The following is a 121,896-nucleotide window of genomic DNA, read 5'->3' on the forward strand; positions in this document are numbered from 1 at the left end:
ATAAGAAGAAAAAAAATAAGCTGGACCTGATCTCTGGTATGTTATATCCATTTATATAAAGTTTAAAAGGGCCACCTTAATAAGTTGACAGAAATACATAATTGGAAGTTGTGATCTATATTCCATGATATCTAAATAGAAGCCAAACTTTAGACTGTCTTTAAAGTTTATATATATATATATATATATATACACATATATATATATATTTGAAGGAATTCTAATGAGATATTTAAAGTTTGACTTGAATTGGAAACAATACAGGCATACATTTAAAGCCCATATTCTTTATAAATACTTTACTTTCACCCAGATCAGTGGAATTTATCTCATGACTTCGGGTCATGGCCAACAGTGATTTTCTGTAAAAGTAGCATGGATTGTAAGATGGACTTTGCCACGTCTTGGTGGCCTCTTTGTCATCTTTGGCATATGGCTAGTTTCCTGAGTTTCCATTTTTGTTCTGTTTTAATAGTGTATTTGTCCTTCCAGATTACGAAAAATCTTTCAATCAAATGACCCCAAAACCTCCACCAAGAGTGCTGTGTTGGCAGATTTCAAGGTAGGCCTACCCTCTGCAGATGAGGCCAGGTAACCAGCAATGTTAGGGGCATTCCTGAGCTGGAACATGGCTTCTGAGAGTGATTTTTCTCTTTTGGGTGGGAGTTCAAAAGAAGCAGAAATAGATATTTCTTACTCAGAGGTTAGATCTGGTATTATTGGTATCTTGGAACAGAAAGCCACCTACAATCACATCACTGCAACCTTTGGATGACAGGCTGCTGTTATGTGTTATGAATTAGGACTCACTGTCAGGAAAACGCAGTGGCCAAAGCCACATTGCTACATTTTACAAGCCTTTTCTGAGGGGCTCTATTTGATTTGTAAATGTTGTTTGTAAGTAAGGTACTCCAGAGAATATTTTGCCAAGGATTATTTCTGTTAACTTGTTTGTAAGTCTGCATACATGTTGCTTTGCCAGTATATCTTTGCTATTATCTGTTGATTTATTTATCTATATATTTTGTGGCTCCTGAGAACTCTGAAGGGCAAAATTATACAACCATGGGTGGATAATAATGTGACAGGGATTTCTGATGTTGTTCTTTGTTTTGTTTTGTTTTTCTTTGAGATGGAGTCTCTCTTTGTCACCAGGCTGGAATGCAGTGGTGCAATCTCGGCTCACTGCAACTTCCACCTCCCAGGTTCAAGAGATGCTCCTGCCTCAGCCTCCCAAGTTGCTGGGACTACAGTCATGTGCCACCACACCCAGCTAATTTTTGTGTTTCTAGTAGAGACAGGGTTTCACCATGTTAGCCAGGATGGTCTTGATCTCCTGACCTCGTTAGCCACCCCCCTTGGCCTCCCAAAGTGCTGGGATTACAGGCATTAGCCACCGCATCTGGCTGTGTGACAGTCTTTATAGTCTATCATATTTTATGTTAAGGCATTAGCAAAAAAAAAAAAAGAAAAAAATAGGGCATCAAAAACATGTCAAAGCAAATAAAACTAGTTTGAAAATAAAATCGACTCTGAAACTGTAGACACTGCCCATATCTCCCAAAACATTTTTAAAACAGTAGATATTTAAATATGCTGTATCTCCCCTGCAACTAGCATTGTGTCTGAAACCCACTGGGTATACAATAAATGCTGAATGACTAAATGAAAGAGTCACAACTCTATGACATAGAGATGCTAGATATCCACATTTTACAAATGAGAAAATTGAGACACAATGCAGTGAAGTAGCTTGTCCTTGTTCAATAGCTAATAAATGGGACTGGGTTTAAAGTTGGGTAACCTGACTATAAGCTCACTTAATTAACCTCGCATCATACTACACATACTACAACATTATACTAGTGACAATTTTTGGAGATTATTTATATTTAGGTAGTGTATCATTTTCCCATCAAATATATTGGTTGAATATTTAATAATTGTTTTTTAGTATGGAAAGAAATCAGATACACAAATATTAGTGTAACTTCCTTGCTGTCAAGAATCACTTACTGGGATAATTTCACAAGTGACCGTCAAGCTCTCAGAGGACACTTTGCACATGTGGAAGACAAGCACAGGAGTCCTCATGTTCCAAGGACCTCAGTAGCCCCTCTTCTACACTCCCACCCTGCGTGCCACTACTTAATGCTGCTGTCATTATGAAAGTAAAATACCTTTCCGGATCAAATCCAAAATTGTCTTTTACAATTACCCTTTGTTTCACTTTGGTTTGCTTTCAGTCATGATGATTAACATATTATAAAGTTTCAAATACTCAAAAGGAAGTAGATTTTTATATTTACCACAGGAGGGCATCTGGTTTAAAAGGTTAAGAAATGTTGGGAGGCCGAGACGGGCGGATCACGAGGTCAGGAGATCGAGACCATCCTGGCTAACACGGTGAAACCCCGTCTCTACTAAAAATACAAAAAACTAGCCGCGCGAGGTGGCGGGCGCCTGTAGTCCCAGCTACTCGGGAGGCTGAGGCAGGAGAATGGCGTAAACCCGGGAGGCGGAGCTTGCAGTGAGCTGAGATCTGGCCACTGCACTCCAGCCCGGGGGACAGAGCGAGACTCCGCCTAAAAAAAAAAAAAAAAAAAAAAAAGGTTAAGAAATGACAGTTTTGTCACGTTTTCTCCAGGTTGTGATACTCTCCGTGAGTGACAGTCATCACAACCTTCCCGTGCCTGTTTTGTGTTCTGGAGTGCACAAGCATGAGAGCTCAGAGGCATGCTGTTTCTGAGGCCTACTGCACCCAGGGAAGGCTGAACTAACATTGGGCACATGGGGGCTGTGACAAGTCTGGGTATCATCCCATGCTGTTTCTGTTTGTGCTGTACTGTACTGTTTCCACTTTACCGCCAGTGGAATCTTTCTGATGCTATGGCCACTAGAGTGGCCAGATTCTCGCTCCCTAGTGTGGATGAAGAAACCGTGGTTCTGGGGTATTCAAGAAGCCGTGTCAGGCTGGGCGTGGTGGCTCATGCCTGTAATCCCAGCACTTTGGGAGCCTGAGGCGGGAGGATCACCTGAGGTCAGGAGTTCGAGACCAGGCTCGCCAACACTGTGAAACCCATCTCTACTAAAAATACAAAAATTAGCCGAGCGTAGTGGCATGTGCCTATCGTTCCAGCTACTCTGGAGACTGAGGCAGGAGAATCGCTTGAACAGGGAGGCAGAGGTTGCAGTGAGCCAAGATTGAGCCATTGCGCTCCAGCTGGACAACAGAGCAAGACTCTGTCTCAAACAAAACAAAAGAAAACAAACAAAAAGATATGCCATCTGATTCCACATGGAATCTGTGCCACTTCACAATCTTTTGTGCTACATTTTGGCCAGTGAACTTTCCTTTATTCTCCTCTAAAGAATGTTAAGTTCTCACCATACACACATACAGATGGTAGTTATGTGTGGGGCTGGAGATATTGATTCATTTGATTGTGATAATCATTTCACAATGTATATGTATATCAAATCATCACATTGTATACCTTGAATATGTAAAATTTTATTTGTCATTTACACCTCAATAAAGCTGGGGAAAAAGACGTTGAAAATACCCTTTCTCTGGTTTCCCATATTTGCACTTCCTCCCTGGAGAGTAAGGCCTTTGAGGGGAGGGACCAAGTATGTTTTTCTCATCATTGCATCTCCAGCGACTCCAGCAGTATCTGCTACATGGCAGATGCTTGCTAAAGATGTGCTGATTGAATGAATGTCTGAACTACCAAATAAATGGCTATCCCTTTGGGCCCAGATATCACAATATGAAAACTTTGTTTTTCATCTGGTATCCGTATATGACTTTACTTTTTAAAAGTTCACACACATATGGAAAGACTTCACCTCTGCAGTAACTAATCCATAAGCAACTATAGAATTCTAAAGAACCAAGCTCTGTTCAGAAATGGCAAATTGAAATGCCATCTAAGGGGAAATCAGATACTTGCTGACCATGGGATTTGAGAGAAACTGCCCCCAGTTTCCCAAAGCACAACTTCGATTGTATCACTATTTTAAAACCCAGTGGTTTTCAGATGCTCTTGCCCAGCTCCTACTGATGAGAGGGTGAACGCTGCGTATGCTGACCATGCAGCAAATGAGAAGCATAAAGATGAGAGGTGCCAAGGCAGGGGGCTTCATGGCAGCCCCGATCTTTTGGTCTGTTCCCACCCAATTCTACCATATTCTAGTTCGTAACATGGAGCAAGATTGGGGCACATCTGTACTAAATGTCAGGCTTCATGGAGCTTCCCAGAAGGAATTACACAAAGAAATTACATCTCTTGAAGTGTCTAATCCACCTGTGCTCATTTCCCATGACTGTTGTAACAAATTAACATAATCTTAGTGGTTTAAAACAACATGAATTTATTATTTTATAGTTCTGGAGGTCGGAAGTCCTATAGTCAAGGTGTTAGCAGGGTTTTGTTTCTGCTGGAGTCTTTAGGGGAGGATCCATTTCCTTGCCTTTTCCAGCTTCTAGAGGCCACCCACATTCCTTGGCCCATGGCCCTCTCCTTCCATCTTCACATCACTCTCTCACCACTGCTTCCATCATCACATCTCATCTCTGACTCTGACACTCCTGTCTCCCTATTATAAGGACCCTTGTGATTATATTGGGCCCATTCACATAATTCTGAGTCACCTCCCCAGCTCAAAATCCTTAATCACACCTGCAAAGTCTCTTTTGTCAACTAAAGTAACATATTCACATATCCCAGGGATTAGAATGTGAACATTGCAGAGGGTAAGAGTGTCATTCTGTCTACCACCCCACCTGTCTGCTTTCTTCCTATCAGCCTCAAAAAGTGCCCTGCAGATTCTCCACTCTCCAAGGCACCTGGTGACAGAGTACACTCACTGGTTGCTGGAGGCATCATCCTTCTGAGCTTTCCTGGTGTTCCCAGCTGGATGCAACTACTTGTTTGTCCACACTCCTTTGTGCAACCTGGATTGTTCAGGGCATCCCCTTCTGCTGTTGGACACTATATTTGTATGTGCATATGTTACTTTCCTGATAAGCTGAGCCAAGAACCAACTTTGTGCCCTCCTAGGGCCTAGAATGATGTGAGGCAGATTGCTGTGCTCAATTATTGCTGTTAGTGCTTAGCAGGACACACAAGACATGTCTCCCTGAGCCTGGTGCCATACAGACGTTCCTCTTAGAGTCCAAAGACAGCACTCCTCACTGCCACCTCAGAGCACTTCTGCTAGTGAGTGGCATCTTCCATTCCTGTGAGCTGGGAGGACTCCACAACTGCTGCCCATTTAGAATACTTCATCCCCAGGGACTGCTGGTACCCTGGGAAAGGAGCCGGCATTTATGTCTGCAGCTTCCCACCTTCTGCAAGCAAGCTTGTTATTGTTTTGCTGTTTGCTGTGGCAGTGGCTGCTGTTCTGCAGTGCCAGCTGAGAAGCTTATCTCCAAGCAGCCTTGGCTATTTACACTATAATTCTTTTCCCCTCAGGATGCCATCCTCTACATGTGTCAGTATGACTCACTTGGTACTTGTACTTGGTAAAAGCCAGAGTTTAATGAAAAGACACCGGTTGAGAACTTTGCAATCTCATTTGCAGCCACATCCTGGGTAGGACTTGCCTTAACTCAGGTGGAATCTTTCCTCCCCAGCAGTTGAGAAATGCAGAAGTACAACTATCTAACTGCCAAGTACTAGGCAAGACTTGGGGCTGGGGTTGAAGTGCATTAAAGGGCAGGCATGTGAAAGAATAAAAATGAGAAATCAAAGTTTCTGCTCTTACAGATTTCAAAATCATTTGGGAAGAAATATAAGTTACTAAGTAATTGCAAAATTTTGTAAAATCTTCTAGAAGCAAAATGTAGAGCTGGGGAAAAAATGTGGATCCTTTTCTTATAGTCTACATCTGGATAAATCCAAAATATTGTAAGTAAAGTCTTAAAATTATCAGAAAAAAACCCTGAGAGAATTTTTCTTATATCATTTCAGAATGGTAACGGTCTTTCTAATTATAATATAGGATGCAGAAACCATATGAATGAAAGAAGAGGTAAATTTAATGACAAAAAACGTTCCCATGGTAAAATGTACAATATGAAAAGTCAAAAACCAAATGCCTATCTGAGAAAAATATTTGTAAATCATATTACAGAAAAAAGTTAATTTCCCAAATGTATAAAGAATATGATATGGTTTGGATTTGTGTCCCACCAGCAATCTCATGTCAAATTGTAATCCCCAATGTTGGAGGAGGGGTCTGGCGGGAGGTGACTGAATCATGGGGGAAGATTTCCTCCTTGCTATTCTCACGATAGTGAGATCTCATGAGATCTTGTTGCTTAAAAGCATGTAGCACCTCTTCCTTATCTCTCTTCCTCCTCCGCCCATGTGTAGATGTGCCTGCTTCCCCTTCACCTTCTTCCATGATTGTAAGTTTCCTGAGGCCTCCCAAGCCATGCTTCCTGTACAGCTTGAAACTGTGAGCCAATAAAACCTCTTTTCTCTATAAATGACAGTCTCAGGCATTTCTTTGTAGCAGTGTGATAAAGGAGTAATACAGAATACATACAAATCAATAAGAAAAACACTAACCATCTACTAGAAAAAATGGGCAAAGCATATAAGCTGACAGTGCACAGAAAAGGAAATGCAGATGGCCCTTAAACATACGCCAAGATGTTCAGCCTTACATATAATAAGAGAAATGGAACTAAAACCACACAGAGACGTAATTTTTAAATTACATTAAATAGGTTAAAATTTAAAAGTTTGAAAATACTTACGTTTTGAGGAATCAGCAGCCCACCCATCTAGTACTGGCAGAAGCACATACTGGTACAACACCTGTGGGAGGTTTAAGTTTTTAAGATCTTCCAAAATTACAAACATGCATGTCCTGGACTCAGCAATTTGCTAGAAATTTATCCTATGGATGGTCTCTAACCTGTGGGAAATGACATATACAGAACTCTATTTACTACAGCACTGTTTATATTATCAAAAGACTGGAAGTCATCATTGACAGAGGAGTGATAAAAATAGAAGAGTGATAAATTATGATATTCACACAAAATGGAATTCTATGCATTGCTCAAAAAGCAATAGGGATACTCCTTATAATGATTATGGAAATATTTCAAAGATATGCTAAGTGATAAAAGCAAGATGACAGTTTGTTCAGTGTGCTGCCATTAGTATACAAAAGAAAGGAGGAGTAAACCGCTAGCTATTTTCAAGAACAAGCTCAATATATTTCTACCGGTTCTTTTTGCTCATGCTGTTCTCTTCATGTAGATTGTGCTTTCTCCATCTCTGCCTGTTGAAAATATAGTTCTTCCAGGACAATTTCAAATATTTCTTCCTTTATGAACCTTTATTGATCTCCTGAGTTAAGCACTCTCTCAATTGAACAAATCTAAAATTATTAGGAGAATAGTTTTAAGGTTCAGGATGAGAGATCCTTTCTGAGACAGACAACCCCCATTAACTCATAAAGAAAGAAGCTTGGTCTAACCTTACAAGAAATTTAATCCGTTGTATGGTCACAGACATAATAAAGAGACATAAATACAAAATCTAACACACTGAGAGGTAATATCTGTAACATATATTGATGACAAAAGCTTATTATCCAGATTATATAAAGAGCTTCTAAAAGCCAGTAAAGATAAAAACAATAGTCCAATAGGAAAAAAGACACATCTTAAAGAGTTAAACCAATAAAGAAAGAAAAGCAGTTTAAAAGGTGCTTAGTTTTAAACAGTAAATATTTATCTCCCTTTGATGAGTAAAACATAAGAAGGCTTACCTTATGATGTGAGGAAAGAGGCAATGATGCGGCAGGAGTATAAATTGTTAAATTCTTTTCAGAGGGTAATTTGGCAGGAGTCATCAAATGTTAAAATTAGGTATCACCTTCAACCCATCTGTTTGGCTTCTAGATCTAGGCATCTGTGCTCAGAAAAACATATAAGAAAAAGTACAGAAGCACTTACAAGCATGGTCATTGCACACTATTTATAATAGAAAAAAACCAAACACCTCCTAAAGGACCACCAAGAGGGGAAAGAGTAAATGAACTATGTATGGTAGATTCAGTCTATGAGCTACTGTGTAGCAGTTTTTTAAAATACATTTTTAAATATTTGAAAAGAGCTCCAAAGGGAAAATGCCATTTGCACAACACAGTATATAAAATATTATTCTATTTATGTGGAGAAGATACATGTATACAGTCAGCCCTCCATATCCACCAGTTCTGTATCTGTGGATTCAACAAACCATGGATTGTAATTATTCAGAAAAATATATATATTTAAAAAGAATGGTTGAATCTGTTCTGACCACGTGCAGACTTTTTCCTTGTCATTATTTCCTAAACAATACAGTATAACAACTATTTACATAGCATTATACTGTTTTAGGTATTATAAGTAATCGAGATTATTTAAAGTATATAGGAGGATGTGCATAGGTTATAAGCATCATTTTATATAAGGAACTTAAGCGTCCCTGAATTTTGGTATTCACAGGGGAGTCCTAGAACCATTCCCCTACATATATGTGTACATTCTACACACACACACACACACATGCAAAACAGTTTAGCCTCTAGGAAGGGGAATAGAACTAGGGGTAGCAAAGAAGGAACTTTTATTTTCTGCTTTATACATTTATAGGATGTGTTTTGTTTTTCTTGTTGTTGAAGGATAGTGATGGGAAGGACCCAGTTCACACAGTTAGGAAAAGGGACTTGATCTCAGTCAATTGGCCTTCCAGTGTGATATTTTTTCCCACTGTTCCACCAAAAGAAAATAAGAGGCACTTTCGGAGTCAAGGATGATTGAATAGAAAGAAGTATAAGATATTTTCCTCTGGCTATGAAGCTCACTATGGAATTTTCAGAAACATCCCTCTTCTAACTAACCTAATAGCCACTGTTAAGAGTTAGGCCCATTTATTTTATGGGCATAGAAAATGGCTGCAGCCATCAATGATATAGTGTATAGATTATCCTTTTTATATGTTCTCTAATACTTCATACCTTTTAAGTCTTTTCCCTAATTTTCCTTTTGTTTATTTCCCCAGGCTCTCTGTAATTCTTCTATAGCTAGCTTAGCGTTTGGAAAGAAAGGACTGATGAATGCTGAGTAAACAGACTATTTCTTGACCCTTAAATGACATACCATCTTCAGTTACACTCTAGAGAATCACTTTAACTCTAACTAACAACACAACAACACTGGAGGCTCATTCATTTACTCTGACTCTTTTATTCTTCCCACCAAACAACACTCGGGCTGTGCTTTGTTTCCTTTATTTGCTTTAATCCCTATAGCATCAGGGAAGATACCATAAAGGGGAGGTCACAGACTTTGAAATATGACATAGCAGAGTTCTTTTCACAAGTTTTCAACTTACTATCTTTGTGATTTGGAGGAATTGTCTAACTTTTCTCCATGTCAGTTTTTCACCTGTGAAACAGCAATAATAATAATAATGACAAAAAAGAAATCACAATGACATTAGAAAATATTATGAAATGAATGATAATAAAGATACAACACATCAAAATGTGTACAGGGCAGCTAAAGCAGGAGTTAGAAATATTTAGCCTTAAATGTATTTGTCAGAAAGAAGGAAAATTGACAATCAATTACTTAAGCTTCTCAAGCAGCTAAAATAGGAATTAAGATAAAACCCAAAGAAATTAGGACTAAAAAAAAACCAGCATAGATAAAAACAGCTTCAATGAAAACATATATACATGTACATAAAATAGAAAACTATCAGTAATGTCAAATGTAGGTTTTTGTAAAGATTAACAAAATTGATAAACCCCTAGCTAGACTGATCAAGAAAAACACAAAGACAATACAAATTATTGAGATCAGAAACTAGAAAGAGACATCAATACAGACTTTAAGCCATCAAAAATATAAATAATACCAATTTCTTGGAAAGTTTGTGGGAATTCACTGAAGTACTTTAAGCACCTAGCACACTACCATGGCTCATAGAAGCCATTCATTTAGTCATTGAATATGCTTTGACTGAGCATATGCCCTATGCTGAGCCTCAGGAATACTAAGGTATGTGGGTGGCTGGGTAGGTGTGAAGAGGGTGTGTGGGGGGTGGGGATAGACATGTTCTTTGCTCCTGTAGAGCATAGAGTTCCACGGTGAAGGCTGAGACAAATGTTTTAAATTGCAGCTATAAATGCAAAATTACAAAGTTGAAAAACGTCAGTGGGGCATGGAACTAAAAGTGCATTTAAAAAGGTTAATTTAGTGAGGAAGGTCAGAGTGGGCTTCCCTAAGAAAGTGATAGCTGAGATGCTATCTATGAAATGAGAAGATACTAATGAGGTGAAGTTAACTAGTCAGTGTTTGCTATGGTTTAAATGTGTCCTCCAAGGTTCACGCGTTGGAAACTTAATTCCCATTGCCACGGTCCTGGGAGGTGGGGCCTGATAAGAGGTGACTGGGTCATGAGAGATCTGCCTCATGAATGGATTAATGTTGTTATCTCTGGAGTGGGTTAGCTATCCAGAGAGTGGCTTTGTTATAAAAGTGAGTTCAGCCTTCTCTGCTCTCTGCTCTCTCACTCCCGCCCTCTCTTGCCCTTCTGCCTTCTGCCATGGGAGGATACAGCAAGAAGTCCCTCACCAGATTCAGTCCCTCCACCTTGGACTTCCCAGCCTCCAGAATAAATGTGTTTTCTTTATAAATTACCCAGTCTGCGGTACTCTGTTACAGCAACAGAAAATGGACAAAAGTAGGGCTCACGTCAGGGGGAAAAGCAAGGGAAAGGCCATGTTGGAGGGAAGGATGGTCTGGCACAAAGTCATTGTGGCTGGTGCTGGAAAGTAAGGGCAAGTGGAGGGGCCAGATGAAGCTGTAGAGATAAATGGGGACCAGACTTGTAGGTGACACTGAGAAGTTTGGTTTTTATCCTAAAATGAGAAGCCATTTGTGTTTTAAGTGGAGATGGGGCAACATAACCAGATCAGAAAAGATCATTTTCCATATGGTGTGAAGCATGGATTGGGTGAGTCATTGTGGATATACAGATGCCAGGAAGGTGACTATTGAGGTTGCACAGGGATAAAACAATAGCTAGACCTACTGTTTACAATATAAATTAAACTTGAAATAGCTCAAATGTTCACCAACAATGGACTGGTTGAGTAAATTATACTAAACAAACATAATGGGTTACTATGCAGCTATAAATAAAAATGAGGAATATTAACATATATTATTGTAGAGTTATAGTCAGGAACAGTGTTTGATGAAAAAAGCGAAGTGGAGAAAATTGTATGTATATGCTGCTACTTCACTTTTAAAGTGAAAGGCTAAATCAAGGTTAAAAAGTGTTACTCACAGGAAGAGACAGGGAGAAAGGTGGAGGGGACAGGAATAGAGGCTAAAGTTCTCCAAATACAAATTGTTTTGTAGATTTTACCTTGGAACCATGTAAATATTTTACATTATTATTATTATTATTATTATTTTTGAGATGGAGTCTTGCTCTGTCGCCCGGACTGGAGTGCAGTGGCCGGATCTCAGCTCACTGCAAGCTCCGCCTCCCGGGTTTACGCCATTCTCCTGCCTCAGCCTCCCGAGTAGCTGGGACTACAGACGCCCGCCACCTCGCCCGGCTAGCTTTTTGTATTTTTTAGGAGACGGGGTTTCACCGTGTTAGCCAGGATGGTCTCGATCTCCTGACCTCGTGATCCGCCCGTCTCGGCCTCCCAAAGTGCTGGGATTACAGGCTTGAGCCACCGCGCCCGGCCAATATTTTACATTATTATAAAGCAATGTTAAATTATAAAAATAAATTCATAAAAACTGAAAACAAAATGAAACAAATGAACATAACTATGCATTGAGTTACTGGCATAATCACATATAACAGAATTAATTACACTTTAAAACTGTATACCTTAGGCTGGGCACAGTGGCACATACCTGTAATCCCAGCACTTTGGGAGGCTGAGGCAGGTGGGTCACCTGAGGTCAGGAGTTTGAGACCAGCCTGGCCAACATGGCGAAACCCCGTCTCTACTCAAAGTACAAAAAATAGCTGGGCATGGTGGCGGGTGCCTGTAATCCCAGCTACTGAGGAGGCTGAGGCAGGAGAATCGCTTGAACCTGGGAGGCGGAGGTTGCAGTGAGCCGAGATCGCACCAATGCACTCCAGCCTGGGCGACAAGAATGAGAATCTGTCTCAAAAAGAAAAAAAAAAACAACCAACCAACCAACCAACCAACCAAACTATATACTTTAAAATGATTTTAGTAATCACATTGTTGGCAAAAGTGTTGCATTTGTATCTAAAACTACCGTGAGGGTAATTTGTATATATTGTTTCACAAGAAAAATGAGAAGCTATCTGCTGTTCTAATTCTGTCGCCCTTGGAGTCTTTGAAAACTGGAATTCTAGGCATAGGACAAAGGAAATAAAGATGCAAGATAAAACATTTAACAAAATCCCCGTAGTCCTGATACTGAGTTAGAGGTATAAGTATGAATTCATATTTGTAAAACAATTTATTTCATACTTCTGTCCACTGAAAATGTCTAGACACAATGATCAAAATAGTAGTAACACCTGGTATACAGGGGTCTCCAAATACCGTTACCCACTTAAGGAACTTGGATTCCATAGAGAAACTGCTAATTCCAGGTTCTGAGGCCAGATATGTGCAAGGTAAGGTGGGGATACCTTACCATACTACTGGCCAAAGATGAAAAAATGAAAGCATCAATATGAATAATGTAAGTTATATTTGTAATGATACAAAAAATTAGTCACCCTTTAGAGAATGATTCGGAATAAATTATTTTGAAAATTAGTAAATAGAAAAAATCATGTGTTTATCCTTCTTTTCCTGTACATACTGTACCTCAGGGTAATCAAATGACAGGATAACACTTCTCCTAACAGAACTCTTCTAGCTGTCAAATAAATAATAACAGAATTAAATAATTTAAAAAATTATCATTTTTTTCAGTCCATAGTGAAATAATGGATCTAGGTAATGATCATTAATAGCTGCTAAAATCACAGAATGAGGGTTAACCAGTCTTTAGCTGCCTTCTGATGGAAGACCACAATATTACCTATGAAGTATACTTGTAAAAAATATCAAATCTGCATCTGATCAAGGCTTTAGGTCTATCAGAAAATTCAGAAGCTAGAAGAACATGTTAAATAACACAACAGGGGATGCAATCAGCAAAATTTATGCTTTGTGAAACTCTGCTGAACAATGTTGCCACTATTCAACAGAAAATTACAAGGAAAAAAATAGTAGGATCACACAGATCAAAGGAGTTTAAGACTGATCAATCAGTTGAAATATATAGACATTATTTCAATCTTGATTTCAAGAAGCAGACTATAAAAATCTATGGATTGGGGATAATGTGTATGTATGTGTTACTTATTTATTCTCTCTAATCTCTCTGTTTGAAATTTTCCATAGTAAAATGTTAAACAATAACACCCAAAAACAACTAACCCCTATTTAGTGCTCATTTTATACAAGGCACTGTTTTAAGTAATTTACATATTTAAACTGTCCTCCTGTCCATAAGGTTGGTACTCTATTATACAAATGAGAAAACCAAGTATAGAGTGGTTAAGCACCTTGCTTAAGGCCACACAGCTAATAAACTATGGTATTAGGATTCAAAACCAGGCAGTCTGACTCTGGAACCCATTTTCTAACTGGTACACTAGTACCTATCACAATGATGCTAGCTTGGACTAGGTTGGTGATAATGGAGAAAAGTGGATGGATTGAAGAGATACTGAAGGTGAAATTGACCAGACTCCATGCTGGATTGCACATGAAGCTAAGGGTCAGGGGACAGTCCAAAAAATTATTTGTGAGGTTTTGGCTTGCATCATGGGATACATGGTGTTACGGTTCATTGAAATAACAAGAGTGAGACTGTACCAGGTTTGGAGGGAAAAGATGATTTGGGTTTGGAGCATGTCAAGATTCACATGTATTTGGTATATCCAGGTGATGCCAGTTGAGCAGCTGGCAATACTGGGGCTCTTGCATGTTAGCTTTCCCCCCTTCTCCTCCTTAGAACTGTATACATTTTCTTGGGATGAAGAGGGGAAGGGGCTACTTTTCTAGTATTGAAGTACAATAATGTACTATTCTGTTCTTGTTTCAGAGGTGTTGTAGCAATATCACTTGCACATTTTGTAAGACTGCTTTTACTCCATTGTCTTAGTAACTGGGAGAAAACAGGTCAATTAATCAACCATCCCTTGACTGCTTACTATGCCCAGCCACTGTATTAGGTGCTTACACATTCTATCATTTCCTTCTTTCTTACAGTTACTTAAACAATTATAAAGATGTTATTCTTCTCACTAAATAAGGAGATGGAAGATAAAAAAGAAAGTCACTTGCCAAAGTTACCAAGCTGTAAAGGAGCAGTCTGCATCCCTAGTCTGTGTTCTCCCATTATGCCTCTATTTTTCAAAGTGTGGGTGATGACTTAGGTGGTCATGGTCACGGTGTTTAATTGCACAGACACAGACAGTAAGAAAGGGCTCTGTTATAATTTTCATCCAACCTTCTGTTATAACGTGGAGAACAACTCAGTCAGGTGTTAGTATCTCTTTAACACCTCTCTAACACTTGGCCAATCTCTGTTTTCAACCAAGAAAGGAGAGCCTTGGACTCAGAGTCTTGAGCAAATCATAACAGTATGTAGCAGGAATCTGATCACATCTTATCTTCATTGTGTATATTTTTAGGGATACTTTCTATTAATAAGTGATATTAGGGTTTCCATTTATACAGCAACATAGAATTGCATTTAAAAATAAATTTAAGTAAAATAAATAAACTGAGTAAAAGAAAACTATTACATACATAAAAGTAACAGTGGTTCAAAGAAAGGAAAAACAAACAAACTAGATGAGGCTGGAATCCAATGGATGACCTTTGGAAAACAGGGCTCTTCACCATATTTCCTGCCCCTCACCCCAATTATGGGCTTTGGTGCCGGCCTTACTTCTTGGACAGCAATTGAATATCTTAACCAAAATATGATCTGGAAACACTTCATCTAGTTACTGGTGAATGCAGCTAGTTGGGAGGTGAATGTAACTCTCTATGAGCCTGTCACAGACCCCAAATACTGCGGGCCAGACGGTATTTTTATTCTGCATTGATCAGATTGACATGTTGGATGGGACCCCCTAGCCCTTGGTTGCCCAGTATGTTTCCCATGCCAGGGTGTCAGGAAAGATGTAAGAGCAAAGAGTACATAACCAATAAGTCATGGCAGCTAACACCTAAGACACCAGGTTATTTTAGAAATCTTAAGAATAGGTGACTATCTATCTACCTATCTATATTTTAGTAACAGGCATTCTAGGATTAAAGCTATGTTGACTAATTTTTATCTATTCCTCTTCCTTAAAGCTCGAATTCCCCAGACTTCTATGATGATACCATATCATTTGCACATTTTGCTCTTTCCTCACCATCCTCCCCTTTTCTGGGACAGAAGCTATATTCAATATGTTTGTGAGAAATGGTTGTAAATAGGCTGCCTTAAAACACACACACACACACACCACACACACATTTTTATGAGTTCTTATAAACATAAACAAAGGCAATAAAAATTCCCAATGCTACATATATTTTAAAAGACATCATTGTCACTTGAGATAATTTTGCTTGTGTGTTCCCCAAGGAACTGAAAAGTACATTATAGTCACGGTAACCCTGCTGGGTAGAGACAATATCTTCTTTTTATTCTTTGTTATTACTGATACTATCTGTTCAGCATATTAAGGAAAGAAATCGGTATCTAATATAATACATCCACATTTCTCTCATTTCCCATGAGCACCATGAGCCAGTACTTTTTCACCCTTGGCCCTGCCAGAGTAGAATCCAAGGCTTGAACAATAGTAGGCTTAAGTTTCGCATTTTTGATGTATTCTTTAAGTGAAGGTAGTAAATATTGACATTGGTAAATATCAGTAAATTGTCTTCTGAAAGCCACAAGGTCAAAGAAAAGACAGGTTCCATCTTTCTAGGCGGGGTACCCACAGCCCCGCGTCTGCCCACTGTGGCTATCCCAGTTCCTGAGAACCTGGCTACATCATAGACGGCACACAAGCCAGAGGCCTGACTAGTGTAACTCGGATAACAGAAAGACCCTACTATGAAAATGGAAACTCATTCCATTCCCATGCACAGACAGGGTGAGTGTGAGGAGTGGGCAGTGGGTGTGTACGTGGTGGGTGGTGTAGGTTGAGAGCGTCTTCCCCCTTCTAGGCTGCAGCAGGAGCTCAGCGGGTTCCCAAGCCCCTTGGCTCGCGGCCGTGCCCCGACCATTGTCCGCACACCTCTTCCCTCCAGCTTCCGGGCCGCGGGCGAGATGATTTGCTGCAGATGACATCAGCCTCGGGCCAACGGCTGGAAGAGCGGAGGCAGCCACCGCGTGAGGATGTGCCGGGTGGTCCTTTCCTCCTCCTCTTCCTCCTCCTCCCCGGCTCCCTGCCTAGTCTCCATATAAAAGCAGCGCCGCCTCCCCGCCCTCTCTCACTCCCCGCTCCTCTCCGCCGCGCACTCTCCGCGGCGCTAGGAGAGGGCGGAGGGGGGGGCGGCGCGCGGCGCTAGAGGAGGGGGGACGCAGGGGGCGGAGCGGAGACAGCACCTTCGGAGATAATCCTTTCTCCTGCCGCAGAGGAGAGGAGCGGCCGGAGCGAGACACTTCGCCCAGGCACAGCAGCCGGCAGGATGGCGACCGTGGTGGTGGAAGCCACCGAGCCGGAGCCGTCCGGCAGCATCGCCAACCCGGCGGTGTCCACCTCACCCAGCCTGTCGCACCGCTTCCTTGACAGCAAGTTCTACTTGCTGGTGGTCGTCGGCGAGATCGTGACCGAGGAGCACCTGCGGCGCGCCATCGGCAACATAGAGCTCGGTAAGTGGCCCTGCGCCCCTAGGACGCGCGCTGGGAGACGACCCCACCCAGGGCGCGACGGCCACCGCGCACCTTCCGTGCGCCCCGCACCCATGCCTCTCTCCGCCACCTCTCATACTTGGTCCAGACTCTTTTCTGGGCTAATTAAGAATAATCTCGTATCATTAGATATGAGACCCAGAGGGAGAGTCTCCAGTAACCTTGAGGGATCTGTCACCACGCTGGGTCCGCAGCCTCTGCTGAGTTGGCCACTGCCTCTCCCGCTAAGTGAGATGCAGGTGTCAGGGGAGCAGAGGCCACAATAAAGCCGCAACCGCAGGAGGCAGAAGGGTGGGGGAGACCTGACGCAACCACTCCTTTCAGTCCCCTTCTGGTCTCAGGAAAAGGCTGGGACCCCCCCAACTGCAGACCTGGGGCCGAAGCCCCATGTGCCAGGGCCCGCGTGAGATTCATCCTCACCACAGCTCAGCCCCTGAGAGACGCCTTTCCTGATTTCAAACATCCCGATCCTTTCTTTCCTGAGAATGACTAGGCTAGTCCTAGGGCCACGCCCGCTCCCCCCCCCGCCCCCCCGCCCAGATGCTGGGATGCAGAACCGCCTGCGCTTCGCCACCAGACAGAGCCCGCCTCGCTACCGCCCCTGGGGCCTTGGCTGCAGCTCTCAGAAAGGACAATGGGACCCCAAGTTGTGGGGTGGGGCTGCTGCTTTTAGAAGTCCCAGCCCCGGGAGTGGTAGCTTGAAGGGGGTCGGTGGGGGAGACATCAGTGGGTAGGGTCAGCTCCTTGCCCGGTGCGCGCAGCAGTGGCGCGCTCTGCGGAGGCCGAATAGCGGTACGCCGGTTACCCTGGGCGGGGCCGTGAGGGTCCAGCGGGCACAGCCTCGGGCGCACAGAGAGACCCGCCCCCAGCCCCACCCGAGCTGCCGCAGTGCCCCCGGACCGCCCGCCTCACCCGCCCCCCCACACTGCGGCGCCCCCGTCGGGCACGGCTGGCTGGGCGTGCGCTCCGCCCGGGCCTCGGGCTGGCGGGCGCCGCGCGCCCCCACCTCTCACTTTGCCTGGCTTTGTTGCGCCGGGAGTCCCTGGGTGGGCAGCTCTGGTCTCTGCCTTTCCCTTTATCCCCGGCGTCCCGGCCCTCCCCTCGCCCCTGACAGAGGTCGCCGGGTCTCTCCGCAGCCCCAGCCCGCGCTCTATTCTCCTGGGGTGGTGCTGAAGCGTTTCTCCGGGAGACACCGGTTGGTGGGCGTGGTGCAGTCCGCACTGCGGTCTCTACGGCAGCCTGAGGCGGACAAAGGGCGTTCACACAGCCCTCGTTCCCCGCTCCCCCTCCCCAATAAAAGACGAAAGAAAAACCTTGTTTTAGATGAAAAAATAAATGCTTGTCATCTGCCTCTGCAGTTGGAAACGGCCACTTGTCCCCAGAACAAAAGGCTGCAGGGTGGGGACTGGAATTGCGGACCTGGTTCTTTTGTTTAACTTTAAAGCACTTGATTTTTCCCTTTCAGCTTAAAAAAAGAAAGAAAGAAAAAAGAAAAAGAAAAAAAATGTGAGCAGAAAGTCATGGTATTTTATTCCAAAAAATTAAAGAACAAGAGCTATTTCAATAGTGAAATGTCTTATTTGAGCATCTCAATAACCCTTTATTTTCAGACTGTGGGCCTTTGGTCTAATCTGTTCTAATTTAGTTTATTTGCACAATTTTCTCCTTGAAAAATTTTACACTTACTGATTTTGGGTGTGGCTATTGTAGGAATCAATGACTGGATTTTTTTCTTTAAAAAATTATTTGTAAGTGGCATTTCTGGGAAATAGGAATATATTGGGAGGTGCTTTTCTATCTACAAAATCTTCATAACCATTCGATGTAGTGGTGCTAGGAGAAGGATCATCAACCCCGTTTTAGAGCTGGGGGCCCATAGAGGCGAGAAAGGTAGGAGAACCGGCTCAAGGTCACAGCACTCATAAGTGACAGAAGTACCAGTGCTGCAGCGTCACTGTTTTCTGACCCTGTCATGATGTTAGTGCAGGGTCGGCTAACATCGTATGATGGGAGGAAGGTTTCAGCACAACAGTTTTCAGGGCTTGCCTTTGTATGGCCATCCACTTGTGGGCAGCGCCCCATGCTGGGAGACGGTTCCGCAATCACCTTCGGGCTGTAATTATCTTCCTGCTTTGTTACTCAGCTGATCATCCTTTCAGTGCCCTATTCCTCAGAGGGTTTATTCAAGCTGCATCTGTTTACGGAGAAAACAGACGCATCCACCTACTGCCGTGAAGTAGGACTCCCTGCCTTTACCCGTTTTTACGCTACTAGCACTTAGTAACGAAATTCAGATTTGTCTTTTTGACATTAATTTTTTAAAAAACTCGATTGAAGCATTATATAGAGAGGAAAGGGCGCAAATCAAAGATGAGCAGCTCAACGAATTTTCACAAAACCGATACGCCTGGGTTACCCAGATCAAGAAACAGACATTACTGGAACCCCAGAAGCCCCCTTGTGTTCCCTTTGCAATCATCATCATGGCTTCCTGATTTTTAATTCCCTAATTTGGTCAGGTTTTTGCATGGAACTCCGAAATGACTGTATTGATCCCATTAAGAATCAACCAAGTGAGTGAGCAGAGCCATTTCTAGCAGTGTAAAGAGATGGCTCCCCTGCGTCCTGGAGTCTTGGCTGCAGCTCAAGATGCAGGCCCTTGCAGTGCTAAATGAAAATCCTGCTCCCATAGCTTTTCAGACGTCTGAGATGACTTAGCAACAGAGCAGGCTGGTCCTGTTTTCCTGTACACGACAAGCTGCTGCTTCAGCCGCCAGGTCTCAGCTGGGCCTCCTCCAGAGGCCACTGCTGTTTTTGCTTGGTGCCTTTGGGCCGTGTTGTGTGAAGCAAGATGGAGCTACTCCAGGGGAGCCAGCTCTGATGATTGTGTGTTGCAGGCTGGGAAAGCACTTCTTCATCTGTTACTCTTTCTTCCTATTTCCTCTCCTGCCTTAACTAATACTCTGGGTTTGGAGACCCTGTGACTTGGATTCTTGCCATCTGATTACTGAGGGCTCTCTGGGAAGCCTAGAAAATAATCTCTAAATCTGTAAAGACATGGTGGTAATGCAATAAATCAACAGGCCTGGAACGTCCCAGTGTGGATGCTTCGTAAATGCTTCTTGAATCCAGGGAAGAGAGATGGTCCCTCTTGTTTTCTCAACTATATTCGGAAAGCATAATGAAGGCTTTGGACTTGTCTCCTCCAGAGTTTGGAACAATAGTGTTTCCTGCGACTAGGCTAGCTTCATTTATTTAGTTATGCAGGACTTTATTCCAAATCGTTTTTGCTACCACCAACTACTACTCTTTGGCACCTCCTTTTTCTCCTCCCTAATTAGCCCCCAGCATGGATTTAGCTAGTGGTTCTCATTTTCAGCAAAGTCCTGCTTCTTGGTTTTATTTTAATACATAGAGTACATACATCCATGCCTTGCAAACTGAATTGTAGAACCTTGTGAAAGTTTTCATTGTTTCATTTTATTTAATTTTTTTAAGAAACTAAAACATATAAGGAATACTACGTGTCTGTTTAATGTTTTCAATTACCGTTAGATTGTAACTTTTCCTTTAGTTAACATTGGGAATCAGCAAGATTTGTTCCAGAAAAGATAGATGAATGTAACATCTACTGCTCTGCATTTTTAGATAAAAGTTTAGCTGATTACATTGTAACATTCTGATGTCACTTAATTGAATGTATTCAGTCTAAGATGGTAAGAGAATTTAAAACCCAGGAAAGATTTGGGTTTTAGTTTTCCTTTTCTTTTAGCAGGGGAAATAAGAAACCAATACCATATGTGGTGAGAATTAAATGTTAGAGAGTCTTAAATTTACTATATTTGCCTTTATACTTTTCAAATTCAAAGACAGATGGATTTCTGCTTGTACTGCTTAATTGGTATTATCTATGACGGGCTCTGTGATCCATGCTGAAAAACAAGCTAGTCCCCAAATTTAAGGTCATTAAATTATTCACCTTTTCTAAAGGCTTACTTTAAAAAACAAGTTCTAACTTTTTAGACAAGCAAATAATTATAAGTCCCTTCTCATTTGCTTCTATTGTAAGATGTTATCTTGGACCTAAATTATTTATTATCAATGCTTTGAAACTATGAGCTCTGTATGTAAGATATATCTTCATTACATACATATGTTATGAACATCAAGTTGCTGGCTTTAAAAAAAGAAAAAAGAGCAAATTAAAGACGAGTTCAAAGGAAAAAAATAAGAATTTTTTTCCTCTAAGAAATAAAGCATTCCTAAATGTAGCATTTCCTTTAGTTTATTTATGTAGTTTATGATTTCAATCTGATTTCAGACCACTTTTAGCATAGTTTTACAAATGTCATCTTATGATTATAGGTTAATCATTTAGGTACTTGGAAAAAATATCCAAAAGCCTGTTTTTCAGAGGGAGCAACTAAAGCCCATGAAGGAAAATCAACTTGCCAAGGGCCCAAATAACTGTCAGATAGAACCCACATGCCATCAACACGCAATGCATAGTCATTTCATTTTGCTTTCCTCAATCCACTGTCACCTTTAGAAATATGAATTTTAGCCTTTAAATGGGAAGTGCTTTTTAAAATTGTTGGTTTCATTAAACAATCCTGCAAAATGCTTACATGATTGGTAAACTTGGAGCAATCTAGCCTAGATACACCAAGAGTACCTGACTGTTACTCATTTTTTACCCTGACTTGTTCTGTGATGACTCCTCCCTGCCTCCCTGCCCCATAACCTATTCTTTTCTCCTTTTCTCATCTGTGTATATCATGTGCATGTTAGCCTCCCTTGTGTGCACTGCTACCACCTGGGGTCAGAGAACTGAGAAGGAAAGATCTTTTGTTGGTCCCTGGTCCCAAGGAGCTCACTTTCAGGGCTAGGCAATAGCCACAGAGCAGGCCCAGATTGTTCTCAGAGATGACGGATGCCTTTTGGCTCCAGACATTGAAAGAATGGAGTTCACTGCCTCCACCTGCCTGGAGTTATTCTGTCCCCACCTGGGTAAGCCCAGAAGGGGTACAGTCTTAGAATGCTGGAGAAACAAAGCCTCTGGGAAGAGCTTGACTTGGGGCATATTGGGGTGAAATCAGAAAGAGGGCTTCCCTCCTCTCCAACAGAGGCCAGGATGACCTGCTTCTGAAAGCCTCTTCAGAACCTCTTCACCAATGCCCTAGGATGCCCTCCAGCCAGATTCAGAGAGGGGAGAAAATGGGAAGGGCCAAAGAGATATTTTTCTGTCCTATGAACTTTAGAGGGCTTGCTGCTGGCTCCTTGTTAGGCACAAAGGGGAGCTACATAAATCTACTAAATGCAATATGAACCTTCGCTGACAACTACTGTTTGCCTTTACCAATATTATCCAGCAGGAGATACAAAGTGATTACAAATTATTTCTAAAATTGGTATGGAAAGTGGCCTGATTCCAAAATTTTCCTTTCCAACTAAAATAGCTGGCAAATCCATCGTAACCTTTATTTTATAAGTGGTAGTAGTGGTTGTGCATTGCTAAGGAACAATTTGGGTGGAAATTGCTCTCTTGAAAAAAGAACCCTACATTTTTAGTTTCATTGGGAGTGTAAAAATGAGAAATATTTTTATCAGCCGTTTACTAGTATAATTTAAAAATTACTAAGTGGATTTATCATTTAGTACTTTTTCTATTGCTAAATTACAAATATATCAAAAATAAAATATGTATGAAAATATAAAGCAAACATTTAATTGTGTGTGTCATGACAAGTTAACCCAAGCCAAAGGAAAATGGCAAGTAACAATGTAAGAGCAAGTCTGCAGATAACCTTGGATGAAGTCCTTCAAATAATGTACCAATTTAGATATTACTTAGAACAAAGACAAAAAAATTGTATGAATTTAATTTAAATGCATATGTCTCATTATTAACTTATTGACCCAGCTTGACAGGGTAGAATACAAAGTGGAGCTCAGACCTGGAACACAGAGAATTCAGTCAACAATACCAATTAAGCAGCTCAGACAGGAACTCGATTTTTTTTTGCACTAGACTAGTATATAGTGTATATGTTGAAGTAAAATATTCTAATGAATTCAGCCCTCTCAACCTGTCAGGCTCTCTGTGAAACAAAAAGAACCCATTTATCATTTCTGCACTAAAAAGATCTGTGAAATCTCAACATGCCTTTCTTGTTAAAATTTAAATACTCCATTAGCCCAAATGCAAACTGAGGCTATTAATGTTTCCAGGGAGAGCCATAAAATTCTCCCTTATAATTTAACCTCTCCTTAAGCATGTTAACTCTTCCACACCTGAATTCTTCCCATTGATCATATGAGAAATTTCTGCCTTTATTTAGTGGACACACATCTATTTGAAAATATTCCTCATGGTTGAAAGGGCCTGTGGTGTGTCATCTAAAGATATTTTAGATGTGCAGTGAACTGAGTTTCCAGAATCTTTTTTTTTTTTGTAATGTATATATATAATCCACCTTGATTCTTTACAGGATAGGAAGACTGAATACAACATAACCTAGGGTAAATACAAATATGCCTTAAGGATCCAGTATGTATTTAAGTAACACACTGCTATTTATTCCCCCAAGTCTGTATACATGACTAATGTCCAACAAAAATGATTAAATGACTGGGTGTTAATTTAGAGATAGTTCACCTGTTGTGTTATACCTAGAGGTTCAAGCCCTTACCTTTAGGAGGTATGCAATAAATGTTTGTTGTTCTAGAGATTTGTTCCTGACAATTGAGAATGCTCTGTACAAAGGTACAATGATGGATACCACACACTGGCTCCACCATGAGTAATCTGTTAGGAGAAATCTAATATATAATATGTAAACATGTAACACACACACACACACACACACACACACAAACCAGAGTTCTGGGGTTACCCAACTTTCCCTGGCTTACTCTCCAGACCTCCCTTCTATGATGCTCTCTGGGTTTCCCTCTGGGCCATCCCCTTTGGGATGGCAGGAGAGAGGAGGACAGCAAGAGGAGGAAGGAAGAGGCTAGAGAGTAGGGCATGAGCACAGGAAGCTGCCCTCATCCCACCTCTTGCCCTCCTGTTCCTCTCACCCCGGATATTCCTTTCATCCTAGGGAAAGGAAGTCTGAACTTCTGTAGAAACAGCTGATTCATGCCCCCAACTTCATAAATGTTTTATAAAGTATAAAAAGTTGCCATTTTTCTTTGCCTCTGGATAAGAAAATTGAATACAAAGAACAATTGTGAATAAAAGAGCTGCCTGCCAAGCTACTCAGGTAACAGAAAAATGCCTGGAAGGACAGACAGGCCAAGTCTTGAAGATTGAGTGGATCCACCCTGTTTATCAAAGATCACACAAATCTTGGATTAATATCCAAGGCTTGATAAACCAAAATCAAAAACGGGATGGGTAAAGGAAAGAAATTATATGTGTATACTACCATTACATCATTTTAGAAGCAAAGGCCTGTGCTTGAATGGCAGCCCCCATATATTTTCTTTGCCTTCATTCTACATTTTCTTGCCACCTACAAGTGGAAATAGTCTGTCTACAAGCTAGAGTTAGTCTGTTGGCCTCTTAGCCTCTTAAGAACTAACCTTCTTCCTGCCCTTTCTAGCCCCTCCCTGGAGTACAGCCTGTCATTTTCCTAATAACTGTTTTCTTTGACTCTTCCAGAAGAGGTGCATTTACATTTTATGAGGGGCAGAAGTTCAGTCCACACTGCTAATTATCCCTCCCTTGTGGCCTGGTGGAGAGACCTCCCTGTCCCTCCCATTTTGTGGGCATCCACTGCTAAGCCACCGAGCTCTTCAGAAAAGGAGTTCCCATATCCTCCCTGAAAGCCTGAGAAATGTTACAGTGATGTTGTCCAAACCACTCTGAAATGACTAACTGGAAGTCTCTCAACTCTCTTTCCCTCCCTAGGAATCCGATCATGGGACACAAACCTGATTGAATGCAACTTGGACCAAGAACTCAAACTTTTTGTATCTCGACACTCTGCAAGATTCTCTCCTGAAGTCCCAGGTGAGGCTTCCGCTCGGTGTTGGTCAGCCTAGAATTCCAAAGGACAAGGAGCAAGCTGGAAAGCTTTGTCTGGGGCAGCAAAAAGACTCTCTTATTGCTAAAAGGATACTTTGTATTTGTTATTATCAACTGGGTTAGCCAGCAGCCACAGTTAAGGAAGTCTCTCTAGATTATCGCTGTGTGGCTATTTTGTGGATTCTTAATGAATTTTTAAGTTCTAGGGTTGTGTGTGTGTGTATGTATGTATAAAATACATATACATACACACATACAATATATATTTTATATATATATTCAAATTTTGAATTGATATCCAGGGCTTGAGAAAGAGAGAGAAGAGACAGTGAGAGATAGTAGTGTGTGTGTGTGTATATGTGTGTATCTCAACTGTACTCTGAGCTCAAGGGACTACAAACTATTTAATGTTAAATGTTACTCTTACTCAAATGAAATTATGAATACAAATTGAATGCTCCTAGGATCTCAGAACCGTCTTCCTGCAAAAGAAAAAGGAAACGTATACTGCATTTCAAAATGAAATATACATCATCATTTCATAATTGCATTATCACCTGCCATTGCATTACCACTTATCTTTCTTAGTGTGGGTAAAAGAATCTCATATTACAAACTGCTGTTAAAATAGCCTTTTTTTCAGAGATGAAAAAGAATACCAAAGAATAATTAAAGGTAAGGATGCAATAATTTGTCATATGTGAAGATGTTCCCACTAAGCAGCCACCTCCCTGGGGCTATGCTCTGACCCATGCCTCTGGCGCTGGCGATGTATTCATGCTGACCCATCTCGTCTTCTTCTTGTGAGCAATAACCTATATTCCTCCCATTTGGTCACATTTGGGAATTATGAGACAGAGTTTCTGGCCCATAAAGACTTCAAACCTGGAATATATTTCTCCAGACCTTTGCCATTGACCCATCAGAAATACTGTATTGCATCTTACTTCTTGATCATCACTTGAATTTTACCTAAGAGAAAGCTATTTTCTGTCCATATGCTTTTGTTATATGACTCCTAATTTTATTGGCATTGATATAACATCAGGAATGAGGTTCAACCTATTTTGACTGGTTAGATAATATTCCATTAGTCTTGTATACATTGATATTTGAAACCACTTTTATAGAGTATCAGTGCCTTCATGAATCACGTTTGGCTGCAGTAATATGCCCACAGGACTGTCTCAGTTCTTCCTTTTGAGTGTAATATTAGAATAATATCCCATACATTTCAGTTATTGAAATGCATTGTAGCTTTCAAGTATGGAATTGAGTAAATGTGCTAAGAAAAGCTTACCAAGAAATGGTTTATTAAAAGTTAAACTTGCTGCAAAGCCACATGAAAAATCAGTTTTTAAGTAACTTTGCTTTGAGAAAAAAGGAGTCCAGAAACTGTCAGACAGCATATGATTTGCTGAAGGAAAGGTACCGTATAAGGTTGTTTCTCTTGTTGTTATTTTATTGTATTTTCATCTTGAAATATCTCCATATCTTTTAAAACCATCTCACAAAAAAATAGGGGAAGTGCTGTTTTCCAACAAGTATGATTATTTCAAAATGTAAAAACTACAAGCTTTTATTTCTTCTCTGTAGATTGTTCTGGCTTTCTTACAAGGATTGTTTGTAAGACTACTTTTTTTTTTTTTGGTGTACAAGTCATGTGGTTCTCATTGTGTTCATTCATGTTTGGATTGACTTTATAGAGTGACAACTGCGTATTGCAAAATGAAAGGCTGCAAGCATTGCTGAAGAATTAACCATTTCTAGACCCAAGACCTAGCATTGCTCTTGTTGAGCAGGAAGAACAAGTTCCCCCAAACTGTTCTCCTCTCCTTTCTCTTGCTATCACCTTCAGTAAGGATTGGCTACCTACCGAGTTTTATAGTGTTGTGCTAGATGCTGTGTTTGGAGATTGACCTTTGGAAACACAGCATCTTTACCATTCTTGCCAACGCTGGAAAGGACTAATATTATGACTTTCCCTCTCAAGCCTATGAGTACACTGCACAGGCCAAAGCTCCCCTCTGGGAATTAAGCATCTAGAATAGAGCCATTTTAGTAATGCTGCTGTGTGGGGAGCATAAAGATTTCCAACCAAGACTGTAAGGTGATAAAAACACATGTCAGATTCACTTTCAGATAAGTGTGTTTTAAAGAGAAGAGATGTTAGAGGATAAGAAGACATGGAGATCACAGGATAATCACTGGATTGGGCCCAGCGAAGCCTTTAGCTTTTCCTGAACAAACTGGAAAGGTTTTATGGGAAAATTTGAAGTCTGTTTTTAAGTAGGTCCAAGTCTAGAGTTCTCTTCCTCTCTCACTTGAAGTAATGTGAAAGCTAACTCATGTACTTCAGTTCCCCTGAAATGGAATTAGCGGAACCTTTTCCTTTAGAGTTTCAATAATCTGTCATTGTTTTTTGAGACAGGGTCTCACTATGTTGCCCAGGCTGCTCTCAAACTCCTGGGCTCAAATGACCCTCCCACCTCAGCCTCCCAAGTAGCTGGGATTATAGGTGCATGCCACCACACCTGCCTAATTTCAAGAATCTTAAATTAACTTAAAGAGCAAGATGAAGGATGAATCCCCTAAAAAAAATAGAGCCAGTTTTCTGCCAGATAAAACATTGTTAAATAGCGCCTATAATATACCAGGCATTATAGGGTGCTGGTGAGCAAGGACACTGTGAAGAACAAAACAAATACAGTCATTACCTTTATTACACTTATAGTCTTGTGAGAGGAGAAGGCATTTAACAATCGTATACAGACCAACATAAAATCTAGTCCCCTGCATCAAATCCAGGCTTCTAACAGATTTTGAGGGGATTTGGGTTTAAAGACACACAGAGACGGGATCTCACTATGTTGCCCAGGCTGGTCTTAAACTCCTCAGCTCTAGCAGTCCACCTGCCTTAGCCTCCCAAAGTGCTAGGATTATAGGCATGAGTCACAATGCCGAGCCACGGTTTTGTTTTGTTTTAAGGCCAGCAGAGTTATAGTAAAATATTTATTGCCTTCTATGACATAAGTAAATTAAGGCTCAGGTCACCCATATATCTGTCTTACGTTCCTGTTGGTTATGATAGCTTTTGTTGTTTTTTAATAGTTAGAGATCACTTGTAAAGACTGAAGATAGCCTCAAATTGCAGCTAACAGATTGTGCAAATGGCACAAGATTGATTCCTTTGTACTAGTTTACCCCTTATACTAGTTTTTAAATATGGTTTTGAGATTTGATTTGACTATTTCTTCAGGATTGTAAGTCTCACTCAAGACCACTCTGAAAGACTTAGTCATCTTGAATAATATCCTTTGAGCAGGAATCTGGAATATGAGTGCTTTCTCTACACAAGGTGGGTGGTGGGTGCTTTAGTTCCCAAGAATGTTAGTCCTGTGATCTTTAAGCCCTGTCCAACTCTGGCATACTGTAATTCTTGGAGTGGTCAGTCATCTGGGTTCATCTTACTATTACTTTGCCTTACTATTGTAGCATTGCCTTGCCTAAAGATCACTCAACAAACATTTGCTGTGTGCTCAGGGCAGGTCTCTGCTGATTTGCCTTGATGTAAAGCCATTCCTGGCCACATCTAAGCTGGCTCAAGTGAGAACAGTCATCTTGAAAGAAAAGGTTAGGTGTTCTTTTATGAACACTCTAATCTTACACTCAAAGGAAAGTTCAGTAGTTGAGTCTTTTCAAAATAGGGCAACAGTCTTTTGTTGTTGTTTTGAAACAGTCTTAGCTATGTCATCGCCCAGGCTGGAGTGCGGTGGCGCAGTCTCGATTCACTGCAACCTCAATCTGCTGTGCTCAAGTGATCCCCGCACCTCAGCCTCCCGAGTAGCTGGGACCATAGGTGTGCACCATCACAGCCAGTTAATTTTTTGTATGTTTTGTAGAGATTGGAAACTGCTGGGATTATAGGTGTGAGCCACTGTGCCAGGCCAGAACAACGGTCTTATATTTCTTTATATTTATGATTTTAAATACTATCATAACATTTTGATTTACCTATTATATCATGTTTTTTGTACCCTAATCATGTTGGATGAGAATCATCTTGGACCACAGAAGGAAAGCTAGACTTACCATGCTGTACAGGGTTTATTTCCTTTTCCATTGCCATTTGCTTCTTTCCCAAATTTGACTTTAGGACTGTCTATGTATAGTAGTAAAGAAGGATATCTCCCAGGGGTTGTAAGAAGTGCCCCATAGTTACCTGTGGTAGACAGACACCATTTCAAAACAAGCAAACAGATAAAACCTATTCTCAGGACAAGTGACATCAGACTGAAAATCAGTTTCAATTTTTATTTTTTCCCATCATTTTGCCACTTTTATCTACCTATTGAAATAATTAAAACATTTTGATCATCTGACTCCTCACCAGCAGCAGCCTAGCATAATGATGAAGAGTGCAGATTCTGGAGTCAAACTACCTTATTTGATCATAACCCCGTGGTTTATTTGCTGTGTCATCTTGGACAAGTTACCTAAAACAAGGATGAAAACTTCCGCCTCAGAGTTGTTTTTTTTTTTCTTTCTTTTCTTTTCTTTTTTTTTTTTTTTTTGAGATGGAGTCTCGCTGTGTCACCCAGGCTGGAGTGCAGTGGCACAATCTGGGCTCACTGCAAGCTTCATCTCCCGGGTTCACGCCATTTTCCTCCCTCAGCCTCCCTAGTAGCTGGGACTACAGGTGCCTGCCACCACGCCTGGCTAATTTTTTTTTGTATTTTTAATAGAGACAGGGTTTCACTGTGTTAGCCAGGATGTTCTCGATCTCCTGACCTCGTGATCTGCCCGCCTCAGCCTCCCAAAGTGTTGGGTTTACAGGCGTGAGCCACTGTGCCCGGCCCCACCTCATAGTTTTGATGCAGATCAAATGAATTAAAGTGTGTAAAGCTCTTAAGACAGGGCTTGTCACATGGAAACAAATGTGAACAAGTGCTGTCTCCCTTGTGGAGAATCTATTTGACTTGTATATTTGGTGATTGTTATTATCTGTGGGAAATGCTGGGTATTGATATTTGGCTGGTTTCCTTTTTGTAGGAATTTTAAATTGGTATTCAAGATGTTTCTCAGAGAAATGATTGCTTTCAGCATTCTCAGGAGGCACAGAGCTGCTGCTGATGTGTAAAGGGTGGCAACATTCAATGACTGAGCTTCTAAGGTCCTTTGGGCTTGAGAGCAAAAAGCCAGCAATGCTTTAAAGTGCTGGCTAGTAAAGCAGAGCCTGAGAGGGGGGTTGGAGAGCATTTGCAAAACAGTCCTGTGGGTACCCACGCAAGGGCTGTCAGGGAACATGTGCACAGTCTGAGGGCTGGCCTGCTTTCTTGCTATGGTAACCCATCCATGGTCACTCCCTCCACGCCGTTCTATGCTCGCTTTTCTCTTCTGCTCCCACCAATCAACAGGTGACTACAGACGTTGTCAGGTTTAAGAAACAGATTTCTTGTGGTTTATTTTCTTAGCTGAATACACAGTAAGACCTTGATATATTTACATTTTGTCACTAGTTTTATAACATCTAGATCACATTCACAAAAATCATCATCAAATGTGATGGATGGTGTATATGGGCAGTTTTGTTTTAAGAACCGAGGCCTTTTTCCTAGAAGATAAACAAACCACAGTTGAGCATCTTTAGATTTGTGCTGAGTGATTGCTAAAAATACCTTGCCTGGAGATTGGTTTTTGATGGAGAATTAGAATCAGCCCTTTGAATTGCAGTCATGCGAATCTTCTCCCTTTGACATTAATGAGGCACGGGTTACAACTAATATTTACCAGTTGAGTGATAAGAAAATGAGAAAATACTCTTATAAAAGGTCTAAGAATATTTTAAGTCATCTTTCTCTGTCTAGACTTGTGTGTTTAGTCTGTCGTGTGTAGAATTATAGCTTAATTGTATGTGCCTAGAATACATCCCTGTATGACAGGGAGTAATGAATGTGTTTTCAGCCCTGCTCCAACCTTTAAACAATAAGGCACACAAATATATGTTCCAGTGGCATCCAAGGGGCTGACTCACCCTCAGGGAACCTGCAATTTCAGAGGGAAAGCCGATTCTTTATCCTCATGTTTTCTGTGTTGTTTGCGCACACCCACAGGTCTAGGTACATGTCCCCATGCCCATGAGGCTCTGCTCATCTTTCCTCATTGCACATCATACTAGGTTATAGGAGGAATCATGGTGTGTTAGAAGAAAATGACAAATAGCATTATTTTCGTTAAGGTAACCAGATCTCTGTTTAATATTCCTTGAGGTGACTGCTGCCTGCCTGGGAAGGAGACTCCCATTTTAATGCAAATCCCTAGCGTTTCTCCCACTTGCCCCGTGCCCTGAGCCCTCCTGGCCCAGTTACAGGGGACAGAGTGATCGGCAGCTCCTCATGCTATCTGCTCTCACCCCAGTGTTCCCATTGAGACTTTGCCACCTGAGCAGCAGACTGTCCAGTCACCCCCACCTGCATCCTTTCGTAGCAGTGAAAGACCTTCCAAGGAGATTAGAATTTTATAGTGTACGCAGCATAAGGCATAATTCCTGTGAGCTTTACATCTTGGTCAACTTTCAAATTTCAGGATTCTTTATATCCAGATCCTCACATACACAGTGACTTTTTTCCCTTGGTGCAGGTGTGGCCAGCAGAAAGGAATAAAATGGCGTTTCACTGCCGTGTTCAGACTTCCTCATTCCTCAGGGTAGTTAATAATGGTTCATTCAGACCACCGTAGAAATACCTGTTGAGCTCACTTTTTTTTTTAAGAGTGGAAAGGATGTTTTACTCTGCTGACTGTAATGGCTCTCACGCAGTTCCTAATGGGTACTGTGAAACCACTCAGCATAGACAGGCATAGGCAGGAAGGTAGCAGAAAATTGGCTGCCTGGGCCCAGGAGCCATTTTAGGAGATGTCAATAACCCCTCCATTAAACTCAACTAAGTGCGTTCCACGACAGCTGCTAACCAAGGACAGCACCTCATGCTGAGTGTCACTGCTTTTGTCTTCATCTCTAGAGACCAAAGAGAGCTCATGATTTTTGTTAGTAGAGTTTTTTAAAAAAGGTTTTTTTTTTAAGTATGCAACAACAGCAAACCATCAAGCAAGCACAGTCCCTTTGCTTTTTCTGCCTGCTTTTTGGTCTTCTGGGGCAGTTTGTTTAGCACCTATGGTAGCATACTAGAAATAATGGTAGAAGATGAAGAATAAAGCATAAACTAATAGATCACTTTAAAAGTGCCAAGTAATGTTTTTGAGTGCTTATTAACAAGAAAGCAACTGTAAGGGAATATTTGGAAGAATGAAGTATTTCCCACTGTTTATAATATTTTGTTGGGAAAATAAGTCATTCACAGCTTTAAAATTCACTATGTTGTTCAACAAAGAAAGAGAGTTTATTTTTATTTTTTTTAATCTCTTTTTGTTTTTGACACAGGGTCTCCCTCTGTCATCCAGGCTGGAGTGCAGGGGTGCAATTATAGCTCACTGCAGCCTCTGCCTCCTGGGACGAAGCTACCCTCTTGTCTCAGCCTCTGAAATAGCTGAGACTACAAGCCTTCCACTATGCCCAGCTAATTTTTTGATTATTTTGTACAGAAGGAGTCTCGCTCTGTTGCCCAGTCTGGTCTTGAACTCCTGGTCTCAAGTAATCCTCCTGCCCCCGCTTCCCAAAGTGTTGAGATTACAGGTGTGAGTCACCCTGCCCAGCATGAGAGTTCTCTTAATTTGCAAACTGTGTATATATGTCAGAGAAAGAGAGAGAGAGTGTGTGTGTGTCTAATTCCTAAGAAGAAAGGGGTGAGAATGGAGAGTATAATAAGCATCGCATTTTGATTGTTCAACCATGGGTTTAGTCACAATGACAAAGGTTTCCCAGGTACCAGCACCCCACTCCCGGCTGCAGCCCAGGACTAATTAAATGCTACCTAGGCAACGATCAAATATCCCCAAACATCATACTCCAGGGCTTACCCCTTTTGTTTTCTCGGCTGTGATCTAAGGGTAATTTCTATTGCATGTGAAGTCAGATTTCCTTGGTTTGAGAGAAATGTGAGAAAGTAAGAGGTACTCTGGGGAAGTGCACTTAGTGCGCTGCAGGGACTGGAGAAATTAACATAAATACAAGACAATAATAATGTTATTTTAGTAAACTCTTCTAGGTTAAAGGATTGCCTATAGTCAGGACTGGTGAAATGGATGCTTATAGAAACTGCAACAAGAGTGTCTACCAATGATTTAAAAATAAAAGTATGTAATTAGGAATGAACATTGAAAAGCTAGGGTAGTGTTTATTGAATGTGGCTCCCCTCTGCAGTTGTACCGCACCTCATTTGAAACACTCAAGCTGAGGCTGCCTCTCAAAATTACTGCCTTGCATTCCTGAGGAGTTAAGACGAAATATGAACATCCTGAGGACTGCCTTTGTTGTCATAGAGGAAAGTCCTCTACACATGCACTTTACCATTAATCTGGCCGTTTGTTTCTCAGTAAAACAGGTTTTCAGTAGGAACTGTGAGTATACAAGCCACTGTTGAGCATTGTGGCTCAAATTCAGATTTCTTGTTAGCATCTCACTCGGATAGTGAGAGGAAAGAACAGCTATTCCCCTGAGGGAGCAACACGTTTTTAGTGCACCCGGCCCCAGGAACACTGCTCTACATAGATGTGGCTTTTTGGATCCTGAAGTATCCATCAATGGGAATGTCACATTTGGAAAAGTTATACTTATTGCAATAAAATTAAAGATCAAATAAGTTCTGGAACCCAGGTGAACAATGCTTTCTTAGTGCAGAGCCATTTTGAGCAGTTGTCTCTTGTGCCTTTTAAAAACCTCTCAGGCCGGGCGCGGTGGCTCAAGCCTGTAATCCCAGCACTTTGGGAGGCCGAGACGGGCGGATCACGCGGTCAGGAGTTCGAGACCATCCTGGCTAACACGGTGAAACCCCGTCTCTACTAAAAAAATACAAAAAGCTAGCCGGGCGAGGTGGCTGGCGCCTGTAGTCCCAGCTACTCGGGAGGCTGAGGCAGGAGAATGGCGTAAACCCGGGAGGCGGAGCTTGCAGTGAGCTGAGATCCGGCCACTGCACTCCAGCCTGGGCGACAGAGCGAGACTCCGTCTCAAAAAAAAAAAAAAAAAAAAAACCTCTCACTTGGAAGTTTTGATATGTGAAAGATGTGAAAACTACCTAAGAGAATTCTTCCTTTTTTTAATGGAGCTCGATGCCTGTTTAGGGATGGTGTAGCAATTGCTCTTTTATCTAGAATTCCAGATAGTTTCTCAGCTCAAATACTAGGAGTTTTTGGCGGTGCAATTCAATCGAAAGTGGTATTTGGTGTGAAGTTCCAACAGCCCCACAAGAGTCTCAAGTGCCTTGTGGTTAGTTTAGTATAATGTGCGTATGTGTTTGTGTGTGTGTGCTTGCATACATGAGAGAAGGAGAGAGAGAGAGTACCTTATCATGTTCACATCTATTGTAAAGGAGACAATCCCTTCATTCTATATGGTATCTCCTTTTAGAAAGTGTCCGATTATCAGCCAGTCTGTCATTAAATATTTATGTTCCTGCAGCAAGACACAGTTCAGTTCCTAGCTCTGTAGGCCATAAGAAGACTTGTAAGTAAATTCTGTCTTCAGTTGTTTACAATTGAGTATGGAAATAAGATAACTAATGAAACAAGCCAGTCTATCATAAGTGCCAAATGAGAATTTTTCAAGGAGGTCCTTCTGTAAATTCTGTTTGTTCAGGCTATTTTAAAAAATCTGTGTGCATAAAAAAGCATTAAAATAATATTATCCATGCAAATTGGGGCATAAATGCAACAGATCCTAATGCACTGAATTCTCTTTGTGACCAGGGAATTTTGAATCCAGCCTGAATTGAAATATTTCCTAGTGTGGAGCTACAGTTTAGATTAAGCCCATTAATTCAATGATGAAGAGTTAGAATTGATAATGTCAGAATTCACCCTTCTGAAATCATGTGAGAACAAAACTCCTGACCTGGATGTATAAGCTTAATTTCAAGGCTGTCTTCATCTTTGAGTGCTGGGAAATTATCCATTGGCAGACTCTAAAGTCACTAGGGAAGAGATTGTGAAAGTGAAATATTTTAAGGAAATAAATGTGAAATAATTGTTTCACTGCCCTGAGGCTAGAATGGGCACTTTGGACAATGTCTGATTCAGCTGTCCCTGTGTCAGGGGAAGCAGGGCGGGGACACCAATTGCAAACTGCTTTCCAGGACCCTTCCCGCTCCAGAGAGACCAGGAAGCCTGACCTAGTGCCGCAGCTCTGGGCCACACCTGAGACCACTGTTGCCCGTGGTGCTCCCTGAAAGTCGCTGTCAGTCTTTTCCTTTTCTGTAAAGGGATTAGGCTAGATCAGGTCATCTTAACTTTGTTCTGCCAGCCAGTAGTTCTGCAAAACATTAATAGTCAGTGGAAAATAATTTCATAGTGGCATAAATTTGAAAACTGTGACATATTCAGTCTAATTTTTTGAGGAGGCATAAATTATATGTGCATACACTTGTTCAATTTTGTCTAACCATACATTTCCTTAGCCTATTTGACTAGTCACTTCTATCACCACTCTCTCCCATGGATCTAGATTCCTATAGAACACAATTTGGGAAAGGATGGATTAAATGATTGCTGAGTCCCTTCCAGTTTTTTTTTTTTCATTATTCTGTGAATTTTTTGCTAAATTGCCTCATCACTCATATGTAGATGGGAGCTTGTCCTACTTCATTCAGCTTACAATGGCTTTTAATCCAGGCTTTAAACTATCAATGAAAGAATTTCATTTAGAAAAAGCTGCCTGTCCCATCCATGAGGATTCTTAATTTTAGGAAAGATGCACAGCTCTATGACACGCAGGCTGATTTCTCAGTTTTGGGGGATCTTGGCCCTTGGCTTTTCCCATCTGTTTTTACCTTACAGACAAACCAAACAAGACAAAACTTAATCATGTTTGCATAATGTCAAACACTTGCATAGAGACTATCCCCAAAGTCAACTCATGGGTGTTTTATCTTCGCAATGCCAAATAGGAAATAGCTACATATGTTTCCCATTAAAAGGAGAATTTCCATGTTGGTGTCTGGTGTTGCACTGAGCCTCAGGTTAGCTGCTTATTCACAGATCTTTGGAAGGAGGCTGAAGATGGAACCTCAAGAGTTCTAGGGATTGTCTGCCGGTCGAGGGTGTTAAAAGTCCCAGGCACATTGTTTGTTATCGCTAACTGTTAAAAGTCCCAGGCACATCCTTTGTTATCGCTAACTGTTGAAAGTCCCGGGCACATCGTTTGTTATCGCTAACTGTGGATGGCCTGCATTTTAATAAGCATGGTCAACTGTGCATATCTTGTCATGTGAACTATCAATTAGCACACCATAATTTAACAAGTTAGTACATGCAGATATGAACACCCTTGGGAAGTAAGCAATTTTCAAATCAAATTATTACTGACAGTGTACAATTTACATGCAGGTAATCATTATCAGAAAGTCATGATTATCCAGAAGGAAAAGTGATTTTTGTAGTACTATATCTTATGAATGGCTATTGATTTTTAATACCTTTAAGGTAAAAACTTCAATTTGTTCCATCCCGAATTTGATCATATTTGCAAAAAAGTGTTAATTCGCTCATTAAAACCTAGGCGTCTGACGGGTACAACAAACCACCATAGCACATGTATACCTGTGTAACAAACCTGTACGTTCTGCACATGTATCCCAGAACTTAAAGTATGATTAAAAAAAAAAAAGTTAAAAAACCTAGGTGTGATATTATGCGTTTACAGCAAACCTTACCAAGTATTCTAAAATAACAGAAAGAAATAATTTATGTACAATAACAACATTAATGATAATATCTCTATAGGTAATATGTATTGGTTAATCAAATATTCTAGCTAATTGAGAGTTGCCAGTAATCCCTTATGGGATTATTATTTTTCAAAGTTGTAGAATCCAATAATACAGTCATTTCTTTTATACAAACACCTCAAATTTGTCTAGAATTAACTTAGAATTTCCTAAACCAAATTTATACGTTAGCCCAAGATATACTTAAATTATTTATAGAAGACATGAACTTACAAATCTGTTATTTCTTCTCCCACCCAAATAGAATAATATTTTCAAAGAGAGGCTTTAAAAAAAAAAAGAGAGATTGTTCCCCTTAGGCAGATACTGGCATTTTATTGAAAGATAGGCCAAGAGACATACATTCAGGCAAGATGAGTGCACACCTTGCTACCTACTTGGAATCCAAACTCAGAACAATGGAATTGAATCTTCCTTGGAAGACTCAGGAGGAAGATCATCTCCCTGTGCCTCAGGGTCCTCATGATGAACCCTGTTGGTAATTATATTGTAAACATGAGGGTGTGCGGATTAGTAGCGATTTCTTATTACTGAAACATTAGTGAGCAAACTATTTGTTTTGAGGTGGTGTCCTCAATACTAATATGATTGTGCTTCAGTATAGAACAAGGAATATCCCTGGATGTTATAGTGCTTCTGAATAAGAGTCATTGATTGCAGATCTTGTTTAAAAAAAAAAAAAAAACACTCAAAACTGCTACAGAGAAAAAAGAAAGTGTGAAAAAAGAGACCATGGCAATCTTCTAGATTATTTGAAGAAAATATCTCAGTTTGCAAATATGCAATAGCCCACTGCATTTGCACTGTTCTTACATACATACAGTGGGGTGCACCCACCTCTAAGTCCCAACCATTTTTTTCTTTCTACTTCCTGTATCCCCTTGCCTATGAAAACATAATTTTTATTTTATTTTATTTTTTGAGACAGGGTCTCACTCTGCGCCCAGGCTGGAGTGCAGTGGCACCGTCATGGTTCACTGCAGCCTTGAACTCCTGGGCTCCAGTAATCTTCCCGCCTCAGCTTCTCAAGTAGCTAGGGCTGTAGGCACATGCCAAGGCAAACAGCTAATTTTGTATTTTCATCTTTTAATTTTTGTAGAGACAGGGCCCTGCTGTGTTGCCCAGGCTGGTCTCAATCTCCTGGCCTCAAGCAGTCCTCCTGCCTTGGCCTCCCAAAGTGCTGGGATTACAGTGTGAGCTACTGCATTTGGCTGAAAACATGATTTTTAAAATAGACAATTGCCTTCTGCATTGCACCATCTCCCTCCAAATAAGCTAATAAACACAAAATCCAACCAAAAGGTAAAAGAGATGAGAAGTGGGATTATTTTTAAAGGCTTAATCAGTTGTGCTTTAAGATTTATCTGGAATATCTTTAGATCCTGGGAAGAGACAAGGTTGTCTATCTAATTGTGTAGCCATTTACATGTACATATGTAATTGCATGTGTGTATGTGTATGGCTTTGTTTTTATATTATATCAAAATATATTTCCCTTTTCAAGAAGCATTAGAAGATCTAAGTAAATAGGGCCGGGTGTGGTGGCTCATGCCTGTAATCCCACATTTTGGGAAGCCAAGGTGGGCAGATCACTTGAGATCAGGAGTTCAAGACCAGCCTGGCCAACATGGTGAAACCCTGTCTGTACTAAAAATACAAAAAATTAGCCGGCCGTGGTGGCAGGCACCTGTAGTCCCAGCTATTCGGGAGGCTGAGGGAGGAAAATTGCTTGAACCTAGGAGGCAGAGGTTGCAGTGAGCCGAGATTGTGCCACTGCACTCCAGCCTGGGTGACAGAGCAAGACTCCATCTCAAAAAAAAAAAAAAAAAGGTCCAAGTAAATATCTGTTGATGAAAAAACTGACACTTCCTTTGGGTTTACGTCCTTTCCTTCCGTTGTCTTCTCTTTGGTATCCCTCACGTGTTTTCCCCTCTCTACTGCAGTCACCTATTTCCCACTTGTTTTTCTTCTTTCCTTCTTCTTTTTCCTATTGTGTCCTCCCTGCCACCAATCACTGGCTTGTGGTCTACAAATAATGCTGGTTTGGGGTTATTTTAAAACATCTAACATGAGATCAGTGCCTGCTTCTTAAAGAAGCATTACATTATGTATTAGTTATACAAATTATTAGACAATGTCTTATCTTTATTTTATTGTTTTAAACATAGAACAGAGACTATTTGGAGCCTTTGGAATAACATTCCAGTGTATAAATATAAATGAAATAGTTTGGCAAATTAACTGTCTCCAGGGGTCATTTAGAAATATGATTCTGTCATCAGATAGAAATTCTATTGCTAGAGTCCTTTAGCCAGCAAACGGATTTTCTATGCTTGGTAAGCAAATTCATCACAAATTTGAAGCTAGTTACAAAAAAAATAAAAATAAATAAAAAATAAAAAAAAATCCCAACTTACAATTTAAAAAGAGGAAAAGTGAAAAAAAAAAAAGAACAAAAAGATGAAAGAGCTTAAATTAAATAATCACAGGGATACATTGTTTAATCTTTCAGAATTCTAACTTTTCAGAAATGGCTTTTTCCCAATGGCAACTGAATCATAAGAAAAAAGGAATGCAATTATCTTTTAACCATTGAAATAAGGAGGTCTTAGGCTAATGGCCCTTGATAAAGAGCCTTAGAATAGTGCCAGGCATGTCGGCTTAGTATGTGTATGACAATGAGTGATGAGGTGTCATGGGCTTAAGAAACTAAAGTTAGCTCTTAGGTTTGAAAAATAAACTGCATAAGAAATCTCACAATTTTTATAATTATCTGTATTGCAAATGATTTCTTTGTTGCAGATTTCCTTTAAACATTAAGATGAGATGTGGTAAAGTGTTTATTTACAAAATCTATGAAGTACTTTTCAGAGACTTGGCAGTCTCAAAGCTCTGGTAAAGAGCCAGTGTCTTGAAACTGCATGGACAGAACCCTTAAGGAATGGAACTGGGGGCAGAAAATTTGAGCTTTAATCCCAGTTCTACTGCAAAGTAGATTTGTGCCGTTGTGGACAAATTGCCTAGCATTTATGAACTTCAGTTTTATTATCTCTAAGGTCCTATTTATATTAATATTCTCTGATGCAAGTGAAAAAAGTCATTCAAATCATGTTTTATTTTAAAAATAGTTTACATGTAAAGTTGGCAAACATAACTGATGTATAAACCAAGATGTGTGGTTTTCCAGAAAGTTTTTTGAGATTCTTAAGACACAATTACTTGCTTGGCTGAATATATTCATTCCACAAATATATTGTTTGTCTGATGGGATCTGGTACTGTGTCAATACTAAGGTTAATAAAAATAAACAAAATAAGTAAATGAAGACACAGTCCCTATATGGTCTCTCATGGAGCTCTTGGTCAAGGTGAGAAGACAGACGTTGATGAAATAGTAACACAAATATGTATTACAAGCTGTGCTAAGTAGGAGGGAAAATAATATGGTGCTATCTAAATATGTAAAAGGAGAAACTGATGTAGTAAGGGATAAGTAAACTTTAGAGCTGAGATTTATGAAGAGTGCTTTTTATTTTACGTTTAAGACATTGGACACTATATTTTTCCCTTTTTTAAAATTTATTTTATTTTTCCCTTATGTTTCCCTTTTAATAAAACATTAACAGTTCAGCCAAGTTTTATAGGTATAGAGTATGCAGATTTATCCTGGACTTCATATGGATCAATGTGAGGTTATAATAGCATATTTCTGAGGAAATAGGAATAATTAAATAGAAGTTATTTTAAAATATTTTCATAAGATATTCTTGTAAGGATTACACTACTCTGCTCTAAGTTAAGAATCAAGTAAAAGAAAACTATCTGAATATTCATTGGCCTCTTAAAAACGTGGGATTGATTACAAGTTTGCTGGGCTGCAAAAATTCTAATAATAAATAGAGAAAGGAAAGCAACCAAAATTTCTGAGATCAGAATGGAAAGGTTTGTGTTGTAACATAATCTGGGCTCCAGAGTCCCAATAGAATCGTAGCTCATGTCCATGGTACTTAGCGGTTAATTTAGTACCTTCCTCCCAGTGTCTTCTCTGTACTTGTTTATGGGTTCCTCACCTGCTCATTGTTAGGCCAGTCATCTCTCAGAGTGTTTGCTTTCTTCAGGCCAACGGTACGCAGCCTTCTCACATCACATCTGATCATCTTTCATATGCCATTTACTTTTTGGTTGAAATGTCCACTTCTTCTCTACCATGTTGATTGATATCTCTTGGTCCTATGTGATGAAGTATCTAAAATTTCAACTTTTGCATATAAAGATACTTCTATTACTTGGAGGATATTACTAAAGCAAATAACCTGTATGTTATTTAGAACCATTGGCCCTTATTGGAAAAAATAAAGCCTGCCTTCACCATTAAATCTAATGAAGAACAGATTTTCTTGTTCTATGTAGTATTTTACTTGAAGGTGTTCATAATTCAGTTGCAAAGTAATTTTCTCAGTTTCGCTTGCACAAATCTCAGCTGATGTGAATCTATCTGAAATTAAAATATGGTGTCAGGAAATGTTGAGACACAAGAATTTTTCGTTAATTTTTAATTTTTTTTCTGAAATGCTCTGAACCCTTTCAGCCTGAAGACTTTCTCAAGTAGCAGAGTTCTTTCCCATATACTCTTATCATTGTTTCTCTTCCTGTTCTGATTTCAGCCTTAAGAATATGTATAATTCTTAAAATGGAACTTCTTCTTAGATCTCATCCTCCAGCTCATTATTTCCTCTTGGATCTTCTTCTGTGTGTTTTAGGAGAACATTTCACATTCGTCCTGTACATCACTGAGTCAGTATTCTGCAGGATTTGTTCGGCTCTTGAGTGTCTTAAATGCAGATTTAAATTCTGCTATTGCATTTTGTATTTCCTTGAATTCTTTTGTTCGTTCCACTGGGGACTTCTTTCTAAATCTCTGCCTGTCATTCAGCCCACCCTGTTTTTATTGTTCTCTCTTGTTTCATAAAGACGATATCTGCCATCTTTTATAGGAGCCAAGTGTCATTATCTCAAATTTTATTTTGTTCCTATGGAAAGTCATTTTTAGAGATAGATTTTTTTCCACCAAATCTCGAGACAGCGCTCATTTTTCCTTGTGCTGCAGACTCTTTTCTAAGGTCCCACTTAGAGTTCTATTTGTTTCCTCCTTCCTGTATAAGAAGGAGGTTCAGGGGAGTCCCTGAAACTCCCTGTCCAGGTTCAACATTTGCCAGCAGAGGGTTGTGGGGGCTCCTCAGCAAGTCTTGCTGCCCACTTGGGAGCTGGCAATTTCAGTCTCTCATCTGGAACCTGGAAGTCAGATTCAGGTGTATACCCTCCACCCTGGGTCCATGGTCCCTGAGCAGGCATGCATCTGGCGTGGGATGCTAGCCTGAGAAGAAATAGTCTGTCTTTACTGTCCAAGCTTCTGCCTCTAATCCTGGAGAATTAGATAGAACTTGCATTTCTTCTTTGTACAACTATTACAGACCATGACCAGCATGTACTCCTCTCCAGGATCCTCCTGCCTCTGCTTGTACTTACAGGTGTTTTTCCTGAGACAACCATCCAGCTCAGGCTGTAATGCAGAACAGCTCTCTCCTCTACCCCCAGCTCTGTTGGGCTCTGAGGTGAGGTGCTGGAGGAGGCGTGGAGAGTGGTGGGAAAGGAGGTATCAGATACTCTGCAGTAAGCTTCTTTTTCCTGTCTTGCATCCTAGGATTAGGGGCAGGTATTTGAAGAGTGTGTCAAACTTTCCAGCCTTCTTTGAGTCCAGCAGAATGGTTAAGCATGGGGGCCCAGGAGCTACAGTGGCCAAGTTCAAACATGCTCTTCACCTCATATCTAAGTTCTCTGTGCCTCAGTTTCCTCATCTATGAATCTACTTTACAGAGGATTTATGAAAATGCAGTAGTAGCTATAAGGTATGTAAAGTGTAGAAATAGTGGCTGGAACATATTAAGTGCTCCATAAATGTCACCTATTGTTAATACAGCTACTGTTTTCTTGGAGGCAGAACATGTATTTGAAAACGTGTAATTCCATTCCCTTTGGTGCAGTTTTTCTTCACCCCTGAACCTTCCCCACAACCTTTCAGCATTTAGTCAACTGTTTACTTTAAATCACCATGGTGAGTTTTTTTGTTATTTGTATTTTCCCGAATTTTTCAAAAGGCCATAAATTTGGATAAGACTATGTTAGGCTCTTCTGCTCTGCCACCTTGTTAACCCACCAGCCTTCCTAATTCTGACCCAAAGCAATCATTAAATGATATAATCTTCATCTGTAAAAATCTGTAATACTTAGGGAATGTGGTACACTTTTTGATTTTGATACACTTCAAAGTCATATTTTTAAGAGATTTACACATCATTTGTTTTTAAAAATTCTCTGATACGATTGATTGGATTCATGATAAACAGCACATTATTCTTACTCTAAGTAATATGTAGCTATTTTGTACTATAAACCAACAGTTTACCAAATACATTTTTAAGAGATGCTTAAATAACAACACTGTTGGCATAAGTATACATATGTAACAAACCTGCACGTTATGCACATGTACCCTAGAACTTAAAGTATAATAAAAAAAAAAAAAAACACTGTTACAAAAAACAAATAGTCTTTATTAATGATTAATGCTTTTAACTTGCCATTCAAGGAAATGAATAAGAAATGTTGGTAAAGCAGGAAAAGCTGATTCATCTTGACTCAGTGTTCAAACCAACTGTACCATTTGCCACTCTATAAAGTCTACAGTATTATTCAGGCATAATTGGTTCAGGATTATGGTTTCATTACAGCATTATCAGTTCTCTATACTTGAAGTTCCCAAGAGCCAAACATTTCCATTTTTCTTTATCTAATCAGAATCTTTCACATTTCAAAACTTTATCTTAATCCCTTTCTTCTTAATGGATATTGTGGAAAATCCCTTCCTGCAACCTCCAGCTTCCGCCAGAAGTGCCACATGCATTCTTATCGTCACTATGTGAATACCTTATGAATGAGGGCTTTCTTTTTTAACTTTAGTTCTTACGTGTTTGTGAGAGTTTTGTGTGTGTACATGTTGTCTTTTGTGACACCACAGTTTGATTTGATTGAATAAGAAAAATGCAATTTTATTTAAATTGCTACTTGGGGATATAAACTTTGCATCAGAACATCAAGCCTGAATCCATGGTCAGTGAAGTCCTTTGATTTCTGCTCCTTTTAGTATTGTCACAGCAAGACTCCCCCACTGCATTAGTGGGTTCCATTGTATTCCCAAGGAGGGCCCAGTGAGAAGGGCTTGCCTGCATCTCACAGCCACCTCCCTTCTTCTGCAGAGTAAGCCTTGTAATTACAGCAGACATTACATTTGTCTCTAACTTCTATAGGATGATGTCATTGCATGTCAAACAGGGGATTAGCATGAAGAGAGAAGTCCTATTGACATTTTCATTTTCATTAAGAAGAATTTGGTTTTGCTTCATTTTGTTAACAAAAGCTGTTGTCTTACCACATAGGATGATTTTTTTTTTTTTTAAAGAAAACTTGAAAACGTAGAAGCAGGCATGTGCTGACTACATGAATAAAAATATACTCTGTAGTGGCACTCTATCAATTAGTGAAAGCGTCTGGGACACAAAGCATGCCTGGGAAATCTCCTCCTTTTCTTACAAAAGCAGAATATCATTCTTCTCAAAGCTCACAATGGCCTGGGCCCTGCTGCAGAAAATGTTCCTGAAAAAGGAAAGCAGAGACTTGGCCACTCCTGAGTAGAAAAGGAAGGCAGGCGGCTGGTCCCATCAGACCTCTGAAATGTTTTGCTTTTTCGTGATGGCATTGATCGAGTATGTCTTAAAGTCTCATTCCTTATGTCCCAGGGAACTCTTAGTTCCCTTCCCATATGAAAAAATTAATCAGGAGCGAGGTGGAATTCTGATGCTTCAGACACTTTGAGCCCAGAGCTGAGTTGGTGGAAGAATATAATTTTTATCAGTCATTTCCAGCCCCTCCCACAAAAATAAACATAGGAAGAAAATCATGGTCAGACTTGGTAGGGAGTCGTGGCCTCATTTCAAGCAATCTAACAATAACTCTGAGTCAGAAACTCTCGGTTCAAATACCAGCTCTGGTTTTTACTGGGCTATGTAACTGTGGGCAGCTTATGGGATTGCGCTGAGCCTTAGCTTTCTCATCTGTCCAATGGCATTAATTGGCAATAGTACCTGCATCTCAAAGGGTTATGCCTGATACCTATCAACCATTGTTTTTCACCTCTAAAAATGATTTCCTTTCAAAACATGGGCTAGTGTTCTGAGGTGAGCTTATTACTCGAGTGAGTAAAGGTGGTGGTTTTCCTTTTTTCTCTCTCTCATTTCTGTCAGTGTTTTGCAGGTAAAGGTCAGGTAGCCAACTCTTGCCAGTCTTGATTTCCTCCTTGTGGAGTAGACCCAGTAGCTATGAGATTGAGGGTCACCTGGATTAGACTGGCTTTGGAATTTTAGGTTTTTTTGAATTTTCCCAAAGCACTGGAAGAAAAAGAGTTGTCATGAATTTTTTTGGGGAGGTTTTAGGAACCCTTACAATAGTTCTCAGTTCTCCATATTTGGATCCCAGAATTTTCCTAGCATCTAGTTTCCCTGGAACAGAGTCATCCTGTGAAGAAGAATGGATCCAATCCAGATCAGACCCTCTTGTGAGGTGATAATTTTCCATCCAGATTTCCCTGGGACCTTTCCATTTGTATTCTTGTTTTGCCTGGAAAGGCAGCTGGTGAGCTATTTCTTTTTCCTCATCGGACTTTTCATGTCCAGTTACCTAGATGATTATTGCTCCTGTAAGACTGATATTTTAGAAAGAATTCTGAAAAACACTGGGTTTTGAGGTGTAGCCCAACTGGATTTGACCAGAAGTCTCCATTTACAGTTCTTCAAGGTCAGTGCATTTGGTCATCTGGTTGGAAGGAAACTTTGGAGTGTTCTAGAAAGAACTGGACTATCTGAATCACCTGTCCTGATGCCCTTGTGTGGAATGAGAAGGGAGAAGGCACTGCCATGTGCTGAGCACTTAGGTTTGCTGAGCACCTAGGTACTAAGTATAGTGCTAGTTACTGTACTAAACATACCCATGGACATGTGCTCTCCCCTGAGTTTCTCCTGAACTGATGGAATATTGCCCTCGCTTCCTCCGTTCCCACCCCCAGCACTCCTTGAACTATCCGACATACAGGACAGCTCTCTTACCACAAGCTACCTGAATGTAAATGTAATTCAAAGGAAGGACATTACAAACAGGAAATCAGCAATTGACTATGGAAGCTGAAATTGCTGTCTGGAAATGACCAGATGCTCTTTTCCTGGGTGGCTGAAGGGGCAGTCAGGTCATCTTCCCAGTGCCTCAATTGTGTCCTCTCCAAGCTCTCAGTATGGTGCTGTCATCCAAGACTTGTCCTCATCTGTGGGTTCGGTTCTCTGGGATAATTTAAAACCTACCTCCTTTTCCCCAAGACCTCATAACCTAGATGGTAGGAAAAGGGGGACATTCTCAGTTATTTTTCATAATCATTTTACTACTACCCTCTGTCAGATCCTGCTCCAAGTCTCACCTAGCCTAATGTTTTGAACCTTGACTCAATTGTTGGCCAGCCACTCCGTTTCCCTCCAATTAGGGTGTGTCCTTGAGTTGTTTTGTTTCCTCTTCTGGTTATAAACTATAAACATAAACATTTTGACTACTGAGCCCAAGCCAAACTACAAGGAAAATCTTGTCCAAAGGGTGCTAATATTATTATTAAAAATGTGTGAATTTGGTTTTGAGTATTTTACATTTGGTTATTTCGAGTTGCAGGGAGATTCGGATTTCTGCATCTTCTTCCACCCTATGGGCCAAGTGCCCTTCACTGCTACTGAAGGCTTGTTTATGGCACATGAAATTGGCTAGGTTATTAGCATGATTTGCATTTTTGTTTACATCAGAACTCTAGGCTGAGTAATAATTCACAGTACAAAAACGTCAGTTCAGTTTATTCATAAGGATGGCTTATTACAAAGCAGTAATTCCATTTTTGTCTTCCTAGGCATGTCAGACCATTTGCTAATAGATCCTCTAGACTGGTGTTGACCTCCACATATATGAGTGAATTCAATGACCTATTGGCCCTATTGCTTTAGTTAGTTGATCATCTTGACAGCCTAAGTTTCTATGGAGCCTTGAGTGTATTATTTTCTTAGACTAGTCTACAAGGGATGATAGGCAATAAATATGTTCCTTGACTATTGTTTTATGTAAGCCACAAATTAAATCATGTTTTCTAGTTGAATTATATAAAAAGCTTGTGATCTTTAACTGCTCAGATCCGTCTTTATCCAGAATTAAATGGCAGCAGCTTCGCTTAATTTACCTGGCCAAATCAAGCAAATATTGATTTTAAATGATCTATATAGGTCTGAAGCTCTGATTTGAAGATGTCTCTTTCAAAATGCCTTTTGTGAAAATAAATAATAAAGTTACTTCTCCCTGTTTATCTGATTGTTAAATTTTGTCAATAATTATGATTTCTTAAAACGAAGTATAGGCTCGTATGCCCAGAATTGACAACAGAAATGACTTTGAGATGATTCAGAACTATACTTTCTCTTATTAACGTCCAATATGAATCAAAGCTTTTTCTCCCCATTTAAGCAGAGAAGTAACCCTAAAAATATTTAAATGTGGTCAAAGGATCTTGATCATAGGATTCTTGTGTATGAAATGTCATAAATAGCTTCAATCAATTTCTCATTTTTCATTTCCAAAGTTTTAAAATAGTTGACATGGAAAAAGTATTAATATGCATCATATCTTGGAAACATGAAGAATTATGAACTATTCTGTTTCTTTACCAGCAGGTGGCATGACTTGTTGCTCTGCTGGTGACAATATAAAACCCAACCCATCCTATTACTTTAAATTGTTAGATAATTAAAAGAGATTCCTAAAGTACTTGCCCCAAATATAAAAGTTGAAAGTTTAACATCCTTATGATATAAAGAATTCTTACAAATAAATAAGTAAAACTTCAACATTTCAGTAGAAAAACAGATACAGGATATGAACATTCAATTTACATACACATGGGAGGTGGGTAGAGAAAGACACACATATACACATGCCAAATGGCCAATAAACATACAAAAAATGTTCAACCTCTTTATAAATTAAGGAATACAAATGAACACAGGAAGATACACATTTATACTTCAAAGTTGCAAGGTTTTAACAAATAACACCACTGATCACTGGCAAAGAGGACAAGGTAGGCACCTTCATATTCTTCTATTTGGATATAAACAACCTTTCTGAAATGAAATTTTTCAATATATATCAAGAGTCATAGAAATGCTCACGTACTTCACCCAGTAATTCCCTACCAGGAATTTATTCTGTGGAAATATGCAGAGATGTGCACAAAAATGTTATGTAAAAAAATACTTATTGCTATATTATTTCTCTATGTGAAAAACTGGAAAAAAAACACTGAAGTTCTCAACAATAGGGCATGTATAATCAATAACAATTAATCAATAGAATTCAATATTTGGCCTGCATTATTATAAACCATATCTTTGAAGAATCTTTACTGATGTGTAATGTTGAGTGACAAGGGAAGGGTTCATGAAGGTATTTTTCAGTTTGATCGCAATTTAATACCAAAATAATTTTTGTCTTTTCATAGACACCCAATTTCAATGATACCCAAACCGTAATATGGGTTATCACTGAGCAGTAGGTGAACAGGTTATTTTAATTTTCTTCCTTATCTTTTTCTGTGTTTTTTACATTTTATGCAGCAGGCACATAGTATTTTATGGTCAGGAAAAAGTATACACATTTTCAAAAACGGTAAGCCTAGCATTGGAGACATGAATCACTATTGCTTTTGTATTTCTCATGGAAATGAGATTCAATAGTGAGTTATGTGTCTGGGGGAAAATAGAGCTCATTTGAGTCAGAGGTTGGAAAGCTCTTATGAATACTAACCTCAGAAACCTCAAAATAGTATGTGGTAGAATAATGACATGGCACGAAAAGCCACGGATGTCAGTCTGAGTTAAGGTTAGAGTAGATACATACAACAGTCATAAGAGAAAAAAATTTACTAATCTATGATCTCCAGTTCTGGTAACCTCTAGGGTCGGTCTGTGCCTCCATATCAAGCCTTTATCACAGTGCATTGTACTGGGGCTGCTGCAACTTGGAAGCCTGGGTTCTCATTCTGGCTGCTCTGCAAATATATTTTGTACTTAACCTTGGGCAGTCCCCAAACTCTCTGAACTGAGAGTTTTCTTCCAGGGCTGGATCGTTATTCATTTTTGGAGTTTGGCATTCTGATGCAGTTTCTAGCCCTGCAAGGTAAGATGCAAGTGTCTGGGGGTGTCTGGCCAATGCTGAAGCAGATTGAGGCTCCTTTTGGGCCCACCCTTGGATCAGAGGTGTCTGAAGTCATCTTGGTTCTGTCATTTTTTAAATAATAGGTTACTGTGACATAAGTTCTTGGAAAGGACTACAATTGAGGGTAAGAAAGGCAGTTTGAGTCTCTCTTGGATGTCACAAAATGAAAGCAGAGATCTGTCCCTGAATATGAAGAAACCCCATATACAGTTTAACAATTCTTTTTCTTACATAAAAATCTAAGTTTGAAATTACCATCAGACTAAATTTCATCCCATCTGTGATAGAGACGGTTTTAAAATTGAGACTTTAGAGGCAGCAGATCTTTATCCTATATACCTGATACATAAGAAAAGCCCAGTTCAGAGGACTTTAGTTTTTAACCTTAAAGACAAACATATTCAGACATATATTGTATAAGAATGTTTTACAAACTTTTTTTTTTTTCGAGACAGGGTCTTGTTCTGTCACCCAGGCTGGAGTGCAGTGGTGTGGTGTCAGCTCACTGCAACCTCTGCCTCCAGAGGCTCAAGCAATCCTCCTGCCCCTGCCTCAGCCTCCTAAGTAGCTGAGACTACAGGTGCATGCCAGCTTGCCCAGCTAATTTTTGTATTTTTTTGTATTTTGTATTTTTGTATTTTGTATTTTTTGTAGAGATGAGTTTTTCCCATGTTGCCCAGGCTGGTCTTGAACTCCTGAGATCAAGTGATCTGCCCTCCTCAGCTTCCCAAAGTGCTGGAATTATAGGCAAGAGCCCCCAGACCTGGCCTACAAACATCTTTTACCACGGTATAGAAAATACAGGGTGATCCATGCATACATATAAAATTGAAACAAAAGTTTAACAAAACAATGCCTATCCTTATTATCTACAATGCATTGTGACATTTTCTAGTCTGTTTTATTCTATGCTATTAAAAAATACTGGTCTTGACCCACTACTTCCATTTCATGCCACAGTAAAGTATTGCAGCCTTCATTTAAAGAACACTGGTATAGAGATTTTTGAAGAGGTACGCATAAGGAAGAGAAAAACAACTGCACGTCCTGACAACTATTAAGTATCACTCATAAATTTATTTTCAGCAACATGGGAAAGGAAAATAGATCCTTTCTTTATTAAGTTAATTGTGACAGAAACTGGGACAAAAATAACAGGGGAGAAACGTGTTAAAAGAGGAGACTTACACATATCTAATGTTTTCCAGCAAGAAGAATGCATCGGAAAGAGGTAAAACTGTGATTATTGAAGCAATCCTATTACACCTATGCAGATGAATGAAATCACCAACTTTAGGCAACATGAAAAAATAAAAGGGCCAAGATCAAAGTGGGCTTGGTTTTATTTCTAGCGTCCATCTTGGATCTTTCTTTTTTGTCTGAATCCCCATCTCAGGGTATGAGTCATTATGAATCAAAGGATGACCGCTCGATAAAACCATTCTAGACAGAAACCTTTTGGGGTTGGGAGCGCACCATCCACCTCTTCTACAGCTTCCAGACCACTCATTGCCCATGGATACCCACCAGCCTCCCATGTTCACACGACTCCACCTGCTTTTTCTGGTGTCTGTGTCTTCTGGAGCATTGGCCAGGTCAGTGTAGGGTGCCATTCCCTGCACCCAGAGTTTCACTCCCACCTCAAACTCTTTTACCCCCTGGGGTACATTTCCACACTTTACTCCTCTCCTGCCCTCCAGCTTCTTTCTTTCTTTCCTCCCATTTCTCCTCTCTTCTGCTCCATTTTGCCTTTGCTCTGCAGAGACACTGGTGCCATGACACACATCTGAGCATGGCTGGTGGGGCTGACCAGTGGTCACCCAGTGCAGGATTTAACTGGTTGGAGCTTAATAGTAGCTACAAGTCTTTAATTTCTTCAGCAGGTTTTTAATGGCCTTTGATGCACGTTGGAAAACAGATGGAAAGTCCTGAATTCAGAGCCTTCGTGCAGGGTATTTTATAGTCAGACCAGCCCTGTCTCTGGGCTGAATGGGTCTCTTGAAATCATAAATGCATTGCTTAGGGATCAATAGCCTTGGAGTGACCTTTCTCACTCATAGCTTTCCTGAGGCCCAGAAAGGTCAGGCCTTGTCCTGAGCAAGCCAGCCTCTCAGTACCCCGATGGCATGACTCAGAAAGCTGGACAATGCCCTAGAATGACTTTCTTCATTAAGCCCAAGAAATATTACATAGAATCTCAGTCTGTCTGGAAACTCCTTATATGGAGAGGTTCTGAGACGATTGTATGTTTGGTTTGCAAGAGGATCATACTTTGAAAAAAGAAAAAATAGCCTAAGGCAATGATATCATATTACTTAGAGGCTTGGTTAAAAAAGAAAGAGAAAATACTCCTTCAAACGTTTCCACACTAATTCTGGATTACACTGGGGACGACAGCAAATCCCATTTCACTGGTTCTGGCTGACCTTCCCTGCATCTTGGAGCAGGGAACTCTTACTGTCTGCCTGTTTCTCCCAGCACAGCACTGCAGAGAGGCCCAGAGGCTATAAAACCCTGCCACGTGTTTCTCCAAATGGGTGGTTTTTATTATTTCTGGAACACAGCCCCCAGCCCCAAATCCTAATACGCTGACAAAGCAAAAGCAAAGGAGACCTGTGGAGCCCCACCCAGTGATAGTTTGGTGGCCCTCCCCATCTAGGCTTGGTGCCCACCCTGTGACCCTCAGTCTTCCTACTTACTCCAAGGTGGCTGGGAGTGGAAGGCGAATTGGAGCTCATTCAAAGCCAGAGTGGAAGAGAGTGATTTAAGATCTTCCTGTGAGATGGAGTCCTGGGCGGTCGCTTATTGTGCAGATTGGAATGTGCTATGGGATCTGCTCTGCCTGTGGAGAGAGACTGTGTTTCTACATCCACCTCATTTCATCAGGCAAGGAGGAGGTGCAGGCAGTCTGCAAAACTCCACCATGTGGTTTAACACAGTGAAGACCTGAAACCTCCTTGATCACCAGGGAAGAGATGGGGAAACTGTACCTAGGCGTTTCTAAGCCAGGAGACCGGAGCTCGCGGAAGAATTACATGGAAGCAAATTTAAAGTTAAACCTTAAAAAGACAATTTAAAATATATTTACATAAAGTTACATACTTCTCATTTTAAAAGATAATTTAAGGAGATTTAGGACTAAGTAAGGAGACATGAAATAAAAGAAAAAAAGGATGTTTTCAGGAAAAAAACTACTCCCCAAGTAGAACAGGAAAAATTCTGCAGCATAAGTTTCAATTAAAAAGAAAAAAAGTAAATTGACTCTGGCACATGGTGTGGGGCTAAATAATTAAAGAGTAAAGCAGAACTGTTATGGGTCATTTTTATATGGGCCGTAGTCTGTAAACATTTTCGACTGTGGTTTTTATTATGTTTCTTAATAGATAAGGGGTGGCATCGAGGCATAGAGTTTTTAAGTGATTTGAAGTCAAGATATAATCATTCTTGGCCCAGCTTCATAGTTCATTCTCCAAAAATAAGATTTTCTAGTTGTTGTGTGAAATCCATAGTGAAAAGTCTGATTGCATAGGTGTCCATATGCTAGAGTTCTAATCATGGATTCTTCTGTTGTGTTCCCTTGTGTGTGTGTGCAGTTGCTATAGAAAGACAAATACCAACTAAATGTAGAAACATCTTTGCACGTATCATAGATAAGCTGTATAATCTCATCAGGATTCCCAGAGAAGAAAACGTGAAATGTTAGTCCCGATAATTTAGTAACAAAAGAATACACTGCCGTGTTGAGATGCCAAATAGAAAAGATAATATTTAGTGCAATCCAAGTGGCAAACAAATACATTTCCTTTTTAGGGCTATGGGGTGAGGCAGTACAGTGAGGCCTTGTTGAAGTACCCTGAACAGAATCCAGCCTTTTAAAAACCAATTCAAGGTCATCATTATGACCGTCATCCACAATTGAATTATGTCTTTATGTTTGCAGTGTCTTCTTGGAGAGGACCTATCTGTTTGCCACCAGACAGAATGATGCCAGCTCTGATTTTTCAATTCATATGTCTTTTAAAAAACATACCTGTCTTGGTATCCTCCCTTGATATCACACTGCCAGTAGTTTTTTTTCTAAACTACCTTCAGTGTGCTTGTTTCTAAGTACTCTTCTATATTAGTTCCCTGGGGCTGCCATAACAAAGTATTACCAACTGGGTGGCGTAAGTAACAGAAATTTATTATCTTACATTCCGAGAGGCTGAAGGCTAGTTCCTTCTGGGGGCACTGAGGGAGAATCTGTTCCATGCCTTTCTCCTCGTTTCTAGTGGTTTCTGCCATCTTTGGCTTGTAGATGTATCATTCCATTATCTGCTTCCAGTGTCACATGGCATGTTCTCCCTGTTTGTCTCTGTGTTTTCTCTTCTTATTCAGTCATTGAATAAGATTCCCATCCTAATCCAGTGTGACCTCATTTTAACTAATGACTTCTATAAAGACCCTGTTTCCAAATGAGGTCACATTCTGAGGTTTCCAGGTGGACATCTGGGGGAAATGCTGTTCAATCCAGTACACCTTCCTTCTATTTTGTTCTTCTGAATCTGCTGTGGATTGGAAAACCTAGTAACTAAGCTTGTTAGACCTCCTGTCTAAAGAAGAAAGAGAGAGAGAGAGAGAGAGAGAGAGAGAGACTTGATCCCAAATCTTCCCTAAGGAGTCTTCTGTGGTATAAAGTCTTTGAGCTGTAAGTACTTTGACTTAGTAGTGTCTATTTTGCCTGCTCAGAGGCTTTCCCTCACTCTACCTTTTAATGTTTTATTACTGAATTCGATGCTAAATTTTTAAATTTTTCTTTTCAGAGACAGGATAGTGCAAGGACACAATCATAGCTCACTGAGTCTTGAATTCCTGGGCTCAAGAGATCCTCCCTCCTTAGCCTCCCAAGTAGCTAGGACCACAGGTGTTCATCATCACACCCAGCTAATTTTTAAGTTGTTTTTGTAGAGATGAGGTCTTGCTGTGTTTCCCAGGCTGGTCTTGAACTCCTAGCCTCAAGCGATCCCCCACCTCAGCTTCCCAAAAGTAATGGGATTACAGGCATGAGCCACCATGCCAGGCCCACGCTGAATTTCTCACAGCTGATGCTGCTGGATAAAGAACTTCTGACACATGAAGTGTTACGCTTGGGTCTTTTAAACAGTTTTTTAGAGTGCTGGGGAGAAAATTAAGTAATGCTTCTGAGAGATAGTCTGGGCCATGACTAGAAATGCACGAGAAGGGGCTGCGTGGGAGAGGTACTAGAATACACTCCTTCTTATAACTGAAACACAGATCCTTCTCTTCCCCTGGCCATCTGAGTTGTGGGAGACTGTTGCTGCTTGTGTGAGATTCTAGAGGGCCCCATCCCTGCCTATCTCTGGTGCTGCCTGTGAATTATACTCTGTTTTGGTGAAAATCACGCTCTGTCCAGCTGTGGGGAGCACTGTATGGGACAAATTCCCTTCTCAGTTGAGTTTGTTAATATTTTTTAAGAACTACCTTTGTGCAGACTTGTTCCCTGGACTGTTGAAGGGGAGGGTACTAGTCTCTAAAGAGAGTGATAGAAACCCTAGTGGAAAATGCTCACCAACACAGTATGAAATGATAGAAAGATACTCTCGGGGAATTTGGGATCTCTTGCTTCAACCTTTTTATTTCTCTGCCAAAAGAAAATACGAAACCTCAGAGGAACACAAAGAAAGAGAATAATATTAAGCACAGAATGATTTTAATCTTTGGCAGCAACCCATATGCTTAAAAAAAAGGAGAGAGAACCGTGTTTCCATTGTCATGCACCTGTCATTACACTGAATGAGTTCTTTTTCTCTCTTGATGGATGGTGGTCTTAAAAGCTTGCTGTTTTTCATTAGCAAAGTGAAATGGGGTGCCAGTGCTAATGCTTTGTCATTCTGATGGAGAATAATACATGAATCAGTGTAATTATTCAGTGTTTGCATAATCAGCAAGATTTTGAAGGGGAATGTTGCACAACTCAGAAGTAGCCTAATTTCACCTGACAATATTCCATTCAGACTCCAAGCATCTCCTTCAAGAAGCAGTGAAGTGTTGCTGGATTTCCTTAAGGCCCCATACAATGATGATGGGAAATTGAGTTGTCCTAAATCACTAGTTAATTATGGTATGCCCAGTGGTCACTTGGAGGTTCTTGCTCTAGATCTCAGTTTATATTCATCCCTATTGTTTTAGAAATGTGATTTATTTATTATGCATGAAGCATGACATATTGTTCCACGTGGATTCAGTAATGAACCACCAGCCAAACCCATTAAATTTCATTGAGGAGTGAAGTAAGACCCAGAAATGTGCGCAATTTGAGAGGAATAACCCCAGGATGGCTGAAGTCAGATAAAGAGATAGGTCAAAGAAGAGACGCGTTGGGAATGATTTTGGAACGCTAGGTAGGTTTAATTTACGCTCTTTTTTAAAAGAGAGTCTCTTTTACGAGAAAGTAACGTGTTAGTTGAGATGTTTTAGGGAGCTCTGCAATACCAGTTGGAAGGAGGGAGACTGAATTTTTTATTGTCTTTTAAATCAATTTATTCCAGCCCAGCTTGACACCAGAACCAAAAAATCTGAACGATGCCCCAGGGCTGGATCTTACAGTCACCCAGCTCATCTAATTTGGACTAGATTGCTTTTTTCATTAAAGCTAAAAATAAAGTCAGTCAGGCCACCTTTCTAGTGATTTCTGTGCAGGAGGCCTTGCCTTTCTCAAACAGAGCCAGTGTCATTTGAGTCCGGGTTTGTTCCCCTTTTCTTTGTGAAGGCAGCCTGCGTTGATCTTCGTGAGGGGAGTAAACAGTAATCATAGATAACATTTACTAAATGCTTCCCGTGTGCCAGGTGCTGCTCTAAGCACTTTCGTGTATGTGCCAGTATAATCCTCATAGCCTTCCCAGAGGGAGGCCCTGTTATTATCCTCATGCCACCACGAGGAACCTGAGGCACAGCTTGGTTAAACAGCATGCCCAAGGTCACACAGCCAGTGAGTAATGGAGATGGGGTTCAGATCCCAGCAATCTGGTCCCCAGAGCTTACTGCTCGATTCTGAAGACCCTCAAATACCACTAGGAAGTTCTTTAACTCAAGAACTTCTGTTTTCCAAGGCAGGACTCCTAAGAACCTTATAGGCTTGGGGCAAATGCATTCCACGTACAGCAAGTATGTGCTTTTGACACAGAGCATCAGCCTCTTTCTGGGGCAACTGAAACCTTTTTCAAAAGCAGCACCTCCTTGACTATGGGATGCAAGGATAGTGTTATTCATGTCTGATGGAAAAATACATTTTATCAAAAATCTTCTTCTTCTTTTTTTTTTTTTTTGAGACAGATCTTGCTGTCTCACTCAGGCTGGAGTGCAGTGGCATGATCTCGGCTTACTGCAACCTGTGAGTCCCAGGTTCAAGCGATTCTCCTGCTTCAGCCTCCTGAATAGCTGGGACTGTGGGACTATAGGCCTGTGCCACCACGACTGGCTAATTTTTGTATTTTTAGTATAGACAAGGTTTCACCCTGTTGGCCAGGCTGGTCTCCAACTCCTGACCTCGAGTGATCCACTCACCGTGGCCTCCCAAAGTGCTGGGATTATAGGAGTGAGCCACCGTGCCTGGTCCAAAATCTTCTTAAAAACAAAAAAATAAATAAATAAAAAGGCAAAGCCTAGAACCAAGATGTCACCCTTCTCAGTAAAGCTGAATCAGAAAGGCCAATATCTTGAAGATTACCTGTGCCTCATCACTTGCTCTGTAACTATTTGTATTCCAGGTAATATGCATCACTGGATGAATCCTTTTTAGTGATTTTAAAAAAAGAAAGGTAGTCTCTACCCTTATGGGGTGGTGAGGCACGAAGCAGATAATCACAACATGCAGAAAAAGCAAGGCAAGCGCCTGGCACAGAAGCTTGGTCCCTGGAAGCCCAGGGCGAGGCCTGCGAGGACACACCCCAGCTGTGCATCTGCTGGGCGATCAAGTGGCCAGCATTCCTGTGCCCTCCCAGGGACTACCCATCCTGTCTTCCAGTACAGACAGGAGGCGAGCGGTGTGCTGATGGCCAGCTGGGAGGGAGGACTTGGGAGACATGTTGGGAGACATGTCAGGGGAGAAAATTGGTTACTATTTGATGGACTGGGCTTGGTGGCTTGTTGCCTGGGAAACTTGCTGACTATAAAATGAACCAGAGGAGGATCCAGTTTGCTGTCTGCACTGACAGATCTACAGACAGAAAAACAAAGCCTTCTTACCGGATCCAAGTTAACATGAAAATTGAAAGGAGTCTATGCAAAGCAGAATTCAGGACAGTGGTTTCTAAAATTTCTTTTACTTACACAGGAAAGAAAATCACCCAAACTAGGGGAATGGTAAGTTTCTCTAAATGTCAGAACAATCAATTATAAGGTGTTACTCAGTTTATAGCCAATCATCTACATTGATTAAGTATAAATTTTACGATAGTTATGAGAGATACGAAGATTTCAAAAATGGAAATTATTTTATAAAATACTTACTTTTAAAAACACATCTTTTGCAATGCACTTATGGAACCAAAAAACAGTTTAGTCAAGCCACTTCTGAAACTTTCTTCCATGAGAATTTCACCCTGAGGGTACACAGGACTCCTTAGTATCCCCTCTCCTTCCTGTCTTCTGAGAATTCGGGGGATAGTCCCTCAGCCCCTCCATTCATGGAGACCAGCTGAGACCCACAGAAGGCCCATACACAGGGAGATTTTTGCTGAGATCATCTAGGAAATCAGCCACCTGTCCTTGATGTTATCCTGCCAGTTTTGAATATTCTTCTTTTCAAATTAATTGCAGAAAGACCAGGCTAGTTAAAACATTCATCAGAACCACTTGGCAGGGCAGGGGGTGCGTTTATGAATGTACAGTTTCCAGAGGGTCTTCCAGGGTAGGACCTGGCAATCTGCATTTTGAACAAGCTTACAAGATGGTTTTTCTGTTCATCAGACTTGGAGAGCCACTGCCCTAGAATGTGGATCCACTTGCCACACACCGAGGAGATGTTGAGGTGGGAAAAGGAAACAGTAACGGCAAGGAGGTGTGTTGCATAATGCAGGAAAAGACCCCTTGCTCTGTAATGCTCTTCGAAATAGCCCAGGCCATGTGTTTGGACTGTGTACAAAGGGAGCAGCCACACTGTGGTGTACTGAGGGAGAGGAGTTAGGAGATGGCAGCCTCTGTGTCTACCTCTCCGTCTGTCTCCAACTTGGAGCATTCACATGGCTGATCTTTCTCCTTGAACTTACCGAAGTTCTTCCCCGCTAGTTTCACTTAGCTAAGAGTTACTACTCCTTCTTCAGGACCCAGCTTTCCCCTTCACCTGGGTTAATTTAGGCCCCCTGTTATGTACCCTGCAACTTCGGATGATCTGCTTACTACCTCACCCTCCATGAGGGCAGAGACCCTATCTTATTCATTACTGTATCCACTAGCACCTAGCACAATGCTGGCACATAGTGGGTGCCCATTAAATATTATTTTATTTAAAAAAAATTGAATATAGTATTCTCATGTAAATCCCTGCACAGTTTTCTGCTCTTTCTAGATTTTGGAAATCTATTAGGTTGGCACAAAAGTAATTGTGGTTTTTGCCAATAAAAGTAATGTAGTAGACCACCTCTGAGGTCTTAAGCCTCACTGTTCCCTCAGACTAACTTGGAAAGAAATTTCCTATTTCTAACTAAATGATTTATTCCCTTTTGGAAAAATGTACTAATTAAGCCTGTTTAAACTTAGGAGGGGTGGTAAGCAAAATCTCCAGTTTTGCTTTTTTCACAATAGACGTTTGTTTCACTGTATGCTCTCATCATCTATCAGATGAGTACTGAATTTTACAAGATACGTTTGGTGATTTGCTGGCTTTATTGAAAAGATTGCTAGCTCATTAGTAAGACTCTGGCCCAGCCTTGTAAGGCTGTAGAAGAACTTGATTTTTAAACAGTTTGTTGAGCGTCTCCAGGACACCCTCTGGACAGTCTGTTTGCCCAGTGGGGATACTGCTGCCCTCTTCTGTCACCCCTCTGTGCTTTTATTCAGAACCATGGGGATAGTGAGCTGATGGATTGGAGGAGAAAATGGGATGGGGGTGAGGGCAGGAGGTGAGGGCAAAAGGGAAGAACTTCTCTGCATTTTCTACTTCCAGATACACCCTATATCCAGAAGGGAGGAAGTGGGACAATTGAAATAGAAATAAGAATTTAAGTGTATTCCTCAATGCTGGCTTCTCTATGCATGTTTGGTTTTTCTTCCTGAATATTGATGTAGCCACTTGAGTGTGCCATGGGGAGGAAAATCCTTAGTGGGATTAAGTTTATTTTAGGATTTGGCTGTGTGTATGTGTCTGAGTGGGTATATCATGTGGGATCTCATTTTCTGGAATAAGAGCTAGGCCTAGGCCGTTTCTGCATCTTTTGCATACCTAGGTTTTTACCCATTTTTTGAAATTGGGCTGATACTAAGTCCCATTTAGCTTTTACAAAAATAAATATGTTGACTTGATGTTCCATATAAACAGATTGGCCCATTTAAAACAGCACCATAGTTTCCTAGGTCTTGATGTCTGCTGTTTTTACTATATTATATATGTAATACTGACTCAGAATCCATTTAATATTTTATGCCGTTATTACTCAGAAAACCTAATTTACATTCTTGTCTCGCATGTTTTAGTTTTTTCTCTGGTGGTGACTGGCGTGTACTAATATTTTATGCATCACTGACTGGCTGCAAGCTGAAATGGCCCCAAACATTCTGGAACTAGCTTTTCTGCCTAATTTGCCGGTGAGAGATAACTTAAGCCCAGAGAGGGCTGGATATAGGACAGATTTTTTTCCTTAAGCACCCATAACTTTCTTTTATTAACTTTCATTTTAAGTTCAGGGTACATGTGCATGTTTGTTACACAGCTAAATGTGTGTCATGGGGGTTTGTTGTATAGATTATTTCATCACCTAGGTATTAAGCCTAGTACCCATTAGTTATTTTTCCTGATCCTCTCCCTCCTCCCATCTTCCACCCTCCACCCTTCGATAGGCCCCAGTGTGTGTTATTCCCCTCGATGTGCCCACGTGTTTTTATCATTTAGCTCCCGCTTATAAGTGAGAACATACAGTATTTGGTTTTCTGTTCCTGCATTAGTTTGCTAAGGATAATGGCCTCCAGCTCCATCCGTGTCCCTGCAAAAAACATGATCTCATTCCTTTTTATGAAGCAGCCTTAGTTTTCTTGCATCCTAATAGTGCAGCAGTTGGTGTCTGGGTAGGTCAGCTGTGGAGGTGATGCAGAGTGGAGTTAGTGGGCAACTTTGAGTGCCATGTTTACAAAGCTTTGGATAAATGGGAGTGTCTTGGTCTATTTTGTGTTGCTATAAAGGAATACCTGAGACTGGATTGTTTATTTAAAAAAAGGGGTGTGTTTGACTCATGGATCTACATACTGTACAAGAAGCATGGCATTGGCATCTGCTTGGCTTCTGGTGAGGACTTTTGTGCTTCTGTCTTTTGTGCTTCATCAAGACATGGAGGAAAAGGTCAAAGTGAAAGCAGGCATATTTGAAGAGGGACCAAACAGGAGGAGGAAACTTGCTTTATAACAACTCTCTCCTGGGAACTAACCCCATCTCACCAAAACCAGAACTCACTCACTTCATGAGAACAGCACCAAGCCATTCATGAGGGATCTGCCCCTGTGACCCAGACCCCTCCCACTAGGCCCCGCCTCCGACACCCTGACATTGGGAATCAAATTTCAACATGAGATTTGGGAGGAACAAACAAATCATGTCCAAAGCAATGCAGTGGGTAAGTCATTGATCATAGAACATAAAGTGAAGAAAACAGGACCAAAATATTGTGTTTCCACTGTGCCCTCAACTATGTAAAAAAATGGCTGTGTGGAAAAAGTGCTGGAAGGAAACATGGTCAAAGATGAACAAGGATGATTGTCCATGGGTAAAGTGATTAGACACCTCTGCTTGCTACTTCTTCATTTGTGGCATCCATATTGTCCACAATGGGTGTGGATTTGTTTTCATAATTTTTTAGAGAGTTTTGAAGAAAAACTGTCTCTGTGAGACTGAAATAGGTGTGGTCCCAAACTGGCAGTGCTGAGCTGGGCTGACCCGGAGGCCAACCTCTCCCTCTGTGGTTTTTACAACTGCCTCCCTGTTCTTTAGATAGTAAATACTCACTATGTCATCACTGGGTTGTGTTTTTAATCACTTTCGACATCTCACAGTGATTCCTTTTTCTAAACACATTTTTATTTTTAGATAATTTTAGATTTACAGACCAGTTGCAGAGATAGTACAGAGAGTTCTTGTTTCCCCTTCACCCTGCTTCCCCTATTAGCAACTTACATAACCGTGCTACTTTTTATCGAAACTAAGAAATTAACATCCTGTTAGTTAAACTACATGGCAGATTTTTTCCCCAATTTCTCCAGGTTTTCCCCTGAATGTCCTTTTACCATGCCATGATCCAGTGCAGGATCCCACATTTTTAGACGGTGGTTCTCCCTAAAGGTACACACCAAAACAGCATTCTAGCAGGGTGTGTTCCTAAATTATCCTATCTGTGGATATGTTTTATTTACGTAAAAAGGAGATGTTTTTTCCTCCAGGAGAGGAGAGAGGTACACAGTGAAGCAACTGGCCTCTAGCTTTTTGAAATAAATGGGATTCCTTGTTCTGCAAAACCTGGGGTCAGACCCCGTTCACTCCCCTTCCTACCCTGAGCATTATGTAGACCGACACCAGATCTGTGAAGGAAAAACTGAAGAATAAAGAAAGCATTTGGAAAATCCTGTGGTTGTTTTATTTTATTTTATTTTTTTAGACAGAGTCTCACTCTGTCACTCAGGCTGGAGTGCAGTGGTGTGATCTTGGCCCACTGCAACCTCTACCTCCTGGATTCAAGCAATTCTCCTGCCTCGGCCTCCTGAGTAGCTGGGATTACAGGCGCCTGCCAACACGCCTGGTCAATTCCTGTATTTTTGGTAGAGACAGGGTTTTACCATGTTGGCCAGGATAGTCTTGAACTCCTGACCTCAAGTGATTCACCCAAAATGCTGGGATTATAGGCATGAGCCACCATGCCTGGCCCCATGATATTTTTATAGCATTTCTTATAAATCAACCAAGTTTCTTGAAAACTATAATTTTTGTTCAGAAGTACTGTTGTGAGTGAGGAGAACACTGTGCAGCTCTACAGTGGCTGCAGCATGGGCCCCGGGCTGCTCTCGGGCTTGCTGAGCCTGCTGGGCCTGCTGGGTCTGCTGGAACAGGAAGCAGCAATGCGATTCCACCAGAGGAACCACAGGGAAACCAAGGCCAACTGAAGTCTGAGAAGAAAGCCTGTCTAGGGTCACAGGAGTGAAAATAAGAAAACAAAATTTAGTCAGGAAATTGCACTATGGAAATATCTGGTGTCAGGTTCTATAAATTCCGACCCGACTATAGTCGTGTATTTGCCGATCCACCTCGTATTTGCTTCAGATCTGTGTTTGCTGCTGCTTTTTGCACAGATCTGTCTTTTCTTTCCTTCCCATCAAAAACAGGAGGCAGCGGGTTAGCTGTGCTTGGTTACACAGCGGCAGGTGGTGGTGTCCACCATGGGCAGAGATCTCACTCATACGAGAGAGCAGGGAGGGAGGGTGGACGTGCCACACCCATGCCATCTTCCTGCTGGGAACTCTACCTCACATATGCAGGGACCACAATGGATTGGACAAGAACCACTCGTGTAAAGGCAGAAAGTCTTTTAATTAGTTAAAATCTGAACTGTGTGTTGGAAGCAGTGGTCTCTTGCCATTGCTGTGGGTACCCATCTTCCATATAGTCTTACTCAAAGTTAATCGAAGACAAGCAGAAGTGAGGCCTGGAGTCAGTGTGGGGGTGATTTGTAATGACAAGTTGGAATTGAATCCTGGTAGGACATTACAGAGCTGGGTGATATGTGGCTTGTGGTGGTGATGGTGGTGAAGAAGATGGGTTTTTAAGAATACAAACCCTTGAACATGTCAGATTTAGTCTACTTTCCCTTCTTGATTCTCTGGGTTCCCTTCTGTTAGTCTTCAATCAAGTCCTTTTTGGAAAGATCCCTTTCCCTTTGGTTAGAGAACATTGGTCACCTTTGAATAACAAATGAGAATAGAAATGACAAAAACATCTCCAGGTCTCAGCTGTGGGACCTCAGGAGCAGAGTGTTGCACAAAGACGTTTCCCCCAAAGCCTGCTACTGTTACTTTTATGATGTTCATTTAAAAAAAATCTCTTTTCCCTAGGTTGGGAAGATGACCTTCAACATATAATTTCTTACTAAAATCTGCAGATTGTAACTATAGTTAGGAGGCAGTTCTTGATTAAAATACCTTGCATTTGATCTTTCACATATTGAACAAAAGTAAAACCAAAACAAAATGATACTAAATTGTAAAGTAATACTATCTTTTTGTTTTGCTAAAATTCCATCGGGTGTTCATTTTCTTTATTACTTGTCTTTTATTCCTAGCTCATTCTCGTGTGTCTATCACAGTGAAGATGCTGTAGACACCCTCAGATTTCTAGAAATAGTGAGTATCTGAAGTGTTCCCAGAGGGAATAGGATTTAGGGCCAAGGAATTAGAATGGACTCGCTCTGTGCCCATGTATAATGCCACATAGACTGAGTGACTTTCCTCTAAGTGGATGTCGGGCTGGCATATTTTGGGACCTATGGAATGTTTTTGGTCCCATTCCAGTTTACTGTTAACAGCCTCATCTATTATGAACAGATGCAGAAGTAGTATCTATGTGACACAAAGGGACATTTGACAACTTTTAGCTAATTTAGCCACTACAGATGGCCATGGGCAGGTGAGAGTCAGAACAAAGTGTTGGAGCACTGAGGTTTATCATTCAGCGGTCCCCGGCTTCCTGCCCAGCTGAGCTCATGACCTTTGCCAACCAGAGTTTTCCTGAATAAACAAACACATGTCCCCTACCAGATGGAGAGGTGCTTAGTAGAACCAGGCTGCCAGGCCTAGCGATTGTGCCACCCTTTGTGACCAGGCTTGGCAAATTTAGAAGCTGCGTCTTATTTGCTGGGGCCTTTTCCCCCAGATCTGCTAGTTCTGGAGATTCCAGTAGGCACTGAGCATCTCACTGGTTCCTCTGTGAGCATTTTTCCTTGTGCTGTGAACCAGCATCCTAGTCGTTCCTGTTCATCTCTGCACTTCTTCAGAGTGTCTTCTAAACCAGGACTCCTTTATCTGGGGAACTTTTACCCTGGTAAATGCTGGTGCACTGCAAATTATTGAATGTCATTAGGGTGGCCCAGAAGCTAGATTATTCTAGACTCCAGATTGAACAATGGCTTAGGTATTTTTCTGAGGAGAGCATATCCTGCGAAGGGAAGCCCAGACGTTCTGGTGAGTTGGAGGTACATCCTTACTGTGTCCTTACGCACTGTGTCCCTTCACTGGTTTAGCACGTGATTGTAACAGCATATATTATTTTCTAAACTTTTTATCTACAGAGTCTCGCCTCATCAACAAAATTGTTAAACTCTTCAAGAGTAGTGATCCTGTGTTTTGTACATTTTGCTCCCCCCAGAGTACTGTATAGCAAAGAGCTAACTGGTGAAATGGATTACATTATAGGTCAAGGAGCTGGGATTTAATCCTGAGGGAACTGAGGAGCCATTGGTGGTTCTTGAGCTATGGACCAACTTAACAAAAACAGTAATTGAGAATGCGATTGCCGGGCGCGGTGGCTCAAGCCTGTAATCCCAGCACTTTGGGAGGCTGAGACGGGCGGATCACGAGGTCAGGAGATCGAGACCATCCTGGCTAACACGGTGAAACCCCGTCTCTACTAAAAAATACAAAAAACTAGCCGGGCGAGGTGGCGGGCACCTGTAGTCCCAGCTACTCGGGAGGCTGAGGCAGGAGAATGGCGTGAACCCGGGAGGCGGAGCTTGCAGTGAGCTGAGATCCGGCCACTGCACTCCAGCCTGGGCGACAGAGAGAGACTCCGTCTCAAAAAAAAAAAAAAAAAAAAAAAGAGAATGCGATTTCTCGAGAGTGTGCTGGCACAAAAATGGAAGTATAGTTTTATGTATTCCTGTCCCTGGAAGTTTCTGATAGTTATACTAATAATAAGAATATGTGACAGATTAAATGAAAAAATACAGCAGGATGTTTAAGTCTACACAAAGGTAATGTCCTTCATTGTGAGAATATGCAGTTTTGCACATACAACCGTATTTGGAGCCTGTCTACACCATGTTCCCAGCATCAGTGGAATCAGGAGAGTGGTGATGTTCTGACTGATAGGGGCTGTTTTTGAAATATTTTCTAAAATCTCTTCATTTGTTAACAGTTTCCTCCCTACTTTTGAGTAGCCTTTCTGTAGAAAATCTGAAAGAGTACAAGAGGTAATTGATTTTCTTTTCTTTTCTTTTCTTTTTGAGATGGAGTCTCACTCTGTTGCCCAGGTTGGAGTACAGTGGCACAATCTTGTCCCAGTGCAATCTCTGCCTTTCAGATTCAGTGATTCTCCTGCCTCAGCCTCCCAAGTAGCTGGGATTACAGGGGCCTGCCACCACGCCTGGCTAATTTTTGTATTTTTAGTAGAGATGGGGTTTCACCGTGTTGGTCAGGCTGGTCTTGAACTCCTGACCTCAGGTGATCCACCTGCCTTGGCCTCCCAAAGTGCTGGGATTACAGGTGTGAGCCTCCACGCCCGGCTTGATTTTCATTTTGAACACGCATATGGCCCCCAAGCTTGCATCCCTGCCCTCCCCTCCTACTTCTCACCTCCTCTCCTTTGGAAACACTGGTTTTCCTTTATGGCATCCACCACCACACTTGCTACTCCTGGCAGCTGCTGCGTGAAGGCAACAGGAAAGCCCAGCCTGGTACCCTACGCCTGTGTACTGACCACCCCTGCTTCTCAACCTCACTTGCTTATGTGCCGAATTTCTTAATCCCTCTCTTGGGATAAACATTAAACATAGCAGCAAAAAATAGAAATCTGTCTGACTAAGTGAGCAAGAAGACGATAGGTGAAGGCAGGAAATTTTAAGATCTCATCCTCTTAAAACAAAAACAAAAACAAGGCAACTTGAAAATGAAATAGCATGGCCACAAGATAAGAGCTATGGTGTGCAAACTGAGCAGTAAAAGCATAAGATATGATAGAGATGCTTAAGGACAGTAGAAAGATGAGCTATCCACTTCTGACCTCAAATTTCATGGATGTTTGTGATAACTCAGATTTAGACAGTGTTTTCCAATGCAGTTCCCACATGTTATCTCATTTGAATCTCAGAGCAACCCTGAGATAAGAATTGTCATTGTTCCCATTTTGCAAACCAGGACTTGGTAAGATTTAGGGACTCAAACATGGTTCTTCTGGTTCCAGCTTCTGTTGCCGTGCACAATATGGGAAACAGTGTTTCCTCTGACTCACACAAGGACACAGAGCAAGACCAGAGTGCCCCAGAGGTCCAACTGAGTATCAGAGTAGAAAAGAGCTCTCAAGAGTAGCCAGTTCAAACTCACTCCCCGTTCCCCACTGCCCTTTTACAGATGAGGAAACAGACTCACAAAGACCTTTTAAGTCACGAGTCAGAACTGAGTGGTAGCATCATTACGGGCTGGAAGATGTTAAGCCTTCCCAGTTCCTAATCCTTGTAGGTTTATTTGTAGAAGGCAATAAATTATAAGTCAACTCCTCACAGCAGCCCAAGTGGCCAGTGACCAGCACTTGGTGCTTAGAAAATGTGTGTTAAACAGATGGATGAATGATTCACTGACTTTAATTGTAACCGTATGCAAATCAGTGCATTTCTTTTATATCTGTCTTGACCTACTTTTCCTACCCAAAGATGTTGTTTTTCACTCAGTTTGGAATGAGAGGGTAATGTTTGTAGAAATCCCAAGACAATCAGCTGAGAGGCCCTGTAAGTGCATAAAGTACCATTAGTGGTATTATTGAGTTGCTTTTCTATGGTACTGTGGGTTAATCAAAGGCCTTTGTCATTGTTGTTTTAAACACAAATCTCCAATTTATTATTTAGTTCGTTGCTTTTATTAACTTATTTGTAATGCAAATAGCAGCAAACACAGGTCAACAGCTGCAGCTGTGGGATGCAGACAGTGAGAGCCAAGGGACAAGATGGAGATGGGATTCCCAGAGACAGTGAGCCATGGGCTTCCCCACCCTCCCTGAGGACTGCTGGGGAGGACACCTTTGATTACAGGGATGGGGGAGGGTCTTGGGGGCAAGTGGGCAGCAGAATCTAAAAGGAATGATTGATCTCAGTCCCTGAAAGTGGAGAAAAATGACTAGACAGTCTGTACCTTCCTGATAAGATTCATGACCATCCCCTAATAGATTCTTGCTGTAAAAGCAAAGCTCTAAACCTTCCAGTAATTGCTTCTGGACTATGGGAAATGACAGTACTGAAGGAAATAATACAGGCAAGGCAGCTTCACTAATGCCTTGCACATAGACAGCAGTTACTAAATGCTAGCTATTATCACTCTTTCTCCCCCATTTCTTTCTTTTCTTTTCTTTTCTTTCTTTTAAGACAGAGTCTCACTCTGTCGCCCAGGCTGGAGTGCAGTGGCACGATCTTGGCTCACTGCAACCTCAGCCTCCCGGGTTCAAGCGATTCTCCTGCCTCAGCCTCCCAAGTAACTGGAATTACAGGCATCTGCCACCACACCTGACTAATTTTTGTATTTTTAGTAGAGATGGGGTTTCACTATATTGTCCAGGGTGGTCCCGAGATCCTGACCTTGTGATCCGCCCAGCTCGGCCTCCCAAAGTGCTGGGATTACAAGTGTGAGCCACCACGCCCAGCGTCTCCCCCAATTCTTATGATAGCCCTTGTAATCTGATGTATAAGTAAGAGATAGTGGGAAACTGTAAACGATGCAAACCTCAGTGAACCTTAAATCTTGTCTCACTTCATACAACGATTTAGGTGATTAAAGCAACTGGAAAAAAGAAAGAGGAGAGGTGTTTGGGAAAATGTGAATGGATTCCTTTAAACACAGCACAAGGGAGCTGCCCTATGGTTGAAGGGGAAGGAGATTTCCAATGGCGTTTGAGTTATGTGATTTGAGTATGACTAATTTGGAGAGGACCACTGATGTATTGATTGGTAAAGTAATGACAACTTGAAATTTTGGTGATTTCCTAATGAGACCCAAATCCTGGACTCAGTGGAAATGAATATGGAAGGCGACAGGTAGGATTGATGTGATAAAAAGCTGGTGCTCGTACTGTTCTAGGTATGTGGTGAGGCAGTTTGGGTATAAGTGCTGATGGGCAGAAGACATTTGAATGGCGCATAACTAGAGACAAGAATCTGGGCCCAGAGACGTTTTATATAAATGTATATTATTTGATGTTGAAAGGGTTCACTTAGGCAGAAAGTTAGAGATTCGGGCAACATGGCCTAATAACTAGAGTGATTATAGCAACACCCATTTATTGAGCGTCCATAATGCTATGCTTCTTACCTGTAAGACCTCACTTAATCCTCACAGCAGCCCTATGGAGTGTGAGTGCTGTTATTCCCATGTCCCAGTGAGGAACCTGAAGGTCAGAGAGATTAAATAATCCACCCAAGGTCATAGCTAGCAAGTTGCAGGGCTGGGATTTGAACTCAAGCTTGCCAGTCTCCAAAGCCTCTTTTGGAGCCTCTAGAAGAGAAGGAACCTTGTGCAATCAAGACTGGAAGAAAGCAAAACAGTCCTAGATGAAAGATTGTAAAAAGGCTGCTTTTGGCACTCACAGAGGGTTATTAAAAAAAAGACTGTAGAAAGGTGACTTTTCTTTGAAGAAGAGTGTTTAGATTAGTACAATATGTTACTACTCTGTTGTCCCTACATTTGGACTTATTTCTGGAGTCCTTGGAGATTCTTTGGAATTTCTCTGAAGAGAACAAAAATGCCTGGTGTCTGGAAGCTACTAAAAAGGCAGATAGTGTATGTTAATATAATGAAAAATATCACTAGGTGCCTGCTTCCTGTGCGCTAGCAAGCAGTTATCACTGGAACATCTTCAAGCATGGCTGTGTATGTACAAATATCTGTTTAAGTTGACCATCTGCTGTTGTATTGTTGATAAACACCATTACACCAGTGATTTAACTTACGCCCCGAAGGAAGAAGTGCCTTCTAGACTCTCTTAATGGCCATAAAACATTGGCATTGATAGATTTTAGAGGCAGGCCTCCTTCAAGGCATTCAATGATGAAAATAAAGAAAGAAACATTTGTGAAAATTCAATGAAGATTTCAGAGGCCCTCCAGGAACCAGGCGCTTCATACCAAATTCACATTTGAGTCTGAGTTCAATTTTAAAGGAAACGACTTTCCATGATGGATTAGTGTGAGATCCAGGCCTTACTCATGGTTGTTGAGTACATGCAGCCTCCAGCCACATGAAATAATGTGTTCACCTGGTAGAGAATGGGGGCTTCATCAGAATCACACCCAAATAGCTCCTTCTCTATGCCTTGTCTCCCTCCGGTGTCTTGTAGAGCTAAAATGTGATGACTCTTTTAGTTTTTATGGAGGTAGGTAAAAATGTGTTTTCGAACTGAGCAAGGGAAGAAGTTTCAGCCATTCCTTTATCTTCTTCCCCTTTTTGTGTATTTCCATTTTCACTTTGAGCATAAATGGGAATCGGAAGGCAGGAGGGAGGATGTTATTATGGATCAGGAACTGAGAATAAAGGGTGGTTTTCAGCTGTATGTTGGAAACTTAAAAAAAAAAAAAATCCAAACCAAAAAATCTTTCTGTATTCATTCCATTTTGGAAAAGACTCTGAAAAAGGAATCACATTTTTAATCAAGAGCAATGGTATTAGGTCTTTTACTACAAGTTATACTTTTCTGTGAGCCTGTATTTATTTTGCCAGGCTTGAAATAGCTGATGTTATTTAAACAACTGTGACTATTGTCTAGGAAAGGAGTGTAGGCTGGAAATAGCCTCGCTGATTACATTGTTTAGAAATGAGCCTTATTTTTTGCAGTCCCTTTAGGTGGGAGGGTTCATGAATGTTCCTGCGGTTGGTTGTTCCATGGTGTCTTCTGTTTATATTAATTCAGTAGCCTCGTGATGTCATCATTTTATTCTATCATATATCATTTTAAGCCTACTGAAGAATGAACAGAGCTAGTTCTATTCCTTGAGACAGATATATAGGCAACAACAAAGAAGACTAATCTCTGATTAGTTTTTGAAATCTCCTAATCTACAGAAAGCAGAGACTAGGGCAAACAGTGGGGCTCCCACCCTCTCCACCTCAGGGACCAGAATCCTCATTGTGATTTGCTACAGGCTTCTTTGTCTCTGGAGAGCTTCAAGAGAAAGCTAGACTGACCGTGGAAATAAGTGACAGTTCATTGGTCCTGGGCCTCAAAGTGTTACCTGGATGAATGAGTGGGTCTAAACTTAGACCCAGAGAGAGCTGGGGATTTCATAGGCCAGAAAGACCCCAGAACATAGTACAATTCAGTTGCCTAACTCCAGTGTACACCATTTATATCATATGACTAGTGAATGGTACCTCTGGGCCTGGGGAGAACGTGTTGTTTCTCCTTAAGATTCTGGTACATCCACCTTCAAGGATCCCAGGCCAGGGGACTGAGAAGAGTGCAACCCCACGTCAGCCAGGGTGTTTGACTCAGTGGTACTCAGGGGACGGAGAGAGAAGATGAGCTTCCATGCCAGATGCATGTGGGTTTGAGTTGCAACTTTGGCACTCACAAGCCACCTGGCTTTGGATCAATCACTTAATCTCTCTGTACCCTGATTTTCCATGTGTACAATGAAGTCAATCCTACAGCTGTCATTGAGAAATGGAATCAATGTCATAATAATACTCAAACAATACATAATAAACAGTCAATACATGCTGGCTGTTGTGGCTCATGTGAATAATAGTACTAGTGCTGTTGTGCCAATGAAAGGATGAACAAATGAAAAATACTGCTCTCTGTGAGACTGTTTTCAACCCAAAAGGCATCTTGTCCCCCATGGCCAGGATTCTGCAGACAGGTGGACAGGGAAGTTGCAGTTGGTGAAGAGTCATGGTGGCATTCCTGACTTCCTCTGCCCATCTTTTCTACTCCAAGGGACTTCTGCTCCCTCAGCTCATACTTAGGTTCTGCTAATGGTGTGCTGAAGCCATAGGTGTTGAAAAAAAGCAGAGTTGGCTCAGCACGGTGGCTCACACCTGTAATCCCAGCACTTTGGGAGGCTGAGGCGGGCAGATCACTTGAGGTCAGGAGTGCCAGACCAGCCTGGCCAACATGATGAAACCTCACCTCTACTAAAAATACAAAAATTAGCCAGGCATAGTGATGAGTGTATGTAATCCCAGACACTCTGGAGGCTGAGGCAGGAGAATTGCTTGAACCCAGGAGGCGGAGGTTGCAGTGAGCCGAGATCGCGTCACTACTTCCATCTCAAAAAAAAAAAAAAAAGATAGAAAAGAAAAAAACAGAATTGACAGCCAGTTCAGAAACCTTATGATGAGCTAGTACTAAGTTATCATCACCAGAGAGTGAAAAGGACCTTCAGCACTTTTCACAGCACTGTAGACACATCACGCCATGCAAGGCAGGGGACTGAACTCAGTGCTGCGTGTAACCTAACATTCTGTGATGAAGGATTTAGTCATGCCACTAGCAAAGTGGGTGTGATTGGCGAGAGATGAGTGTCTGAGCTGGGGAGAAAGGAAAGAACCAAAATAGTGGCAGAAATATTTTTTTTTTTTTTTTTTTTGAGACGGAGTCTCGCTCTATCGCCCAGGCTGGAGTGCAGTGGCCAGATCTCATCTCACTGCAAGCTCCGCCTCCCAGGTTTATGCCATTCTCCTGCCTCAGCCTCCCGAGTAGCTGGGACTACAGGCACCCGCCACCTCGCCCGGCTAGTTTTTTGTATTTTTTAGTAGAAACGGGGTTTCACTGTGTTAGCCAGGATGGTCTCGATCTCCTGACCTCGTGATCCACCCGTCTCGGCCTCCCAAAGTGCTGGGATTACAGGCTTGAGCCACCGTGCCTGGCCAATGGCAGAAATATTTTTATCCTATAAAAGTAAAAGTCTTTGTCAGTGTGACAATTGAAAGACCTTTTCATTCCCTCTGAGATATTTTCCTTTCTTTTTTTTTTTTTTTTTTTTTGAAACGGAGTCTCGCTCTGCCGCCCAGGCTGGAGTGCAGTGGCCAGATCTCAGCTCACTGCAAGCTCCGTCTCCCGGGTTCACGCCATTCTCCTGCCTCAGCCTCCCGAGTGGCTGGGACAACAGGCGCCCACTACCTCGCCCGGCTAGTTTTTTGTATTCTTTTAGTAGAGACGAGGTTTCACCGTGTTAGCCAGGATGGTCTCGATCTCCTGACCTCGTGATCCGCCCGTCTCGGCCTCCCAAAGTGCTGGGATTACAGGCTTGAGCCACCGTGCCCGGCCTGAGATATTTTCAAAGTGATTTACTTGAAAAATCTTTGACGTAAGGGCCATAATATGACTTATGGGGGCCAGGGAGACATCTTTTCTCTTTTTTTTCTCCTTCTTCTCTTACTTCTTGGAGGAAAGATGAAATAAAATGTTTTTAAGAAAAAGAAAGACATCTGAAAAAAGAAAGTTAACAAAAACACAAAAGGAAAAAGCTCCTTATAAAAAGCTTACTACCTGCTCCCTGCAGTTACAGGTATCATTTTATGTTAGTGCTTATGAAATATTTCTAAAAAATATATAAGGATGTTCACTTGATTTTTGCTTCCTTGCTTAAATTCTGTCACCTTGGTAGAGTCCAGGGTCTTTGCTGCTTATACGCATTGTGCAGGACCCAACATAGTAGGGACTTAGTAAATGTTAAACCATCATCATTAAAAAACACTTCCCCTTCCTCTTTGAGTCCTTTGAGTTTTATGAATGCATGTGGGTAGAATATTAACTCCAGCACACTGAGTGTTGCTCAGGAGTGATTATGCCACCTGGCTTGAAGCCTTCCAGTGCACTGTATGGGGATTTTCATTTCATTCATCATTTAGAGTTTGTCATGAGGGGTCTCTGTGACAGAAAAATATAGAGGAGCCTAGGCTGGGCGCAGTGGCTCACGCCTGTAATCCCAGCACTTTGGGAGGCTGAGGTGGGTGGATCACGAGGTCAGGCAATCGAGACCAGCCTGGCCAACATGGTGACACCCTGTCTCTCCTAAAAGTACAAAAATTAGCTGAGCATGGTGGTGCATGCCTGTAGTCCCAGCTACTTGGGAGGCTGAGGCAGGAGAATTGCTTGAACCCGGGAGGTGGAGGTTGTAATGAGCCAAGATCAAGCCGCTGCACTCCAGCCTGGGTGAGCGAATGAGACTCCATCTCAAAAAAAAAAAAAAAAAAAAGAAAAGAAAAATATAGAGCAGCCTAAGGAGAGGAGACTTACTGGACATTCTGTGTGAAGAGTTTTCTGATCCTAAATAGCTTTGTAAATAAGGCAGTTATGTTTCCTAGTCTATTTCTTTTCCAAAAGAAGGGAGGATGTGTGATCGCCTCTAGCCCAATGTTTGTAGCCAATGAGATTCCATGCTTTTACCATCATTGACCCAAACAGGCAACCTAACAGTTGAGCTTAATACTGCTTCTCTTGCAGCCCATCTGTGCTTTCAATAAGGAATCTGAGTCATGTCTAGATTAGGAATCAGATACTTTTTTTTTTGCCACTTTAGATGAGATCACTTAATAGAATGCTTCCATTTGGTGTGGGATAAAGTATAGACGTAGGAAGGAGGTGTCGGGATCATACAGCTGCAAGGGCACGAGGTCCTGTGGGAGCAACCTCAGTCTCTTGCTTTGGGGAGGATGGGTGTGTGGATAACCTGCACATTACGCCTGGCTCTGCCATTATCTTGCTATGTGACTTTGGACAAGTCACTTAGCCTTTCTGAACCTTAATGTCTTCATCTGTGAAACAGATGTTTGGAATAGATCCATATAAATTCATATTTCTATAACCCTGTGTTACAGGCTATAGGACTTTTTTCTTTTTTCTTTTCTTTCTTTCTCTCTCTCTCTTTTTTGTTTTTGTTTTTGTTTTTGTTTTTGAGACAGAGTCTTGCTCTGTTGCCCTGGCTGGAGTGCAGTGGTGCAGTCATGGCAAACCGCAGCCTTGACCTCCCAGGCTCAAGTGATCCTCCCACATCAACATCCCAAGTAGCTAGGATGAGTACTTGCGACATGTACCACCACATCTGGCTAATTTTTTGTAGAGACAGAGTCTTGTTATGTTGCCCAGGCTGGTCTTGAACTCCTGGGTTCAAGTGATCCTCCTGTCTTGGCCTCCCAAACTGCTGGGATTACAGGCATGAGCTGCCACTCCCAGCCTGCTATAAGACTTCTAATTGGACTGCATCACTTCATCCCAGAGACCTGGTTCCCAGGGTTTTCACAAGGTAGGAGGCATTGTTTCCTAGTTAAGGTGAGGGTGTTGATAATCTAGGCCAGGACTGTGACAAGGGTGACATCATCTGTGGTATGAAATTTATTTTTAGCATCAGAATTTTGGGGGCATCTTGAGTTGAAGAGCAGTGGTTCCTTCATTGAATGACACTAATTTGGCTATTCTCTGGGTCTCTTCTTATAGTTTAAAAAGGGGCTGAGGATGGGCTGGATGGGAACTGTTTCCCTGGTAATGTTGCAAGGTCATCTCTTTGCTGGTGCCAACTTTCTTGTATGAGTCATAGAGCTCATGCCTGATATGACAGTGGTAATGGATCATAGAAATCACATGCAGGGTAACCAGGGAACCAATACAGTTGTCTTCAGTAATTAACTAAGACATCCATTCTGAGGTGGGTGGGACCTCAGTTCCAGCTCCTCTGCCTATCTTCAGGGACAAGGTAAGGCCTGTGTGGTCTTAAACAGAAGAGCTCTCAGTCTGTTGGGTGAACATTGCTTTCCCTGCGTGTTTTTGCTTGCAAGTGTATTTTGTTCAAACAATTTTAGTATTTATTTGTTAGGGAATTTTATCTCTCTCTATTCATAGGTGATATTTACCCATGAATGAGTATTTTTCTTGGAAGAGTCTCTTTCCTTTCTTCCTTGTTTGTTTTTTCCCTCTTTTCAATTGGGTTCACCTGTTAGCAATTGGACATGTATGTCTTGTATGATACACTGTCCTACTGTTGCTATTTTAATACCATGAGAACCTTGAAAGGCTAAAACCAAAGTACAGGACCCACTGAAGCCTACACTTTAGAAATAAAAGGTAAGTTTGTCAGCTAATTTGTAGTGGATTTCTTGACCTTAATCTTTCTTGGTCCCCGGTCAAAATATAGTCACCCAGTTTGTTTTTTTCACATGTCCATATTTTAATTCTTTGCCAATCACTGTCTGATAATTGTCTTAATTATTTGTTTATTTTTGCTCCTCTGCCCCCACTAGAATGTAAGTCTTGCTGACCACTATATCTCTAGGACCTGGGATATAGGAAGTTCCTAATGTATATTTGTTGAATGAATGAATAAATAAATGACTGAATAGATACTTAAGTCATACAATATAGTCAAGTCCGCAGACCCAGAATCTAAAATAAATCAGAATTTAAAATGTTGTACATCAGTTGGTTAAAACGCTAATAGAGATGTTACTTACACGATTCAATGATCCCGAAGAAGTCTGTGGCCAGGAGGAAGAACCAAGAACAACCAACAGTCCTGTTCCTGGCCAAAAACCAGAAACAGGACCTCAAGCAAGTCACATGACCTCTTGGGCTCAGTTTTCCCATCCACTAAATAAGAGGATAGGATGTAATGATCATTAGTTCACTTAGCCATTTATTGAACAGGGCTATAACACTATCCTAGATGAAAAAGCAGTGCCATATAACCATAAACATATTCATTATATACAAAATATACATTACCATTAAAATGTGAAAAGCTCATCAGGGTATCACCCCAATCTTGCATACTGCCAGTAGAACATGTACTGCATGTTGGGAGACACCCTGATAGAGCATTCTACGTGCTATGATAGAGCAAGCTGCAAAGCCTAACTGTAGAACCAGATAGACTAGAAGGGAGAAATCCTAGTGATAGCAAACATTTCAATAGCTCTGAGATCCCATCATGTTCTACCCTCATGACAACTCTTAGAGTAGGCATTATTATTATCCCCATTTAATAGACAGGGCTCAGTGTCACTTGCTCCAAATGACACTAGTGGCAAGAAGACTTAAACCCAGGTCTTCTGGCTGCAAGTCCCAGGCCCTGAAATTTTACACTGTAATATGCTAGCTGTGGTTTGGCAAATGTGGGAGAAACTACATCATGTACAAGGTATATCCCAGCACTTTAAGCCTCAGAGAGTTTCTTCAACATTTTCTCCTAGAGTAGTAGCTTCTGTGGCTTATACAGAGCCTCCCCAAGCAGGATTGACTTTTTCATGATAGTCAACAGAATCCAGAGAGGTAAGGACAGCGTGCAGACCCCTTTCCAGCCTCTGGGAAGAGAAAGAAGTGGCCACTGGAACCTTGGTGGAGAGGAGTATTCCAGGATCCCGGTACACAATGGGCATCTGTTTGTAAAAATGCATGTGAATTTGGCCTCCAAAATATTCCATGTAGTTTAGTTCTCACTGAACTGTGGCCCACTGATAACAGAGCAGTGTTCACTCCCTAGAGAGGCTGAGACAGCAGCTTCCCAGCACTCAGAGGTGTCTCCCTGATTCTTCCCCTGGCCCTGTGAGATAACTCCCTTTAGCCCTTTTTTCGTCTGCAGCCAGCAAGACCTGGCGATAGTGTGAGGCCCGAGGCCTAGCTAATCCTCCCTGTAGAAATCCAACAGTGAAGCGTCTTGTCTTTATGACTATTCGCTGAGGATGTGTAAAGGGAAATGCAAGCCCCAGGCAGCAGTAGCTGGCTGGGTTCCAGAGTCAAAACTGAATTAAAAACTCATTAAGTAGTACTTTGAGCCAGCAAGCTGACTGGCTGTGCAGTGCTGGGAAAGCTGATGGCGGAGGAAGGGAAGGGGTGGCATCTTCTGTTGGCAAATGGCAGACTGTGGGCAGGACGGGGCAGTCCAGGAAACAAGACGAAACACAGCCCACTTGTCTGTCATGCAGACATGTTTGTGAGTATAGCTTTTGGTACAGCCACATAATGTATGCTAATTGCTATATTCCTCCTTTTTCTTCTTTTTTTTTTTTTTTTTCCACGGGAAATGGCTCGGTGAGAAAGCTCTGAAACCAAAGAGGCAATGCAGAAATGCCAAAATGCAGACATTACAAAAGAGAGAGGAGGAACAAAGGGAAACAGGGGATCCAAATTTACATCATGGTTCTGCTAAATTACCACCTTCCTGGTCCATGCAAGTCGTATGGAAAATAAGTGAGCAGAATTTCCTATTTGAGTTGATTTTCACTACATCTGTCTCATAGTTTGCAATTTGTTAATTGGATTTTTTTAAAACAAGAAGCAAAAATTTTACCCCCAAGGACTAGAAAGTTAGCAAGTTAAGATGAAACTGCAAAGTAATTATCAGAGCTTCCGGAAAATATTAATAACACAGTATGAGCTGGTTCTCTCTCTACTACTTTTCTGAACAGGACACTTCTCAGTTGACCACAAGAGTCAGATGCAAACTGGGGAAAGCACACAACTGAGCCCACTTAAAAGAATCATCCATCTATAAGGGAAAGACTCATTCAGAATATTTTGTATGTGCCAAGCTGTGTACCTGTAGTGTTCTGTTAGATATCCTTTTGCAACTGTCATTCTTTAAATCACATAAAAACAGACCAAGATATTAAAGGAATGCTTTGTCTAACGAAGCAAGAGTGCACAGACATTTTATATTGAAAGAGAATGGACCAGAAATGAGAAATATATTTTTACTTTGTCATTGGAATCAAAAGAAGTATTGATAAGTAGACTTTCTTTCCCCCAATAACCCTTAATTTTTTTAAACAAAAATGTAACATTCTTTAGAGCAATTTTGTAGATATGAAACAGGAAATTTTATAATGATTTTGATTTGATATGACAGAAGGAAATGCAGTTATTTTTCAGGGCGATATAGATAACACATTAAGGCATCATCTTCTGTCGTTTAAGAACTATGAGAAAAAAGTGAACTAGAGTCGGGAATGTGGTTCGGCTCTACTCTGGAGTGATAGCTGACCCTCACAGAAAGCACTGCTCCTCCACTTGGCTCCTGCCCCTGTCCAGCTCCTGTCACTTGGCCAAGGCCCTGAGCTGAGGAGGGCCTCAGGCTTGCTCAGCTCCTGCCTTTCCAATCCTTAACTTTGAAGACTTGCATTTTCCAGATATCTGAGTTTACGCTGAGCAGTGGTGCCCTCTGCAACCTTAGGGTACTCCATCTCACCTTCCAGCTTCTCCAGCAACAGCCTCTACCTCAAAATAAATGAGGTGTTTGGTGTTGCTTTCTGGGCAGAAATCCTATGTTCTTTCAGTTATACTCCAGAGCTCTGGCAGAGCTTGATTTGGTCCATTTTTCTCTAGGGCCGGCTTACCTGTTGGCATTTTTACAGGGACAAAATGTGCTCCCAATTTATACTATTTTATTTGTGAAAGAGCAAAAAGTAATACATTGTAAGAACTTTGATTAGCATACATATGGATCACTGCATATATTCCAAGCGTATATGAATACATACAAAATACCCAATGGAGAATAATGCAAGACAGGAATGTAGAAAGTGATTTTATGCATACTGCCTTTCTTATGAGAACTTGTTACTTCTCATGTAAATTAAAATCTGGGGATTTGCTCAAGGGCAAGTTTCCTCAGAGTCTCCAGATTATTTCCCTCCCTCCTTGAACTCATTTTAAACTAAAATTTCAGTCTTTTTAAAAAGAAGATAGAAGAGGATAGAATTTATTTGACTACCTTGTTTGACTTGCTCTTTGTCAAGGGTTTCAGACCTGTTTCTCAGGAGAGTTACGTCTGTTGGTTCAGAGTACGTTTATCAATGCCTTGAAAATGCCCATTGGTCAGATTTGGTTGAATTGCCTCAGAAACAAATGTCTGTTTGTTAAGTAAACCATTGATTAAATATATGGCCCAGAACTTAATTCCTTTGGTTTACTACATCACGTTTTCCTAAATAAGCAGATGTATTCTTTCAGTTATAATCTCCCAGAGGTCAATGGTATTCATCTTAAAATAAATAAAAACTACATTGTTAAGGTAAGAAATTAACCTTCAGCAAAAAATGTGGTTTGGGGACATGCTGTGGCACCCCTTTAATAGTGACCTTGTGAAGACCTTGTAGTTGAATATAAAATCAAAATGAAATCTTTCTAGTGATGCCTAATTTTAATTCCTGAAGAGATCTTATGGGGTGGCAGAATGACCACAGGCAAAATCCAGTGGGCATGTGAGAAAACCAAACACACAACTCCTGAAACTTTGGGGCAGTTTTTGGCCCTAATCACTTGGAAAGAGCTAGGCAGTGTCTTCTTTTTAATTATTTATGCACAGCAGTGGGCTTTCTGCTAATGGTGGCCTGGGTGTATATTTTTCAGATCCTGAAGGTAGATCACCTGATTTGCTTACTTCTAAAGACAAAGTAAGCAAATCACACTTTGATTGCTTACTTGGCTTGTTAAATCCCTCTGAGTGGGATTTAACATAATAGTGTGGACTGAATCACACACACATTTCAATCCACACTATTATGTTAAATCCCACTCAGAAATGGAGTGAGTGTTTGTGTGTAACTATGGGTATGTGTATTTTTAGTTCTCCTGTTTTGCAAAAGATTGTCATCACCTGAATCCCTATAGGTGGAAGGCTCGGATCTAAGCCCTGTAAGATTTACATAGAAATTGCCAGCTTCACAAGAAGTTCAATGAGAGATACATGAAAGTATGTGAAAGCATTTCGTTAACTAGAGTCTTATAAGTTGGTTGGAGGCAATAGCTCATATAAATACTATGTACTTCCTCTAATTGAGCTATATAGTATAGAGACTCTTAACTGCTATCCCAGAAATTGGGGGTAAGAGACAACTCTGGGAATTGAAGTGGACAGAGAGATATTCCCAGAGGAAATAAAATTATGAGCTGGACATGTAAGAAATGGACTAGATTTAAGTGGGCATGATGCCTTATTTTATGGCACAGTAAATTCTGTCACCAAACAACACTATTTAAAACAACCTTCAAAGTATCCCAGTAGGGCAAAAAATGAATGCAGTCACCAACTGGCATGAATATCTGATTTACTAAAAATTTAGATTCCTGTTAGTGGAAATTAAATGAACACATCAGCATTGTAAATTACCGGTTTGTTTCATGTAAGCTTTAGCAGTATGGCTCTTTAAGTTGAATGCTATTAGGTGAAATGAAAAACTCAACGGCTAATTTAAAACCCAAGGGCCTACATCCTACCGGTCAAGGTATGATTCTCCATAGGCCTGAGTCAGCAGCAAGCTGGGTTTCACATCTCTTTATCTGCTGTAAAAATAATGATATGAAGGGAAGCTTACAAGAAGGTCAATTCTGTGTGATGTTTCCAAGAGAGTACTCAATAGTTCGTGCAAGTATTTACCCTTTACTAAAATTTTTTTTAGCCTTTTAATAAATATTTTACTGCTGAAATATAGGGTTTGGATTTGGTTGAGGGAGAAGTGGTGAAGAGTTTAGCTGGAGAAAGTTCTATTAAATTTCTCCTGCTTCTGCCCACCGAGAGGAGCTGGGACTATCCCATACACAGTGGCTCAGTATCCCCTGTGGCAGAGCCTGTGAAGAGGTGGTCAGAACAGTTTACCTGCCAAGACCTTGTTGCATGGTCCTCTTTAATGTTTAATATAGCCAGACGTGGTTGTTCATGCCTGTAATCCCAGCACCCTGGGAGGCTGAGGTGGGTGGATCACCTGAGATCAGGAGTTTGAGACCAGCCTGGCCAACGTGTTGAAACCCTGTTTCTACTAAAAATACAAAAAATTATCCAGGTGTGGTGGCAGGTGCCTGTAATCCCAGGTAGTCGGGAGGCTGAGGCAGGAAAATAGCTTGAACCCAGGAGCCAGAGGTTGCAGTAAGCTGAGACTGTGCCACTGCACTCCAGCCTGGGCAACAAGAGAAAAACTCCATCTCAAAAATAAATAAAATAAAATAAAATAATAAAATAAAATAAAATTTAATATATAGAGCTAAAACATCTACCCAAAGCTTTATGTTCACGTAGCTTATCAAAGTCTTCAAAAGTGACACCCTTCTCTTGCTGCTGCGTGTCAGGACAACATAAAGAGAGCAGGAAAGGTTAAAGTGAAAGGAGGAAAAGATTTAAGTCTTTCCTGCTCAGAGTAAGGAAAAGGAGTATAGTAAAGAGGAAAACATGAGCAAATATGATGGCTTTTCGGGGGCTATTTTTGAGATTAACATAGCAAAGGATAGTGCCTGAAGATGCAGTAGAGGTCTTGAAAGACCATCTGTGGGCCAAGAGTCTAAAGAAAAGGCATTTAACAGTGTAAGAAGGACAGCTGCAGTGGCTCACACTTGTAATCCCAGCACTTTGGGAGGCTGAGGTGGGAGGATCACTTGAGCCCGAGAGTTTGAGACCAGCCTGAGCAACAGAGTGAGACCCCATCTCTACAAAAAACAAAAGAAATTAGCTGGGCATGGTGGCACACACCTGTAGTGTGAGCTGCTTGGGGATGCTGAGTTGGGAGGATTGCTTGAGCCCAGGAGGTCGAGGCTGCAGGGGGCCATATTCATGCCACTGCACTCCAGTCTGGGTGACAGAGTGAGACCCTCTCTCAAAAAAAAATTTTTTTTTTTAAGTGGAAGAAATGTGTTCGGGATTCAATCAAACCCAAATGGGAGAAGTCGAGAACTAGGCTTTAAGTGAGACATCATTTTGGTTTCCCAGACAGGGCCTGTAACTGAGGGTAAAGAATAGGAAAGCAGAATCAGGACTGTGCCCCTGGTGTGCCGAGAATCACCCTTCAGGTCTGGAAGAGGGAAGAACCAAGGTCATTGGGAACTGGGTGTGCTGTTCTGGGCAGCCAGGCATGCAGCCATGACTCAACATCACAGGCACCGTGGAAAGAGGAAGTACATAGGTGCTGCTTCTGTCGGCACTTACGAATGAGCCATCTCCACCTCACCCTTTGAAATGATGCAGTGGAGGAATAAACACGATTCATACAAACAACAAACATCACAGGTCCCTTGGGTTGGGCTAAGGCTATATGTCAAATCCCATAACGACGTGACCAGATTTATTCATCCTGGCTGGGGTGCAGGACCTGAGTGTCCACCTGTACATTACTTATTACAGATGGTGGCAGCCGAGGTACCACTTCAGCCAAGACCAGAGCTCCGGTCTTGAGCCTCATCCTTTTTGGTCAGGATCTTGACCTTAAGAAATCCCTTCCTGGCCGATCACCAAGCTGGTTGCTGTGGCCCAGCCTGATGCTGCCACTACCAATGGTATTGTCCCCCTCACAGTTTTACCAGGGAAAAATCAACTCATACTATTTCTCCTTGGCCTAGAGCTAACAACTTTCTGAGGGATGGAAATCAGTAGATTCTAGGTTTAATATGTGTTATGTCAGCCATTTGCATGTTTTCTTTTTTTTTTTTTTTGTTTTCTTTTCAATAGCCAAATACCAAAAAAGACTAATTTGATTTTTCTTTTTAAAAGGCAGCTGACTTTGAGACCCAATAGTAGTTTGATGATTTGGTTTGATAGTAACAGATGAGGGTGAAAGGGCAACCATTTCCCTGGATTTGATCAATGTCAGGAGTCTGATGGCAAATTAAATGTCTGATAACCTATCAAATGACTCCAAGAATCAGTATTTCCTGGGAAAAGTTGTTTGAGCCTTTAACGATTACATTTGCTCCCAGGGGAAATAATGCCAGCAGTGTGTTCAGGTATTAGGATAGAAATACATAAAAATCATGTGAGGATGATTTTAAAGGAGGTCACTTATTATGTTGTTATTGATCAATAAAGTATTCATCATCTGTGTGTCTGGCCAAGCCTAGTGCCAAGCATGAGAGCCACGTGTCTGCCTCTTATTGGACAGAGCCATCTGGAGATCCTACAGGGACCTCAAACTCAGCATGCCCCCACGCAAACTCTCTGTCATCTGTCTTCCTGCTTTCCTTTAGGATAGCTTATTAGTTGAAAGCCTGGACTTTGGATACTGAACACCCGGTCTCCATCCCAGTTCCACTACGAACTAATGCAGACTGTTGCGCTGTTGCTCCACTGCCCTGTGCTGCCTTTTCCTCCTCTGTGAAATGGCAAGAGTGGCTTCCTCATAGCATTAATGTGCACATTACATCAGATCACAGACATAAAGAGCTTAGGTCAGGTCTTGACCCAGGGCAGGTCTTGAATATACCTTAGCCATTGTTCTTATTCATTCCTTTTTGAAATATTGATTGCGCATCTGCTGTGTATCAGACCCTCCTTATGACTTATGATTCCTGATTTAGAAACTGTCAAAACACTGTCTCCTCTTTAAACCGTATCTCTTCAGGATACGGGGAGCATCTCATTCATGTTTTAATATCAGTGCTCAGTTTATGAACATAGCACGAATTTGCCTGAACTAACCTCCAGAAAACTGTGTCTTCTAAAACAATTCACATTGTTTTAACAAATGCAGAATACAAAAGCAGGAGAAGACCATTAAGATTTTTTTAAAAAGGTGTCTGAAACCTACTCTAGTCACAGGAAAGTCAGGTCTAATTGATGAACCATGTGAAAGTGGCTTTTTTGTGGTAAAAATAGCTGATATAGGTAATCTTTTGGTTTTACCTAATACTGCACAGGGCACCTGGCACACCGCAGGGTTTCTTCAAAACAAAAATAATTCCCAGATCCATATCCCAAATGCTGGGATTATTCTCTAACATTCTGAGGATAATGTATCTCAGATCTTATTCTTAAAAATTAAGGATCTGGAACTTGTACACACTTAAAACAATCTGAGAAGCAGTGAAAAGAGAGTAGGGATCAGGAGTCCTGTGGACTGGATTTAAAACCTAGTTCCAGCTGGGCATGGTGGCTCAAGCTGTAATCCCAGCACTTTGGGAGGCCAAGGCAGGAGGATTGCTTGAGCCCAGGAGTTCGAGGCCAGCCTGGGCAACATGGCAAAGCCCCATCTCTACAAAAAGTACAAAAAATTAGCCAGCCATGGCGGCCTGTGCCTGTGGTCCCAGCTATTCAGGAGGCTGAGGTGGAAGAATCACTGGAGCCCAGGAGGTCAAGGCTACAGTGAGCCGTGTTTGTACCACTGCACTCCAGCCTGGGTGACAGAGAGAGAAACTTTGTCTCAAAATAAATAAATAAATAAACAGATAAATCTTAGTTCAGTAGCTTATTTTGTCTCTCTGATGCTGGACAAGACAGCTAACCCTTATTAAGGAACCTGTCCCAACAGCTTCTATTTGTCCATCTATAAAATAGGAAGAATGATAAACATTGACCTTTGTGATATGCAAATGAGGTACTATGAAAATAAAAAATTGTAGAAACCATAAAGTCCATCACAAGTGAAAGGTAGTGTTAGTATTTTAGTACCCACTCTCCAATAGAACTGACCACAATACGCATAGGAAAAGCCTGTGACAGGCCACTCCTCGTCTTTGAGATTCAGTTTTCTCTTCTGTAAAACAAGAGGAAGAGAGAGGGGATGAAATTGTCACCAAGACTCCTTCAGGTCCTCCCATTCTGCGAGGTGAGGAAATTCTGATGTCTTACTCTGTAAGAGCAACAAATCCTTCTGCTAGGCTTGCGGGGAGCACATTTCCCTCTTGGCTGCTGGACTCCTCACATTTTACATGCAGAAGAGGAGACTCCTTTCTTGTGTATGAGGGGCATGTGTGTTTTCCTTCGTCTGCAGCAGGTTTTGCTTAGAGAACAGGGCACTCACAGATCCCACCTTGTCTCAGCCTAGAGGAAACCAGATCAGAAACTTGGAACCCTGTCATTAGAGCTTAAGTAAGTGGACACAGAAGAAAGTGCTTTGGAAATGGTGAAGCAAACACCAACACGAGTAGACGTTGAACTCTCTCTCCTTCCTTCCTTCCTTCCTTCCTTCCTTCTTTCCTCCCTTCCATTCTTCCTTCCTTCCCTCCTTCCCTCCTACCTTCCTTCCCTCCTTTCATCCTTCCCCCTTTCTCCCTTTCCCCCTTCCCCCTTTCCCCTTTCCCCTCTTTTCCCCCTTCCCCTTTTCCCCCTTCCCCTCTTTCCCCCTTCCCTCCCTCCCTCCTTCCTTCCTTCTTTCCTCCCTTTCCTTCTTTTGACAGGATTTCACTCTGTTGCCCAGACTGGAGTGCAGTGGTGTGATCTTGGCTCACTACAGCCTCAACCTCCCGGGCTCCAGTGATCCTCCGACCTCAGCCTCCCGAGTAGCTGAGAGCACAGGCATGCACCACCATGCCTGGCTAATTTTTGTAATTTTTGTACAGATGGGGTTTCACCATACTGCCCAGGCTGGTCACTGTGTTTAAAGACACCTGGAGTTGGCTCCCCTGACAGGTTACTACATCGCCCTTCACTCCATGTGCCTTTTTTATTTTTATTTTTATTTTTAATCTGTCGCTTCTGTACTTTGTTGAAGATGTGACCCTTAGGCTATCTTATCAACCACAGCTGGTGCCAGGATTGGGCTTTGCTGGTTCTACTTAGGTGCCTTCCAGGGAGCCCAAGTTTCAACACCATCTATATTATTTATTTCTGCTTCTTTCAGCCAGAGGATAAAACAGAGAAAAAGGGAGCAAACTTCTTCCTTCCCCTGTCTTTCACCTTAACCCTTCATATCCTTGATTCTCATCCCTTTGCCTTGAGAATTTTTAAAAGGGAGAATAAAAAAAGGAAGAGGGAAACCTAAGAGAATGGGACTGGGTAGGAGAGAAACACCGAAGAGAGGTTTTAGAAAGCAGGTCAAATGAGAATCCTGCACATGGAAAACCAAACTGAAACCACTGTCAACAAAAAAGAAAACTAACAACCACAAGGTCAGGAAGTATAGAGAAAATTAGGTACAGACTCAAGTTAGGTAATAACTAAATTCCCTGTAACACAAAAGATATCCAAGGTAAAAAAATGTTGTCTAACTCACAAGCAATGATCACTTTATTTAAACTAAAGAAAATTATTTGCAAAGTCTCCTGAACTTGAGTATTTTTTATTCTCTTAAAAAAACAAGCGTTCAAAATTTGGAGAGCCATAGATTCAGTAACATGTATCAGAGATAAAACAGATGCATAAACAAAAATATATTTCCCACAGAAAAGAAATGTCATTTCTAGGAATATCGGGGGAAGGTGGGAAAGAACTTGGTTGATGGTTCAGCAGAAACCAAGAAGGAATTGCCCTCAGGACGTGTGTGGGAGGCCATAAGGGTGCCCTGCTGGGTCCACACACACGTGCGTGCGCACACACACTCACTCAGGCAATTCAGCAGGCGTTGACTGACCAGCAGCCAGCCCTGGCTGCACACTTACCTCTTACAAAGGAGAATCTTGGCATCACAGCTTGAAAATCTTTATTTTGGACGGCAGTGGATCAGGAAAAGGAGAAAGGAATAGTGTCACAGCCCTGACCTTGGCCTTGAGTGGCCTCATGGAGCGTGACAAGGGTCCCCAGGCCTGTTCTTCCACACTGTCAAGTCAGTAAACCTCAGCTCTTTCATCCATGAAGAGAGGATAATATTTGCCCCACTACTTCATAAAAATGCTGTGAGACTAAACAAAGAACTACCTGAAGGACAAAATGCTTTGGCAACTCTAAGGTGCTCTACACATGTAAGGTTTTATTGCTGTATTCTGGTGATGGACTCTCTGGTGATCAAAGGATTAGATTTTGTCACTACCCATTTCTATATATTAGCCTTGTATTCAGTCATTTTTGGACCCAGGTGGGATGGCACCCGGCACATAGAAGGTGCTCCAACGTGTGCATGACCTTAAAACCAGCATGCATATTGAATTATGCTTTTGCCACCTTTTTGCTCATGTTCCCTGTTGCCTCTGAGAGACCCAGCCTAGAAAACGTTCTTTTCCAAGCCTCAGGCTGAGATGTGCAAGAGTGGAAGAAGGCGAAAAGATGAGTGAGTTGATTGGGGGAGTTAATTTGATGCGGAGGACCCCTGAGAGATCCAGCTCCCTCCAGGGCTAGGAGTTTTACTTCCCTGGAGACAGATTCTGTGTAATTTCCTGGTAACAGCTGGCCTTCTGTTTTCTGTGCTGATGCTGTTGGTCTTTGGGGATCCATGGCATTAGAACCAAGTCTCCTAGCACCTTTGTTTTCTAACAGTACCTCTGTGGCAGGGGTGAGGGTTTTGCGTCTCACCATGCCTTGGGATCATATCCTCCCTCAGGGCCGAGGTGGGTTCTTGCTCCAGGGGAGCCAAGGAAGTCTTCTGTTAGGCTGGGTTGCCTCAATCCTTCTCCTGGACCCTCTCCGGAGCTTTAAGCTGGGGCACCTGGGATGGAGAGCTGCTCATTGTAGCTTCTCAGAGCATGGTTACTGGGTAACCTATGTTCACCTCTTTCTCTTTCTCTCTGTTTTTCTTGCTTAGAAATGATGTGGTGGGATAGAGGGGCACAGGGAGAACCACCTGGGGCTCTGAGGAACAGGCTTCTGTGCTGCTCGTGAGGCTTCCTTATTTGCTGGCATCTTTCCTCCCTCTGCAAAGGAAGTTTTGGGGATACCTTCCTGCCAGGCCTCTGGGCCCCAGCGTTAGTTGACAGGGATAGAGAGGACTTCTGTGAGGGGCTCTGGAATAAAAGGTTCACTACAAAACTCTGCTGCTTCAGGCGTCTCCCCTCCTGCCTCACCAGCTCCTGTTCTCTTCAAATCAACCACACATTTGCTTTACCTGCCATGTGGGTTTCTGCAGAAAGGAGGCCTGGAGCTGGAAATGATTTCACACCAAAAGCTGCTATTACAAGCTACTGGGAGACCTGTTGGTTAGTTATTAATTCTTAGTTCCTGTACCAAGCACCTTTAGTTTCTTGCTCTTAGCCGTTTAGCTACATTTTACTCTTGGGAGTGCTTTTTGCACGAGGGGTCGGAGGTTAGAGGTTTCCTCTCAAAAAAGTTCACTTTGGTAAAGAGGTTGAGTTGAATAACTCTGACTGCTATCATTTTCTCTTCCTTCCCTTCCTCCCTCCCTTTTTTCCTTCCTTCCCTCCTTCCTTCCTCCTTCCCTCCTTCTCTTCTTCCTTCTAATGAAAACAGACTTTGTTTTTTTATTTTTTGAGGTGGAGTCTCACTCTGTTGCTCAGGCTAGAGTGCAGTGGCGTGATGTTAGCTCACTGCAACCTCTGCCTCCCAGGTTCAAGCAATCCTTATACCTCAGCCTCCCAAGTAGCTGGGATTACAGGCAGGCACCACCATGCCTGGCTAATTTTTGTGGTTTTAGTAGAGACAGCGTTTCACCATGTTGGCCAGGCTGGTCTCAAACTCCTGACCTCAAGTGATCCACCTACCTCAGCCTCCCAAAGTCCTGGGATTACAGGCATGAGCCACGGTGCCCGGCTTGAAAACAGACTTTAAAATTAAGACATTTAGTGCTTATGGTCTTTCTCGATTGACCAAACTTTACTTTCAGCTAAATCAACCCAGTCCTTCATCTCACGTATTTTTCTCTCTAACTCCAGAATCTTCACATTGTAAGTTATTCCATTGTTGAATCTGGGCAGGGGGCTGGAAGTAGTTGGTAGGTGAAGAGAGGGTGGCAGTGGGAGCTGACAGAGCAGAGAGGCAGAGATGGGGGCAGGATGACTTTTCTCCTGACTAAAGCCCCTGCCCATGCCCTGCCCCTCAGTCCTGGTTACCAATAGTTCAGGACCCTCCTCATCGTTTCCCTTTCATACTGAGTAGAAATCAGAGGCTTTCTTTATTCTTCAACTACCATTTCTATTTCCTTCTTCCAAAACCAGGGCGAAGCCTCTGAGGGGTGTATGTGTGTGTGTGTGTGTGTGTGTGTGTAGATGAATCCTAAACTCTGTGGAGAAGAGATCCCTCAAGCATCCTAGAAATTTACATACATAGATAATAACATTTTGCTTTAAGAGATTTCAGAATCAATTGAATATAGTAAAACATAAGCTACTAAAAAAGCCAAATCTTATAAGACACATAGGTTCAATTAATCTGACACGTTTTCAAAAAGGAATAAAATCCCCACAATAACCAAAAAATGCAGGCTTCCTTTTGAGTTCCAAACACAGCTTTGGGAGAACACAAACAAAAGTCTCATTGTCTGCAAGGCCCCGGCTGCTTCGAGGGTCCTCAGACTGTTCTCTTTTGATTCTGAGGTGGCAGGGACCCCTTTTGTCACACACAGTCTTCACTGCCCCCTGCCCCCGACCCAGGTCGAGGCTTCACAATCATGCTGAGTTTTGTGGGGAAGCCCTCAAAGACTTTTTCTTATGAAGCAATAAGTGACACAGTCATTCCAGGTCGAGCCCCCGCTTTTGCTGCCCTCAGACCGATGCCGATGCCGGGGAAAGTTAACTATTCACGGGGCTGCCTAAGGGTTTCCCTGTGAGGTGTCGAATGGAGAATGCGGACTACAATGGTGGGGAGAGAGGCTGGAACCCGGCTGCCTTTCTTTCCTGGGAACTTCTTTTCTGAAGCAACTGAATGAGACCTTTACAAGCCAGGGTGGTGGCCTCCCTTCAGAATGCCTGGCCCGTTTCCCAGTGTGAAACATTCCCCAAATATGCAACTTTGTGAGCATCCCAGTTGCCTGCGCTGAGAACCCACCCGCCTGCCGCAGGAAAGCTGGCACCCAGGGGGATGCCAGGGGTGGGGGCGCGTCAGGGCCCCTCTGCCAGGCTTGACCAGATGCTGGGGTGGCCCGGCCCCACTTTACGTCGTCCCGGGAAAGAATCTGGCCAACAGTCTGGCTGTGACAAGAGCTAGAAGCTTCTCTCTCTCCCTTTAAATCCCCTCCTTCATTCAAATCCGATCCTATAAAAAGGCTTTTGTTGAAGGAGCAGCCATGGCATCTTGGTGCACGTCTGTGCCATTCCTCTCAATATTTGCAAAGATGGACAAAAGAGAACATCGTTAGTTGAATTCTTGGGCAAACTGGTCTGAAGATTGACTTGGAAGGAGTGGAGGTAAATGGCAGCTGTCACGTGGCATTTGTTTTGTTTGCAAGTGATGAAGCCAAAGAAAGGGACTGCTGGTGGATGGTAAGAAGCCTCCTGCCAGGGGCCACCTCGGCAGCAGGCGAGCTCACTGTGTGTTTGGGGAAGAGCGTGATGTGGAGGCAGGTGGACTGTGCAGGCCTGGACATGGGTGTTGAAGGGTGCGGTTAGCAAGGCTGAGGGCATTGTGTAGGATCACTTCAGAAAGGAAGAGGCTCTGATTTCATTACCATCACTTGCAGAGGGAGCCACTTTACGTACCTTACTCAAGTCTACTTGTATGGACTCCTGCAGAATACAGACATGATGACAGTCATATTCGGACATTGTGCTGTCTGATGCTCTGGGTGCCCACAACAAAATTGTGACCAAAGAAATGATATTCCTTCTCCTTGGTCTTAAGCTTTTGCTTAATTTCATCTCAACCTAGTGCCTTTGACGCTCTTGAAACCTTTGTTTCAAGAAGACCACTGATGGAAAGACCTAGAAAGAGGATAGTCTCATGTGTCTTGCCAATTTTCATTTTATCCTTTGCTTATTTAAGTTGATTTTCTTTTGCTTTAGCTTTAAATGTACATGGTTGTCAAAACCAAAAACAACCAAAATGCCAAAAAGCAATTCCAATAAATTACAGTATTTAGCATTCATAATAAATTAACTTTCTTTCCTGTGGTTTATTCTTCTTAAGCCTCAGTTCTTTGTCTGCTCAAACTGTGGGACTTTGTTCTGTTTTGGAGTTTATTTTTAGGCTTTTGGAGTAAGACCACATATTTTCTCTTAATTGTAACTTCTTTTATGTGGGATATTCTGCTACCTTTGCCTTTTTTTGGCCAATATTCTTCTCCTAATATTTTCTGCCTTCCGGCTTTTGTAAGCTCATCTCTGATTTTATTTCTTTGAACCTTTCCCTAACTGTCTTTTGGCATTTGGTGTCTGTGCCTTGTCTGTTTTAACAAATTTTAGTCCAGTAACCAACCCCATAGGGCAGCGAAGCAGAAGGACTCTAGATCCAGGTGACCTGGCTCCAAATCCTGGCTCGACCACTTACTAGTTGTGTGACTTTGGGCAGGTTAATTTTCTTCTGTAGACTCATTGCTCTTGACAGTAAAGGGGGATAATCATAGTACCTATGTCGCAGAGCTCTTCTGAGGATTAAATGAAGCCATGTATGTCTTAGAACAGTGCCTGACACGATTATTGTTCTGCTTAGGCTTCTATCTGTGATGTGGGGTTTGTTGGTAAATGTTAGCTGTTAGGGAAAGTAAGATGGTGGGGGAGAATGGGCTTGGTAACAGTGATGGTGGTTGATGGCGACTATTTCAACATGTTACTGTTTCTGTAGTACTTCTGGTCCTTCTTGATGTAAAGGAAAAAGAATCAGTGTATCCTGGACTGCTTTATGTTTTTTATTTTCTAATTGCTTTATTGAGATCTAGTTTGCATACCATACAATTTACCCATTTATAGTGTACTAGTGAATGTTTTTTGGTATATTATTAATTTTTAACTCGTGATAAAATATGTATAAAATATAAAATTTGCCATTTTAACTATTTTAAAATGTACAATTTTGTGTCATTTATTACATTCACAAAGCTGTACAACCATCCCCCTTTTTTTATTTTATCAGTTTTTTGAGACCGAGTCCTGCTCTGTTACCCAGGCTGGGGTGCAATGGCATGTTCTTGGCTCACTGCGGACTTGACCTTCTGGGCTCAATTGATTCTCCTGCCTCAGCCTCCCATGTAGCTGGGACCACAGGTGTGTGCCACCATACCTAGCTTTTTTTTTTTTTTTTTTTTGAGACAGAGTCTGACACTGTTGCTGGGACTGGAGTGCAGTAGTGCAATCTCGGCTCACTGCAACCTCTGCCTCCTGGGTTCACATGATTCTCCTCTTGCCTCAGCCTCCCAAGTAGCTGGAATTACAGGCACACATCATCACAGCTGGCTAATTTTTTGTATTTTTAGTAGAGACGGGGTTTCACTATGTTGGCCAGACTGGTCTTGAACTCCTGACCTCGTGATCCGCCTGCCTCGGCCTCCCCAAGTGCTGGGATTATAGGCATGAGCCACCGCACCTGGCCATTTTTTTTTTTTAAACATGGGGTCTCACTTTGTTGCCCAGGCTAGTTTTGAACTCCTGGGTTCAAGCAATCCTCCTGCCTCCGCCTCCCAAACTGCTGGTATTATAGGCAAAAGCTACTGCGTCCAGCGTTCATCACCTCTATTTTAAAAACATCTTCATCACTGCAAACAGAAACTGTACCCACTCAACAATAACTCACCATTCCCCTTCTCTTAGTCCCTGGTACCTTCTAATCTACTCTCTAACTCTATAAAGTTGCCTGTTCTGGAGATTTCATATAATTGGAATCACTATATTTATCCTTTTGTATCTGGCTTATTTCATTTAGCAGACTGTTTCCTAGGTTCATCCATGTTTTGGCATTATCAGAACTTCATTCATCTTTATATTTGAATAATCTTCCATTGTATTGATATACCACATTTTACCCAATCATCCATAGATGGACATTTGGGCTGTCTTACCATTGTGAATAATGCTACAATTAACATTGGCATACAAGCATCTGTTCAGGTTCCTGCTTTCAAGTCCACCTGGAAGTGGGATTGCTGGGTCATACAGTAATTCTATTTTAGCTTTTTGAAGAACTGCTGCACTATTTTTCTAGAAAACAGTTGCTTTTGGTCATTCTTTCCTCTTGTATTTCTCTCCTCTGGTGTCTGCCTCCCTCAGATTCTATTCCATTTCCTCCTGCTGCCTGAGCGTCATTGTACTTCCAAGCAGCAGACATGTTTGTGTCTACCCTCCCAACCATGCGTCTCCCTCCCACGTTTCAGAGAGAACACCCACTTCCCTGTCCTTAGCAGCTGCCCAAGCATGTATCACCAACTCTGGCCGTACATCCACCTAATCATTTCATCCCATTGTCCAGGGAGGGGGAGTCTTCGTAGAAGGTCATGCACAGGTCTCTGTCCCCTTTGGCTGGACGGCTGGTTCGGCCACCGAATGACCCTAGGACCTGTGAGTGGGGGGAAGTCAGGGATGTGGAGCCACAGCCCTGCAGGGTTTCAGCCTTCCTTAGACAGGCGGTCATCACACCCAACACCTTGCTTTGTTGTTCTCCGTCCACTGTGCATATTTTTAGGGGGCAGTTTGGCCACCCTGTTTCGTGGGAGGGTTGTTCTCCACTTTTCATTTGCTTACAGTGTCTCCAGTTTCCTATGAGCAAGTGAATTAATTAATGAATACTCCAACAGACTGTAAGCCTGCCTCAGACAGCCATTCTGATTGTTGGGCTAATTGTTAGCTGGAGTTTCTGGATGTCATTCATTTCACAATAAGGCTCCTAATTAATCTCAGTGCAGTTCTCACCAGAAGAAAGGCTGATACGGAGAAACATCCCCAATTACCATGAGAAAGGAAATGTCAAGAGCCCCATTGAGTTTTCCTGGCACCCACCCTTGTCTCAGATGAAAACCGCCATTACCGCAAGGAGGCTGCCTAGACCGACCCTGAAAACGGGAGAGTGTGAGAGCAGGAGGAGCCCCCGACCACACAAACCCAGCTCGGGGAGGAACCTGCTAGTGGCTGCACCCTTTTTTTTAATAGCACCAATTATGTTTCCCAAAATGATGTAGAGAATCTCGGAGCTGTGTACCACGTCGGAGGCAGAAATTCCTGTGCTGTCCCAAGAGCAGGCAGGGCAGTTTTCATCTGGAAAAGCTAAAGGTCTCCCCTTTTGTGTGTGTTTTTGTGCCTGCAGGACAAAAGATCCTTCATCACCGAAGTGACGTTTTAGAAACAGTGGTCCTGATCAACCCTTCTGATGAAGCAGTCAGCACTGAGGTAAGCATTCAGCTCTGGCTAGGGACCCAGCGGATTAGAAGGGCTGGGCAAATGGGGGCAGGAGAGAGTCACAACAGAGAGAAGTTCTGGGTTAAGAGGTCTTTCTTAACCCCCCACTAATAGTTGGTTCTCTGCATCGGTACCACCCAGACTTCTCCTCCTGATAAGGACAAAGCGGAAGATAGTAACTGGAACTGTAAGATTTTGTCCAGGCAAGGGAGTATGAATTTGGGGTGTTTATGAGGGGGGTGGTGGGGAGTGCTGCTGGGATGGAGTCTGATAGGAATGTATTAGGGGAAATAGACACAAGCCCTCAGGCTGGGACATACAGGACAAGCCTGGAGAACAATGGCATCTCAAGAATGGCATCTCAGTGCAAGCCCCATTCAGAGCCTTCCTGCACACTCCTATCGCTGTGGAAAGGCAGGCTAGCATAGTGGTCAGAAGCATGGGCTGGCGCCAGGCCACCTGGATTCATAATCCCACATCTGCCTCTTACTAGCTGGGAGCCTCAAGCAAGCTATTTACTGTCTTTGTCTCAGTTTGCACCTCTGTAAAATGGAGGTCATAATAGTTTCTACATTTAATGTTCATATTTAATGTTGTGCTTAGAAGTACCAAGTGCTTAGAACAGAGCACATAATGACTGAAATGTAAATATTAGCTGTGATTGTTACTACTACCATCATATGAAACTGTTGCTGTGGAGAGTAACTGGGTATTTCGGAGCCCAGTGTGACATAAGAACTTGGTTGAAGCCAAGAGTCCCTGGTGACCCAGGCCAGAGGAGTTGCTGTCACTCCACTTTCCACTTCCTTTATTACAGTTGAGCACTTTTGAGATTGAGCTGCTTCTTGGACATTAAAGTAGCCAAAGTCCCTGGGAGCCTGCATTATCTGTAGTGTCCCTTCTACCCACACTTGGAGCATCTCTGTGACTGTATCTTGTTTTTGTAAATGGAGATATAATTCAAGGACCATAAAATCTATCCCTTTAAAGTATGTAATTCGGTGGTCTTTAGTGTATTTACAAAGTTTTGCAACCATCACCCCTATCTAATTCCAGAACGTGTCTATCATGGCCCCAAAGCCCTGAGCTCATCGGCAGTCACTCTCCATTCTTCCCCAGTGCTGACAACCATGAACCTGCCTGTCCTGATTTGCCAGTTCTGGACATTTCATATAAATATAATCATATACTATGTGGCCTTGTGTGTCTGGCTTATTTTAGCCTAACAATTTCAGGGTTCATCCATGTCGTAGCATGTGTCAGGACTGCATTCATTTTCCGGGCTGAACAGTGCCAGTGTATGGATAGCCCACATCTCTGCATCCATTCCTCAGTTGATGGACACTTGAGTTGCTGCCACTTTTTGACTGTCGTGATGTCACCTGTTCTGACTTACTTCTGCCTGCTTTAGATCAGCAGGGCCTCTGACAATGCATGAAGGTGCAAAGCTGAGGAAAGTGATGGGATAGCAATCTCTGTTACTAACAGAGTCAGGAAGTAATTACAACTCGAAAAAAGCTGGAGAATTGCAGCCTGTGCAATGTGGTGAAACCCCATGTCTACCAAAAATACAAAAAATTAGCTGGGCATGGTGTTGCATGCCTGTGATCCTAGCTACTCAGGAGGCTGAGATGGGAGGATTGCTTGAACCCAGGAGGCAGAGGTTGCAGTGAGCCGAGAGGGCACCACTGCACTCCAGCCTGAGCAACAGAGTGAGACCCTGTCTCAAAAGGAGAAAAAAAAAAAAAATCTGGAGGATTAATATATGTCCAGGCAAACTGCCCAGAAGAGTTGTGAGAAAGGAAAAATATGGAATTTTATAAAAGGAATCCAGGCTTGCCTGTGGAGCAGATGGGGCTGAAACAATTACTTAGGTATATGTGTTTTTTCCATGATTAGACTGTGGGGTTCCTGGGTAAGGGGTCATGGTCTGTTTACTTTTGTATCCTCCCCTCAGTGCCTAACATGATGCCTGGCAAGTAGTATGTGCTGAACATTCATGAACTGGGCACAGAATAGATACCTTGGTGCTTTGGAGTGGTGTTTGCTGAAGGACGGCTGGCTTCTTGCCACTTAAAAGTTCACAGAGTTCTTCAGCGCAAACCACTTGCAGTTCTCTCAAAGACTGCTACATAGGAGCAGCCTTTGCTGTCTATTCAGTGACAAGCACCTTACTGATGCCGTTGGAAACGGCACTTGGAGCTGTGTGCTTGCTGCACGCCTTGGAAGGGAGGAGAGGCCGTATGGGAGAGGTTGGTTTGGGACCCTAGTTTGGAACTCCGTGCTTCCTGAGGAGGCCACTGGGGAACCTGGACTATACATGGTGATTCAGCCTGTGAGATCGTTCCAAGTCTTCCCTGGTTTCGCAGACCACGTGCTGCTAGCAGACATTTCTAACAGCTGTGGAACGAATGATTACCAGCTGTGAAGGCTCCTTTGAAAAAGAGGAGGAAACTAGGGGGAGAAAGTCAACTATCGCTACTGTCTTGGTTGTAGCGAAACTTAGAAAATGGCATTCATGGGCAAACTGATAACTATACTTACTGGCTTTGTGGATGATCCTATAGCCAGGGATCCATTCAACCCTCCCGTGCTCTTCTGGCCTCCAGGAGAAATTAGACCTTTGGGGAATGAATGCTTTTTGCTGGTAATAAACTCCCATGGCCCCGAAGGCTAGCCCTGTCCTGGCTGGTGGGACGGCAGCACTGCCCGCGGTTCAGGGCCTACGGTCTGTGTTTTATTGCAGGTGCGTTTAATGATCACTGATGCTGCCCGACACAAACTGCTCGTGCTGACCGGGCAGTGCTTTGAAAACACCGGAGAGCTCATTCTCCAGTCCGGCTCTTTCTCCTTCCAGAACTTCATAGAGATTTTCACCGACCAAGAGGTAGGTTCATGTCTGAGAATATCTGTTTCTAGTGGCTTGGTTGCCTTCGATTCCTCTTTGAGAGCACTGGGGGAGACAGAAGAAGAAGGGAAGGGAAACTCACAGCTCTCCTGAAATAAGCAAAATTGCATGATCCAAAATATTTTATTTGTGTGGCTCATTGCCAAAATAATTTAGAGCACTCATTTACAATTAATTGGAATAATTCTTAATGTGCCTGAGATATAGATGGGAGGGATTGGAACAGTCAACACTTTACAGATGGTAAAAATGATGAAGAAACTTGAAATGTCAGAGCCCAAAAGAAAACCTATGTTTCCTGTTTTCTGAAATAATACTCCAAAGATATCTTGGGCTTTTGGCACCTCCTTTTCCAGGCCTAATTATTTCAGATTTTTCTTACTTTAATGCCTGGTCCCAGTGTTTGAACTTGGGCTGTATGAACAGCCCACAAAAGAGAGAAAGCTCTACAAAAGGAGGCACGTAGGAAAATGGGGCACGTCTGTGACCCAAAAAAAAACATGGCTAAAGTAGCTGGACTGAAGCTGGGTCATTCGTATTTCTAATGCGTGTCTTATTCAAAGATGACACAGGTGAAGTGTTGAAAACTGTGTGAAGTTAGCAGTATTTGGTCAAATGAGATCAAAGATTTTGATGTGCTTATTTCTGCTTGGGAATTTATCCTGGCCGGGAAACTTTCCAAAGTAATGCACCTTGTTTATCTAGGTTATATATTTATAGCAGTTACAGAAACAATTCAGACCCATCACCATAGTAGGTTGGAGCCTGCCTGTGGCTGATAGCAGATTTCTACATGGAGGGACTGAGGGATGTTCTGATAAGAAGAGTTACCAAGTCTGTTTAAAACTGTCTTCCTGAGATGGCGGCTTGTCCATCTCATGTGTACTGTGAAGGGCCACGTGTCCTTCTGCACTTAATCTTCCTTGGCCCTGTGGTTCAGAGAGAGCTGTTTGTACTTTTCATCACTGGCAAGAACTGTAAGCACACTGCCCAACTTCATCTGGGTCACCTGGAGGCTTCTTTAAAAACACTGATCAGATGGCATAATAATGTTCACTCTCCAGCCACTGGGGAGGGGAGAATGCAAAACTGTGAAAAGGAACATTTTTGAAGCCCCAGCTCTCAGAAGGTGTGGCATCATCTGCATCTTGAAACACACACCAGGACGGGATCCCCCCGGCAGGCAGCTCCTTTCTCAGAGGCTTCAGAGCTCACTCCCAGTTGGTTCATCTTTAGCATTTCAAAATGCAAACTTTGGCCCTGTCTTCCTCCAAGGCCACTAGAGTTCATGCATCTTGCCTCATTCATCTCGGTATCCATTGCACCTGCACGTAGTAAAGTCCTAGTAAGCCACTGTTCGATTGCATTGAAATTCCAAAGCTAGGGCTACAGTTCTCACTCTGCCTACTGTCCTGAAGTTATTGTTTGATCACTATAATGTCAGAATCTTTTGCAAGATTATGTCCCCATGTGCATGTTGTACCCAGAGGCAGGTAGGTGGGCATTTGTCTAGTAGCTCTGGGATCACACACATTATTAGCATCTTGCCTCAGGGAAGAGAGAAAGCTGCAGAAGGCTGGAAGGGGCCCAATGACATGGTGAGCAGTTAAGTGGCCTGCTTGTAGCTCATTTGCATGCACATGGGCACTTTCCACATTCCTGTGCAGTTCTGTAGTTATTTTCTAGTGGTTGGTTTCTACCCAAGTGATTGGTTTGTCTTTTTTTGCTGAAAAACCAAGCAAAGGAAATACGTAAAGAAAAGTGTTTGTCATTGCCAAGATTTTCAATAAGGAAGTAACACGATTTGGCATATTTGCATCTCAAATAATATCTCCCCTTCCCCTTCTTTAAATAAGGTTGTTATGAAGATTGCTGCTTATCCATTTTTACTAGATTATGGAAGCAAAATTTTAGCACCATGGGCTGTGCATGTGTCAGATTTTGCCACTAACTACAGAAAAAGAAAATTGCCCTAACTGAAGAACTCGACTTCTGTGGAAGGGCAGATTCCCCAGGGTTTATAATTATTGGGGTAGGTTCTGGAGGACACACATTTTGATTATACTCAGGTATCATGTCATGTTCTCTTCCGCCACCCACAAACCCCCATGCTGGTACTTTTGAAAAAGCAACAGTTAATACATATTGAAAAGGATCTCTAGGATTTTCCCTAACAGACTAGATCAATGGTGTCAGTGTGGTGGGGGAAGGCAAGGGACATTGGGTCAAATTCACTCTTCCTCCTGCCCCAACCAAAGCAACTCGGCCTTTATCTATTTTACATTGTGGACTTTGAAGAAAGGATGCCACAGCTAAAGTGAATTGAAAATCACTGGACTGGACCAGTGGTTATCAGCCTTTTGGAGCTAGGATTGCCCATTGTTGCCTTGGAAAAAGGGTTGAGTAACTGAATAACAGACCTTGAAGACCACTTGGTGTCCAGCCCTGTTCCTTTTATCCAGTCCTTGAAACATACTAGTTAACTCCAGGGAAACCAAAACCACAATTTGGGACAAACAAAAATGATACTTTTTAAAAAAATATAAGAACAGCTAAAAATAAATAGACTGAAAAAATAGAACTATCAGTACACTTTGAGCTTCAGGGTTTTGGAGTCTTAATCACCGGAGATCAACTAACAAAACCAGAACTAACAGACAGTACTATTGTCTGGCTGACCCCACTCCTCCCTGAAATCCAGGGATGGTGAAATCATCATCTCCTGGGGGCATTTTTCAGTCTCTGTGTTGGAAAGTTTTTCCTTATTTGTCTCATTGTATCTTCAAGGAAGTGATGTGATCCCTTTCCCACCTACAGTGTCTTAGATACCCTTCACCCACACTGCCAATTTTTTCCCTTTTAGATTAATCATCTTCAGTTTTTACCCACAGTTCTTCAAAACCCTGCTCGCTGTCCTTCCATCTTGTTCCTCTGTCAAGAAAGGGAGGCGAAGGCCAGGTGCTGTGGCCCATGCCTGTAATCCCAGTACTTTGGGAGGCCAAAGTGGAAGGATCACGAGAGGCCAGGAGTTCTAGGCTGCACTGAGCTATAATCTGCACTGCACTCCAGCCTGGGCAACAGAGCAAGATTCTGTCTCTTAAAAAAATAAAAAATCCAACTCTACTTAAAATTTGAAAAGAAGAGGAGATGGGATGGGTATGGGGGGAATTCAGGAGTTTAGTCCTGGTCATGTTTTAGTGCCTTGAAATCAGACAGTTGGATTTATGAGAACAGAGCTCAGGGAACTCAGAGTTGGGCTGGAGATATTAATTTGGAATCCATTAGCATATTAGAGGTATTTAAAGCCCAGAAGATACATGATGTGACCTAGAGTGAGAAATATTTTCAGAAGAGAAAGGGGCCCAGGTGCAGTGTTGAGAGGGCATGAGGCCAAGAGGAAGGAGCCAGTAAGGGAGACTTATTTCAGGTTTTTGCTTATTGGTCTAATTTCTCTAAAATGTCATAACTCAGACTGGACACCCTATTTCAGGAGTCATTTGACCAGGTTAGGATTGTGAGAGTCGATAATGTCTATAGTTTTCAGTACAATCTTCTATTAAAGAAGTCTAAAAGTGACTTTTGACCATCACCATACACCATTAAATGTCAACGGGGAAGAGATGCAGGCTTTGAGGGGCTCTACAATTTATATAATTTAAGGGCTCTTTTTTAAGAAAAGTGAAACAATTATTAATACACAATTAAGTTCAGGGCCATGCCAATGAGGTACCTTGAAGTTTAAGCTTCTTTGGCTTCATGATAAATCCATTTGACCATCAACTAAAATCCCTGAGTCTTTTCCATGGATATTATTGTTAAGCCACATCTCCCAATCCTGTAGTTAACCCTGCTGGTTTATTGAACCTTACATTTATCCCTTTAAAATGCCATCCTGTTAGAGTTGACTTAGCCACCATCATCCCCATGTCAAGAGCTTTTATAAATACCTTAATTCTGCCATCCCACATTTTGCTGTCTCCCATTTTCATACAACCCACAGATATACGCATGACTTCACCATTTTCATCCAAGTGCATACAGGCCAGGTAATGAGACTTGAGGCCGCCCATCATAGACCTCCCTCCAGGTTGACATTAAGCAGCACTAGTTATATGGCTGGCTGGAAATCCACCTAATTCTGCTATCACACTGTTCAGGGATCCTATTAAATATCTTGCTAAAGCCCAGAGATACACTGTCTACTGTATTTCCTCATCAGCCAAGCAAGTAACCTAATCAAAAAAGAAATGTAGTTAGCAGGCCATGGTTTAGAAATTCAAATCTTGTTTCATTAATATCATCTGCAGCAAAAGCATTTATTTATTATATCTTCCTTCCTCTTCCAGTATGCCTGCATTTAATCAGAAAAAGTAATTCACAAAAAAGATTATCTTTGTCCCAAAGCATATTCCTCCCAGTTGCATCTGTCATCCAACTTTGCAAGAACCAGGGTGGCACTCAGTGTGGTTACATCTGAAGCACCCACTCCAGGAAGACAACATGTGTTGAACGGCCAAGTTTGGCACACAGATCAACAAACATCTCCTAAGCCTGATTATGTGTTGAGGAAACAAAGATAACCAAAATACAAAGATACAGAAGATATATTTCCTGCTATCAGATATGTTTAGAGTAGTGGGTTATAATAGGTACCATTTACCATGATGATGATTTCCCAATTTGTTCAGAAGAAGCCTCAGTTTCCAAGTCTAAGAACTAGTCACAAGCTTCCTTCCCACTGTTAACATTGTTGGATCCTCCTTATGGTTCTCATCTATTCATTGAATAAGCTTGATTGGGTGCTGCCTTGGGCTGGCCACTCTTAAGATCCTGTCTTTGCCCTTGAGGAACTCTCTACTCTGCTTGTTGGCCCACAGGTCTGGAAAGAGGCTGTGGGGGAAAACACAGGCTTCATTCTGTTGTGTAGTTCCAAGGATGTAGGAGTTGTTCTTCCTCCTCTTCCCTCTGCCCAATTCCATCTGTCTGTTTTATGACTGAGGGCTCTGTCCAGTCCTGTCTCTGCGTTCTTGTCTCATCATTCAGAGTGTGCTGCTGTTTCTTCGGAGGGACCAGATTTTCCATCTCCAGAAAGAAACCTGTCAAAGCAATGCTGGCTTTCTTTTCTGCTTTGCCTTGTACATCACGGTTGTTCATTCACTAGTGTCTCTTGGCTATCTTTCATGACCTCTGACTTCTCAGAATTCTGTGCAGTCTTGTTTTGTTTTGGGGTCATTTCCTGCATTTCATAGAAATTCTCTGGATAGAGGTGAAAGATGAAAAGAAGGAAGATAAGTCTTTCTACCTTCTGCTTCAACCTAGTGATTACATACTTTACATAAAAGGAGCTAGTGATTGAATGCCCCCTACTAACAGCTGGATTATACCCTTGGCTGCCACACCTCTCAGCTAGGGTGGAATTTCAAAAATTAAAATGAACTAAACTTAATTTTTAAATTTCACTATTAAAGATTCAGCAGTTATCCTAAATTTGCCTCCTAAAATGTATTATAAAACATGAAGAGTTTGTAAGTGCTCTGTGTGAAAATTGGAATCTAGAGACTTTTAATTGTGCTACAATGATTGTGATGAGGGTCTCTGCTAGTTATTGTACAAGAAGCCATATTTGATGCCCTGTGTTTGCATTGGCCAGCAAATCATTGGAGCAAAGATGCCTGTCCCCTCTACCCAAAGATCGTTGCCATTTTGCTTTTTCACTTTTCTTAGCTCCCAAAATGGAGTTGATTCTTATCCTTTTTATAGAAAATTGTGAAGTCACAGAAAAACCACAAATATTTATTATTTTGTTATTTTGCACCCCTCTACATAAAATGTTATGCTTAGGACTAATATGCTAACAAAACATAAATGGCTATTTTACTGCAATGTTGCAGTCAAATACAGGAAAATTCAGATTCTATAAATTATTCTTACAAACATTCATAATAGTAGCCTCAGAATGCTGATAGCCAGGAGACAGAGGAAACTAATCTAATACTAGAAAGTAAGAGTTCAGACCTGCTGGCTCAGGGATGCCTGGACCAAATGAAACTTTGGCTTTACCCCTTGATCATTTGTCATCCAGAACACAGAGCCCTTTTCAGTCAAAATTCTGAGCTGATTTGTGAGCTTTACTGAGACGGAAAGAAGATTGGAGTTGATGGCATGATTCTCCATCACTAATTTGCTAGGCTAAGACCATGAAATATGTGGCCATAATATGGAGTGAGAGAGAAAGTAGTGTTTTTATTAAACCACAATTTCTGTTTTGGTCCTGATTTGCTTTTCTGTGTTTACATCCTTGGGAAGTACTTAACAATGTGTTGAAAAATGTTTCAGCCACATTTGATCTCAGCTGCTCACACCCAACTTGCCCTGAAAAGAAGGGAAGCGGTAAGAGAACAGAGTGGCTCACTGTGGAGTTAAATATGAGCAAATGGGGAACAGATTTGGCCACTGGCTTTTATAATTATCCAACCACTTTAATGTCATGGCTTTAATAAACAAGCATTTGTATCTGCAGAGAATCTTCTGGGTGACCCCCTCATGTTTTAATCAGTGTGCACTGATACTAGAAACCAGTAATTTTTTGTAGTAACAGGCAGTCCATAACTTCTTGTCTCGTATGGGGAAAAACCCACCAAGGTTTTTTCTTTTTTACATACAGATTCTAAAAGGAGGCCGCAACAAGTGCCCTGTTAATCTGAATTTCTTTGAGGTGTCAATCAGGCCTTTTTTTTTTTTTCGCCAAGTCTAGTGGAATAAAAGAAAACATTTTTTATTCGTGGTGAAATGACTCAGACAGCTTTCTCTTAATGTAGTTTAATGTTTTTTAAAGGGCATCTTTGCCTTTACTCTAGGGATAATATTCAAAGTATTTCATAACCACTGCAGCACAATCCCCAATTGCTCAGGTGGTCACTGGTCTTAGAACTGGAGCAGAGTTCTGGCATTCCCCTGCTGGGCAGGAATAGATGGTGGAGGGGTTTTCGGAGAGGTGCCAGGGTGAGTGGGTACTGGTTGAGGTAGAAGCCAGTAGTAGTGGGGCTCAGGACAAAGGGCTGTTCACCTTCTAGTAGGGAAGTATTTCAGCATTTAAGCAACCAGCATCGCTACATGAGTGCATGTCTGAAACTGGTTTTATGTGCGTCCTGTGATCCTATAACACATAGTTATAGCTGGAGATGATGTATCAGTGATGATAATCACTTACACCTTTTCTTTCTTTCTTTCTTTTTTTAAAACCCAGATCGGAGAGTTACTAAGCACCACCCATCCTGCCAACAAAGCAAGCTTAACCCTGTTCTGTCCTGAAGAAGGGGACTGGAAGAACTCCAATCTTGACAGACACAATCTCCAAGACTTCATCAATATTAAACTCAATTCAGCTTCTATCTTGCCAGAAATGGAAGGACTTTCTGAGTTTACTGAGTATCTCTCAGAATCAGTGGAAGTCCCATCTCCCTTTGACATCCTGGAACCTCCCACATCGGGTGGATTTCTGAAGCTCTCCAAGCCCTGCTGTTATATTTTTCCAGGAGGGAGGGGAGATTCTGCCTTGTTTGCAGTGAATGGTTTCAATATGCTCATCAATGGCGGATCAGAGAGAAAATCCTGCTTCTGGAAGCTCATCCGACACTTAGACCGAGTGGACTCCATCCTGCTCACCCACATTGGGGATGACAATTTGCCTGGAATAAACAGCATGCTACAGCGGAAAATTGCAGAGCTTGAGGAAGAACAGTCCCAGGGCTCCACCACAAATAGTGACTGGATGAAAAACCTCATCTCCCCTGACTTAGGAGTTGTATTTCTCAATGTACCTGAAAATCTCAAAAATCCAGAGCCAAACATCAAGATGAAGAGAAGCATAGAAGAAGCATGCTTCACTCTCCAGTACCTAAACAAATTGTCCATGAAACCAGAACCTCTGTTTAGAAGTGTAGGCAATACTATTGATCCTGTCATTCTTTTCCAAAAAATGGGAGTGGGTAAACTTGAGATGTATGTGCTTAATCCAGTCAAGAGCAGCAAGGAAATGCAGTATTTTATGCAGCAGTGGACTGGCACCAACAAAGACAAGGCTGAACTCATTCTGCCTAATGGTCAAGAAGTAGATCTCCCGATTTCCTACTTAACTTCAGTCTCATCTTTGATTGTGTGGCATCCAGCAAACCCTGCGGAAAAAATCATCCGAGTCCTGTTTCCTGGGAACAGCACCCAATACAACATCCTGGAAGGATTGGAAAAACTCAAACATCTAGACTTTCTGAAGCAGCCACTGGCCACCCAAAAGGATCTCACTGGCCAGGTGCCCACTCCTGTGGTGAAACAAACAAAACTGAAACAGAGGGCTGATAGCCGAGAAAGTCTGAAGCCAGCCACAAAACCACTTCCTAGCAAATCCGTGCGCAAGGAGTCGAAAGAAGAAACCCCTGAGGTCACAAAAGTGAATCACGTGGAAAAGCCACCCAAAGTTGAAAGCAAAGAAAAAGTAACGGTGAAAAAAGATAAGCCAGTAAAAACAGAGACCAAACCTTCAGTGACCGAAAAGGAGGTTCCCAGCAAAGAAGAGCCATCTCCAGTGAAGGCCGAGGTGGCTGAGAAGCAAGCCACAGATGTCAAACCCAAAGCCGCCAAGGAGAAGACAGTGAAAAAGGAAACAAAGGCAAAGCCTGAAGACAAGAAAGAGGAGAAGGAAAAGCCAAAGAAAGAAGTGGCTAAAAAGGAAGACAAAACACCTATCAAGAAGGAGGAAAAAACAAAAAAGGAAGAAGTGAAAAAAGAAGTCAAAAAAGAAATCAAGAAAGAAGAGAAAAAAGAACCCAAGAAAGAGGTTAAGAAAGAAACACCGCTGAAGGAAGCCAAGAAGGAAGTTAAGAAGGAAGAGAAGAAGGAAGTGAAAAAGGAAGAAAAGGAGCCCAAAAAAGAAATTAAGAAACTCCCTAAAGACGCAAAGAAATCATCTACTCCTCTATCTGAAGCAAAAAAACCAGCTGCTTTAAAACCAAAAGTACCCAAGAAGGAAGAGCCTGTCAAGAAAGATTCTGTTGCCGCCGGAAAGCCAAAGGAGAAGGGGAAAATAAAAGTCATTAAGAAGGAAGGCAAGGCCACAGAGGCTGTCGCTGCAGCTGTCGGCACTGGAGCTGCCACAGCAGCCGTGGTGGCGGCAGCTGGAATAGTGGCCACTGGCCCTGCCAAAGAACTCGAAGCTGAGAGGTCCCTTATGTCATCTCCTGAGGATCTAACCAAGGACTTTGAAGAGTTAAAGGCTGAAGAGGTCGATGTAACAAAGGACATCAAGCCTCAACTGGAGCTAATCGAAGATGAAGAGAAACTGAAGGAAACTGAGCCAGTCGAAGCCTACGTCATCCAGAAGGAGACAGAAGTCACCAAAGGTCCTGCCGAGTCCCCTGATGAGGGAATCACCACCACTGAAGGGGAAGGCGAATGTGAACAGACACCTGAGGAGCTGGAGCCCGTCGAGAAGCAGGGAGTAGACGACATTGAAAAATTTGAAGATGAAGGAGCAGGGTTTGAAGAATCCTCAGAGACTGGAGACTATGAAGAGAAGGCAGAAACTGAGGAGGCTGAGGAGCCAGAAGAGGACGGGGAGGAACACATATGTGTGAGCGCCTCTAAGCACAGCCCCACTGAGGATGAGGAAAGTGCCAAGGCGGAGGCTGATGCATACATCAGGGAGAAGAGGGAGTCTGTGGCCAGTGGGGACGACCGAGCCGAAGAAGACATGGATGAGGCCATTGAGAAAGGAGAGGCTGAACAATCTGAGGAGGAGGCTGATGAGGAGGACAAAGCTGAAGATGCCAGAGAGGAGGAATATGAGCCGGAAAAAATGGAAGCTGAAGACTATGTGATGGCTGTGGTCGACAAGGCTGCAGAGGCTGGTGGTGCCGAGGAGCAGTATGGATTCCTCACCACACCAAGCAAGCAACCAGGAGCCCAGTCTCCTGGCCGAGAACCTGCATCTTCAATTCATGATGAGACTTTACCTGGAGGCTCAGAGAGCGAGGCCACCGCTTCTGATGAGGAGAATCGAGAAGACCAGCCTGAGGAATTCACTGCCACCTCTGGCTACACTCAGTCTACTATTGAGATATCCAGTGAGCCCACCCCCATGGATGAGATGTCTACCCCTCGAGATGTGATGAGCGATGAGACCAACAATGAAGAGACAGAGTCCCCTTCTCAGGAATTCGTAAATATCACCAAATACGAGTCTTCATTGTATTCTCAGGAATACTCTAAACCTGCTGATGTTACACCACTCAACGGATTTTCTGAAGGATCAAAAACAGATGCCACCGATGGCAAGGATTACAATGCTTCAGCCTCTACCATATCACCACCCTCTTCCATGGAGGAAGACAAATTCAGCAGATCTGCTCTACGTGATGCTTACTGCTCTGAAGTGAAAGCCAGCACCACGTTGGACATCAAAGATACCATCTCAGCTGTTTCAGGTGAAAAGCTCAGCCCATCAAAGAGCCCATCCCTGAGTCCATCTCCACCATCACCCTTAGAAAAGACTCCCCTGGGTGAACGTAGTGTGAACTTCTCTCTGACGCCCAATGAGATTAAAGTCTCTGCAGAGGCAGAAGTAGCCCCGGTGTCTCCTGAGGTGACCCAAGAAGTAGTTGAAGAACATTGTGCTAGTCCTGAGGACAAGACTCTGGAAGTAGTGTCACCATCTCAGTCCGTGACTGGCAGTGCTGGTCACACACCTTACTACCAATCTCCCACCGATGAGAAATCCAGTCACCTCCCTACAGAAGTAATCGAAAAACCACCAGCAGTTCCAGTGAGTTTTGAATTCAGTGATGCCAAAGATGAGAGTGAAAGAGCTTCAGTAAGCCCCATGGATGAGCCCGTGCCTGACTCAGAGTCTCCTATTGAAAAAGTTTTGTCTCCTTTACGCAGCCCGCCTCTCATTGGATCTGAGTCTGCCTATGAAAGTTTTCTAAGTGCTGATGACAAGGCTTCTGGCAGAGGTGCTGAAAGCCCCTTTGAAGAAAAGAGTGAAAAACAAGGCTCTCCAGACCAAGTAAGTCCAGTTTCTGAAATGACTTCCACGAGTCTTTACCAAGACAAACAGGAAGGGAAAAGCACAGACTTTGTACCAATAAAAGAAGACTTTGGCCAAGAAAAGAAAACTGATGATGTTGAAGCCACGAGTTCTCAACCAGCACTGGCTCTGGATGAAAGGAAATTAGGAGACGTTTCTCCCACACAAATAGATGTCAGTCAGTTTGGATCTTTTAAAGAAGACACTAAGATGTCCATTTCTGAAGGTACTGTCTCAGACAAGTCAGCTACTCCTGTTGATGAGGGTGTAGCAGAAGACACATACTCTCATATGGAGGGTGTGGCCTCAGTGTCCACAGCCTCAGTGGCTACGAGCTCATTTCCAGAGCCAACAACAGATGATGTGTCTCCTTCTCTGCATGCTGAGGTTGGCTCCCCACATTCCACAGAAGTAGATGACTCCCTTTCAGTGTCTGTTGTGCAAACACCTACCACATTCCAGGAAACAGAAATGTCTCCGTCTAAAGAAGAATGCCCAAGACCGATGTCAATTTCTCCACCAGACTTCTCCCCTAAAACTGCAAAGTCCAGGACACCCGTTCAAGATCACAGATCTGAACAGTCCTCAATGTCTATTGAATTTGGCCAAGAATCGCCTGAGCACTCCCTTGCTATGGACTTCAGTCGACAGTCTCCAGATCATCCTACAGTGGGTGCAGGTGTGCTTCACATCACTGAAAATGGGCCAACTGAAGTGGACTACAGTCCTTCTGACATGCAGGACTCCAGTTTATCACATAAGATACCACCTATGGAGGAGCCGTCCTATACCCAAGATAATGATCTTTCTGAGCTCATCTCAGTATCTCAGGTAGAGGCCTCCCCATCCACCTCTTCTGCTCATACCCCTTCTCAGATCGCTTCTCCTCTCCAAGAAGATACTCTATCTGATGTTGCTCCCCCGAGAGATATGTCCTTATATGCCTCACTCACCTCTGAAAAAGTGCAAAGTCTGGAAGGAGAGAAGCTCTCTCCAAAATCTGATATCTCTCCACTCACCCCACGAGAGTCCTCTCCTTTATATTCACCTGCTTTTTCAGATTCTACCTCTGCAGTCAAAGAGAAAACAGCAGCTTGCCACACTTCCTCTTCTCCACCCATAGATGCAGCATCCGCAGAGCCCTATGGCTTCCGTGCCTCAGTGTTATTTGATACCATGCAACACCATCTAGCCTTGAATAGAGATTTGGCCACACCTGGCCTGGAGAAGGACAGTGGAGGGAAGACACCTGGTGACTTTAGCTATGCCTATCAAAAGCCTGAGAAAACAACCAGGTCCCCAGATGAAGAAGATTATGACTACGAGTCTTACGAGAAGACCACCCTGACCTCAGATGTGGGCGGCTATTACTATGAGAAGATAGAGAGAACCACAAAATCCCCAAGTGACAGTGGCTACTCCTATGAGACCATTGGGAAAACCACCAAGACCCCTGAAGATGGTGACTATTCCTATGAAATTATTGAGAAGACCACACGGACCCCTGAAGAGGGTGGGTACTCATATGACATAAGTGAAAAGACCACCAGCCCCCCTGAAGTGAGTGGTTACAGCTATGAAAAGACTGAGAGGTCTAGAAGGCTTCTGGATGACATCAGCAATGGCTATGATGACTCTGAGGATGGTGGCCGCACACTTGGGGACCCCAGCTACTCTTATGAGACCACTGAGAAAATTACCGGTTTCCCTGAGTCTGAAAGTTACTCCTATGAGACAGCTAAAAAGACGACGCTAACCCCCGATACTTCCACATACTGTTATGAGACTACAGAGAAAATCACTAGAACCCCTCAGGCATCCACATATTCCTACGAGACTTCAGACCTATGCTACACTGCAGAAAAGAAGTCCCCCTCAGAAGCCCGCCAGGATGTCGATTTATGCCTCGTGTCCTCCTGTGAATACAAACACCCCAAGACAGAGCTTTCGCCCTCCTTCATTAATCCCAATCCTCTTGAGTGGTTTGCCAGTGAAGAGCCCACTGAAGAATCTGAAAAGCCCCTCACTCAATCAGCGGGAGCTCCACCGCCTCCAGGAGGAAAGCAACAGGGCCGACAGTGTGATGAAACCCCTCCCACCTCAGTCAGTGAGTCGGCCCCATCCCAGACCGACTCTGATGTTCCCCCTGAGACTGAAGAGTGCCCCTCCATCACGGCTGATGCCAATATCGACTCTGAAGACGAGTCGGAAACCATCCCCACAGATAAAACTGTCACGTACAAACACATGGACCCACCTCCAGCTCCTGTGCAAGACCGCAGCCCTTCGCCACGCCATCCTGATGTGTCCATGGTAGACCCAGAGGCCTTGGCCATTGAGCAGAACCTGGGCAAAGCTCTAAAAAAAGATCTGAAAGAGAAGACCAAAACCAAAAAGCCAGGTACAAAAACCAAGTCATCTTCACCTGTCAAAAAGAGTGATGGAAAGTCTAAGCCCTTGGCAGCTTCACCAAAACCAGGGGGCTTGAAAGAATCCTCAGATAAGGTGTCCAGGGTGGCTTCTCCTAAGAAGAAAGAATCTGTGGAAAAGGCAGCAAAACCCACCACCACTCCTGAGGTCAAAACTGCACGTGGGGAAGAGAAGGACAAGGAGACCAAGAATGCTGCCAATGCCTCTGCATCCAAGTCAGCCAAGACTGCCACTGCAGGTAGGTTGAGAAGGCTGGGCATTGGATATATGCCACAACCATTCTACTTAATTTACAACCTTTATATTTCCCTGTTTGGCTTTGTACTGGGAAGATGAGAGAACACAATTGATGGTTTACCTTCCCTGTACTCTTCTCCTCTGCCCAAAGGTATATATCTCAGTCCAGTGTGGCCTTAAGGCTTGGAAATAGCTCAGTGTATGGTTCAAAGCAGCTGTGATTCATCACATGGGATTCCTGATTTTGTGCCATTTTGGAACACAGCAACTACAGCCCTGTTCTAAATCTTCAGAACCAAGGATGTATCTTTCAAATGCTTCTGGAAGACTGGTTTCAGCCATGCTGGCCCCAGAATCCAGCAGGGTAACACAGGCCAGGAGCTCCTAAAGGCCTAAGGAGAACCAGAGATTTCACACCAAGACTGGATTGACCAGTCTAGACCGAAGATTTAGAGACCTTTTTTTTAAAAAATTAAATTTTAAAATTAAAAATTATTACATTTTTATTTAAAACATCACCAGGTTGGAGATAAATCCTCATTAAAGGCAGTGTTCCATTTTCATGTCAGCCAAAAAGTACTATAAGTTCAGGTGACCAGTGAGTATCCAGTGAAAATTGAGAGAAAAACATTGATGGCTCTTTTCTTACCCTTCTCTTACCCATGGCCTCATTAGTAGAGACTCAATGCTATTTCAGATTAAAATTCCACTTGGAAGCTGGGTGCATGGCCTCATGCCTGTAATTTCAGCACTTTGGGAGGCTGAGGTGGGAGGTTAGCTTCAGCCCAGGAGGTTGAGACCAGCCTATGCAACATAGCAAGACCCTATCTCCACAAAAAAATGTTTTTTAATTAATTGGGTGTGGTGGCATATGCTTGTAGTCTTAGCTACTTTGGAGCTAAGCTACTTTGGAGGCTGAGGCAGGAGGATCACTTCAGCCAAGAGGTCAAGGCTGCAGTGAGCCAGAATTGTATGTATCACTGCACTCCAAGCCCAGGCGACAGAGCAAGACCCTGTCTCTCAAAAATAAATAAGCAAATGAAATTCCACTTGGCAAGAGCAGATATCCCTGATTTTTGATCATTCATGTTTTGGTCATGATTCCCAGATGTATCATGTTCTCAGTAATGACCTGGGCTTTTGATGGAACTGGTCTCTGCAGTACTGCTTCATTTTGTTGCTTCACATCAATCACAAGGATTGGCATTCATACATTTTATTTGCTTTAGGTAATTATTCAGAGATTTTAGATCACAATTCGCAAAGTAATATAAATGGACCCAAACATGTAAGGCACAACATAATTTAAGTAACATTGCCCTGATTTATTAGGGAAAATCTGATAGAGTAATCTTTGCAGCTCTCCAATTAAGTACACTTTAGGATTTAGATTTGTTAAAACTACAAGTTTTTACTTTAAACAATGTGGAGTGTCAATTTTAAGACTCAGTTCTCAGCACATTTGGCCTTTTTACATGCACATAGAAAATAATCAGAATTTTTTTCATGTTTAAAATGAATGAAAAACCACCAGATAATTAACCCTTTAATCTGAAAGAGTTGACAACTGATCTGCACTTAGGGAGAAAACATGAAATCCATTTAAACAGATAAAACCAACTGAAATTTACTCCCAAGTTTGCCAGAACATATACATCCTAGCCCACACAATTGACTTTTTAAAAAATCTTTTTGGGCATTTAAAGAGGTAATTTAAAGGCAAAGTAATAAGTGAAAATGAGTTAATTTTCATTTATTTTGGAGATGCTTTTAGATGTCTACAAAGGCAAAGTTGCAGTACTAATTGACTTTTAAAGCAAACCTGGGCCAACTTTCAGCGGTTCTGTTGGTTTGTGCTTCTGTGAGCAATATTCACTTGATGTTGATGGTAGTGATTTAGAGTAGAGGGGGAAATTGCAGACATGTTTAATTACTGGAAGGACTGTAACTCACAAACTTCTACTACAAGTCAGAATTCTTTAGGAGGCCCCCCCACTGGGGATTTTGAGGGCTTTCAGCTCAGATTCATTAAAATAACCTATTGATCTATTCATAGAATGAATTAGCTTATCCAATTATTTCTTTGGCTGATTCTCACCACTCCCTCACCCCTCTAAAAGTAAAACTGGACAGTTGATAGAATTAGCTGGTGGTTTTGAATCTGGGATGATAGTCTTTAAGTATCCTATGGAGAAAGAGGATTAAGCATATAAAATCTAGCTGGTGTTTTCATTGGCTTTACAGCAATGAAACCAGCTGCATGTTAGAATCACCTGGGGTGCTTTTAAAAGACTGTAGTGCCAGACCCCAACCCATACCTACGTAAGTCAGACTCTAGAGAGTGAGGCCTGGGTGTCAGTATTAAGCATCCGAGGTGATTCTAATTATGTAGTCAGGCTAAAGAACCACTGCCTCAAAATGCTAGTTCTATTAACGTTTCAAAAGCTTTAAACTTCCTAACTGGAACAAGTTAGTTTTCCCAGGCCTTTGTGATTTGACTGGGGGTTTTGGTTGCAGTCTGATATGTCCTGATTAGTTAGAGAAAGCCTGGTCTTTCTGAACCGTCCTTTGCCCAAGTTCGGCATCCAGCCTTGTCTAGGGAAAGAAGTATCAGTTTTCAGATTACTGTGCTAAGGAGACAATATGGTGTTTCATCAGTTTTGTGAGTGAGACTGAGGTGCTGAGGGCCTTGGAAATCATATGGGGTTAAGATCAAAACTATTTACTAAGTAGAACGTTAGGGTATAATATCCAGCTGTGGACAAAATTGCAATCATGAGACGCTAAAGTGGATTACTAAGATAACTTAGCTATGTTTTGCCAAATACAGATGTTTTCTTTTGACTTTTAAAATCTACTTCTTAGATCACTTATCAAACAAAGAAGCACATTAGCAACTTCTTTAGGAGGGGTATTATATCTAGTGCCATCTTGGGAAAGGCCTTCAAACTCTTCTTGCTTCCTAATGTTGGCTGTCCACAAAGGGAAACCATCCCATTCTTCACTTCTCCTATTGAGATGGTAAACAACCATGTTATGTTTTGTCACATTGCTAGTGCAAATGCCCTTGACAGATTCCCAGGGAGATGGAAATGCTGTCACCACTTTGCGTGTCCCAGAGGACCTGCTTGTGATTGAGTAGGGAAGGTGTGATTGAGTAGGGAAGGTGTGATTGAGCAGGGAAGGTGTGATTGAGCAGGGAAGGTGTGATTGAGTAGGGAAGGTGTGATTGAGTAGGGAAGGTGTGATTGAGCAGGGAAGGTGTGATTGAGCAGGGAAGGTGTGATTGAGCAGGGAAGGTGTGATTGAGTAGGAAGGTGTGATTGAGTAGGGAGGTGTGATTGAGCAGGGAAGGTGTGATTGAGTAGGGAAGGTGTGATTGAGTAGGGAGGTGTGATTGAGCAGGGAAGGTGTGATTGAGTAGGGAAGGTGTGATTGAGCAGGGAAGGTGTGATTGAGTAGGGAGGTGTGATTGAGTAGGAAGGTGTGATTGAGCAGGGAAGGTGTGATTGAGCAGGGAAGGTGTGATTGAGTAGGGAAGGTGTGATTGAGTAGGGAAGGTGTGATTGAGTAGGGAAGGTGTGATTGAGCAGGGAAGGTGTGATTGAGTAGGGAACATGTGCTGATGTATAGTCTCTTCACCTTGCTATGACCTTGCTTTGTCTTTGTCTATTTACCCAAGGACCAGGAACTACCAAGGCAACCAAGTCCTCCACTGTGCCCCCAGGCCTCCCTGTGTATTTGGACCTGTGCTACATTCCTAACCACAGCAATAGTAAGAATGTTGATGTGGAATTTTTCAAGAGAGTGCGGTCTTCCTACTACGTGGTGAGTGGGAATGACCCTGCTGCTGAGGAGCCCAGCCGGGCTGTCCTGGACGCTTTGTTGGAAGGAAAGGCTCAGTGGGGCAGCAACATGCAGGTGAGAACTCCTCAACAGTGTCTGCACTGCAGATTGAGCTGTGTCCAGAGGCAATGGGAAGGCACCATGTTTAAAGAGGCACCTCATGTGACTGGCTGTGAATTCACATGAGGAGCCTCCTGTGTCTGCCACACATGAAATATCCTGAGAACAAAGTCAGTTTAACACACAGTAGGTAGTACAAGAAATAATATTCTTGGCACCACCAGCAACCACAGCCTTGGAGGAAAGCCATCTTAACTAAAGCAGAAACCATTTTTCTGCAGAATGGGCCCAAGATTAATTGCCCTTCCTCCAGTATGCCAAGAGTCTTGTGTGTGTGAATCAAAGCAGTCATATTTCCATATGAGAGCTGCTGAGGAATTGCCTTTCTTCCTTTGTGTTTTATGAGTAGACTGCAGCTAGGAATAGGGTCATTTAGAAAAACAGCTGTCCATGTGAAATTCCACAGTAGGAGCATTGCTGAATATAGTCTCTCACAGGACACTCCCAACTCCCAAACATCATGCCTGACCACAAACCATCCCTTATTTATGTAATGACAGGGTCTCTCTATGTTGCCCAGGCTGGTCTCGAACTCCTGGCCTTAAATGATTCTTAGAACGAGCCATTATTAATTCAGCTGTGATCTTTGCTTATCAAGTTTTATTTGTGGTTCTGTACAAAATTACATAGTAAATTATGCTTGTATCATATTATATAGAATTACTTGTTATTTAATCATATGAAATCAAATGAGAGGTACCCAGTGGCTTCCTACTGAATACTAGATGGAATTTATACTATTCAGGACATTACCTACCCACCCCATACCTCCATCCCCAACCACACACATAAAGTAAAGGTGCAGATCTTTGTTCTCAGGACAAAATGTTAGTTACGCACAATGAGTGGGCTTTTGAGGGCTTTGAAGTGCACAATAAAACTCCTTGGATTAAATATGCAATATCTTTTATGCAAAACTTACCAGTTGTGTTAAAGGAAATACAAGAAATTGTACCCTAACAGAAGCACTTTCTTAACAGTAAAGAACTGAGAAACTGACAGTGAATGTAGATGAACGAATTGACAAGTGATTAGTTGCTTTTGGTTCCAGCCTTCAATTTCCCTTAGAAATAATAGCTTTTCTTTGCAGCTTTATTCTGGTTCCTGGAAAATATACATTGAAAAATCCTTTGCATTTCTTGAGGAAAATAGTTTTTCTCTCATTTCCCTTCTTCTTCCAGTGGTCTAACTAATACCTAGCTGTTCATTTTCTTTTTTTTGTATGGTTTCTGTTTCTGCCCTTAAATAGCTATTTTTTTTGTCTCTCCCTGCAGGTGACACTGATCCCAACTCATGACTCAGAAGTGATGAGGGAATGGTACCAGGAGACCCACGAGAAACAGCAAGACCTCAACATCATGGTTTTAGCAAGCAGCAGCACAGTGGTTATGCAAGATGAATCCTTCCCTGCATGCAAGATTGAACTGTAAAAACCAAGGCCAGCCACACCACAGGATCTGAACTTTGTTTCCAGAAATTCTTCAATTTGAAATCACCTTTTCTAAAAAGTCAATTCATCTAGTTAAGTCGCTGAACAATTACCTGCCAAATGCTATACTGTGTCATGGTGATGCAAGTCACTAAATTTCTCAGTTTTTGCTGATTGCTAAGGGGAGTAACAGTATTCCCACAATAGGGTTCAAGTTCCTGCAAAATTACCTACCCCAGTTCATCTCTGCTGACCATTTGGAAACCATGCACTAGCCAACCCAACTGACTTCTGCTAGGTAGAGGCATTTGTCTTAGAGAGAGAGAGAGCGCGGGAGAGAGTGAGAGAGAGTGAGAGCACAAAGAGAACGCAGGAGAGAGACAGAGAAAGGATGAGAAAGAAAAGGAATGCAAGAGAAGGAGATGTAATGACAGAGAGTTCTGGTGAGATACCCAGAGAGAAAAAGAGAGAGCAGGGTGGGGTAAGGAGGAGAAAATAACCAACAATTAGGTCTGTATTTTCTCAGGCAGTAGGCATTCTTTAGTCTACATAGGCAAAGTTTTCCATTTTTGTCAGTCTGAGTCATCAAAAAGAGTCTTAATTTTCTAAAACAAGTTGGCTAGAAGAAAAGTAAAAAGAACAAAACTTGTTATGAGGGCATGTGATATTTTCACATCTTAATTAAGCTCCTTCAGTTTGAAGGCTGCACACTGACATGACGTAGTGAGTGTAGACTGGCCATGCAAGTGGTTTGGGCCCCATTCAGAACTCTCAGACTCTAAACACACAAGTAGATTGATCTAAGGCATGCTCCCAGCATTTGTCCACCCACTTAGTCCACTCTGAGTCGATTAACCTGCATGCAGCAACACCCAAGTCCACCCCAATTAACTGAAGCAAATACCAAAGCAGTTGGGAGTACATATGGTAGACAATTTGCCTTAGGAAGTGACTTGAATGTACAAAGATACTTGATGCACTTATTTTTTAATGTGAGACAGCAAGTTTATAAAACATCCCTATAGGATTATAGATACTTAAAGGAGCACGTGGGTGAGCGCGTGTGGGGGTACTAGAAGCTGGTCTGATTGGTCCAACAGTTTGATGCTGAGTCATGTGTGTTGAATCCCACTTCAGTGCACCTGTGGCCTCTCAGTCAAACAAGTTGTGCCTTTCACAGCTTCTTTACTACTGCAAGTTCAAGACTGAAATGGCTTCTATGATCAGAACTGGGAAAATAGTGAATCTTATGGTGGAAGAGGTTCTCAGCAAGTGTACAGTATTTACCTTTGTCTTACATTGGCTTTTTAAATTTTCCATTAATTTCAACATAATTATGGGAACAAGTGTACAGAAGAATTTTTTTTTAAGATATGTGAGAACTTTTCATAGATGAACTTTTTAACAAATGTTTTCATTTACAGGAAATTGCAAAGAAAATTCTCAAGTGATAGTCTTTTTTTTAAGTGTTTCGTAAGACAAAAATTGAATAATGTTTTTTGAAGTTCTGGCAAGATTGAAGTCTGATATTGCAGTAATGATATTTATTAAAAACCCATAACTACCAGGAATAATGATACCTCCCACCCCTTGATTCCCATAACATAAAAGTGCTACTTGAGAGTGGGGGAGAATGGCATGGTAGGCTACTTTTCAGGGCCTTGACAAGTACATCACCCAGTGGTATCCTACATACTTCTTTCAAGATCTTCAACCATGAGGTAAAAGAGCCAAGTTCAAAGAACCCTAGCACAAATTTGCTTTGGGATTTTCTTTTCTGGAAAAAAAAAACAAAAGAAATAGTACATTGAAAACAAATGAATTCTCAACTCCTATGGTTCGTGTAGAGTTTAGAGAAAATTTCCATCATTGTCATCATTGAACTGTGAACCTGGGAAGCCAGATCATGATTAAAACTGACATCAAGTTTCAAGTTGCAGATCAATGCACCCAGTGTTCAGATGCGGCAAACTTCTCCGTGACAACTGTGTTGTGCTCTGTCACATTACATTTCCTGCAGACTCTAAGATCTACGGAGTAGAGAACAATGACCTCATTTTATTTTCTATGTTAGTTATTTATTTCAAAATTAACATTTTAGTTTATTTTTGTCTGATAAGTGTATGTTTTGCACTGCTAACTACAATGAGGGTTTAAAAAAATGCTTCTTCAGGGTCCTTTCACTGAGGACCTATGCAGTCTACTTAATGCTGTGAATTACGTTTTTCAAATGTTTAATTTTTTAAAGAAAATTAATATTCTATTTTTGTTAGGCTTCTCTAGAAATGCAGCTTTTATTTATTACCCCATTTCTTTCAAGTCCTTGAAAAATAACATATTAAGGGTACAAGAAATTAACACATGATGGAAAAGTCATTGTGATGCAAATGAATTTCATTGAGTATAAACTCTTCTACTTCAAACTTATTTTATAAGACAACCTAAGATACTCGAGATAATTATTTAATGGTTAGCTCTTAAGTTGAATTGGTCTACATAATGCGTGGGAAGAAAACCAGATTTTTAGCCTTCTTGCCAAATCCAGACCTCTGGTTGATTTTTCTTTGACAGAAGATGAAGTTATTTTCCAATTTCCCAAATTAAATATATTTAACATGTACATTATTTTGCTTTAAAAACTATAAGCATTGTAGGAGAATTATAGCCAGTCTTCAGTTATAACCACTCCACCCCCCTCACTTTCTCTCTCTCTCTCTCTCTTTTTTTTTTTTTTGCTATGGGATTTAATGGGAAAAATATATAAAAACTGTCACTAGTCAGCTGGCTCTTTTTCCTATGAAATCTATCAATACCTTTCTCCATCCATTGTTCTCAATAATGACCACAGAGCCTGAGTATACCAAGAAAACCAATATTCGCATTACAGGTTGCTCCTGTCCTTCCAGACACCTTTCCTGCCTGTGTGACTAACCTAATTTTGCTAGTTCCATAAATACATGATTAGTTTAGTAACAGCCATCACAATGTACCATGTACATTCTAAGTGAGAGCTAAAGATTGACACAGACTTCTAGGAGCTTTGTTCGTACTGATTACTTAATCCAATTGTATAGATTGAATATTTGAGTGGAAGGAATTTACCCTCTGTTTAAACAATGGGATTGTATCGAGATAGCACTCATGATCATGACCTTTTTGGTAGTATTCTTAAACAAAATTCTACAGAGACTAAATGTTAGAGATGATCCTCCATTTTCAATTTTAACCAGTTCTGTCCCCTTTCTCAAAACCCTGAGCCCTGTGCATGCTTTCTCAGTCTTGTGGTGGGACTGGATACAATGACTAACTTCCCCTCCTCCCCCTTTTAAACACCATTTTCCATGGAGTTCAAAAAAATTTTTTTTCCTTAACGTTACATATCATAGTGAATGGTTTCCCCAGTGTATATGAATGTTTTAAGTGTCTCCAATAGCTTATGCAGTCTAGGAGCTTTCCAATACTCATTTAATTAAGATTTAATCATTTGCTAATGGAAATCTTACCACCTTTCATTTTCCCTTTATTACCAAATTTCAGCTCTTAGGAGCTGCTCTACAATTCTGAATTTGCTTTTTTGCCTCTCTTTAGTCACCTGTCACAGGAGGTTCCTACTCAGTAATGATATTGTGAGTTAGGATAATAACTTCTTTTTTGTGCTTCAGATTTAGAAGAAAAGATCCTGTTTCCATTTGAAAGGAACTGTAAGCTTTTATCTTTTAACCAACTGAACAATACACCAAAAGCAGCCTAGGGATGAGCATTTCTTTGAAAGCAATTAGGTTATTCACCTGGTATTAAAACTATTTACTGTTAAAAAATCTGTGACTTCATGAAGTTGATTTTTAAAGGCAGCATCAAAAACTGAAAAGGAAGGGAAAAAATAAGCAGCTTCTCTGCATTTGTTTGGAGCTCCCCAAAACGGGAGCCATGGAGAAGTGGCATCAAGACCGGGCTGCCCTTTCAAGAACACCCTGTGGCAGTTCAGAGACACGCTTTTCCTACACTGCATGCAGCCCCTCTTTCCAGCACTGGAAAGAAGTGGTCTTGAGCCCGGCTGAGAAGCACTTCACACTCCTCTCTCTTGTTCTGAATGGTGTTTGTGTCAGTCTGCAGCTGTGTATGGTATTATGTCTTATAATCCTGCATCACTTCTATCCTATCCAGTCATATCTAATGTAGAAAATTAGTTTCCAGTGAAAGTAATATGTAGTGCTTTTATGATATTTGTGTGCAATATCCCCTCTTCCATTGAGGATATTTGATGTAAAGGAAAAAAACAAACTCAGTTCCACAATAAAATACAAAAGTGGCAAAAGTTCATGTGTGTGCTGTGCTGTCTTTTGCTTTGTGTTCCTGAGTTGGGCTTTGCCACTCACGCAGAATGCTGGGCAGTCAGGGCATGACGGCAGGGACTGACTACATGCTTTTCAAGATGGGCTCCCTGGCATTTGGCAAACTCCTGAAAGGGTCTTGCTAATACTTGCAACTGCTACCTCGTTAACTTTTATAGCCAAACCCTAGAGGATGTGAGCATCTAAGGACAGAAACTGGGAGGTGAAGGGAAGGAACAATTAAAATTATTGCTTAAAAAGAAAAGAAAAGGAAAAGGATAGTTGGGTGCAGTGGTACATGCCTGTGATCCCAGTACTTTGGGAGGCCAAGGCGGGAGAATCATTTGAGCCCAGAAGTTCAAGGCTGTAGTGAACCATTATTGTGCCACTGCACTCCAGCCTGGGCAAGAGAGAGACTCTGTCTCTGAAAAAAAAAAAGAAAAAAACAGATCAGACCAGAACCTATCATAGAAAAAACAGATCAGACCAGAACCTATCATATTCAGCAATTGTGCTCAGCACCTTATCTTTCTCTTAGTTCCTTGCTCACTGTTACAGAATATCCTCTGTCTAACTAACATCATATGTTATGGTTTTGACTCATACCCAGGAACTAGAAGTTGTTAGGAAAAAGTGATTATATATGTAGCAAAGAATACCTAACAAGAGGAGGATTTCCTCCCCGTCATTCAAACGATTATTGCACATTTACCCTGTACCTGGCAGTGGGTTGTATTATGAGATACAACCTAACTGCTGCCCTGACCGACTGGGGGAAGACAGACCAGCAGAGGCAATGATACCCAATTGTGACAGGGGCTCCTAAAATTCAAGAGCGAGCTTAGGTGACCACAGGAAAAGCACCGCAAATGATGTCTCGGCTGAGCTCTGGAGTGTGTGTGTGTGTGTGTGTGTGTGCGCGCGTGTGTGTGTGCATTGGTGGGACCAAAAGTAAATTCCAGTAAGAGGCAAGGGCTGACACAGCGTCTCAGCAGAAAGCAGGATCAGCATATGTTAGGGAGCACAGACTGCTCACAATGGCAGCATGTAGATGGGGAGGCCCTGGCCCTTCAGTTTCCCCCGATGTGGCCACAAAAACTTGCCCAGAAAGTTCTCAATAGAGACCTC

At 41.9% G+C, this 121,896-nt stretch overlaps 1 protein-coding gene and 1 long non-coding RNA gene across 2 annotated transcripts; one reads left to right on the forward strand and one right to left on the reverse strand.

The window, feature by feature from the left end:
* Positions 1-6,771: 6,771 nt before the first annotated feature.
* LOC117065235 lies at positions 6,772-18,156 on the reverse strand. Its single transcript, XR_004429860.1, has 4 exons — positions 18,015-18,156; positions 9,411-9,463; positions 7,798-7,940; positions 6,772-6,833 (listed from the first exon to the last, which is right to left on the reverse strand). It is a non-coding gene; the product is annotated as an uncharacterized LOC117065235 (long non-coding RNA).
* MAP1B (microtubule associated protein 1B) lies at positions 15,613-120,755 on the forward strand. The gene is made up of 7 exons (XM_033179830.1): positions 15,613-16,969; positions 24,927-25,028; positions 94,296-94,378; positions 97,134-97,274; positions 104,542-111,043; positions 114,725-114,963; positions 116,283-120,755. Exons 1-7 carry the CDS (start codon positions 16,786-16,788, stop codon positions 116,436-116,438), a joined length of 7,407 nt encoding a protein of 2,468 aa, XP_033035721.1. The 5' UTR covers positions 15,613-16,785; the 3' UTR covers positions 116,439-120,755.
* Positions 120,756-121,896: the final 1,141 nt, after the last annotated feature.

Source organism: Trachypithecus francoisi, unplaced genomic scaffold, assembly GCF_009764315.1.
Source record: "Trachypithecus francoisi isolate TF-2019V2 unplaced genomic scaffold, Tfra_2.0 Lachesis_group2, whole genome shotgun sequence".
NCBI lineage: Eukaryota > Metazoa > Chordata > Mammalia > Primates > Cercopithecidae > Trachypithecus > Trachypithecus francoisi.

Excerpts from the sequence above, each read along its gene's own strand:
- MAP1B (XM_033179830.1), top strand. The coding sequence starts at position 16,786 with ATGGCGACCGTGGTGGTGGAAGCCACCGAGCCGGAGCCGTCCGGCAGC. Across the intron at positions 25,029-94,295 it reads ATTCTCTCCTGAAGTCCCAG|GACAAAAGATCCTTCATCAC; the intron begins GTGAGGCTTCCG and ends TTGTGCCTGCAG. Across the intron at positions 114,964-116,282 it reads AGTGGGGCAGCAACATGCAG|GTGACACTGATCCCAACTCA; the intron begins GTGAGAACTCCT and ends CTCTCCCTGCAG.